The sequence below is a fragment of the Phocoena phocoena genome, chromosome X (genome assembly GCF_963924675.1).
Source record: "Phocoena phocoena chromosome X, mPhoPho1.1, whole genome shotgun sequence".
Taxonomy (NCBI): Eukaryota; Metazoa; Chordata; class Mammalia; order Artiodactyla; family Phocoenidae; genus Phocoena; species Phocoena phocoena.
In genome coordinates, this window is record NC_089240.1 from 42,710,406 (window position 1) to 42,829,368 (window position 118,963).

At 49.2% G+C, this 118,963-nt stretch overlaps 7 protein-coding genes and 1 non-coding gene across 14 annotated transcripts; 2 read left to right on the forward strand and 6 right to left on the reverse strand.

Moving 5' to 3' along the window:
• The first annotated feature begins 5,827 nt into the window (after positions 1 to 5,827).
• Positions 5,828 to 5,899, forward strand: TRNAE-CUC (transfer RNA glutamic acid (anticodon CUC)). The gene has a single exon. It is a non-coding gene; the product is annotated as a tRNA-Glu (tRNA).
• A 10,202-nt stretch (positions 5,900 to 16,101) lies between these two features.
• Positions 16,102 to 19,866, reverse strand: TIMM17B (translocase of inner mitochondrial membrane 17B). Its single transcript, XM_065900983.1, has 6 exons — positions 19,812 to 19,866; positions 18,925 to 19,024; positions 17,815 to 17,878; positions 16,765 to 16,893; positions 16,568 to 16,678; positions 16,102 to 16,477 (listed from the first exon to the last, which is right to left on the reverse strand). Exons 1-6 carry the CDS (start codon positions 19,835 to 19,837, stop codon positions 16,389 to 16,391), a joined length of 519 nt encoding a protein of 172 aa, XP_065757055.1. The 5' UTR covers positions 19,838 to 19,866; the 3' UTR covers positions 16,102 to 16,388.
• A 199-nt stretch (positions 19,867 to 20,065) lies between these two features.
• PQBP1 (polyglutamine binding protein 1) lies at positions 20,066 to 23,726 on the forward strand. 4 transcript variants are annotated; one of them, XM_065900484.1, is made up of 6 exons: positions 20,066 to 20,675; positions 22,197 to 22,308; positions 22,509 to 22,621; positions 22,803 to 23,087; positions 23,280 to 23,343; positions 23,514 to 23,726. In XM_065900484.1, exons 1-6 carry the CDS (start codon positions 20,609 to 20,611, stop codon positions 23,668 to 23,670), a joined length of 798 nt encoding a protein of 265 aa, XP_065756556.1. In that variant the 5' UTR covers positions 20,066 to 20,608; the 3' UTR covers positions 23,671 to 23,726. The 4 variants fall into 4 exon arrangements, with proteins under 4 accessions (XP_065756556.1, XP_065756559.1, XP_065756557.1 ...); XM_065900487.1 differs by having other exon boundaries at positions 20,609 to 20,675; positions 22,509 to 22,530; positions 23,012 to 23,087; XM_065900485.1 differs by having other exon boundaries at positions 20,609 to 20,675; positions 22,197 to 22,284.
• Positions 23,727 to 23,787: 61 nt separating this feature from the next.
• On the reverse strand, positions 23,788 to 31,738 carry SLC35A2 (solute carrier family 35 member A2). Of its 3 annotated transcripts, XM_065900540.1 has the most exons (6): positions 31,643 to 31,733; positions 31,405 to 31,429; positions 30,371 to 30,438; positions 29,950 to 30,132; positions 27,040 to 27,191; positions 25,362 to 26,117 (listed from the first exon to the last, which is right to left on the reverse strand). In XM_065900540.1, exons 1-6 carry the CDS (start codon positions 31,731 to 31,733, stop codon positions 25,362 to 25,364), a joined length of 1,275 nt encoding a protein of 424 aa, XP_065756612.1. The 3 variants fall into 3 exon arrangements, with proteins under 3 accessions (XP_065756614.1, XP_065756612.1, XP_065756615.1); XM_065900542.1 differs by lacking the exons at positions 30,371 to 30,438; positions 31,405 to 31,429 and adding an exon at positions 23,788 to 24,068 and having other exon boundaries at positions 25,381 to 26,117; positions 31,643 to 31,738; XM_065900543.1 differs by lacking the exons at positions 29,950 to 30,132; positions 30,371 to 30,438; positions 31,405 to 31,429.
• A 1,430-nt stretch (positions 31,739 to 33,168) lies between these two features.
• On the reverse strand, positions 33,169 to 38,485 carry PIM2 (Pim-2 proto-oncogene, serine/threonine kinase). The gene is made up of 6 exons (XM_065900840.1): positions 38,250 to 38,485; positions 38,005 to 38,114; positions 37,228 to 37,278; positions 34,956 to 35,328; positions 34,342 to 34,518; positions 33,169 to 34,244 (listed from the first exon to the last, which is right to left on the reverse strand). Exons 1-6 carry the CDS (start codon positions 38,308 to 38,310, stop codon positions 34,081 to 34,083), a joined length of 936 nt encoding a protein of 311 aa, XP_065756912.1. The 5' UTR covers positions 38,311 to 38,485; the 3' UTR covers positions 33,169 to 34,080.
• Positions 38,486 to 40,207: 1,722 nt separating this feature from the next.
• OTUD5 (OTU deubiquitinase 5) lies at positions 40,208 to 67,825 on the reverse strand. Of its 2 annotated transcripts, none has more exons than XM_065900845.1 (9): positions 67,235 to 67,825; positions 57,146 to 57,239; positions 49,051 to 49,115; positions 48,807 to 48,963; positions 48,562 to 48,710; positions 44,767 to 44,970; positions 43,088 to 43,289; positions 42,886 to 42,999; positions 40,208 to 42,571 (listed from the first exon to the last, which is right to left on the reverse strand). In XM_065900845.1, the coding sequence occupies exons 1-9, from the start codon at positions 67,823 to 67,825 to the stop codon at positions 42,450 to 42,452; spliced, it is 1,698 nt and encodes a 565-aa protein (XP_065756917.1). In that variant the 3' UTR covers positions 40,208 to 42,449. The 2 variants fall into 2 exon arrangements, with proteins under 2 accessions (XP_065756917.1, XP_065756916.1); XM_065900844.1 differs by having other exon boundaries at positions 48,562 to 48,716; positions 48,798 to 48,963.
• A 4,378-nt stretch (positions 67,826 to 72,203) lies between these two features.
• KCND1 (potassium voltage-gated channel subfamily D member 1) lies at positions 72,204 to 77,655 on the reverse strand. The gene is made up of 6 exons (XM_065900709.1): positions 76,401 to 77,655; positions 74,519 to 74,681; positions 74,333 to 74,416; positions 74,146 to 74,244; positions 73,624 to 73,874; positions 72,204 to 72,540 (listed from the first exon to the last, which is right to left on the reverse strand). Exons 1-6 carry the CDS (start codon positions 77,519 to 77,521, stop codon positions 72,312 to 72,314), a joined length of 1,947 nt encoding a protein of 648 aa, XP_065756781.1. The 5' UTR covers positions 77,522 to 77,655; the 3' UTR covers positions 72,204 to 72,311.
• A 3,182-nt stretch (positions 77,656 to 80,837) lies between these two features.
• GRIPAP1 (GRIP1 associated protein 1) lies at positions 80,838 to 101,560 on the reverse strand. Its single transcript, XM_065900620.1, has 26 exons — positions 101,516 to 101,560; positions 99,388 to 99,454; positions 99,185 to 99,246; positions 98,180 to 98,206; positions 97,180 to 97,287; positions 94,453 to 94,603; positions 93,436 to 93,620; positions 93,193 to 93,240; positions 92,457 to 92,488; positions 92,306 to 92,353; positions 92,067 to 92,166; positions 90,681 to 90,758; positions 90,377 to 90,469; positions 89,512 to 89,646; positions 89,009 to 89,104; positions 88,566 to 88,778; positions 88,321 to 88,434; positions 87,466 to 87,543; positions 87,286 to 87,381; positions 87,101 to 87,157; positions 86,895 to 86,994; positions 84,870 to 85,000; positions 83,627 to 83,749; positions 83,376 to 83,469; positions 82,391 to 82,545; positions 80,838 to 81,383 (listed from the first exon to the last, which is right to left on the reverse strand). The coding sequence occupies exons 1-26, from the start codon at positions 101,555 to 101,557 to the stop codon at positions 81,291 to 81,293; spliced, it is 2,526 nt and encodes an 841-aa protein (XP_065756692.1). The 5' UTR covers positions 101,558 to 101,560; the 3' UTR covers positions 80,838 to 81,290.
• Positions 101,561 to 118,963: the final 17,403 nt, after the last annotated feature.

Here is a 118,963-nt window from a genome sequence, read left to right on the forward strand (position 1 = left end):
TAAATAAGTATCTATATAAAAGAATAAAGGTCTGTGAAGAGCTAAATTAATTCTGGAAAAGAGAAGTAAAGAAGGTAGACTTTACTTACCAGGTATTAGGATGTGTTCTAAGGCCAGAAAGGTAGATGGTGCTTGGAAAACTGGAAGAAAATAAGCTGGAGCCCTACCTCACACCATATACAAACAGTAACTCCAGACGGGTTAAAGACCTTCATGTAAAAGGAAACACTATAAATTAATAGAAAAAAATAGCCTATGTGACCTTGATATGGGGAGGGACTTCCTGAACAAAACTTCAAAAGCACAAACCACAAGGGAGAATGTTAATGACAGTATACACATCAAAATTTACAAATTCTGGTCCAGTGGTTAGGAGTCCCTGCTTCCACTGCAGGGGGCATGAGTTCAATCCCTGGTCGGTGAACTAAGATCCCACAAGCCACACGGCATGGCCAAAAAAAATTTACAATTTCTGTTTAATGAAAGATCCTATACACAAAGTTAACAGACATAACAGCAAATATCTACTTGCTATGGCTGAAATTACCAGAGGTTAAACATCTGGAATATAAAGGTGCTTTGGGAAATCATCAAGAAAAAGACAGGAACCCCAAAGAAAAATGGACAAAGGATAGGAACAGACAGATCACAAAAGAGGAAACCCATGTGGTTATCAGGCATATGAAGACATGCTCAATTTTACTAATGATTAGAGAAGTGCAAATTTTAGAAAAAACAGTGAAATATTACTTTACACCCATCATATCTGCAAAAATTAGAAAACCGAGTCACACGAAGTGCTGGCAGTCATGTGGGGATACAAGAACCTTCACGTACTGTTGGTGAGAGTCTGGGCTTGAGCAGCCATTCTGGACAGTTGTCTGGCAGCACTCAACCAAATTTAGCCTCTACACCAGAGTTGTCAAGTACCCAAGAGGGTCTACCACCCATAGTGAAGGGGGGCTGGGAAAATTCCCCCTGAGAAAGGGTATCTATGCTGAGAACTAAAGGTCCAGGAGGAGTTACCCAGGAAGTTGGGTATAAGGGAAAAGCATTTCAGGCAGAGGGAACTGCACAAGAAAAGGATCTAAGGTGAGAAGCAGCATGGCACATTCATGGCACATAAAGTAAGGCCAGTGAGCCTGAAGCACAACAGGGACATGTTCTGATTTGCTGTATTTTGAAGCCTTCTGGGAGAGTGTAGCAAATTGGTCTAATGAGCACACACATCTGTTGATACCTCCCTTCCTTCCCCAAATTCTCCCAAAGCAACCCCAAAAATACCCTGAAAAGAAAATCTTCAGTGGTGCCTTTCTTTCTTTCCTTCTTTCTCTGTTTCATTCATTCTTTGTTTAATTTTTAGTTTATATTGAACTATAGTTGATTTACAATGCTGTTTTAGTTTCTGGTGTACAGCAAAGTGATTCAGTCACATATATATATATGTATGTGTATATATATATATATATATATATATATATATATATTCTTTTTCCAATTCTTTTCCCATTTAGGTTATTACAGAATATTGAGCAGAGTTCCCTGTGCTATTATACAGTAGGTTCTTGTTGGTTACCTATTTAAAATATAGTAGTGTGTATATGTCAATCCCAAACTCCCAATTTATCCCTCCCCCCCCAACCTTTCCCCTTTGGTAACCATAAGTTTGTTTTCTAAGTCTGTGAGTCTATTTCTGTTTTGTAAATAAGTTCATTTGTATCATTTTTTTTAGATTCCACATATAAGCGATATCATATGATATTTGTCTTTCTCTGTCTGACTTACTTCACTTGTATAATAATCTCCAGGTCCATCCATGTTGCCAGTGGTGCTTTTCAAGGGAGCCATCAGGGGACCGAATATTCTCTAGGAGACTGCAGATGGAGTCAAGCCATATGGAAAAAAGAGCTAAGGGAACCACAATCTAAATACAAGGGGCAAGGATGGACTTTTGCAGAAGTCCATCCTGAGTGGACGCAGACTGTGAGGCTTCAGGCTGGAGCACTTAATTGCCAGTATGAGCTCCTCCAGAGCTCTGTCATTCTAATTCCTTTATTTAAAAAATATGTATATTTATTTATTTAGGCTGTGCCGGGTCTTAGTTGCAGCATGCATGCAGGACGTAGTTCCCTGACCAGGGATCAAACCCAGGGCCCCTGCATTGGAAGCATGAAGTCTTACCCACTGGACCACCAGGGAAGTCCCTCTAATTCCTTTAAATAGCCTGTATTCACTGTAAGTCCCAAATTCACATCTCTAGCCCGGTCCTCTCCAGATTCAAAATCCAGCTGCCTCCTCAACATTTCCACTTTGCTGTTTCATAGGCATCTCAATGCTAACTTCCCCAAAATCGAACTATTGAGTCACTGCCTCCAAGGCCTGCCCTTCCACGACAAAGACAACGACAAAACAAACAAAAACTCTATTCCTCTCTCAGTCTCCCCCATCTCTGTAAATGGTCCCTCATTCACCCAGCTTCTCAGGTCAAAAATCATAAAGCATCCTTCTTTTTTACACTTTTATTGGAGTATAGTTGATTTACAGTGTTGTGTTAGTTTCAAGTGTACAGCAAAGTGAATCAGTATATATATATATTTTATATATAGTAATGTGTATATGTTAATCCCAATCTCCTAATTTATCACCTCCCCCCACGTTTCCCCTTTGGTAACCATACGTTTGATTTTGAGATCTGTGAGTCGGTTTCTGTTTTGTAAAACGTTCATTTGTATCATTTTTAAATTAGATTCCACATAAAAGTGATATCAGGGGCTTCCCTGGTGGTGCAGTGGTTAAGAATCCACCTGCCAATGCAGGGAACATGGGTTCGAGCCCTGGTCTGGGAAGATTCCACATGCCACGGAGCAACTAAGCCCGTGCGCCACAACTACTGAGCCTGTGAGCCACAACTACTGAAGCCCACGTGCCTAGAGCCCATGCTCCGCAACAAGAGAAGCCACAATGAGAAGCCCGCGCACCGCAATGAAGAGTAGCCCCCGCTCGCCGCAACTAGAGAAAGCCCGTGCGCATCAATGAAGACCCAACACAGCCAAAAATAAATAAATAAACAATTTTTTTAAAAAAAGTGGTATCATATGATATTTGTCTTTGACTTACTTCACTTAGTATGATAATCTCTAGGTCCATCCATGTCGCTGCAAATGGCATTATTTCATTCTTTTAAAAACCATAAAGCATCCTTGATGCCTCTTTTTCTCACCCCCACATCTAGTCTCTGAGGAAGTCCTTTTGGCTCCACCTTCAAAATAGATCCATAATCCAACCCCTTCTCATTCCCTCCACTGCCAGCACTGTCATCAGTCATTTGGACCCTTGCAGTAGCTCCCTCACTAGTCTCCCTGCTTCTTTCCTTGCCTCCTTACAGTTTCTTTTCCTCATAGCAGCCAGAGGTATCCTACTCTAACTCAGGTAATTTCTCTTATGTACTCAGAATTCCCTCCTGGCTCCCATCAGAATAAAAGCTAAAGTCCACGGTCCCACATAAAGTCTATGGTCCACAAGGCCCTGTGAGATCTAGTCCTTGTTACCTCTCTGACCTCCCATCCTACCACTGTCCCCCTCACTCTCTCTGCACCTGCACTGGTCTCCTTTCTGCTCTTCATACATGCTGAGTGTGCTCACAACTTCAGGTTCTTCGCTATTTGCTATTCTCTTTGCAGGTGCCTTGTTCCCTCATTTCATCCTGGTCTGTTTAGATATCGCCCCTTCAGAGAGGCCTTCCTTGATATTTCTACCTCAAGTTTTCTGTCTCTAGAGTCTGCTTTATTTTACACTGTAGCACTTAACACTTCCCTTCATCATATTACCTCTATAATGCTTTATATATACCGTCTCCCCAACTACAGTGCAAGTTTCATGGGGATAGAGTCTTCAATCTCTTCACCATTTCATCCCCACACCTGGAATATAGTAAGAATTCAATAAGTATGTTTAAAGCATTGAGTTAATTTAAGAATAACCAATAATACAAAACGTAAGGACTAAGAACAAATGGAACAGGAAAAGAATGAGAGGAAACAAAAGTAATCAAAGGAGTATGGAATCTTCTTAAATATTGATGATACTACACTCGCAAAATAAGAATGGGCCATGTGAGGGGGCAAGGAGCATTGGAAAATCTTTGTATTTTTCTCTCAATTTTTCTGTGAACCTAAAGCTGCTCTAAAAAAGTATAGTCTTGGACTTCCCTGGTGGCATAGTGGTTAAGAATCCCCCTGCCAGGACATGGGTTCGAGCCCTGGTCTGGGAAGATCCCACATGACGCAGAACAACTAGGCCCGTGAGCCACAACTACTGACCCTGCGCATCTGGAGCCTGTGCTCCACAACAAGAGAGGCCGCGACAGTGAGAGGCCCTCGCACTGCGATGAAGAGTGGCCACCACTCGCCGCAACTAGAGAAAGCCCTTGCACAGAAACGAAGACCCAACACAGCCAAAACTAAATAAATAAATAAATTTTTAAAAAAAGAATCCTCCTGCCAATGCAGGGGACACGGGTTCCAGCCCTGGTCCAGGAAGATCCCACATGCTGTGGAGCAACTAAGCCCGTGCACCACAACTACGGAGCCTGCACTCTACAGCCCGCGAGCCACAACTACTGAGCCTGTGTGCCACAACTACTGAAGCCCGCGCGCCTAGAGCCCGTGCTCCGCGACAAGAGAAGCCACTGCAATGAGAAGCCCACGCAACGCAACGAAGAGTAGCCCACACTCGCCGCAACTACAGCAAAGCCCGCGTGCAGCAACGAAGACCCAACGCAGCAAAAAAAAAAATAGTCTTGGGACTTCCCTGGTGGTCCAGTGGCTAAGATTTTGCGCTCCCAATGTAGGGGGCCTAGGTTCAATCTCTGGTCAGGGAACTAGATCCCACATGCCGCAATTAAGAGTTTGCATGCTGCAAGGAAGATCCCGCACACAGCAACCAAGATCCGTGCCACAACTAAGAACCGGCACAGCCAAATAAATAAATAAATATTAAAAATTTTTAAAGTATAGTCTTTTTTTTTCTTTGCTGCGCCACAGGGCTTGCGGGATTTTAATTTCCCGACCAGGGTTTGAACCTGGGCCCTGGCAGTGAAAGAGCCGAGTCCCAATCACTGGACCACCAGGGAATTCCCAAAAGTATAGTCTTTAAAAAGAAAAAAAAGGGGCTTCCCTGGTGGCGCAGTGGTTGAGAGTCCGCCTGCCGATGCAGGGGACGCGGGTTCGTGCCCCGGTCTGGGAAGATCCCACGTGCCGCGGAGCGGCTGGGCCCGTGGGCCATGGCCGCTGGGCCTGCGCGTCCGGAGCCTGTCCTCCGCAACGGGAGAGGCCACAGCGGTGAGAGGCCCGCGTAACGCATAAAAAAAAAAAAAAAAAAAAAAAAAAAAAAAAGAAAAAAAAGAGGCTGCTATGAAAAGAGCAATCAGCAGACACAGGGCTGAATAAATAGAATGGCCATAACTGAAAACAGAATTAGTAATTCGAAAAATAATTTTGAAAAAGTCTTTCAAGTATGAGGACCCAAAAAGACCAAGAGATAGACAATGGAAAAGGGAAGTTAAGGGCTATGAAATATTGATGTTGAAAATTCAACATGCATCCTCCTTTCCTCAGTGCATTTGCAAACGCTATACTTATTTAGAATCAGCTGCTCCCTTGAGCACCTTGTATAAATATCAGCCTTGTCCTCCAGACATTACTCTCTAACATTACACCCTGTTCATTCCCTTTATTGCATTTATTGCAACCTGTATTTATATATTTGTGGGTTGTCTACCTCCTTCCCCCATTAGAATGAAAGTTCTATAAATAAGAGCAGGGGGAATTCCCTGGTAGTCCAGTGGTTAGGACTCAGCACTCTCACTGCTGTGGCCCGGGTTCAACCCCTGGTTAGGGAAATAAGATCCCAAAAGCCATGCAGCTCAGCCATAAATAAATAAATAAATAAATAAATAAATAAATAGCAGGTATGCCATCTGTAATGGTCATGGCTGCATCCCCCCGTCACTATGTCCAACATAAAGTATGCATGTTGTATTTGATTAATTAATTGATTGATTGATCCTGGAGAAATTTAGAACTCCAAAGGTAAAGAAGAAGCTTCAAAAGATGTAAAATAGGTCACATAAAATATTACAGGAGTATCGGAGTTTTCTCGGTCAGCACAGTACTCTAACACAATGGTGCAATATCTTAAAAGCTATGAGAGGCAATTTTTAAGCTAAAACTCTTTACTCAGTCAACCTAGTATTCAAGTATGAGGGCAAAATAAAGATCTTTTAGGGTATCTACAATTTTGATTATTATGTACAAACCATCTCTGAAAGAATTGCAAAAGCGTGAACTGAAAGAAAAAAAACAATGACAAGAAACTTCCCAATTTGGTGAAAAACAGGAATCTATACATCTAAGAGCTCAACAAACACCAAGTAGGATAAACTAAAGGAGATCCATATCTATACGCATAGTAGTCAAACTGTTGAAAGCTAAAGACAGAGAAAATCTTGAAAGCAACATGAGAAAAATGACTCATCATGTACAAGTGTATCACAAGAAGATTAACATCTGACTTCTCAACAGAAACCATAGAGACCGGGAGGCAGGGAGGTGACATATTCAAAGTGCTTAAAGAGGGAATTCCCTGGTGATCCAGTGGTTAGGACTCTGTGCTTTCACTGCCAAGGCCCCGGGTCCAATCCCTGGAATGACTGTCAACCACGAATTCTATATCCAGAAAAGATACCCTTTAAAAATAAAGGAGTAGATTTATGTTATATGTATTTTACCACAAGTTAAAATTTTTTAAAATAAATTTATTTATTTATTTATTTTGGCTGCGTTGGGTTTTCATTGCTGGGCGCGGGCTTTCTCTAGTTGTGGCGAGCGGGGGCTACTCTTCGTTGTGGTGCACAGGCTTCTTATTGCAGTGGCTTCTTTTGTTGCAGAGCGCGGGCTCTAGGCACACGGGTTTCAGCAGTTGTGGCACGCAGGCTCAGTAGTTGTGGCTTGTGGGCTCTAGAGCACAGGCTCAGTAGTTGTGACGCATGGGCTTAGTTGCTCCACGGCATGTTGGATCTTCCCGGACCAGGGCTCGAACCCATGTTCCCTGAATTGGCAGGCAGATTCTTAACCACTGCGCCACCAGGGAAATCCCAATTTTTAAAAAAATTTTTAAATGAGGGAGAAAGTAACAACATTTTGTTTAGTAAACAAAAACATCACTAAACAGACCCACAAGAAATACTAAAGAGAGTCCTTCAAGCTGAATTGAAAGGACACCAGGGGACTTCCCTGGTGGTCCAGTGGTTAGGACTCTGCCCTTCCACTGCAGGGGACACGGTTCAATCCCTGGTTGGGGAACTAAGATCCTGCAGGCAGTGGCGTGGCAAAAAAAAAAAAAAAAAAAAAAGAAAGGACACCAGGCAGTCACTCGAATCTGCATGAAGAAAAAACAAAGGACACTGCTAAAGGTAACTACAGAGGTAAATATAAAAGACAGTATAAATATGTATTTTTAACTCTTTTCTTCTGTTATCTGATTTAGATGACAAATACATAAAGCAATAATTATAAAACTGTTGATGGACTTATGTATAAAGATATAATTTACCTAATGATAATAGGGCAAAGGAGGAGAAAAGGAACAGAGCTATATTGGAGCAAAGTCTCTGTATGTTATTGAAATTAATGAATAATAATTTAAATTAATTATTAATTACTCAATAATTTGAAAACTTCCCACAGAGATGCCCAGATCAAGATGACTTCACTGGCGAATTCTACCAAGCATTTAAAGAAGAATTAATAGCAAATTTTCACAAACTCTTCCCCAAAATTGAAGAGGAGAGAACATTTTTCAACTCATTCTATGAGGCCAAAAGCAAAACCAGACAAAGGCAACCCTACAAAAGTACAGATCAATATCTCTTATGAATGTAAACTCAAAACTCCTCTTCAAAATTCTAGCAAACTAGGGGTGGTGGTGTGATGAATTAGGAGATTGGGATTGACCTGTATACACTGATGTGTATAAAATGGATGACTAATAAGAACCTGCTGTATAAAAAAATAAATAAAATTAAATTCAAGAAAAACATTCTAGCAAACTAAAGCCAACAACATATAAAAAGGATTATACACCATGACCAAGTGGGATTTATCCTGGGAATGTAAGGTTGCTTAATATCTGAAATCAATTAATGTAGTAGGCCATAACAATAGAATAAAGTACAAGAACCACATGATCAACTCAACAGAAGCAGGAAAAGCATCTGACAAAATTCAACACCCCTTCATATGTTTTTATCGTGAATCAACATATCATCAACAACCTAGGAGTAGAAGAAAACTTCCTCGACATGATAAAGGACAAAAACCCCACAGCTAATACCACACTTCTTTTTTTTTGTCACAAGAAACTGATCTTTACTCAACAAAGTTCTACACAAGTGGAATCTCATGCCACCTCGGTGCCAATCCCCAGCACAACACAGTGACAAGTGGACAGACCCTGGAGGAAGTGGGAGGAGGGACGTGGGAATGAGAAGGACTGCAGATCCAGGCCAGTCTGGGTCCGCAGCCCTGGGCAGGGGAAAAGGTTGAGAAGCTGAAACTTCATTGTGCAAAAATCAACCAAAAATATTTTTTAAATTAAATAGTTTCTTAAAAAAAGAAAGAAGAAAAGGAAAGATAACTAGAACACCTTTCCTGAAGGTGGTTGGAGCCACCCATCCTGGATGGAAAAGGGGTTACCAATCCCATCAGACAGCCAATCCATCCACATACCCCAAGACCCAGCAGAGAATACTCCAAAGAACCTAACGTCGTACTTAATGGTGAAAGACTGAAAGCCTTTCCCCCAAGGATCAGGATTAAGACAAAGATGTTCGCTTTACCACTTCTATTTAACATTGTGCTGAAGGTGCTAGCCAGGGCAATTAGGCAAGAAAGGGAGATAAAAGGGATTCATATTGGAAAGGCAGAAGTGAAATCACTTCTGTTCGCAAATGACATGATCTTGTGCATGGATAATCTTAAAGAATCCACAAGAGGGCTTCCCTGGTGGCGCAGTGGTTGAGAGTCCGCCTACCGATGCAGGGGACATGGGTTCGTGTCCTGGTCCAGGAAGATCCCACATGCCGCGGAGCGGCTGGGCCCGTGAGCCATGGCCACTGAGCCTGCGCGTCCGGAGCCTGTGCTCCGCAATGGGAGAGGCCACAACAGTGAGGGGCCCGCGAACCGCAAAAATAAATAAATAAATAAATAAATAAATAAATAAATAAATGGTTGAGGTAAATTTAACGTTATGTGTACCTCAGTCTGGTCTTTGTGTCCCTGAGAATTGCTTTGTTTAGTTTCATCTGCCCAGAATCAGGAGGGTTTTTATTCCTGGCCCAATAGCAGTGATGACTGGCCTTTGGCCAAAATCTGGACACACCAAGTCACACAAGCACCACCCTTCTGAAACACTGCAGTTCTCAGGAGAACTTCTCAGTCTAAAACCCGTGCCCCTTGCAGGCCAAGCACTTGCTTCCTTCATGTTTTCTCACTGTAATGTCAACACATTATCTCTCTAAGTGGCAATTTTCACCAGGGAAATTTTGGAATTGAAATAACCACTTTGAGAAACTTTTGCCATGAACAAGATTGTCCATTTGAGAGATTCCTTAGAACAAAAAGGGCAGAAAAACCACACGAAGAGCTTGCTTGTTTTATTTTTTTTTTAATATTTATTTATTTATTTGGTTGCACCAGGTCTTAGTTGTGGTACTCAGGATCTTTGTTGAGGCCTGCAGGATCTTTAGTTGCGGCATGTGGGATCTAGTTCCCTGACCAGGGATGGAACCCCGGCCCCCTGCATTGGGAGCCTGGAGTCTTAACCGCTGGACCACCAGGAGTCCCGAGCTTGCTTGTTTTATCTGTCTCAAGGAGAGAGATCATTTTGTTTAACATAGGAGACACCCTCCTCTTCATTTCTGTATTTGGGGATTAAGAAGTGCTGATTTTTTTTTTTTTTTTTTTTTTTGTGGAACGCGGGCCTCTCACTGTTGTGGCCTCTCCCATTGCGGAGCACAGGCTCCGGATGCGCAGGCTCAGCAGCCATGGCTCACGGGCCCAGCCGCTCCGCGGCATGTGGGATCTTCCCGGACCGGGGCACGAACCCGTGTCCCCTGCATCGGCAGGCGGACTCTCAACCGCTGCACCACCAGGGAAGCCCAGAAGTGCTGATTTTTTAATAGTATGCCTTGATAAAACTGTCAAGGGCCCGAATTATTGTTTAAATCAGCTGTAATAACTCTTTTGAGTATGTTTATGTCAAATCACATTTTCCTGCAGCCAAAATTCTTCCCTTCTCCTTGCATAGGGAAATGTAACTAGCCTTTTACAGTGATAATTTCATATTCATCTGAAGCCACTACAAAACCCTTATCAAAATGGACAACAAATGAAGGAATTTCTATATAGCTTTCCATTACTTGTGTAAACAAAGAATGCTGCCTACCATTCCAATTCTACGAGGATTAAGTCATTAGCCGTTGCAATCACTCACCTACGAGTATACCCTGAAAGGAATTCAGGGGGAAACATTCTATGTTTTGGATATATGGGCCCCTAGGTGGTTAAGATGCATATCTAAAGAAGAATTTCAATGACCCCAGATTCTTGCATCTTCCCATATATAGATAAGCACTAAAATCCTTAACTGAGATATGGGGTGTGGGTGTGTGTGTGTGTGTGTGTGTGTGTGTGTGTGTGTGATTAGCAGTAATCTTTTACCAAGATGCATGCTTGAGTACATGTATTTCCCAGCCAAAAAAATTATACATTTACTAGTTCCTCCCCTACCTCTTTGAAGCAGTTCCCAGTTCTCGAAAACACTGAATAAAACTCAACTGACAGCTCTTATGTTGTGTGTTTTTTCTCCAATTGACACCTGAGATCACTATAAGAAGAGTGGAGGTTAACAAAAATGCTTCATGATAATAGCCACAATAGCAGAGAAAAATTGGCCTTGACACTGAACCAACATTGATGGGGTAACTTTAAGGGTCTTGCTGAGATGGTTCCCTTGCATGTCACACCTCATAAAAATCATGACAAAGACTGAAAAGGTAGGGTGTGGATAGAAACCAATAGCTCGAGGCCCTTTTGAACACCTCCAAAGGGCTATGAGCAAGTTCTGGCTGCGGTTTATTTTCCAGGTGAACTGAGTTTTTCCTACTGGTCAGAGAGTTATCACTGTAAAGGTAGGGAAACTGCTTGCCTTTGTATTCCCGACTCAACTTACCTCTCCAGTAGCAGGGACAGGCATTGCACTTATTTAAAGAACTCTGTTATTTAAAAACTCTAAAGTTTTAACTTCCTCAGAAACTCTACAGCCATTATCACCTATAATCTTCAGAAAAAGTGGAGAGACCTAATGGAATTTGGAAAGTAAAATCAACAAACTTCTAACCCTAACCCTCAAACTTCCAGGGACTAAAGTATTGCCATTAGCCTTGATGGCAATAAGCTCTAACCCCTCTGGGGACCACCTATAGTTAGCTACTTCTGAGTTAATAACAGACTACCCTAAGTGTTTTGTAATTGCACCTCAAATCCTAGATTCTATCCTCTTACAGGCCAATATGACTTCATACTACTACAGGCTCGTGTGATGCCTCCAGATGTCCCCATAACAGGTTCAAGCTGCATTTCCAAAAAAGTCTGCATGATCAAAGGGAAAGCTGCCCTTGAGCCTCAGCGGAAAAGACCTTATCAATAGGCTTCAAACTGAGGATTCTTAGGAATTCTCCAGAAGCTGATGACTGCAGACTTGGATGGCTTCTGCTCAAGGTGACAGAACAAGATTAATTTTCGGATTCTTCAGCATCTTTTTTTGTCACTTAGGGGAAAAATGAAACTATCTTGTGTGTTTTCTCAGACTATAGCTACTATGAATTTGATTGCTGGATCTCTCTCTCTCTCTCTCTCACTCTCATGCAGACTCACACGCCTACCTCAAACTGACAAAAATGCAATAGCTCTTCTTTTAAATACCTCAGAAGGTAGCTTTCTTTCTATAGGTCCTCTCACATTTCCCTTAAAAAAATAATCCCAAACCTCGATCTTGTAAAAATTGGCTGTTGGCCTCAGAGAATGCTTCTGCTGAAGTCACTGCAACCCTATCAGCAAGACCCAGCCCATCAGGAATGGGAGCTAACAGTTGGGGCAGTTTGTTCTCTTCAAACACACTCTAGCCTGTTTTGCTGCTACTGTTTAACTCCACTCAAGAAATCCACTCTAGAGGACTTCCTTGGTGGTGCAATGGTTAAGAATCCGCCTTCCAATGCAGGGGACACAGGTTCGAGCCCTGGTCCGGGAAGATCTCACATGTCGAGGAGCAACTAAGCCCGTGCGCCACAACTACTGAGCCTGCACTCCAGAGCCTGCGAGCCACAACTACTGAAGCCTGCGTGCCACAACTACTGAAGCCCGTGCACCTAGAGCCCATGCTCCACAACAAGAGAAGCCACCGCAATGAGAAGCCCACACACTGCAACAAAAAGTAGATCCCGCTCGCCGCAAATAGAGAAAGCCTGCACACAGCAACAAAGACCCAACACAGCCAAAAATAAATAAATAAAAATAAATAAATTTATAAAAAAAATAGTTCACACCATCCATGAAAACCTTCAAGTAACACCCATAATTAGGATGGATAATGTGTTGTCCCGGAAATCATGTTGCAAGTGACCTCTGAAACTCTATACACCGTAGATAAGACTATAAATCCCAGCTTTGCCACTTTCAGGCAGTATAACCATGGGCAAGTTGCTTTACCTTTTTGTGCTTTCAGTTTTCTCATATGTATAATGAGCGTAAGGAAAGGAAGGTTCCTCTGTCACCTCCGAAGTGATCACTGGCATATCCTTCCTCTTCTACAGGCTTGCACGTAATCTGATGACACTGCAGATCCCCTGGAGATGGCCCCGATCAGTCAGTTCCAGAGGTTGGCCCTAAATGGGCTCCTTGAGATGGTTGCCAGGTCCCAACATCAGAGCGTAGATCTCTAAAGGTGTATCCCTGGGGAAGGTAGCCCTCCCACACCCCTGGAGGACCTGGGATGGTAGGGGTGGAGCTATCAGGGCTGTCCTGCCCAGCCAGGTCCTGTTATCCAACTGCCACTAAGAGAACAGGGGAAATGAGAACACTCAGACCAGCAACTCAGAGTAACTCTTCTGTCTTACTTTCTCTCTCTCTCCCACTTCTCTTTTTCTTTCTCTGCCCCTCAGCTTCTCTCTTTTTTTCTTTGCTATCTCTGTCTCTCCCAATATGTCTCTATCTCCTCACTTTCATTCCCTCTTTTCCCTGTCTTTTTTTTTAATGTGTACTGCTTTTTCTCTTGGTATCTCTTTCTCTGCATCTCCATTTCTCCTTTGATGTCTCTGTAAACTGGCTATCTGTCTCTCTCCCTATCTTTTCTCTCTGTCTGTCTTTGATTTCCCCTTGTCTCTCTCCCCAGCCTCTCAGTGTCTCTGCCTGAGGAAGTGGACAAAGGGATTTCCCCCACTCCACTGTTTGGGCTGGAACCTCTTGCTCTTCTCTGATTCTGTCCACCTCTCTAACCCTCCTCATCCACCAAATATCTTCCCTTCCCCACCGCGTGCAGACAGGTGGATGGCAAACTCCAGGACTCAGGGAGGGTGAGAGCCACCAGCCACAGAAATCAAAGCAGAGAGATGAGGAAGAAGAGCTGAGAGACAGATCAAGACATAGAGGCAGAGGTGGGGCTCAGGCGAGGAGGGAGACCGGAAGGAAGAACCTGAGGGAGAGCCACTGAAATCCTTATGAGAGAGAAAGAGAGAGAATACAGTTTGGGCATCTCTCTGCCTCTCTGAGGCCAGTGAGCTGGAGGGTAAGTGGGCAGGCAGCCTGAGGAGGCCTGGCCTGACAACCCTTGTCGGTTCAGCCCCTCCAACCAGCTCAGAACTCTACACCGCCACCTCGCCTTCTCTCCCACCTTGGCCTCCACTTTGACGCTGAGGGTCTTCCCATCTGCATTTCTGACCCTCAAACAGCTCCTTCTTGCTCCTCTTCCTGTCTCTGCCCTTTCTCCTCGTCTCTGTCTCTTCCTTTATTTCTTGTATGTCTCTCTGCCTCTATCTCTTTCTATGTGTCCATTAGTGTCTCTATGTCCCTGTGTATGTCCCTCAATTCCTATTTCTCTCGCCATCTGTTTGTTTCACTCTTGCCTTCTCCGTCTCCTGCCTTTTCTGGGTCTCTGCAATCCCCCCCCACCCCCGGTGGAAACCATCCGGGGTCTGACCCCACATTCCCTTCTTCTAGGAAGAGCAGCAGGCCCGCGGTCAGGTCAGGGGGCGGGGCCTGAGGACTCGCCCTGGCCCCAACTCCCCCCACCTCCGGAGACCTGCACGACACCGGACGCCCCAGCCCCACCTAGGAGCCGGGTGACGCCGCGGCAGCTAGGCTCCCACGAAGACCCACCACCACTCGATGCCACTCTACAACTCTCAGCCGAAGCCCAGTCCTCCGCTACTAAACCCAGTACTGGTCCCGCCCGGCCCAGCCAGCAGCTCCAGGAGCCAGAGCACAAGGCCCTGAACTTCACCATGAACCGTTCCACGGCCCCACAGCTCCAACAGCCTTCCAGACCCGGAGACCTTGAGCGGGGTCCCAAAAGTGGAAGGAGGGCGGGGCGCCCGAGCACTTGAGGTTCCCGAAGCGGCGGAACCTTAAGGAGCAGGAGCGGGGTCTGAAGACGGGAAGAGGTAGGGTCTAGAGGCTTCTGAGGGCGGGAAACCTGGGCCTGCTGGAGGCTTAGAGGGCAGGGCTGAAAGATAGGGAGGGGGTGGACCTGGGGGCGGGGCCTGGAGACACAGCACAGCAGCCCGAGGTGGGCAGAACCTGAGGGCTCAAGGAAGGAAAAGGCTCAGGAGAGCTAGCGGGCCTATGTTTGATAGGAGCAGGGTGGGGTTTGGAAACGCAGCGGGGATGGAGCCTAGAGGTGAGGAAGGGCGCGACCTAGGTGTACCGAATGGGCGGGACCAAAGGAAGTGGCCTGGAAATACAAGGGTTGCAGCCTGGGATACCCAGGGTCGGACTGGCATCCCGGTCCTACCCAGGCAAGTGTGTTGCTGCTGCTGGCGTGGCCATGGAGTCGGCAAGTTCGAGGCCAGGGCCCTGCTGGGGCACTGAGAGAACTGTGTGCACGGGACCTGCTACGTGCGCCTGGCACTGAGTCCATCAAGCAGCGTTGCAGTTCTACTACCTCCGAGGACCACTAGGACCTCGTTGGGGCCTTGGGAGGCCTGAGAACTCCGCATTTGCACCCCCAGGGAGCGAGTTTGTATGAGAGGGCATTTCCACCTCTTTGCAATGGCTTGCATAAAAGGGACAGTTGGTGTGTCTCCCATGAGGCCATCTGCACCCCAGTGGAGGCGTCTGCCCCACACATGTAGGTGTTTGCATGCAAGAGACAGTGTTTGGAGCCGATGTCCATCCGAGAAAATCTCTCTCCCATAACCCCCACTCCACCCCCAAAACGAAACCTCATCCGGTACCCTTAAATACTGACAACCCTGAGCATCGCAGAGCAGAAATCTCTCTGTAGTGCAGAGGAGAAGATTAAGGGTACCGTCTTCAAGGAAGCTGGGTCTCCCCGACCCCTACTTCCATCCCAGGTCCCTGGTGAGGCCACATGGAGGGGGAATTATCTTCACAAACGGGGTGACTGGTATTCAGAAGGACAGAGTTCACTGTGAGGTCAGATTTCCCAGTCTTTGCAATGGGGACATGGGGGAGAGGGGTCAGAGGTGCCGCATGCTGAACCACCCCTCTACCCCAGCAATCCTGTGTTCACTCATTTCTTTCCCAAGCCTGTTCCTCTTCTGTCTGCTTGTGATTCAACACTTGGCCCCCTTATTCATGTACTATTCACATCTGGATTCATTCCCCCTCCTACACATTCATCCCACAAACCTTTACTAGAGCCCACTCTCTGTGGGACTCCAAATCCTAGGGCTCCCAAGTCCCTGAAGAGGGCTCTACCCCTTGTCCTAGTGAGCAGTTCCAATGGGTGGCTCAAGGAGTACATACATAGGCATTTCAAAACTGGCTTTAAATACTGATCAGGGCGCCATGCAAAGGGACTGGGGTAAGAGCTTGTTACATATGAGTGGGGGCTGGGGTGCCTGAGAGAGAAGGGACCCACCCATCAGGGCAGCTGGGGTGCCCCACCCCCCAACCTGGGATAAGGGAACAGAGTAGAGGCCCTCTCTGGAGGGTCCCAGGGCCAACCGGGAGCCAGCCCTCCCTTCGAGGTAGATCATCGCGGAGGGAACCAAGGAGGAGCTCCCACGGTGGCGATGACAGGCGGTCACTTCCTCAGTGGTATTGCTGATAGCTGGGGTAGCCTGGGGCTGGGGTACCCTCCTTAGGGGGCAGCTGGCTGGGGTCCTCCAGGAATGGGGGTGCTGGAGCGGGAAGAATTGGATAAAGATGAGTGGAGGAGGCAAGGCAGAGCATTTCCCACCTCTCCCTGGCCAGCTTCACCAGGAACTCACCATTGCGGAACTGCTGGGCAGTGTAGCGAGTGAGGAGGATGCCAACACCCTCGATGAGGGCCAACAGAATGCCTCCCATCATTGCTGATCCCACCATGGCCAATGGGCCACCTGGAGGAATGAGGAGGCACAGGGAGACAGGTGAGAGCAGGCAGAACAGGGTGGAAGGGGCCGGGGCCTGGGGATGGGGCACTCACTGCGGGCAGCCAGCACAGCCCCGGTCAATGCTCCACTGGTGATGGAGTTCCAGGGATCTTCCTTGCCCCGCAGCCGCACCAGACCGCAGTCGATGGTGGAGAACAGGCCCCCCCACACTGCGAAGCTACCTGTTGAGGGACCACAGCCTAATTAGTGTTTGTGGGGAATCCCCAGAATATACGGCTCAGGGTCCAGGGACTCCCAAGGCTTGAATGCTCTGGCAAAGAACGGGGGGAAAAACCCAGAGGCAAAGGCAGATGGCAAACTCCTAGGGGAGAGCCCCCATCTGTCTCTGTGGTAGCTCCTTCAATCTGTCTGTAATTGCCATCGGCACTCCTTTCACCTTCACAGGGGGCTGACAAGTATTTTACGGGCAGATTTATCTGCTTCTATATGGCTTTTTGCTTGGCCCCGCCATGCACTCATTCCTCTCAGTTCTCTGACCAGGGATTGAACCCGGGTGACGGCAATGAAAGCCCGGAATCCCAACCACCAGGCCACCAGGGAACTCCCTTCTACATGGCTTTTAACAGAGCAACTTTGATCTTTGTAACTACCACACAGAACTGGAATTCTGACCTTGGTTTCAGGGAGAAGGAAAGGGGTTAGCAAAGCCAGTTAACAATACAATAGTTAAAATGTTTACTCAAGTCTTACTGTGTGCCAGGACCTGATCCACACACTGCATGTTACTTGACTTCTGAAAATTTATATTAGTTAATACTATCAAAGCGCTTAACAGAGCAACCAGCACTTAGTAAGTACTACCTAAGCTACAAAAATTACAGAACTTACTGTTTTGTCATCCCCATGTTGCAGATGAGGTTCAGAGAGGTTAAGCCACTAGCCCAAGGTCACACAGCAGGGAAGAGCCAGGGCCTGGATTTAAACTCCAGAACTCACCCATATGAAATTGTTGGGAAACGTCACTCCCCCAGGAAGTCCCAGGCAGAGGTGGGACTAGAATCTGGACCCCCAACTTGCAGTCTAGACTCAAAGGAGCAACCAGCTCAACTCTGTTATCACTTCTGTCTCCCCAAACCTCTCACCTCCAATCTGAGGGGCTCGGATCCTCACAGCGTTGACACTGCCTCTCATTCGGTGCCGAATTCCCTGGAGGAAAGTGAGGAGGAAGGGAATCAGAGCCCGGCTGAGGCCACTGGCAGACAAGGTTTCTAGCTTTTAAGAGAGGGATGGGGGCAGGAAACCTGGAGGGGTATCAGGGGTAGAGATGTGGGGAAGGGGCCAAGAACTAGGGGGCTGGGGAGCACCCCAATATAGATGCTCTAAGAGCTGGGATGAGAAATCATTCATTCATTCATTACTTAGCACCTATGTGCCAGGCACCATGCTGTGTGCAGGGATACAGCAGTAAACAAGGTAGACCTGGCCCCTACACTCTCAGAGCTCACATTATAGTGGGGGAGACAGATCCTAAATAAGGGTACAGATAAGATAGCTTCAGACAGCAATAAGAACGCTAGAGGAAATAGGAAAAAGAGCTATGACAGTGGCTGAAGGGTCAGGAAAGACCTCTTTAAGGAGGGGGGCATTTATGCTGAGACCTTGAGGATGAGAGGGAGAAACCTGGACAAAGATCTAGGAAAGAGAGCTCCAGGAGATGAGGGGAGGGACAGGGCTAGACAGAGAAATTGCAGAGACCTTGACAAATGCATGGCATTTAAAGTCATGACATTTCATGAGGTCTCCCAGGAAGGGGAGGGGGGTTGTCAGAGATAGTGAGAGAGAGAGGGAATCGATTACGTTAAATTAAAAGCATTTTCTCAGCTTTAAGGCTGTCCTCCTCCTGCCAATTAAACTCCTGTCACTTCCCTCTATCCAGGCTCCCAACCCAGAATCTGCCTCTAGGTAAAATCTGACTGGCTTTGCACACACACATTTAGGTTTTGGTGATGACCCTTTTGACATCACAGCATTTCCACAGAGGAGCTCCAGTTGGGTCGGGGGGTGAGGGGCAGAGGTCATGTTTGCAGTTCCTCCAAACTTCCAGATCCTGGAGCCAGGCCTGGCATATAGTAGGTGAGCAGGCACCAGAATGAATAAGTGCATGTGACTGGCAGCTCCAAGCAGTTTTCAGAACAGTATCCCATGTGGGCAGGGCAGGACACCCGCGCCACCCAGGGAAGGCCAGGACTCACGACAGGGGCATTGCGGAAGCCCTTAATGGCCTGGAAGACTCCACCGCCGATAACACCCATAGTGAAGGCGCCACCGCAATCATCCACAATTCGCCATGGGCTGCAAGCAGGAAGGGGAGGATGGGGTTAATGTGAGCCCTCCCTCTTGCCATGTCACACTGACTCTTTCCAACTGGGAGAAACTAAGTCACCCAAATGGGAAGCAGAATTTCAGATAATAGATTATTCTCTCCCTCATTTAAGCAAGAAATAGTGCGAAGGAGGGAAAATATTAGTCTTTGCCCTGTCCGCCCCTCCCCTTCGCAGCCAACCAAGAAATCAACCGCTTTACTACTATCAATGATTAAATGAATTGATAACAAGCAAAGAGTTGGCAAGTTTAAATAAGCGCTACAGAAGTGTTAAGCTAGCACCGTTACTAAAGCAGAACGGGCCCGCACCCCCTTTTCCCACAATGAGCACGTCCAACCAAGCCACGCCCTCTTTTTTTTTTTTTTTTAAACACGTACAACTGGGAAAAACCAATCGCAGACCGGGGGGATGATCCAGCACCGCTCAATACCGCACCACCCCCTCGGCTGGAATGGATTCGACCAGCGTGTCTTTTCGTTAACAAAGACAGACTGGGAGGTACGAAGGCAAGGGAAACGTGGAGTGTGGTTCGTCCTTGCACCGCACCTTCTCCTTTAGGCACACAGTTGTGGCCCCTCTTAACGGAGCCCGAGTAGGAGGAAGCAAGGGGAGGGGAGCAGAAGGAGACAACAAACGTCTAAGAGTCTCCCAAGTCTGGGACGTGGCGCTGTGTGGCCGATGCCTCCCCCGCCCGCCTCCCACCGCTGGCCATGGCGCCCCAGCAACAGTCCCGAGGCCTGCGCCCCTCGCCGTACCAAGGCTCCCGAGCGTACTCCTCCATGGCGCCGGCGTCCGGCCGCGCAGTCTGACTAAACCGCGGCCGGGCCACGCCCCCACCGTAAATGCACACAGGCGCTCGAGCTTTCCACCTATTCCAGGGCAATGATTGGGTCGTTTCGCCAGAAGAAGTCAGACCAAGGGGCACTCTCATTGGCCAGCCAAGTTTGTGTCGTCCTTTCGCCGCAGCCTGAGCTTAGCCCAGTTTCCTCCAGGCTCGGAGGGAGAGGACCTCGTTCTGGGGTTTGGGAGAAGAGAGTCGTGTAGTCCTGGCACTCATAGAAGCGACGAGAGAGAGACGGCTAGTCTGTCAGCTTTCCACTACCCGCGTGACTGTATTGGTAATGTCGGGGTGGGCGCATTTTTTGGAGCTGGAGGTGTTGCACTCTGCTCCCCCATCCCAGCGCTTTGGTTCCTTCCACCCGGTAGTCTTCGGGGGAAGTTGGGTGAGCCCATTTCTGGGGCGAGGGGCAGTCGCGTTTGGCCCCTTTGGCAGTGGGCGGAGCCTGGGCCTGGGAGAGGAACCCGGGCCTGGGAGAGGAACCCGGGCCTGGAGTACCCGGCCCGGGAGAGGAGGGTTGGTGAGAGTTTTGGTGAGATTGCCATTTATCCCTTCCACCTTTTAGCGTAGGGTCTGTCGCCCAGCTCCTAGTGTAGGTGGGGGTCCAGATGAGTACTTGCTGGGGGAGGCGCTTGGTTACAAGATGAGATTCAGTCCTCATCTGAGCTGTTTTTTGGTCTATCTGTTCTTCCCTAGGTTTGTCTGCTATCCGCTATGCCGCTGCCCGTTGCGCTGCAGACCCGCTTGGCCAAGAGAGGCATTCTCAAACATCTGGAGCCCGGTGAGAGAGCTAAGAGCAGATAGGCCTACCAATGTGGCAGGCTTGACAGGCACTTTGTTGTTGATACTGCCACTTGATACCTAGCATGGACCTACTTCGCAGCAAGCAGTGGGGTGGCAGGCATTTCATTGTTAACAATGCGTATTCCTGACACCCATTCCTACCGTATGAGGAGGCGGGTGGGGACGGGGAATAGACATTTCATCCTTAATAATACTGACAGCTGACGTGTATTTTGGGGTCTCCTATATCCCAAGTTTAATCCATCCATCAATCCCTGGAAGTGGTTACAAATTATCTAATAATAAGGATAGTAACAGTTGACAGAAGCTGACATCTACCGCAGCCTCCTGTGGGCCAAGCACAGTGGCAGGATGCTAATACTTTGCTCTTTACCATACTAATAGATAACATTATTTTAGACCTACTGTGGAGCCAGGCACTGTGCTGGTGATATATACCTTATTGTTCACCGTATCAATAGCTGACATAAATTTTGGGTCTACTTGAAGTGTCTGTCATACACATTATGGTGAACAGTATATAAAATAATGATAGGATCTATCATTTCGGCCTACTGTGCTGCTGTTGCTAGTATTTCTACCTTATTGTAATAGCAAAAGCTGGCATCTAGTTTGGGCTAGGGTGTTCCAGGTACTGGCAAACTCATCTTATTTTCACTTTATTGATAAGTGACATCTATTACAAGCCTGTTGTGTGCCAAGCATAGATCTTTGGTTAATAATACTGATAATGATCATTGATATGACACTTACTTTAAGGCTGTTGGTACCAGGCCCTGTGCCGATTGTATATATCTTACTAACAATACCGATGATTATAGCTGACATCTATTTTGGGCCTGTTGTGTGACAGGCACTCTGCTGTTGCTGACATATACATTTCATTGTTAGCTATAGGTGAAATCTATGATAGACCTACGGAGGTCCAGGTACTCATACACCTTTTTCATTCTGTTGATAGTAACTGACAACAGTTGTAGGCCTCAGGAACTGAATAGATTCAGAGAAGCGTTTGGATAAATCCCTTGCTATCCAAACTTGCTAGTCAATATACCGGAGTCAGAAACCTCATATTCGCCAAGCTTGGGAGCTGAACAGATTTGGACATATTTTTAGATAATCCCCTTTTTGTTGAAACTAATTTTATCCAAATAGATTTGGATAGTATGGTATCACATACTATCTGAACTCAGGAACTGAATAAATATGGATACATGTTTTTTAATGAATCCCTGTCTAAAGTCTGAAACCAGATAAGTTCAGGTAACATTATGTCATATCTGAACCCAGAAACAGAACAGATTTGGGTAAATTTTTTGGTAAATCCTGATATTCAGATACTTGGATTTGGAATGTGAGCAATATTTTTTAGGGTACTTGAGACCTGGCACACACACGTGGTCCATGTGAATGTGAGTGTGTCTCCCCAGGCCCTGACTGCAGGATGGGGATCCCTCTGGTCCTTACTGCTGTCCTCCTTTCCTCCTTGTCCTGCCAGAACCGGAGGAAGAGATCATTGCCGAGGACTATGATGATGATCCTGTGGACTATGAGGCTACCCGGTTGGAAGGCCTGCCACCAAGCTGGTACAAGGTGTTTGACCCTTCCTGGTGAGTCTGGGGATGCAGGGGGGTGGGCTGGGGGCAAATGGGGGCCACAAGGGAAGAGATCTGGAGGTCCCTCCCTGTAGGGTCCTGGCATGGGGCAGGTACAGGCAGAGATTGGGGAGACAAGAGTTGAGGCTACAAGGAGAGGATATCCGTGCTGACATTCCTTCTCTCCCTCCCTCCCTCCCTCCACTGCCCTGCAGCGGGCTCCCTTACTACTGGAATGTGGACACAGACCTCGTGTCCTGGCTGTCCCCACATGATCCCAACTCCGTTGTTTCCAAATCTGCCAAGAAGCTCAGGAGCAGTAATGCAGGTGAGTTGGCAGATACAAGGGTGCCTCGAGTGTTCTTGCAGTTCTCCAAGAGGGGTCAGGTAAAAGACCAGGGCGGGTAAGACCAGGCAGACCCAGCCCCAGGCAAAGGAGGCTGCTGAAGGCAGAGGCTGCTGGGTCCTGAGGTGGGAGGAGGAAAGTCACAAGGCTTTCGTGTCCCCAGATGCTGAGGAGAAGTTGGATCGGAGCCATGAGAAATCGGACCGGGGCCACGAGAAATCGGACCGAGGTCACGAGAAGTCGGAACGCGGCCATGAGAAGTCAGAACGGAGCCATGAGAAGTCTGACAGAGACCGGGAGCGTGGTTATGACAAGGTGGACAGAGAGAGAGAGCGGGACAGGGATCGGGACCGGGACCGCGGGTATGACAAGGTGGACCGGGAAGAGGGCAAAGAACGGCGCCACCATCGCCGGGAGGAGCTGGCTCCCTACCCCAAGAGCAAGAAGGGTAAGCTGGGGTGAGGCAACGGGGGCACCAGGGGGGCACAGTGTAAGGAAGCCCTCGCTTGGCTTCACACGAGTGCCTGAGCCTGGGGCCTGGCAGCCTCAGGCTCCATATTTTCCGGGGATGGGAGAGCTCGGTGATCGGGGACTCCTTGTGCCCCCGTCAAAGACCCCACTCTGCCACCTACTTCCGCAGTGGCAAGCCGGAAGGATGAAGAATTAGACCCCATGGACCCCAGTTCGTACTCAGATGCACCCCGGTAATTGACCACCCCTCAAGAGCCCTTTCTTTTTCCTCTTGACTCACTGCACCGCTGACTGGTCCTTTCTTCCTGTCTCCTTTCCCCCTTTGTCAGTTGTGGGTGGGTGGGAGGTGCCTGCCACAGTACACATATTATACATTCCCGCCCCCGCCCCCTGTCACCCCCAGGGGCACGTGGTCAACAGGACTCCCCAAGCGGAATGAGGCCAAGACGGGTGCAGACACGACAGCAGCCGGGCCCCTCTTCCAGCAGCGCCCTTACCCATCCCCGGGGGCTGTGCTCCGGGCCAATGCCGAGGCCTCCCGAACCAAGCAGCAGGACTGAACCTTCCCCAGCCCGGCCCACCCTGGGGTTCTTAATAAAAGCTTTTTGGTGGATCATGCCCACGAGACCTGAGTGCTTCCTTCTCTCACACTTTTGAGACTTCCCAACCCAAGCCAGCAAGATGCAAAACACATTTTATTTACAAAAACTCACCTAAGAAATAGTGTAGGGGTAGCAGGGGCATGGGGGTGGTTGGGTCCTGTCTGGGCCAGAGTTTAGTCATGTCAGCCCTGCGTGGGAGAGGGGGTGTGGGGACAGGGGGTTCGGTGTCTACCCCCCCCCCCCCCAGTACTGATCAGAGCATTTGGTCCTGGCTGGACCAGGGCAAGAAGGGAGAGTGAGGCCAGGCCAGCGTCTTCAATCCCAGCGGCTAGGAACCCTTCACCTTGGTGAGCAACCTGTGGTGGGAACGGGGAGGAAAGAAAAACACAGAAAGCTGGGGTGGGCTGGCAGGTGGACGTCCTGAGCAAGCAAGGATGACTAGGGAGGCTGGTAGTCCCCAGGGTTAGTAACAGAGCCCATGTGGAGAGAGCGGGTACCCTGGGTCAGAAAGCTACACGTGGACTAAATAAATACAATATCTTTATTTGGCATTGGGTATCCTGACATTTGTTCATTACAGTTCCTTAAAAAAACAAACCAAAAAATCAGAACAAATTAATCAAAAATAAAGATCCAACGGCCCTATGTACATATAGCAAAGATAGCCCAGGCATTGTGCGCGCACGCACACGCGCACACACGCGCACACACACACACCATATACACCCTGGGAGACAGTTAAGGGGTCAATAAGCTTTGGGGAGTGCAGGGGGCAGGTTCCACATTTCAGCAATTTAAAGACACCCCTCCCCATGAAGGGTGCCTCGTACAGCCAGTGGGGTATCATGAGTGTGGCTGGCAGCTTTATTTTTCCTCTCAGGGTATCTTAGAAAATAACCCTGCATCCAGCAACTGACAGTGTCTTAGATTCCATGAGATTAGGCCACTTCAAGGACCTACCTTCTCCATTTTTCCCACACCCTGGATCATTCATCTGATTACACCACAAACCCCCAAATCACAAACAAATGGCCCCTACTGCACCCTCCCCTTGAATGGGCTGATGCAAAAATCTCAGCTGTCGCCCCCCATTCCTCTCTCTCTGGGTGCTCACAAGAGGCCCATTTTCAAGTCCCTGTGTTAGGGAAGCTGCCCCAAGGCCACAAAAAGAGCTGCTAATACGATCCAGTGTGGTTGTCAGGGAGGAGAGAAGGCCTCAAGCTATCAGAATCGGAACCCCACACATAGGCATCAGTCATTACTAAGGAGTTGTAGGATTTTTGTCCAATTTGTCCCTACAAAGGTGGAGGGATTGCTGGGAGGGGCTCTCCCAGGCATGAGACACAGGATGCCTCTGGCTGAGGGGGGGCAGACAAAAAAAGCCTTGAATAACAACACCCCCAACCCGGTCCCCAAAGAGGTTAGACTGAGACAGAGGAGGCAGCTCTAAAAACCCCTGGCTACAAGGAAGGGTTCACGTGATGCCCTGCCCTAGTCCCACAAGCTTCCAGAATTCTCGAGAACCTGGAAGAAAAGACCCTTCCAACCCCATGAGAGCCAGGCCCCGGTGGCAACTTGGATCCTGCAGATGCCCAACACCCTCCACCCAGTGTCCCTCCCTGTCTCCCCCCCCCCGCCACTGCCAGCCCTCACTTCACCAGCACTGACTTTGGCAGAAGGGGCTCCGTGCTGACGTCTCCACGATGGGAAGACAGCTGCGGTGGCGGTGGCTGCCCCGGAGGCTGCTGGTGAGTGCAGGGCCCAGAGGTGGAGGCAGACGCGGAAGCTATGGCTTTGGCTGCACCTCGGGGCAGGCTGTAGAGGTAGACGGCACCGATGACCAGCCCTGCACCAAGGGCAAACAAAGGGTCCACGTGGAAGCCAAAGAGGCGGATGGAGGCAACAGTGGACAGCACAATGGACAAGGAGGTGGCAAAGCCCTTGAGGATATTGTCGGCATACTTGACGACAACAGCCACCAGTAGCCCGCCGAAGGCCTGGTTGAGCACCACGCCCCAGACAGCAGGCGTGTACCCAAAAAAGAAGCCGCGGTGGGCTACAGCGGTGCCCTCGGCCCACCAGAGCCCCACCAGGCCCAGGGCTGTGCCGAAGAGGCCCAGCTGCAGGTTGCGCAGCCACACGGAGCCTGAGCTGCCTTTGAGGATCTTCTCAAAGTAGACACCTGCAAATCCCGAGGACAGACAGGACGCCACGACAGCTGCTAGGCCCGCCCCAGGGTTCTGATCCAGAGGCCGCGGGCTCCCACCGCCGGCTTGCTGTGCCTGGACAATGGCGACTCCGGTGAAGAGGAGCAGCAGGGAGGCCCACTGCAGCCGGGAAAGGCTGCGGTTCAGCATAAGCACGGAGAACAGTGCCGTGGTCAGGATCTTCAGCTGGTACGTGACCTGCGAGTGGCATGTGGAAGACACTGAGGGCTGCTCCCGACCCCCAACATGTACATGTGGGGGACGGCACCCACTGTGGGCCCCCAGGCACAATGGAGGGACAGGGTGGGGTAGATAACCATAAAAACAGCAAAAATATCCAGCCACTGGCCACTGACTGAGATGTGGCTAAATAGCTCTGAGGCGCCTCCCAGAAAGTACACAGGAGGATGGCTGTGCAAGGACGTCCTGGGCCACACCCAAGTCCACATCCCAACCCCATGTCCTAGCAGTGTGACGAGGGACAAAGCACTTGCCCTGTCTGAGCCCTGACATACCATCTGTAAATACAACTGATGTATGTGAAGCACCTCACACAGCAGGTAATGAATGAATGGTAAACATCCTGATGAGGGAGGTCTTGATAAGGATGTGTTGATACAAATGAATCAGCCATGAAATGACGTCAGTAAACATTTACATAGAGCTTACTATGTGCCAGGTGTGGGTCTAAGCACTTCACATGAATTCGTTTAATCCTCACATATGAAGTGTGTTATTGTAATGTCCAATTTAAAGATGAGATGGAGAGGTTACGTGACTTGCCCAATATCACACAGCTGGAAAGTAGCAGAGCTGGGATTTGAACCCAGGCAGCCTGGCCCCAGAATCCAGGCTCTTTAACCATCTTAAAGGTTGCTTGTAAATAGCCTAAAGCTTATCCATCACCAACCAAGGGCTCTTCCCAGATATTACTTCTTTTAATCATCTCAGTGAGTAGCTACTATTACCATTTCTATTCCCAGTTCTCACAGATAAGGAAACCGAGGTTGAGGAAGATCCAAGGACATTCTGGAGGAAACACAGCCCCCGCTCTCTGCAGCCCTCCCTCCCCAACATCCTATATCCCCCACCCCAGCCAGTTCCTGGGCTTGGGGCTCACCTGGAAAGTGGCAGCTGGCAGGTTGGAGATGGCAACATACTGGAGGTTATTCTGCAAGGTGTAGATGAGAGAGGGCACTGCGAGCTTGAGTGTGTCCACATACTGCACCAGGACAGCCTCATGGAGGAAAAGAACCAGGTGCTTCACGTTACCTAGGTGGAGGGAGGAGAGCCCTGTTTAGCGCTGACTTCCAAAGATGGGGATCCTCTAAAGGACAGGACTGGGCCTGGGCCTGTGTATCCCCACCACACTCCGACTCCCTGAGGGCTAGAATGAGGTCTGCACTCTCGGTTTCTCTACAGTACAAACATGTCTCCAGCAAGCCTTTCGGATACTCAGTCTGAGAATCACAGACCATATTTCACTCATCCTAGGGCCCACCTCCCTGGCACAAAGTCCCAGGGCAAGCACTCAGTACAGTTTGTGCAATGAAATAATCAGCACTAACTAGGAGCTTGTGAAGTAGAAGCTCTAGGAGTGTGGGTGGAAAGCTGTTTACCAAGCAGAGGGAAAGTTTTAGACTCAGCTTTTATTTTTTTTAAAGATTTTTTTTGATGTGGACCATTTTTAAAGTCTTCACTGAATTTGTACAATATTGCTTCTGTTTTACATTTTGGTTTTTTGGCCGCGAGCCATGTGTGGTCTTAGCTCCCTGACCAGGGATCGAACGAACCCACACCCCCTGCATTGGAAGGTGAAGCCTTAACTACTGGACTGCCAGGGAAGTCCCTTAGACTCAACTTTTAGACTTTTCCTAGTTCCTTCCTAGCCTGAGAGCTGCCTGAGGGCAGGGGCCATCTTCCACTTGGCCGCCTCCTTCTGTCAGCCCCACACACACCAAGCATTTGCCCCTGTCACATGGAAGAATGCAGGCTTGACTCTAAAGCAGAAAGTCTGGTTGGGACCTGCTCCAATCAATAAATGAGAATAGTTTCCTATATAATAAGACCTTTGCAAATCTCACCCCACTTATTTGCAGTTCATCTTTTAAGACTCATCTGAGTGTCCCTCCTCAGGGAAAACCCCACAACCACTGCACAAGGTTACTGCAGGAACTCCTGCTGATGCTCATTCACAAAACCCTGCCCTTTCCCTTCATGGCATTAATCCCAGGAGTAACTATCAACCTCTAACCCTTTACCCAAATTCCCTGGGCCCAGGGGTTTGGGTGTTCAAGAATGTCCAGGTGTTAGAAAGGTAACACGGCATATATGCTATATATTTCACATAACACACAACGTATATGGGGCTGCACACCGTAATCAAGCACATTCATATTTCTGCAGTGACCCGTGGACACATTCACACCAAATGAGAAAACTAAAAAAATAAAACGGGGGGGGGGTTGCTGAAATTGTAGATAAGAGATGAAAGCTGTGATTAACCTGTAGCTATTTGTTTCTCCCCATCTAAAATATCAGCCCCCTGAGGGCAAGATGCACGTCTGCATCGCTAACATGTCCACCTCCACGGCCAGAACATGGCCTGCCACACAGTGTTCACTCGAACCGTCTCAGAATCAATCTAGAACAGAGCAGATGAGTTCCTAAACTGCTGCCTCCCAGGGCCCTGGAGCTAATGAGTGGGTGAGAATGCTTTCTTCAGTGTAAATACCTAGGGCAGAGCCGCATGCGAGGCCTTTATAGAGAAATGACTGGGCAACATTTTAAAGAAGGCCTTTGGGGAGGTGTTTAAATTAGTAAATAAATTCAACTAATAGGAAATATAGAGGACAGAAGAACATGTTAAATGAGACCAGTGGGAGACACTCAGCAAAATCCAGGCTACCCGAAGACTACAAGACAAACAACCTTATGTCTTCGAGAAATTAACTGCAGAGAGAAAAAAAAACAGTTGGAGGGGAAACTAGAGGCTAGCAGACCTAGAAGACACCAACCAATTACAAAGCACTGACTTTATATAAACCTGATTCAAACAAAATTTTTAAAACTTTTACGACATTTGAGAAATCATTACGAATTTGAACACTGACTGGATATTTGATTATTTGATTAACTTAAAAAATTATTGTTAATTTTTTGATGTATGATTTCTAACAGTCATGACTGATTGAAGTCATTATTTTAAATGTACCGAAATATTTACTCAAGATAATAAGAGGGAATTTACTTCAAAATAATACTTCATGTGGGACATACTTCAATATAACAAGGTGGGGCTTCCCCGGTGGCGTAGTGGTTGAGAGTCTGCCTGCCGATGCAGGGGACACGGGTTCGTGCCCCGGTCCGGGAAGATCCCACATGCCGCGGAGCGGCTGGGCCTGTGAGCCATGGCCGCTGAGCCTGCACGTCGGGAGCCCGTGCTCCGCAACGGGAGAGGCCACAACAGTGAGAGGCCTGCGTACCGCAAAAAAAAAAAAAAAAAAAATATCAAGGTGCAGGAGTAGGTAAACAGACACATAGATTGGTAGTGAGTGGATAATCACTGATGCTGTTTAATGGCAGAGTGGCCATGAGTTGATTGATCATTGTTGAATCTCGGTGATGGGACATGGATATTTTACCATTTTATTATCTTCTCTGATTTTGTGTTTGAAATTCTCCATAATGAAAAGTTACAGAGAAATCAATAAATCATCATATAAGGGTCACCTGCTACCTTATGGGCACAGACTGTCTCATTCCTTCAATGTTTACTGGCCAGCTCCTGGGGAGTTAGGAGTATAAACATGTGGATGCAGCTACTCTTAGCTGGAGGTACAAGGCAGCCAAGCCACACTTACACAGTCCCCAGGCATTTTCATAGACACACAGATAATCCCCCAACCAAACCCTCCACGTGGGAGCGGGTACGTACACACACACACACACACACACACACACACACACACTGCCACCCACAGACTCCAATGCAGCCCCCCTCCCTGCAGCCCCTCTCCCTGGCTCATACCCCTCTTCTGTGCGAAGAGCAGCAGCAGGCAAGTGAGACCTTTGAGCACTTCAGCCATGACCACAGCAGTGGTGGCAAAGAAGCGGTCCCCAGGCAATGTGCGGGCATAGCGGATGCTGAGGATGAGGGAGGCATTCTGGACCACCAGCACAGCTAGGGATATGTATTTGAGGCGCCGGTGAGCTGTGGGGAATGGAAGGAGTAAGGGGGAAGAAGGGGTCAAAAGCTGCTGTGGCATAACCACACTACCACCCTCCCCTCTCCTTTCTCGACCAGGATCCTCCTAGCCACCGCTACTTCCTCCTTCTGCCTGCCTATCCTGACCCAACGTGAGTCTCATCCCTGCCAGCTTCCACTGCCTCAGCCACAGGCAGGAAGAGCCAGAAAGGGAGAAGTGGGCCTCTCCCTGTCCAGCCCATACCTGGAATCCTTGCTGAGGTGTCAGGAAATGGGTGGGGCAGGTCCTGGACACCCACCTCAGCCCTCTCTCTCCCTCCCCTGAGTGAGAAGCAACCCTGCCCTGGGCAGAATACCAACTGCATCCTCAACATTTATTGAATGCTTACTGCGTGCCTATCATTGGGATAAGGGATTTACATGGATCACCTCAACAGACCCCTACATGGCTCTGATCTCTGAATGAACTATCAGTGTTCCCATTTTATGGATGAACAACCAAAGATTTATATGAAATGATGGCTCTATTTAGTGAATGATTGTCTCATGTGAAAAATGATACCCTAATACAAGGAATGAGACCACTGTATATAAGGCACATCCATCCCTTAAGGAACGTTCTCTCATCTAAATTATTCCATTCCCTTACACTCAGAATGGTCTCTCCAACCCCTCCCGCCTATGATGACTGATTCCTCCCTGCCCCAGAATGGTCTAACAAATATAAGAAATGATTCCCTCACTGTCCAAAGGATTGAACCCCATGTAGTAAATGGTTACTCCACTAAGAATGGTCTGGGTCCCTTAACGATATAAGGAAATATTTCCCTATACACCAATCATCCTCCCACCACCGCATACCCCCACCCAAGGAATTATCCCTTGTCCTGCTCACACTCACAATGAACTCTCCCCGTTATAAGGAATGGCCTGGCACCCTCAGAACGTCCTTTCTCCGCCATATAAGGAAGGCCCCTCCCACTGCAACATACAATGAACTATCTCCATCGGGAAGGGACCCCCAGAACGGTCTTCTCCCCATATAATGGACATCCCTATCCTCAAAACATTCTAAGTCATGTAAGGAAGAACCTGCCCCACCCTAACTCACAATACCCCTGTCCCTTTACAAGGAAGAAACCACCTCCCTCAGAACAGCTCCTCCCTTCTGTAAGGAAGAACTCTCTCGCTCTCAGAATGGTTTCTCCCTTGTATAAGGACGGACCCCCACACACACTCAGAATGGTCTTAGTGGTCTTAGCCTCCCCAAAAGGAAACACCCGCCTCCAACTCAGAATGGTCTCTACTCCCCATTTGCAGAAGGAACCTCCCCATCACCCTCAGAATGGTCTCTTCCGCGCCCCCCAAACACACGTCCTCCTCCCACCCCCCACTCCCCACACATAGGTTGGTCCGTACGGGATGCTCCCTCTCGCCTCAGTGAGGAACCTTTCTGACCCCCCAGCGATCCCACCCCCCGGCCCGCCGCCGACTGCTCAGCCACAGCCTGTCTCACCCGCAGTCGTGGTCCCAGGCTCCAACGTCCCTGCAGAGACCGCCCCTGGCCCGGCCGCCGCGGGGGAACCACCAGACCCCACCGCTGCCATGTTGGCATCTGCCTGGCCCGTCCCCTCGGCAACAGTAAGCCACTTCCGTGTCCGTTACTTCCGCTTCCGGGACCCCGGGGTGGGGATCGGACGAGCGAGAAGCTTCCCAGAGCGGTGGCTCTCCTCGTTCGCTCCTGAACGCTAGTTTAAGAGCGGCCTCAGGATTTCCAAATTCCGTTGAGATCCGGAGACAGGGCACGCAGCCGGCTCAGTCTCCCACTGTCTTTACAGAGCCTCTTTAGCCCACTCCCGTTACTAAACCCGCCCTCATCTTCTTTGACCCCGCTTTCCATATCGCCCGCCCATTCTGTCTCCTCGTCTCTTTGGTTCCGGTGTCCGTCTCCTGTCTCGGCTCTTTATTGCCACCTTCTGATGGCACCGCCCTTTCTGCATCAAAACTCCTGGGTCCTTTCGGGTTGGACTGAAGTTCTTTTCCCTTCTGCCGGCGAGGCCAACCCCCGCCCCTTGGAGAGACAGCGGGCATCTGGGAGGGAAGTGAGACTTTGAGGGAACAGGGCAGGTGAGGGTCAGGCAGGTAAGCGAGCAGATAGAGGCAGGGCAGTTAAGGATATACTAGTGAAATGGCACAGGAGAGTTCAGACTGAGAAGGGAGGGCAAGTGAGTCACCATTAAGAATGGAAAAGTGAGAAGGGGGTAGGTAAGCCAGCAGGTGAGAGGTTTACAGGTTAGTTGTTGTTTGTTGTTTTTTGCCACGCTGCCTGGCTTGCATGATCTTAGTTCCTCGACCAGGGATTGAACCCGGGCCACCGCAGTTAGGACTAGCACCTAGTCCTAACCACTGGACCGCCAGGAAATTCCCTAGGTTAGCTGTTGAAAGCAGGGCAAGAGAAGGTACAGCTGAGGTCGGGACAAGTGCAACTATGATAAAATAGGGCAGGGCAGGTAAGTCAAGAGTTGAGGAAGTTGAAGTGAGCGGGATGAACAGGTAAGAAGACAAGGAAAAGGTGAAAAAGGTAGAGGCAAAACAGGTGACTCCACCTTGGACGTTATTAGAAAACAAGGAAGGGCTAGGAAGATTCCTGTCAGCGCTCAACCCCCACCCTGCCCTCACCAAGCCCCAGAAAGGGCTTTTCTTCTCCCATGGGGAAGGTATTTCCTCCCCTGGGGTTGGGGGAAAGGAGTTTTTTCTGCCTCTGAGCTGACCATCTTTGATTTGGGAGTGTGTCCCAGACATCTTCAATGTCTATGGTATCTCCAAAGAAGCCCTTCTGCACATACGGGGTGCTACATAAGAGCTGAGGGGAAAATCAAGTTTTTCTTTCACCTTAAATGAACCCATAAAAGATCTTCAGGATGGCACCACAAGACTGAGGCTTCCCGTGGGCAGAGAGGTCCAATCCATCTCCCTCTTGGCTCAGCATTCAGCAGATGCTCCACAAATGCCTCACCACATCTACAAATGGCCAGTCGCTTCTGATTCTATTACATTTATTAAATAGTGGGTTTCCACACATGGCTTTTTAAATAATCCAGGCGGGGGAGAAGGAAGAGGAAGATACAGTTGGAGCTCTCCTTCCCCAATACATAAGTATTTACATTTCAGCAACTGGACAACCCTGGCTCAGAAGGAGGCAGCAAGAATCAAAAAAAGGTGGAGGGTGGGGCCCTAGGAGAACAAACAACAAGACATTTCCCTCACCCCATCCCCCCAAAAACCATCCACCCCATCCTAGTGGACTCTAGTAGTGTCCATCTCCCATCCCCTCCCAAATCATGAAAGTGGGGTTTCTCCTCACCAGAATAAGAGCACTTGGGATAACAGAGTAGGGTCCCCTCACACACACACACACAAAAGCCCTGGGACAACAATAGGGCTTACCTCCCCCAGAATAAACAACCTGGGCTGAGGTAGGCAAGCAGCTTGACTGAATATGGGACCCTAGGCTAGGGGAAAGTGTCCCTTTGCTAAAATAAGAGCCGCTGGGGTATTGGAAGGAAAGCACCCTTGCCCAAGTCAGAGCATTTAAACTAAGTTTGTGTGGTGGTAGCAGGAGGTGCCAGTGTAGGGGTTACTGCTCATCAGAATAAGAGCCCTGCAGGCTCAGAATGTAATTTCAACCAAATAAACACCCTTAGCAAAACAAGAAGCAAAGAAGGACCCCCTCCAGAATAACAGAGCATACGTTCTGGGAGGAAGGCTCCTTAGCAGGATTGGGATAGGGACTAGGTAAACTTGGCTTATGTCTTCTGACACCTGATCCCCAATCTCTGACCCTAGTAACACTGGATTTTTAATGACCTGTAAAACCAGATCAACAGATGTCCATCTATCCCTGTGGCGTGGCCATGGGATGGCTATTCCAACTAATGGGGGCCCTGGCCAGGACTAGGGCAGTAGGGACCAGGCCAAAGGGGTGGAACTCCCTTTGGGAGTGTTGAGGGATGCATCCTCAGCTGGTGTCTGCATCCAGGGGTCCAGCAGGATCTCCTCCAGTGTGGGTCGGGCAGAGGGTTTGGGGGCCAGGCACCGGCGGATTAGGGCACAACAGTCTGCAGATCAGAAGCACACAGGAGATTAGCAGTGAGTTGGGGGCACCAAACCCTGGGAGGGATGAAGTTTGGTGGGCTAGGGCGGGTGGGGCCTCACCTGGGGAGACGTGGGCAGGGAAGTGGAGCTCAGCCTCCAGAATCTCCTGGTCTCTCTCAAAGGGAATGTCCCCACATACCATGTCATAGAGGAGGATACCCAGTGACCAGACAGTGGCTGGGAGTGCGTGGTACTGATGACGAGAGATCCACTCCGGGGGGCTGTACACCCTTGTCCCTGCACATAAGCCACAGGTTAGACCATTCTCTGATAATGCCCTTCTCCCATCCCACCCTCCCCAGGAAGTATGGTTGCTTCACTAGAATTAAGAGAACTCACTGTATGAGCAGGGTCCCCTCACCAGAATAGAAGCTCAATGGAATAAAAGCACTTAAAAGGTACAGTAGGACCTCCTTACCAGAAAAAGAAAACTCAGGATAATAGCAGGATCCCATCATCAGAATAAGAGCCCAGAACAAGATCAGGGCACTGTCAGAAGATGGACTTATTAGAGAGCAAGGCTTGAAAGCCCCTAAAATTAAAACTCAAGAACCTTATAAAGGTGTACTATAGATCAAGGGTTACAGGATACCCCAGCACTGGAGGTCAAATGTCAAGAGGCCAAAAAGATAAAAGGTGAAAACTCCCCCCACAGAGATTTAGGGAAGCCTTACCATCAAAGTCAGTGTACGGTTCATCATGAAGCAGGGCGCCAGAACCAAAATCAATGAGTTTGGCACAGCCCCGGCGGAGGTCCATCAGGATGTTCTCATCCTTGATGTCACGATGGACAACTCCACGGGCATGGCAGTGCCGAACAGCTGCCACTACCTGGGCAAAGAGACAGCGGCTTCGGCCTTCACCCAACGGGCCCTGCTCTGTGATGTAGTCAAAGAGATCCTGGGCAGGCAGAGGCCGCTCAAGGACCAGCATGAAGCCCTCTGGTGTCTCGAACCAGTCAAGCAGGCGGATCACACCAGGGTGTCCACCACCTGCACCCACCTTCCATAGCAGTGCCACTTCCAGTGGGCATGTGACTGAGTCTGACTGGGGGGGGGAAGCAGGGAGAGAAAAGAGAATACAGACATCAGGCTAGCAGCTTTGAGGCTGACTTCTCGCCTGAACTTAAATCATAGCTCCTCAGCCTCCTGACTGTGTGGCCTTGAGCAACCTGCTTCCTTCCCTGGGCCTCAGTTCTCTCATCTTAAGGGCTTAAACTCACATAGCCATTGGGAAGGTGATTCAAGCTTAAGGCTATGGGGTGGGGAGGGATAAATTGGGAGATTGGGATTGACATGTTAGCACTACTATATGTAAAATAGATAACTAATACGGACCTACTGTATAGCACAGGGAACTCTACTCAATACTCTGTAATGACCTATATTGGGAAAGAATCTAAAAAAAGTAAAAGTGGATATATGTATATGTATAACTGATTCACTTTGCTGTACAGCAGAAACGAACACAATATTGTGAATCAACTATATTCCAATAAAATTTAATTTTAAAAAAGCCAAAGCCTTTGCACATCTGGCATGTAATAGGAGCTCAGTTCATTTTTTTTTGTTTGTTTTTGGCTGTGCCACTTGCAGGATCCTAGTTCCCCAACCAGGGACTGAACCTGGGCCACAGCAGTGAAAGTGCCGAATCTCAGCCACTGGACCACCAGGGAATTCCCTCAGGAAATGTTTGAGGAATAAATGAAGGTGGTTCTTAACAAAAGGCCTTCAGCAGAAGCAAGTGATAAACACTATTATGTAGTAATTTATCTGTTTTGTCCACTGACATCTGTAAAGAGACTAGAATAGTACCTTACACACAGTGTTGCTTGATAAATGTTAAAAATGTTTTAAATAGATAAAAGCACTTTATAGCATAGAATCTGACACAGTTAGCACTCAATAAATACTATTATTGTGTGATGGTTTGTCTGCTTTGTTCATTGCCATAGCTCAAACACTAGAACAATGCTTGGTAACAGGGCAGAGCTCAATACATAGTTGTTAAATAGGTGAAAGCAATTAGTAGAAAAGGACTAGCACAAAAAGAGCTCTCAATAAATGTAATATTTTGCCAAGTGCCTAGAATTGTTCCTGGCACGTTCTAGGTGCTAATATACAGTTGTTAAATAGCTAAAAGTGATTAACTGCAAAGGAACTGGCACAAAGTAAGAACCCAATAGTGTCATTATGTGATATTTTGTCACTGTCACCAAGCATCTAGAACCGTGTTGAATGAAAGTACTTAAGTGGAAATTGGAACACAGTAAGCTTTTATGATGAAGCAAAGTCTGAGGCATACAGTCGGTGCTCAATAAAAGGCATACATGTTACTGGTCACAAAACCCGCCCCACTCTCGAAGCCCTGCGCGGGCACACGGACTGCCAGAAGCAGTCTTCCTGCCTGAGCTGGGGCCCTCTGCCGGCCAGTGCACTGACTTGCACAGCCGCAGACAGGTTTTCTCACGGTGATGAAAATTCCGCTACTGCGCAGGGGCACCTTCTCCCTCTGGGTCCCACAAGCCTGCTCAGGCGCAGTTTCCCCAGAGCCCGCCAGGGGGCGCTCCCGCCCCCTACAACTTGCCCAGACCCGCCCTGTTGTCCATTAGCGCTCTAAAGGCAGAAGAGCAGCAGCCACCGTCACCATGACAACCAATGACCTCTGCCCCTCTTTCCTCACCAGCATGCCCTGCGGGCAGCCCCTGAGGCAATGTTTGGAGGCTGAGAAAGGAGGGTGGGAGGGGAGAATCCAGGGCTCTAGGGGAACTGGGTTGAGTCAGAACTGTATGGAGGTGTGGATATCACCACAGGGGAGTAAACATGGGCTGGTAGGAGTGTTCTTCTCACCGTTACAGGGCCCAAGGAGTTATACAAACCATAGAAAGGCGAAATCCATCGTCAGAGATGGCGTCGCCAGGTCAAAAAGGACTGCAAAGATACTCACCCAGGGGGACCAGCCCAGCACGCGATTCCGGGGGATCACTTTGATGGCCACCTGAAGAAGCGGGCTGAGGTGAGGGAGCCAGCACATGACCCTCAGACCTCTCCCGGTCTGGACCCTCACCCTAGTCTTTCTGGTCCCAACCAACCACTCCACACCACAACCCCAAATGAGCTGGTGCTTCTCCCCTGCCCTCCAAGTCTCCAAAACCAAGTACACCTCTCCCACCATCTTTGGCCCTGGGCTCTTCCTTTTCAAGGCTTCAGGACCCCTCACTCCACGTGACGAGTTCTGAATTTCCTAACACCCCAAGCCCTCGATCTTCCCATCCAGCCCCAGGACACCCCAACCCTGTAGGGGGGGTCCTGGTCCTCACGGCTCCACCCTGGACACCTGCCTCCAAAATCCCAAAAATCTCAACTCTAGGTCCCCACCTTCTCACATATATACACCTCTCGTGGATCGCAAGGTCTAGAGTCCTCAACGACCCGCCACTCTCCAGTCTCACTCCCTGGACTTCCAGAATCCTTGCCCTGAAACACCCCCTTCCCACACATACCCACCTGGACCGCCACACACACACACACACACACACACACACACACACACACGCGCGCGCGCGCGCGCACTCAAGACACCCTCAGCAACCCGGATCCCGGCCCTCATGACCCTACCGCTCGCACACTGTAGGCTCATTCCCTGCTCAATTAGCATCCCAGCCCCGGGGCTCCCGCCGCTGCCACACACACCTGGCCCTCCCAAGACCCTCGTGGTGGATACCTGGAGTCGGTCTGTGACGCGATGTCCTGCGAAGACGGTGCCAAAGCCCCCCTTACCCAGGAGGGGGCCGAGTCGGTACTCGGCCTCGAACGCTTCCCGATCCTTGCCTCCTACGCAGGCGGAGGCGAGGAAGTCAGGGTGGCGGCGTGCTGAGGCCGGCCGCGACCCTCTCCCCCTCCCCCCGCGCCGCCCTCAACCACTTCAGCCCGCCCGGCCTGGTCGCGCGGTAGGGGAGCCTCTCTCACCTGGCGGCGGCGTGGGGGTCATGGGGGCCACCGGGAGCCCCTGCAGAGGCTTAGTCAACATGGAGGAGGAGCTGCGCAGATTGAGCCCGCTGAGCCCGCAAGGCGTGGACGCCCGGGGCAGCGAGGCCGGGGAACCAGGACTGGGGGGCGCCAGGATGGAAGGTAAGGAAACTGGTGGCCCAGAAGAGCCAGCAAACAGCGCAACCTTAAGATTCGCCGTGCGCGCCAGCCCCGACGCTACTGAGACAGGGCACTAGCTTCCCGAGAGAGTCGCCCCGGGCGACGGCCCCGCCCACTTGGCTTTGATCAATCCGGACGCAGCACCTGCTGTACCCCAGCCAATCGGAGCCAGCCTTTATTTGCATGCCACCCTAACGTTTCAAGTACCCCCTTATGCAAATACATGCCCGGATCTTCCGCGGGGGCGGGGTCTGCATGCAAATGAGGGGGCGCGTGCGAAGAGGAAACTGGTTTTGGGAATCCCTTTTGCAGCAAGCGCGTTTGTTTTGGTTGTTGCGCGGAGTTGTTTTTATATATGTGTCTGTATGTGTATATATAAACTTAAAAAAAAAACTGCACCGCCTCCTTTCCTAGGAAGTTGGTTGGCCGCCGCTGCCTCGAGATTAGCGCGGAGATAACGCCAGGCCTTCTAAGGGTTCTAAGAATCCCGGCCTGTGGTTTTCCAGGACCCTGTCTCCGGAAGGGTGCTCCTCAAACCAGGACCAGAGCCCTCTAGGCGCCCGGCGGCCTCCGCCCGGAAACTGAAGCCGGGGATCCTGGAAGAACCTGTTCAGCTGTCAGGGAGGGCTAACCTCCCTGACAACCACCTCAGGGGAAGCGCTGGTCCAAGGCACCGTTCCCATGCCCGGAGGCCACGGCCTGTGGGGTGTTTGTGAAACCCTTAACGTAGACAGACCTGGCTAGACCCAGCCATGAACCCAGTCAGCAGGTCTAGAATCTGAAATGGCGGGGGTGGGGTGTTCTTGGGTTTGGGAGCAAGCCAGAGTAGTGGTGGCTTGGGGTGCGCTTCTGGATGAGAGAGACAGGGGCTACGAGGGCTCGGGGAGGTAGTAAAATACCCTCAGTCACAAATTTGGGGAAAATAGGCCTCATGCTGCAAATGGACAGACATGCACTCCAAAGACACACACACAGAAGCAGCATGTGAGAAATACACAAACACATACGGCCAGACACATTCACACGAACTTGTCCTAGACACACATGTACGTATGTACTGTCACACAGAGGCTGAAATCTGTCAGGCAGGCATGCTGCCAGAAAATTATGTCCCAGAATGACACCAGAGATGCACTGTTACAGAAAGGCACTCCAGATAGATTCACACAGACCTACACTGCCATGTGACAAAGACACAGAAATGTCCTGTCAGACATACCGCCAGAACTTGTCACAAAGATACTGGCACCATCAGACATACAGTGTCACAGAAAGACTTGTACTGCCCCAGAAATGAGACCCAGAGTCTGTCACAGGAAGACACACAGATGCTCAAGACACACATGCACTGCTCCAAAGGCAGACATATACTTATGTGATAGAGCCACAGATAGGCAGTGTCACAAAAACAGACATGGGTTGACCCAGTCGCAGTCACAGACACACACACACACACCAGCAGACATGCAGTGTTGTCACTGAAACTGTCCAGAAATAGCTACCCAGAATCTGTCACAGGAATACAAACGGACATCCACCCTATCAGAAAGAAACCACAGATGCACTGTCACAGACAGACCCCCACAGACATGCACTTGTCTCAGAAACAGACACAAACTGTCAGAGATAGAGTCCCACACTCAGTCACCATCTGACACACCTGGAACTAAGCCCTTGTCACACACACTAGAGACACTGTGAGATGCACAGAGACTTGGACTCACCACAGTCTCACACACACACACAAACACCCAAAAAGCAAATACACACATGTACTCTCCCTTATTCATCCAACATTTATTAGGGGTCTACTTAAGCCTGCAAGGCCCTAGAGGGGGTGCAGATATTAAGAGATACACAGATAAGTCAGGCATCATAGCCCTTGCCCAGGAAGTTGACAGTACAGTTACTGGGAAAGGAGTAAAGACATATTTGTAGATAGAGGTGAGAATGTGGACAGGGTCACACAGGACTTCTCAGGAGACCCTCTACCCATCTTGAAAGACAAGGTTGGAGGCTTGGGACAGAGGAAAGGCAAATTCCAGGCAGAGGCCAAGGAAAACTGGACAGAGCGGCAAGATGAAGTAGGCAGGGGCCAAATGGTGCAGAAATTTCAACATTAGGATAATAAATAATACCTGCTAACATTTGAGCTCTCAGAACGTGGCAGGCACTGCGCCGTCGTACATTATGTTGACCATATACACTCTCTCAATGCTCACAACCAGAGAGAGCATGAGGTAGTAGACATTAATCACCCCTGTCCCACACATGGGACACTTGAAACTCAGAGAGCCTGTGATTTGACCAAGGCCACATAGTTAGAAAAAGCCGAGGTTTCAAACCAACTCTCCACACATGTGCTTAACCAGTGGATTCCACAGAGACACCCTGCAGACAGCCATACCCTCACCTGCAGAACTGGACACACATCCTTCCACAAGGACCCCATTATTGAGGGACATCAAAGACAACTGACAAAACCTGAGGGCCAGCCATCCTTCTCTGCCTTGGCTTCACCTAGTCTAGGAAGGGCAAGGACAGAAGTGTCAAGAGAGCTGGGGAACATGAACAAAAAAAGGTTTAGCTATTCCTCGGTTTCTAAAACCAAGTGTGGGGAGGTCCCCTCTGGTCACTTCCACTAAACTCATGTTGCTATGAAGCAACCGTTGTGGCTGACCAAAGCATTTCCTAATCAAACAATCACAAGGAAAGAGCAAACATATTGGGGCGAGAGGCAGGCAGAGAAGTTGGAAGTTCAGTCCCTGCCTTTAAGCTCACAGTTCTCTGCTCCCATCACACCCCAGGAAATAGAGTGGGCAGGCTACATCCTGTGCCAATAGTGAGGCAAGGACGATGGGCAAAGACAGAGCTTTTCTTGGTGGTAACAGGTCCAAAAGCTGGTTTAGTAACCAGTGAATCAAATATGAACAAACTCTGGGCCCCCAGAGAAACCCCAATGGAGAGCATACGGCCCTTAGAGGTCAAGCCAAGGTCTGTGCCATCACCGCCTCTAATCAGAGGCTCACCCACCCCCTGCCCCACACAGAACAGAGGCGCTCAGGGGAAACTGACATTTGGTTTTATTGTGCCAAGGACATTACAGATGGCGGATCTTGCTGACACCTGCAGGGCATGGGTGCCCCATCTGCCAAGGCTGCTCCCACCCCCCACACTCAAATCCTGGGCGGTGGCCACGATCCTCAAAGGTGCCCCCCACCCCGAGATTCCAAAAAGACTGGTGGTGGTGGTGGAAGCATAAGGAATGCAGCAAGGTCAGAGTCTCATTGTCCAAAGCCCACTTGACACCTGCCCACCCCCCCGCCCTCCCACCCCACCCTGGCTCACACTAGACCCTGCCCGCCTCCACAGAGCTGGAGGCCAGGGACATCAATCACATCTTCGTGCCCCGTGGCCTGCCTGCCCCCAAACCAGAGAGATGCCACTTTCATAGAGCCAGTGCTGTTGTCTACATCACTTTTTGATTGGTTGATTTTGTAAGATAAAAGTAACGTTTTAATAAAGAAAAAGTTCAACATGGAAGGCTCAGACATTCTTGGGGTACTGGGAAGGGGATTTTCCCACTTCTTCCTCCCACCTCCCCGGCATCATTTGTGGTGGGGTGACAAGTTTCTGATCTTGGAAGGAATCGGGGACAAGGAGACTTTCCTCTGTCTGAATGTCTCTCCTCAGGGGCTGCCTGGCTGCCAGTTGGTTTGTCTCTGTGTGCCTCTCGCCTACCTTCAGCACCCTTGCCCGAGTCCCCTGTGGAATGCAGGGATGGTGCTGTGCAGGGGGCAACAGGGCACATCAGCTGGCGAAGAGACAGGTGATGATGGTGGTGGCAGCGATGAGAGGGCGCGCAGGGTGGGCTAGCCGGAGGGAAGTGGGGAGGAGTGAAAGGAGGGGAGAGAGGGAAGAAGGAAGAAGGCAAGAGGGAAGAAAGCCAAAGAAGGTGGGGTGGCACCAGAGGGCAGGAGTGTGGGGGTTGGGAGATGGTCTCCAGTCTCTGGGTCTCCATCAACTCTTGTCTGGGGGTGGGTCTCTGTGCACTTTGTTTTTCTTCATACTGTCTAGGTATTCCTGTTGGGACACTGCCAGCACCGACGCTAGGATCTCATCATCATCCCAGTCGTTCAGGCCTGCTGGGCAAGAGGAAGGGAAAAAGGATGACAGAGCACTTTAAAGCCTGCCTTCTCCTTGCCCTTTGCTGATCCCTGGCTCTGGAGAGATCCCATTCAGGCCCCCATCACTCTTTTCTCTAAGGAGAAGACTCCTCTGGGCCTACAAAACCCCACTCAGATCCGCCTCTGGGACAGACTCTTGGACCTGAAAAATTCTCTTTTCCTGGGGAGATGGCCAGAGGCCCAAGAAGCCCCCTTTGCAGGACAAGCTGGTTCTGCCATCTCTCCCCAACTCCCAGCTGGCCCCTGGACCATAGACAGAGGAGGCTTACCAAAGGCAGAGGGGGACATCTGCTGAATGAGGGCCCGGCACTCCAGAGTAGGGTAGAGGGACACGAGGGGAGAAGTAGCCCGGTCGGCCCCTGTCGAAAACTGGCTGCTCGTACCTGGGGCAGATGGACAGTCAGAGGCAGGGCTCAGGACCTAGGCAGGACCTCCTGACCCCTGCATGCTCCCTATCAGCAAGTCACTGACCTGGTGCACAGGGTGAAGGAGGTTTGGCAAGAGCTAAGACAGTGCCTGGGGAAGGAGGCTTGATGCCCAGCTCGGCATGCAGCTCAGGGTGCTCGGGTGACGAGGCTGAACTCCGCTGCCTTGGGGACCGGCTGGTCCACTCCTCCAGACCACTGGAGGCTGCTGCTGTGGCAGAGCTGCACGTGGCGCTGGCTTTCCGGGGCTGCAGTGAGCAAGGATGAGGAGGTAAAGACCAATAACAGTCACAACCCTCCTCTGCCCCATTCCCAAAGGACTCGCTCTCTCCCAGGATCCTGGCTATGATATAGCTTCTACATAGGCCACCACCATTCCTGTTCACACAATGGACCACAGGGTGAAGGTAAACTCTTTTAAAGCCCCTCTCACACCCTTACAGCCAATCTGACAGGAAACCTGTTACCTCCACCTTCAAAATAGATCCAGAATCTATCCCCTTCTCACCCCCTCCCTTGCCAGCACTGTCATCAGTCACCAGAACTGCTATGGTAGCCTTCTCCTTTTTGGTCCCCTGCTTTCACCCTTGCCCCCCAGAGTCCATTCTACACTCAGCAGTCAGGAGGATCCTGTTAAATCCTAAGTCAGATCCCACTCTTTCTCTGCTCACAACCCTCTCATGGCTTCTGCCTCATTCAGAAAAAAAGCCAAAGTTCTCACCACAGCCCACAAGCCCCTTCCAATCTGGCCCCACCGCCTTCCGACTCCATCTACTACTACATTCTCTTCTGCCACAATGGCCTCCAGGCTGCTTCTGAATCACACCTGGTGTGCACTTACTTCAGGGCTTTTGCTCTAGCTGGCCCTCTGCCTTCCCTGGCATAGGCACTTAATCCCCTCACCTCTGCAAGCTTTTGCTCAAATCTCACCTGCTCTGAGGCCAACCCTGACCATGCTATTTAATACTGTGAACTCCCAGCCCCACTCAGTCCTACTCATCCCCTTTATCCTGCTCTACGTCTTTCACGCACACCAACCCTCAATTAATTTATTCATTATGTTTATTTTGTTCCACTCTGCATAAATGTAAGTACCACAAGTACAGGGATCTGGGACTGCCCGGCTCACCAATGTACCCCTATACACTGAGAACAGTGCCTGCAATAAATATTTGTTCAACGAATTACTCAGCTCTTGCCAATGTCTATTAATCACTCTAAACTCCTTGTGATTCCTCAAATGCCTGGCTGTCATGCCCCACTCCCTGCCCTAAAAATTCCACCTTTCTGTGTGGAGACTGACCAGAGCCCTCACCTTCACTGGTCTCCCAGCCAGGGTCAAGGGTCCCACTGATGCATGTGTTTCCCTTAACAGACAGAATCACTGAGGGTGGAGTGGGCCAGACCTGATTTTACATTCTCAGCACACAGCCTGCCACACAAGAACATTCAGCAAGAGCCTGTCCCTCTGAAACTATCCATGAACCCTGCATGTCACCATCAGTGGCTGCCCTCCCTCACTCCTTAAAAGAGCTAGTTCTGCACAAACGTTGAGAGTTCTAAGGCACAATGCCAAGACTAAGGCCAAGATAAGGTACAGACGGGGCTGGGAGCTTCCTTCTCTCCCAGATGCCAAAACTGCTTAGTTTTTTTCTGCCTGTCTGTGGGCAGAACGTGGGAATTAACCGGTTCTTAGCCAGGCTAGTGACAGACCCCAGGACCCACCTGGCTGGGGCCACGGACTTGGCGAGCCTGTTTCTCCTGATCCCTCAGCCACTGCAGGTAGGACTCGCGAGCCACCTGCTCCTCAATGGCCTCATTTGTGGCCTCCCAGTCTGTGGCCCGCTTCTTGTCTTCCAGCATCTGCTGTTCAATCCACGACTCCTCCGATGTTTTTATGGCATTCTTCATCAGGGACTGCTCTGCAAACTGCAAGGAGTGGGGGAGGAACAGTGATGTGGGTGACACTCTGAACTCTGGCCAAGAGCCAGAACTGGCTCAGGGAGGTGGGCCCACAGGCCCGCAAGAGAGGAGGCACAAAGGCAGGTACTCTTACTAAGCAACCCCCTGGGCAGGCTGCCTATTCATCAGGGGTTGGGGGAAGGCAGGTTTGGGTCGTGGGACGTGTCATTCCAAACTCCTATACTCAGAAGCTCTGCTCCCAACCCCAAGACACCTCAACTGAAGTACTAAGTCTGGGGCAGTCAGGTGTCCTCCAGCCAGGGCTAGAATTTAAAGAAGCCTCACCCAGTGACGACTCAGTTGTTGAGGTCTTCCTCACCTACGCCCAGATGGGATAAGGAGAAAAGATCACCCGAGAAGTGAGCTCTGTGTGCACAGGGTAGAGGGACTATTGGGGCATTTAACTGGACAAGAGAACAGTGTCAGCATGGTGTGAGGTGCTGTGAGTTGTGGAACACTGTGTGAGAGTGTTCTCTGTCAGGCTGTGAGACATAACAGATTTTTAAAAACGGAATAATGAAAAGTATCAGTGCATATCCCAGGGAATAAATGTGAAGTATTGTTCAGTGAAACTTATTTTAATGCACATATACACACCACACACCAATGTGTGCATGCACTAAGTAATGATGTAAAATGTAATTTTTTACCCATGGATAACAGTCCAAAAAGAATGTAAAACTCTGTTAGAATAAGGGGAAAAAATCTAAACACACAACTTCAAAGAAGATATACAGATGGCAAATAAGCACATGAAAAGATGCTCAACACCATTTGTCATTAGGAACTGCAAATTAAAAATAACAACAAGGTACCCATCAGTCAAAGATATCAGTAAGAACTATAGCTTCATGTAGATATGGATGGTTACATATAGAAATATTTCTAGATACGTGTATACACACAGGTTAGTATATACACATATACTTCCTTGTTTTGTCAGCTGAAAGGGCCTAGAAACAAGGATACCCCAATAGCAAGGAGCAAACTCAGCACCCAGATGCTGGTTTCCAATAACATTCTCCAATAAAAGGAACTAGGACTCCTTGGAGAAATGGCTGGTTCTAGAAATGGGGCAGGAAATATACAAGGTGAGCCTGGAGCACCTTGTAGTGCCAGAAAGTAAGTATTCAAAACAAAATAAAACAGGGACTGCCCTGGTGGCGCAGTGGTTAAGAATCGCCTGCCAATGCAGGGGACACAGGTTCAAGCCCTGGTCTGGGAAGATCCCACATGCCGCGGGGCAACTAAGCCCGTGCACCACAGCTGCTGAGCCTGCGAACCACAACTACTGAGCTTGCGTGCCACAACTACTGAAGCCCGTGTGCCTAGAGCCCGTGCTCCGCAACAAGAGAAGCCACTGCAGTGAGAAGCCTGTGCACTGTAACGAAGAGGAGGCCCCGCTCGCTGCAACTAGAGAAAGCCCGCGTGCAGTAACGAAGACCCAACACAGCCAAAAATAAATAAATAAAGTAAAATAAATAAATAAATAAAAGAAAAACGAACAAACCAAGAAACACCCCACGCTCCCAAAACACACCACCACAATGATGGGGGTATGTCAGAGACGCAGGAACCAACAAAAGGAGCTCCCAATAGCCAAAATTGGAAAAATCTGAGCATCAAATAAAAATACTATTGGATTATAACCCAAAGTGTAAAAGTATTAAAGATATACCCATCAGTCCACAATGACACAAATGATTGAATAAATTAATAATGGAGGATAAGAGACAAATCTCCCTTGCAGAAGAATTCCAAATAATTTATGTAGATACTCTGCTCTCAAGAAGATGGAGTGTACCCTCTTTTTTTTTTTTTGGCTGTGCTGTGCGGCTTGTGGGATCTTAGCTCCCCAACCAGGGATTGAAGCCGGGCTCTCGGCAGTTAAAGCACGAGTCCTAACCACTGGACTGCCAGGGAATTCCCTAACCCCACTTCTTAAGTGTGGGCTGTAAATGACTTCCTTCCAAACAGTACAGCATGGAAAAGGGGGTGGTGTGGGGGAAGACTAATTTTACAGTGGAGAAAACTTGATAAACACTACTTCTGCCAGATGATCAAGGTCGACATCAACAGTTATAAATCACGTTCACAGTATACACTGTTGATATGATGTGATGAGAACGGCACTTTACCACTGTGATCCTCCTCCCTGAAGCCCACAGCCCCAGTCTAATCATGAGAAAAACATCACATTCCGAAAGAGAAACATCCTACAATATAGCTGACCAGTACTCCTCAAAACTGTCAATGTCACCAAAAACATGAAAGTGTGAGAAGCCATCACAGACAGGGGAGCCTAAGGAGATATTATGACTTTAGTTAATAATGATGCGTCAATATTGGTTCATATATTGTAACAAATGTATCACAGTCATCTGATATGTGAATAATAGCAAAAATGTGTGCAAGGGGGAGCAGGGTATATGGGAACTCTTTACTATCTTCTCAATTTTTCTGGAAATCTAAAACTATTCTAAACAAGTCTACTAAAAAAAAAACTTAGGGCACTCACATTTTTAACAAAAGGAAAAAGAAAAGATACATATGATCAAACCACAGAAAGTCACGGATGAATCTTAAGTGTACGGTGTTACTTGAAAGAAGCCATTGGAAAAACTACATACTGTTATGATTCCAATTGTATGACATTCTAGAAAAGGCAAAACTATAGAGTCTGTAAACAGATCAAAAACAAGGAAATTCAGAAAAACTGTCAAAGAAATATGGTCTTTAGTTAATATATCAATATTGGTTCATTAAGTATGACAAATACACTATGCTAATACGTTAATCATAGGAGGGTATATGGGAATTCTATAATCACAATAATTACATAAATCTAAAACTGTTCTGAGATTAAAAATTTAAAAAACAAAACCAAAAAACCTTTATGCTAGAGGGTGTGTTGGTGTTAGGGTGTGTTTCCTAAAATGAGGCAGGAGCACTTTCTGTTTGTAGGAAGTGAAACCTGAATAGAAGATACCAAAATCCCCAGCAGACAACTGTTTATGAGACAGAGAATCAGAATCTGTCACTGTGTGCTGAGAAAATGTACTGCCACCTTCTGAGCACCTATTAGGCACCAGGCCCAGTGTTAGGCACTTTCTGTATCGGCCAAGCTACCAGTCAAATTACTTGTACAATCTGCCTTAGGTCCCAAGCCAGTAAGTTGTGGGGCCAGGTCTACACTCCAAGTCTCTGTGACCAAAGTTGTCTGTACCTGCTGAGGTTCGGAGGAGGATCCGTGTGGGTGCCAAGACACCCAGACCAAGCCCTGGTTCACAGTTCCCAAGTGTGACTCCATATCCCCAAATGCCAACCCTTAACAGGCACAAAAGATGGGTGAGCCAGCTCTGACAGGCAAACCAAGACCACAGAATGAGCCCTGAGAGATCACCTTGGGTAACTTCCTAACTTCACAGAGGTGAGACCTTACGGGCGACTCAGAGAGGGGACAGGATATTTTTGTGGGCTAGGGGCAAAACTGAAACTCCAACAGAGATTTCTGGTCTCTACATCCAGCATCCATTCTGGGCACGGGGACCTGCTTACCCCCGGTTTGAATGATGGCAGGCCCAGCCCCACGCCAATGGTGGCCTTGTTAGGATTCACCACTGAATTGTAGTGGATATTCCGATGGTAGCTGACACGGATGGGTTCATCCTCATTTTGATGGATCCCATGGAATGTGTTGATGGGTTCTGCAGAGAAAGAGAAGGAGGGAGCATCCACAATGGGCTGGGTGGGGCAGGCTCGGACCAGGCGTGATCAGTCGCTCACCAACACCACAGAAGTACCTGTGCTGTACTGGTACACCTCCACGGGCCGGTTGTACATCTCTGCCATGGCCTGCATCTCAATGTGGTTGCCATGGCAGTTGTTTTTCCGCTTCCGGTTGATGTAGGTGGTAAAGTCCTCTGTGACATAGTTAGAGAAGTAGTCGGCATTCTTCATCTGCAGAATAGATCAGAGGAGCAAGCTCTATGTGGAGAAGAGATCCTCCCACTCTGCCCCCACCCCAAGGTCTCTGCAAGGTCTCACCAGATAGTCCATGCAGTGCTTTCGCACAACCTCATGCATGTCCTGGTCTCCATACACCTGGTCAGCTGTGGGGACAGAAGGAGAGGCTGGGGTCAGAGCTGCCACCAAAGAAGAGTTCTGAGTCACAGAACATCCTTGGGGGTGGAGGGCTGGGGGCCAGGGAAATGCCCTTTCCTACCCTAAGGCATGGAGAGTTCTTGGCCTTGTGGGCTGGAATAGGGTCATGAAAAAAGAGGCAGGCAGGGACAGTCTTTAAGAACAAGAGTACAGGTAAGAGGGACACAACCACAGGCCTCTTGAGCAGATGACTTTGTCAACAAACATTTTAAATCCCTAAGTGGCCTTAAGCACCTTCAATTCCACATACACCCCCTTCACTTTTCACATGAGGAAACTGAGGCTCGGGGAGTTTGTGGCTTGACCAAGGTCACACAGAAGTCAAGTCTGTGACAGATTCAATTCTATAATTCAGTTTCCTGACTCTCAGGAGTCAGTATGGCCTTTATAAGGTTTAAAAAAAAGGAAAGGAAAGGAAAGGAAAAACAACTGGGCTCTAAGCCCAATTCTGCTAGGTACTAGTGAGCAAAATGACCAGAGGCAAATGACCCAAGTGTTCTGACCTTCATATGCCTCACGTGTAACATGGGATGGAGCTGGATGACTTCCTGGCAGGCCTCTCGTGGGATTAATGAGATAATAGGTGTGAAGTGACTAGCATTGGGTTTGGGACAGAGCAGTCACTCAGAGCCCCCTTTCCTGTAGTGGGGCCTGAACGTGCAGTACTGTGAAGGTGATAGAGGTGAGTAAAATCCTGCCCCTATCTGCAAGAAGCATGTATTCTATAAGAGAGATAAGACACATATGCACCTAACTTAAGCTTAATTCAGGAAAGGCAGCCTGTGGCCCAAATGGTCCAGGCATTATAGGGTTTTGGTCACAATAAGAACTAGGCTCCCTCTGCCTCACTTAAGGATGTTCAAACATGCTGTTCCCTTTTCAAGACATTATTTCCATCCTCCTTGTCTGCCTACTTATCAAATATCAATGTATTCTTAAAACAGTTCCCCACCCTCCAGGAGCACCTCTATCACCAGATTTATCAAAGGTGCGTACAGACTTCATCTGCCTGATCACATTGGGTTCCCACTGAGGGCAGAGGGCAGTTCACATCCAAGTCCACCCCCAGCTCAGAGCCTGATGCAGTGCAAGAAATTGGGAACAGTTTGCTGAGTGGATGGGAAGGCTGCGGGAGCCAGGGAGCCTTCTCCCTGAGAAATTAAAGTGGGCTTGAAGATGAGGCATGCCTTATGTCCATTGGCTAAGACGAAGAGGGAATTTCCCTTTGTCTCCCCGGAGGACCGTTGCTCTGACGGGATCTCCCTGGGGCACTGGGGCAGGGGCAGGGGCAGGTCCTGCAGGGAACACTGCAGAGTTCTTCCATGACAGCCAGTCTACCTCTGTGAAGAATCGCTAGAAGAACGCCTTTGCTGCCCTCCCCTTCCTTCCCTGGAGGGTTATGTGAGATAAGGAGAAAAAGGTCGCTCTGAGATCGAAAACGGGGCCCATGCCTGTCTCACGTCCTCCTGGAGGTGCAGAGACCTAAGAGGGATGGGGAGTGGGGGCTGTGAAGGCGCAAAGGGGTAGTCCCTTCACCGATGTAAACAAGGATGTGGGTTCTGCGGCCACACTCTCCCCTGCCCCACCCCCCAGCAGCACTTCCAGCAAGTCACATGCCCTGTGCACAGGCTGGGGGCCCCCTGTCGCTGCCTTTCTTAGAAGCCAGGACCACAGAACCCGCTGTGGCTGCCGGAGCTGCCCGAGGAGCTATTTCTGTAGAATAAACTTGGGGTGCCAAAGAGGCAGTGCTGTCAGCAGCTGCAGTAAACAGGAACTGAGACAGGAGTGAAGAGGTTAAAAAATAGGGGTTGGTCTGTCAGGCTCAGGGAGGTGGCTGAGATGTTCCTAGGGAAGGGTCAACAGGCATTTCCAGGCCTGGGAGGTAGATCTACCCGACCTAGATGCGAGATGCAAGAAGTTGGGGGAAAGAGGGGAGACTGTGGACAGGGAAGGGAGTTGGGGGAGAACCTTCCCATGAGGGTCCCCCCATTGCCCTGTCACTGACTCCTTTGCCTGACAGAAAGGCTCTTCTGCCTCCTAGCTATGTGGCACTGGAAAAGGCCTTTAACCAAGCTATGTGGCACTGGAAAAGGCCTTTAACCACTCTGGGCTGCAATGTCCTTATCCATAAAGTGGGGGAGATAACTCCTCTTCCTCTCATGGGGCGTTGTTAAGACTACAGGGGATGGTCTGTCGAACACCTAAAGCATACTAGGTGTTCAAGAGACAGGGCTCCGTTTGTCATAAGGAGGACGATGACTCCTTCAGATAGCTAGCCACCCACAAGTCAGCTAGAATGTCACCGGAACCACTTATTAAGCCCTTCCTCATTTCTGTTGCACTTCATCAGCCAGAGGAAAGCCCCAAACTCAAAGTCTAGGTTGTCCCTCCTCATGAAGGCAGAACTGGTTCTCTACCTTTGCTGAATCCAAAGGTCCACAAGCCTACATTCTGTGCCTGTAGTTCAAATCTTCAGCAACCAAACAGGCCTCATAAAATGGGTTCCTTACATGTGGGCAAAGTATGACCGTCTCTACTTATCAATAAAATGTAAAATACCACCTTCTCTACGGTACATGTATTTAATCACAGCTTTTGGGAGGGGGGAACCCACCTCACTGGTTATAAGATGTACCCTAGTTTGGGGATCATCAACATGGAAGAAAATGTGCATCTCTGAACCAAGGAAACAGAGCAACAGTACCTTGCCAATGAGGGAGAGTAGAAGGATCTTTTGAATGACATAAGGCAGGAAAAACACCCAGTGCAGGGCTAAGAACACAGAAATCCTCACTCAGGAGATGCTTGTCTGATTTTGCCAGCCCTACCTCTGTCCTCCAGGAAGCCCTCCTCCTCCCGAGAAGGTGGCACATGGAGCCAGGGGCTGAGCTGGATTTCCCTGTGGGGTCTAAGGTGGAGGGAAAGGGCCCAATGGTCCTGCAGAGGTAGGGGAATTCACAGCACTTGTTTTGATAGAAACCGAAACTCCTCCTCTTGCTGACATTGCACTTGGCAATCTGCACCTGCTCTCCCCTCCCAGAGTCCAGCTGAAAGGGGGTCCCCACTACCTCACCTCTGTCCCCAACAAAATAGGGCTCAGAAATCCTCAGTACAATACTACAGTTGGTTCCACCAAGGCCTTTTCACATTCTAACTCATTCCATTCTTACCCAAAAAACCCCTACTTTACACAGGACAGATACTGAGGTACAGAAATGTGGCATAGTTGGCCCAAGGTCACACATTTGGGAGGTTGAAGGAGAGGCCAGGCTTTCAAGGTGTAACTGGTAACTTCAAGCACTGATGCCCCAGGTGACATTACCACCACTCCCAATCCAGCTATCACTTTAGCCACCTGACTCTCTAGGCCAGGCCTGATCCTGACTGCCTCAGTTTCCCCACCAGCACAAGCAGGAATCAGCTGGAACGCAGGAAAGGCCTGAAAGTGGGCAGAGATTACAGGTATCAGGGGCTGTACCCCTCACTAGGGCCACAGAGGTCAGCATGAACTATCCCTCCCCACACCCTACTTCTGTCCTTTCTCTGAGCATACAGAGACGCCAGCATAGAAATGCATATGTGCATGCACACAACCAGCAGATCCTGCCAAAGATGTTCCCTGAGGCCAAATACTCACACAACAACCCTCACAACTGCAGAGAACTATTGCATCCAACAAGTAGATGCCCTTGCCACCAACCAGGAAAGACTGAAGGCTGGACAAGATACGAGGCTGTACAAACTGAGGACCCCTCCACACCTCCTTCCTAGCCTTTGCCACGGGGCCTGATGGGAGGGGGGAATAGCCAATGGCTCTAACAGACTTGTCTCAACCTCCCTCCCCTGCTGCCTGGGGGAAGGTCCCCCAAAATGTAGTCACTATTTTTTGAGGAATTATGTGGAAGAGCAAGACAGGAGAGTCTGGACTCTCTAAAGAGTTTAAGGGGAACTTCATTGGAGGTCCAGTGATTAAGACTCCATGCTGCCACTGCAGGGGGCATGGGTTCAATCCCTGGTCGGGGAACTAAGATCCCACATACTGCGTGGTGCAGCCAAAAATAATAGTAATAAATTAAAAAATAAATAAATAAAGAGTTTAAGTACAAGGCCCTACAATTTGTTTTAGAGGCACCTGGGGATTACCTCCCTACCAGGCTGCTGCCTGCCTGCCTGCCTACCTGCCTGCTGGAAGAGCCACAGCGAGTTCCACTGAGGACAGAAAAGGAAGCTTGGTGTGTGCAGGGAAATCTAAAAACAAACCACACGAATGTGTGTACAAAGCAGTAGGGGGAGACAGGACCTGCTCTATTCCCTGCTTCTCTCCTGGCCCAGTGGGAACCCTGGCCCCACTGAGGAGATGAACCCAAAATAAGGCCTCACCTGCCTGTCAAGCAGCTGTGGTGCATACCTGGCCTGTGGCCCCAGCTACCCCAACTGGCACACCCTCAGCGGGGGAGACAGCAGAACTCAGCCCTCTCAATAGCCTGGTCTCTGAGATGCCTGCTCCTCTACTCAAGAATGCCCATTGCAGGACTCCCCTGGTGGTCCAGTGGTTAAGAATCTGCCTTCCAATGCAAGGGACGTGGGTTTGATCCCTGGTAGGGGAACTAAGATCCCACATGCCGCAGGGCAGCCTGCATGCCACAAATAGAGAGCCTGCGCGCCACAACGAAAGATCCCGTGCACTGCAACTAAGACCCGATGCAGCCATAAATAAATAGATAGACAGATAGATAGACAGATAAATAAAATGCCCACTGCAAAGATGGGAACACTGAAGGAGGCAGGGCAGAGAGAGGTCAACAGAAGCTGGTGTACATGGTGGCCCATGGGATTCTTCCCCTTCTGGCCTGGTTCAACCTCAAACACCAATGTTCTGATACTGGCTGTGTGACCTAGATAATAAGGCCCTGACTTTCTCTTAAGGCCTATTTCCCTTTTATAGAAGAGTCAAAATTGATCTAAGATCCATTCCTCCAATGCTGATAGTCCATGTTCCAAGACTAAAAGGTCCAGAGCAGTGGGCCTCGCTAATGTTTCTGGGCCCCATCACTGTAACGTGCACAGTCCCAGCTGTATCCCCAAGGCCCACGCAGACACACGCACATGTGGCTGCCACCCTGCCCACAGAGGCTGAGGCCAAGGCCAAGACCAGGGCCAGGGCCAGGACCAGAGGTTTTTGCTGAGTCAAAGCCATATAGAGAGAGGGAGGGAAGAGAGATGCAGACTCACGTTTCCAGGAGGAGGTTATCTGAGCATAGCAGGGGCAGGGTGGACCACAGGATACCTCTGGGACCCAGGCTCCCAATTCCACTCCACCCAAGCCTGTGCCAATGCTCATGAGTTCCCAACAGGTGGTGGTGGAAAAGAGAACTGGGCACAAGCAGTGGATATTGGTTCACACTGGGGACACCCAGACCTCAGAGGTAAAACAGAGGGTAGAAACCCACCTGCCTCAGGATTCCTAAGAGTAGAGGACCACAGGTTCCTAGTTGGAAGAAGTAAGACCCAGAGAGGTCAAGGAATAAAGCCAAGGTCACCCAGCCAGTTGACAGCTAAGCTAAGAAGCTAGGGCTTCCCTAGGGTCATAGAAAGAATGTGTCCTTTGGATACCTCTTGGTTCCCATGCAGTTCTGCCACTAATGACCCTGAGCATGTCACTTCCCTTTCCTGAGCCTCAATCTTCTCATCTGTCTCATTGGATAATGATCGCAATTTTGCAGGTGAACCTGAAGCACCCTGAGGAATGCCTAGCAATCACTCGGGGTCAAGGAACGACACAGTGGTCTCTATGTTGGTCCCCCCTCCAATTCCAGCCCTCAGTTACGTGGTCCTTCTACTATTCAATATGTGGCAGCCTGTAGCCCTTCTCAGCAGAGCCTAGGGTAACTACCACCTGTCCCTGTCCCAAGCTAGGCTGGAAGCAAAGGGGCAGCAGAAAGCTTGAGGATAAAGTCCCCTTCCCAGGCACATGTCCTGTGCACTCTGCCCCAGGGAAACCTCAAGGTGAGGCCTAGAGACCCCGGGATCATGTACTTCTCAGGGAGAGGCCGTGGGGCTTCTGAGGTTTTACGAAGAAAACCCAAGGGCAGCCCAGTCAGAGGAAATGTGTAGCCATAGTGCTGATAGGGAAAGGCCTTCAACCTGTCATGGTCAGCTCTTCCTGTAAACTTAGGCCCCTTACTGGAAGGCCCCAATGAGGGGGAAGGGTCAGAAGGTGTTTGGGGAGAACAGCTAGATGGACACACACTTAAATTTTGTTCTTGACATGGGTTACTGCCAAGCCAGGTCCTCACCAGGCCCAAGGTCTGCCTCAAAGACCACCCAAGATCCAGATGCCCAGCTGCATTCTCTGACCCTCACTCCACCAGCAGCCTTGCTTACCCCACATTCAACCTAAGGTCTCGGCACAGGCCTAACACCTAATGGGCCCCCACATCTTCTTTCTTTGCCTTCCTTTGGTCCAAGATGCCCCCAAACCTAGCTCTTTCTCTAGGAAACATCCCAGGGAGAACATGGACTTGAGCCACAGGGATAGGAAGGTTGGAGTTTTCCCAGCCCAGCAGATTCCATTGCCTGAACCTCTTCTGCTTGGTAGAATAGGGAGGCAACCAGTCATCCCACCTAACTTTCTTTCACCCACTCAAACATTTGTGGCTCTGAGGCACCACTAATAATAGCATTCAAGCTTTATCAATGCTATTGTTCCATGAGAGTCTACCAAGTCAGGCACTAAAGGGATTTACTAAAGTAATCTCATTTAACCATTATAATACGACATCTTTTAGCCTCATGGTACACAGGTACCTGAGATACAGAAAACAGGCTCAGGGAAAAAAGAGGGGCTTGCCCAGGGGCACACCAAGAATCAGTGGTAGAGCCAGAAGTGGAGCCTGAGTCAGTCCAGCCCACCAACAGACATGATGGGTCTGCACAGACTAAGAGAACAGCAGACCCAGAAGGGATTCAATGAGCCCTTCAGAATCAACACCATTCACAGATGGGAAAATGGAAGTTATGAGTCAGGGGAAGAACTAGAAGAAAGGGCTTCTGACTCCCAGCTCAAAGCTCCTATTGGAGGGCACTTTTCCTTCGGAGATATCAGAGCTCCAAAGGGAGGATCAGATCACACTCCCAGCTTCCTTTGGACACCAGCACAGGACCTCACAATTGCTTGTTGAGTCAGAGATTCAGAGCCAGAGAAGCTTCAAAGATCTAGCTCAGACTGGATAGTAGATGGTATTAAGGAATTATTAATTTTGCTAGGTATGATAATGGCATTTTTGTTATGTTAAAAGAGAAAGAGAGGACCCTTATCTGTCAGAGAAACATACAGAAATATTTACAAATGAGATGATCCATGATGGGGTTTTGCTTTAAAAATACTCATTTCAGAAGAGTAAAAAAGAGTGGGTGGGGTAGTGATGAAACAAGGCTGGCAATATGTTAACGATTATTTTGAAGATGAATGATGGGTACATGAGGGTTCACTATTCTTCTTTCGTGTAAGTTTAAAAAAAGTTCTATGATTCCAGGGCGACAGCTGTGTGCTGCAGTTAAGAGGCCTCAGACTAACCTAACCCAGACTCCGACTCCCGACTGTTCTATGTACTTCTGACCCTAGGTAAGTCATTCCCTATTTCTGAGATGTTTTTCTCATCTAACAACTGGAAGCAATAGTCCTACACTTACCTAGCTTGGAGGAGAATTAAAAGGGTTTCCTGTAGTGTCTGACAGAGAAATGTGTCCCTAAGTAATGTCACTTTCTTTACCACTATTATTGCTGTTATTACTCTCATACCACCATACTGCCTCATGACTGAGGGCTAGAGGCCAGACACTAACTTGAGGCTGGGGCCTGGAGTCCCTAAAAGATCAGCTAACTCTGCCCCCAACTCTGTCACACGGGTTACTCCTGACAACTGGGACACAGCTCAGGGGCAGCCCTAGGCCCTTGAAGGCTGAGGCAGAGACTCACCTACAGCCCGGAAGAGACAGGCGCCGTCCTCCTTCATCTGCTTGATGATGAAGCCCTTCTTGTCTCGCAAGGCCTTTTCAAACCAGTGCTCCTGCTGGAGGGAAGAGGTGGGGGTCAGCAACAGGAAAGGCCTGTACCCTCGCCCCAGGGCCCTGCCCCTGAGCTCGCAAGGGGCCCAGATGATTGGCTGAGAGGACAATGGGCAGGGTCCAGTTCTCTGCCCTGCTTGACAACTCTATGTGCATGTGAAGCAGGAGGAGACCCTTTCTTTTAGGGAATCAGTCACTGTGTGAGCAGACTTGCTCCCAGAGGGGTCTCAGCTGCCCTAAGAGCAGAAGCCCCATCTGTATTCTGACCACTGCTGACCATGCTGAGAATCCAGTGTTGGGCCTTCCCCTAGGCAGCCAGAGGCCCAGACCCAGCAAGTGCCTGGGGGGGAAAACCTGGCTCTACCTCGAGGAGTTTCACCTGGGGACCCTCTAGTCACTTAGGGTAGGGGAGATGTTTAGGAGGGAGTGACTGGCAAGAGTCTAGTTCCTGAGCTCCACATACAGCTAGGGAATTCCAAGATATACTGTATAAGGCAAAACATATGCAAAGTATGATCTCACTTGTGATAGAACACATTTAACATATATATATATGCATATGTATACAAACACACATGCACACAAAGTTGGAAGACTTTACACGACAAAATATTATCCCCAAATGTTGGTATTACAGATGATTTTACTTCACCACCTCCTTTATAAAAAGAGGTATACAATACCTTACCCAAAATTCCAAACTTCTAAAAGCTTTTAAAACCAAGTCTTTATCTAACTCATATAGCATCACAATCCGACCTGAGTTGACAAGAACCCATTTATTCCAGCTAGAGGCGAATATTCAAACATTTCTATGCAGAAACATTCAGGTGTTTGACTATGAGGTGCGGCTATAGACCCCACGGGAGGTGTTACATAATACACAGTACACATACCAGGTGACTTTCCTAAATTCTGAAATTTTTCTGAATTCCAAAGTACAGCTGGCCCTAAAGGTGTGGGGTTAAGTGAATCTGTACAAGTGTGTATTTTCAGATGTTTTTTAAAAAGATAATGGAGAGGGACTTCCTGGTGATCCAGCGGTTGAGATTCCACGCTTCCCCTGCAGGGGGCACGGGTTCAATCCCTGGTCAGGGAACTAAGATCCAGCATGCCGCCTGGCGTGGCTAAAAATGAATGAATGAATGAATGAATGAATGAATGAATAAATAAAGGAGAGATGAATAGGCGGAACATATAGGATGTTTAGGGCAGTGAAACTATGCTACATACTGTAACAGTGGTTACATCATTATACATTTATCCAAACCCATAGAATGTACAACACTAAGAGCAAACCCTAATGTAAACTATGGGCTTTGGGTGATTATGATGTGTCCATGTAGGTCCAATGATTGTTAACAAATGTATCACTTTGGTGGGGGACACTGATTATGGGGGTGGCTCTGAATGTGGGGGGGGCAGGGGGTATATGGGAACTCCCTGTACCTCCTGCTCAATTTTGCTGTGAACCTAAAACTGCTCTAAAAAATAAATCTATTAAAAAATAACGTCCGTGTCACTTAAAACATGTTTTCCATCTCAAAACAAAACGAACCAGAAGCAGCAGATCTTTCCCAGCCTCCTCGCGCCATCTGCTGGCCACCAGAAGAAGCCAGCCTGAGCCCGCATCAGGTCTAGGGACCAGAAATCCCAAGGCTGCTCCTTGGGGACACGACCCAGCCTAGGGATTTACAGGATCTGGGCTAATGCCAATCAGGCAGAGGAGGTCACCTCTCTGCAGGCCATTTTTAGCCAGCTCAGGTGAGAGAAATTCCTGGCAAAGTAGGAAACACAGGGTTTAGAGGCTAAAAAGCTCTGGGTTCCAATCCCAGCTCTGTCACTCACTTGTTGCATGAGTTCCGGTAAGCTACCTGAACTCTCCAAGCCTTAGCCTATCAAACGGGGATATGTGATCTGCCCGACAGCTGTCAAGAGGTTCAGAGGGGCTTCAGGACCTGAAAAGGCTTTCTAAACAACATACCATGCACTGGTGAGGTGGTCATCAGTAACAGAAGGGGCAAGACCAGCACAGACAGAGATGACATACAACTGAGAGGCCCTCAGAAAGTCCCAGGTGAGTGGCTAGACAGGAGGGGATGAAGAGAGGGTGACAAGGGAATAGCCAGTAGCCCCACCATCAGGGCCCGCACACCAGGAAGGTGTGGCTGGCTTTCCAGAAATGACAAAGGCACCTGGAAGCTCTTAATGGGCTTCCATAGCACAAACTCTTGTTTGGGTACAACATTCCAGCAGTCCAGGTGTCCCTCCTGCCCTGAGGCTGTCACACTGGACTGGCCTACTCCAGCCAGTTCCCCTATCCCTGACCTGCAGGGTCAGCCATCTCCCAGCACCATGGCGCCTGCCCTAGCCAGGGGTCTTCAGCAGGGAAGCTGCAACTATGACTACAACCCCAGACTGGACAGAAGAAGTAGTTCTAAAAAAGCAGGGCACACAGCAACCTCCTGCCCTCAAGGATGGGGGGAAAAGAGATCGAGAGGGGGCAGGGGATCAAAGAGGACGAGAGTGGCTCCTACTTACTCATCCAACAAAGGTTTACGAGGCAGCTACTAAGTCAGACCCTGGGCTGGCAATGAGGACAGAAAAATGAATCAAATTTGGTCTCAACCTCGATAAATTCATAAACTGCTAGAGGGGTGGGGAAATAGGCAATGTCCACACTGAAGTGTGAGCAAGGGCTTTGAAAGAGGTGAACACAGGTGTGCTGTGAAACAGAGGAAGGGACCTGGCCAGTCATTAAGGCTGGCACTTGAGAGGAGGTGCCACCTGGGTAAAGGAGTAAAACACCAAGACCTCCAGAAATGCCTGTTAATTGGATAAGAGATCACTTCTGTCACTCCAGGGATGCCAGAGGCCCAGCAATGAGTTCAGCAGAGCTAAAGTCCTGGATAGGACTAGGCAAGTAAGCAGGGCAGGGCCAAGAAAAAAGATGAATTCGTATTAGCCGAATGCCTGCCCACGCCAGGTGCCAGATGCAAAAGGTGACCTCATTTAACTGTCCTTACCACAGCTCAGGTGGCAGGAAGCATTATCTTCATTTTACAAAGGCAGAAAGGAACTGGGGTTTGGGCACCAGCAAAGCCTAGCGTAAAGGCAACAAGAGAAGCCTCATGAGTCACAGCATGGCGATGTACCTGGCAGCCCATTTGGGAAAATCCTGATTTGTCCTTAAAAATGAAGAAGGCCTGAGCATTCCCCTTGCACAAGCAAGGCTTTGGTACTGGGGCAGCCAGACTGGCATCTGGGCCTGGAACTGGAGGCCAGACCACTAGCCACCCACTGCCTTTGGCACCAGCGGCCTTTAAAGCAGGCTCTGGCTGAAACCCCTTCTCTCTCTCCCTCTGCGGGGAGAAAACAGGGAGGTCATGGTCCTGGGCTCCAAAAAGAGCTTAGAGTCCCAAGAGCTCAGAGCACAGTCTTTTCCTTTCCCCAGCTGGATAGGAGCCTCCAAGGAAAGTGCCAACTTGAGAGTCGTTTAGGAAAATGGCCCAGGAAGGAAGGTCTGGCGGAAGTGAAAGGTGGGAGCTGGCCCAGCCATAAGCTACATCAATGTCCAGGCCTAAGAAAGTCAAACCCAGACCCTGGGACTTCCCTGGCGGTCCAGTGATTAAGATTTTGTGCTTCCACTGCAGGGTTCGATCCCTGGTTGGGGAACTAAGATCCCACATGCCGTGCAGCGCAGTCCAAAAATTAAATTAAAAAATAAATAAAATAAAATAAAAATACAAAAAGTCCAGACCCTGAATCTTCCAAGCCCACTGCTGAACCTGTGGGTGACTCCCTCCACATCTCTGAGCCTCCACAAAGGGGCTGGGCAAAGCTCTCTGACACCAGGAGATCCAAGGTGCAAGACTGCAACCTACTGGTCCAAAGGCACAACAGAAGTTGAAGCAGGCTGTGGGACCCAACTGACTGAGGTTTCAATCCAACTCCACTAATTATTAGCCATGTGATGAACTGCTCTGAGCCACAGTTTTCCAATCTGTGAAACGGGATAACAAGCCTCCCAATAATAGGGATACTGGGAAGACTCAAATATTATAGGACTTTGCCCAGTATGAGAGCACTTAATGAGTTCCCTTCCTCGCCCTGGAAGGGAAACAAGAACACCCCTGTAGTAGGCTGAATAATGACCACCCAAAGACATCAGGCCCTAATCCCTGGAACCTGTAGATGTTACAGGAAGAGGATCTTTGCAAATGTGTTAAGAATCTTGCGATGGGGAGATTATCCTGGAGTATCAGGGTAGGACCTAAATGCAATCACGAGTGTCCTTAGAACAGCAGAGGAAGACCTGATACAGACAGAGGAGGAGACCACCCATACACAGAGGAGAAGCAGGCAGAGGTCAGAGTGATGTGGTCAAAAACCAAGGAATGGGAGCAGCCATCAGAAGCTGGAAGAGGACTGGATTCTCCCATAGAGCCTGTGGAGTGAGTGTGGCCCTGCCAATACCTTGATTTGGGCCCAGTGAAACTGATTTCGGACTTCTGGCCCCCGGAACTGTGAGAGAATAAATTTCTGTTGTTTTAAACCACCCAGTTTGTGGTAATTTGTCACAGCAACCATAGGAAACAAATACAACCTCCTTGTAGCACTCCCTTGTGTGAGCTGTGAGGCAACGTGGCAATGCTCACATCCCACAAGATCCACCCTGTTTGCATCCCCCCAGGGAAAGGGTTAGAATTAAGGCTGCAGGGGCCTGGAATCCCCCCTCCCAGCCTGGGAAGCTGCTGACTCTATTGATGAATGAGTTGCCACTGAAACGGGGAGGAGGCAGGGGGAGATGGCAGCAGCAGTGGCAGCTCATGGACAGATGTCTTCCCAGAACCCACGGCCAAGAGGTTTTTAATATTCTGGGCTACACAGCTCTGTCCCAGCAAGCCTGGTGCCAAGACCACCCCTCTCTCCCCCAAAATACCCAGGAAAACTGGCTCTGCTCCACGGGCTAAACATAGGCAACCCATCCAATGAGAAACAGACAGACACACCGCTAAGGACTAACACAAGCTCTCCAGGGCAGAGGAATGGGAAAAGAGCAAAAGGCCCCAAACCTACTGCCAGGCCACTGGGGTAGGGGGGTGAGGGGGATTAAAAAACGAAGATTCTATTATTCTGCAACAAAAAGAAACAAAGTCCTGATGCATGCTACAACATGGATGAACCTTGAAAACATTACGCTAAGTGAAAGAACGAAGTCACAAAGGACTGCATGTTGTATGATTCCATTTATATGAAATATCCAGAAAAGACAAATCAATCAAAACAAAAAGTAGATTAGTGGTTGTCAGAGGCCGAGAGGGGATGAGGAGATGGGAGATGACAATGATGCAGGGTTTCCTTCTGAGGTGAAAAAAATGTTCTAAAATTGATTGACTGTGGTGATGGATGTACAACTCTGTGAATACACTAAAAGTCACTGAATTGTACACTTTGAACTGGTGAAATGCATGATGTGTGAATTATATCTTAAGAAAGCTGTTAAATACACACACACAGGGGGTTCCCCTGGTGGCGCAGTGGTTAAGAATCCGTCTGCCAATGCAGGGGAAATGGGTTCGAGCCCTGGTCCGGGAAGATCCCACACGCCACGGAGCAACTAAGCCCGTGTGGCCACAACTACCGAGCCCGTGTGCCACAACTACTGAAGCCCGCATGCCTAGAGCCCGTGCTCCGCAACAAGAGAAGCCACTGCAATGAGAAGCCCGTGCACTGCAACAAAGAGTACCCCCACTCACTGCAACTAGAGAAAGCCCACACGCAGCAACAAAGACCCAACACAGCCAAAAATAAATTTAAAAAACAAACAAAAAAAACACAAACACGGGACTTCCCTGGTGGCGCAGTGGTTGAGAGTCCGCCCGCCAATGCAGGGGGCACGGGTTCGAGCCCTGGTCAGGGAGGATCCCACATGCCGCGGAGCGGCTGAGCCCGTGCGCCACAACTGCTGAGCCTGTGCTCTAGAGCCCGCGAGCCACAAGTAGAGAAAGCCTGCACACAGCAACAAAGACCCAACACAGCCAAATATAAATAAAATAAATTAAAAAAAAAAACAAAAAAACACAAACACACACACAGGGACTTCCCTGGCGGTCCAGCGGTTAAGACTCCATGCTTACACTGCAAGGGGTGCAGGTTCAATCCCTGGTCAGGGAACTAAGATCCCATATCCTGAGTGGTGAAGCCAAAAAATAAAAACAACAACAAGAGAAAACAAAAAACACACACACAAAGGCCTACAGCACTGGCTGGTGAGAGGGAAACTGGTAACTGCTTGAAACTTCATAGCATACTCCCAAAAGCCAAGGGGCCCCACTCAAAACTTTCACAATGGATGGGGGGAGTAGAGAGCAGAGAATTAAAGAGATTACAACTAGCTTCAGAGCAATGAGTACAACCTCCCTCCCCACCACTACCCATTTTATGGATGGAGAAACTGAGGCCCAGAAAAAGGAACTACCAAAAGATACAGGACTCAAACCCAGACCACCCAGGCAGAGACCACTTCCTGATATACCACTCTGCCTCCTCACCAGAGGAATCAGCAGGTTCCTAGAAGCCAAATGAAGGGTTTTTGCCAACAAAGATCAGTTGTTGCAAAGGTTCCTAGGAAGAACCCAGATGATCCTGGGGAAACTTCAAGAGAAGAATCAGCCAAGGTCCAAGGTGGGCCAGGTCAGGTATTCAGACACTCAATAACCTTGGGCATGGGTGGACTTTTGGCAGCTAAGCAGGAGATCCTGGGATTTGAACTCAGGCCTGCCAGCTCCAAAGCCTAAACTTTTTCTACACATAACCCTACCTCCAAACCATCCAAGAGGTCTCCCAACAGGCAACCCCCGAGCTTATTCACCACAGCATAGCTGGCCACAAAAATCACTGTCTGCCAACCCTGAGCCTCACACTGACCAGGCGACTTGTCCTGACCACCAAGCTTGGATGGTTGAGAGGGAACACAGAGGCAGGGGAGAGAGGAGAGGAACCCAGTTCTGCCTCGAAAGACACCTACTGTTCCCTGTCACCTCCAGGCCCAAAGGGCTTTGGTGTGAGCTCCCTAAAATCCCAAAGCTAAACAATACCTCACCAGCTCCTTACCTGACCAAAGAGAAAACTGTGGCCCAGAGAGCACAGGCAGACCTATTCTGGTTCACCCAGAAAAGCCCCATCAGAGCCAGGGTGGGAACCCAGGCATCCTGGCTTCAGTGTCAGGTCCACCCTCTCCCACCACTTCAGCACAAGTGCCCCCTTCACAAAATGCTCTGTGGCGTCCTCAAGCTCAGGACGCTCTCAAGCCATTCTTTTCAGAGGGGAGACTCTCGGCAAGGCAGCCATACCTGGGAAAGGAAACCCCTGACAACACCACCTTCCTAGCACTGGGACCCCCAGGGTGTCAAAAGGGCTCCTAAAGGCAGTAGATACAGTAACAGCACCAGGACAGACAATAAGTCTGAGTAGTCACAAGGACCAGATTCACCATCTGGGCTCCCTCTCAACAACTCCCCTCTTTCCCAAGGATTTAATTGGCCTCCGGGTTACAAATGCCCCGAGTGACGGTTCAGGACTAAGCCTAGGGCTGCAGGAAGAATCTCCCCTCTTTTCATCCCCAAGTTCAACCAGGTGAAGCAAAAAGAAGCATCTTCTTCCTCCCTTTGTCCCAAGAAGTGGGAGGACATGAAGCCTCTCCTCCTTCATTGGGAAGGGAAGGTATCATGCAACCACAGAGCTTTACTTCCATGTTCTTATGGGAACAATCACAAGGGAGGGACTCCTAGCCCAGGAGATGCAAAGGGGATGTAAGGAGGTGTCTTTCTAGTCACCATGGCAGCACATGACTTTCTCTCTGTTCCTGGGACTCCTTGTTTCTGTGGAGAAGGAAAGGCACACTTTACTGCAACCAGTGAGAAGAAATAACTCCTGGTCCTCACCCTGGCAGATGATTTATCCTGCCTGGAGAAGTAGTAATGCATGGAAAGGGAACAAGAACAGGAGCTCAAAACCAGGCCCTGGCCCTGGCCCCCGGGAAGTACACAAAGATTTACCTGAACCAAGAGGGAGAGGAATGTGGGTGGAGAATTTCCTGCAGTGGGGATGTCCCAAACCCCTTCCCTGTCTCTGGGAAGAAAAAAGCTTATTGAAAGAAATTCAGGAAGCTCAGAATATTTCCCTGATCCAGGAAATTAGAAGCATAGCTGGGTCAGGGAGAGACTCAACACATCTCCTAGCTCTTGAGGGTAGGCCTCAGTCCTCACGTCCCCAGTACCTGACACCTTTCTCACAGAAAGTAAGGAGAACTTCCTAGCCTGAGCAGGCTCAGGTAGGGAGTTCTTATGACTGTGAAAAGCATCCAGGTCCTTCTGTCCAATGGGGGAGGCCTCAGGCCACATTGGGGAGGACTTCCCGTCCCTCTCCCTGGTGAGAAAGGATTGCCTGGTTGGGGGAGAAGGGAGGGGAGGAGGAGCCTCATACCCAAGGGGGGAGCTCAAGCCCCTCCCTAAGGTGAAGGATCTCTTGTCCCAGAGGGGTAGCTCAGGCCCCTGCGAGGAGGCTCAGACTCTTTCCCCCAGGATCCCACCTTACCCATGTCCCCAAGAGTAATGAGCAGCCCGCAGGACTTAGTTCAAAGTGGAAGGGGGGCTTAGGCTCAAGTCCTCAAGGCATGAAATCTTATGCCCCCAAAAGGCCTCTAAAACTGGGGTACACGTATGCTGAGAGAAAGTTCAAACTCAAAAGGGGAGATGCGGAACCCTATTCCCCGGGGACTCTACCCATGTCCCAAGGGAAGGGTCTCAGGGCTCAAATCTGGTCAGGGGAGACCTCCTGCTCCTGAGGAGTACCTTAAGTTCCTTGAGGGGGAAGCTTGGACCTCACCTCTAGAGACATACTGGCTACTGGGGTATGTATGCATCTCTTGTCCTTGAGGGAAAGCTCAAGAGTCCTTGGCACAGTGTCTCAGATGCCCAAAGAGAATTCTCAGACCACTCCCTGAGGAGAAAAGTCCCCTAAAGACCTCTGTGGAGGGGTATCAGTCTCCTGAAGAGGCTTCAGACCCAGTCTCTGAAAGCCCCAGTCCATAAGCAGGGGCAATCCTAGGTTCCAGTATCCGAAACAGTGAGTCCTATTTTCTTGAAGAAAGGTTCAGGCCTGGTGCTGGGGGGGCGGGTGTCTAGACCTTAAAAATAGCTTAAGCTCCTAGAGAGAAATTCAGACTCTTGTCTCCAAAGAGGTCTCAGACCTCTTGGAGAAAGCACAGACCCTTGTCACTTAGAAGGGGATGAATCTCATGTACCCTAGTAGACTTTCTCGTCCCAGGGTGTTGGTTTTGACCCTTGTTCCCATAGGGAAGGGGATCTTAGGGGGGTATGTATGTGTGTGTGTCAGGCCCTCGACTTCTAGAAGAGGGAGTCTCAGACCCCACTGCTGCATGGTCCTGTGCTGTATCCCCCTGAGAAAGAGAAGGGGGTTGTCCTATATAGAGTGTCTCAGACCCCTGAAACGGTTTTGGTATCTTGGGGACACTCACATCTCTGAGATCTCCACCTTACTTGTATTTCCTGGAGAAGAAGCCTTAGACTCTTATCCCAGAGGAGAAGAAATCTCAAGTCACTGAACACAGACCAAGGTCCTCTGGAGAGTCATGAGACTCCCCTCTCAGGAGGCATTCCATCTTGCCTGTCTCTCCTGGGGAGTTCCTACCTATTGGCCCTACACGAAGAGGTCCCTGGGCCCAGAATGACAACTACGGCCCTAGAAGACATCACAGACCCCACTTTTAAGTCCTCCATCTTATCTGGGGCCTCTAACCCCAAGTCCTTGGCGGGGGAAATAGGGTCTCTCACACCCCCACTACCAGAGAAAAGAGTGCCAGGCTGAGAAAAGACAAAGGCCCCTTGGAGCGATCTCAAATAGCCTTCCTTGGGTCCCTACGCAGTCTGGGCATCCCGTCCACCACACCCCGTCACCCGTCACCCCCCGCCCATACCTGCTCGACGGTGGCGGGGTCCATGGCCTCGATGCGCGCTGCAGCCGCTTCATACTCATCCTCACTGTTGTAACCTGCGCCGACCTCCTCACGCTCAGGACTGGCCCCGCCAACCGCGCCAACCCCAGGGGCTTGACGCCGCCGCTTGCTGTGACCCGGCCCAGAGCAGCAGCCGCCCACGCCCACGGCACTGCCCACGCCCACCACCACGCCCGCCGCGCCCACGCCCGTTGCTGTAGCACCCAACGCGTCACCGGGACCGCCCCCGGGACCGCCGGGGCCCCCGCAAGGAGGAGGAGAGGCCTGCTGTGGCCGGGGTCCCGCCACGGCGCCAGGCTGCACGGCCAGCGCCCAGCGATGGAGGGCACCCGGAGGCCCCGGGAGCGGGCCCTGAGGCGGTGGCGAGGCTCGAGGACGGGCGCCGACTCCCGAGTCACGGTCACGATCACTGCCGCCCACACCCGTGCCGCCGCCGCCCACGCCTACACCCCCGCCGCGGCGAGGCGCCGGGGGCAGCGGCCCGGGCGGCGGCGGCTCGTTGGCGGGGTCGGCGTCGGGAGGCGGTGGTTTCTTTTTGGGGAGAATAGTCATGGCGGCACCGCCGAGTACCCCCCACCAAACTCGGCGCGGGGCACGCCGGGAGAGGACCCGGATGAAGGGGGGGCTACAGTGGTGCGCGAAGCACGACGGGATCGCCGGGCCCCGGATAAAGAGATCGAGGCACCGGTTTTCGAACGTCGGCGGCGCGCGGGTCACGCGGCCGGAGAACCCGGATGTGAAGTCCAAGATGAAGGCACCGCGGCGAGCTTGTCGTAGCCTTCTCTCCAAGCCCAGCAAGTTTATTGCTATGCTCGTTCCGGCCTTCGGCTTCAAAGGAAACAGAACCAAAACAAGCACCTCTTCGCCCCGCCCCCTCGCAGGTTCTTGCACTACCGGGTGGGGCCCGGGGCGTTGCGCAGGCGCGCCGGGGCACAGCCCCGCCTCTCGCTCGGAAGTACGTGGGCAAAATCTTCGCCGCCGCCACAACAATTGAGGGCACCAACCAATCGAAGCGGTTGCGTGGGTCCTCGATGATGCCCACGAGCCAATCAGAAGCGAGCGATCGCCCTCCCCTGCCCTCTGTCTCAGATTTCAGTCAAAGTCGGTACCCTTGTTCCTTGCCTTTCCTCTTCGTCCCGTCGTGCTCTTGTCTCCCCGAGGCTCTGACTTGCAAGCGGGGGCACTGCAACAGGACAGCGTGGCCTGCCCCGTGCACGAGTTTTTAAGTCGCCTCCCTTCCGGGCTTCCAACTTGGCCCCAGTCAGCCGGACTGACTGGAAAATATCAACACTCCCAGAGGTTAGCTAGCCCCTGAAGCATCACTTCCGTTTCCACCCACCAGAAATCCGCCTCCGGTAGAGAGGCGGGCACAGCTTCACCCTGGCAACAGGCCGGGTTCTGCAGTGATTGGTTAAGACATGCCACCACTCAAGTCGAACGGGCCAACCCTGGGACAGACATGCACCATTGGGACAGTGGGTGTTTGGGAAGCAGACACGCCCACTCTGGCACCGGCGCACCGCTGCCCTCGTGTTGACCTCCCCGCCCCTGTGGCTAGCGCGCAGGCGCGGCACAGCCTTTTCCCCACCCCCACAAGTCCCCCCAATGGTGTTTACCTGAATCGAGCAAAGTTTATAAGCCAGCTCTGTCAGCAACCAGCGTCTCGCAATAAGGTTGGTAAAATTCCTGCTACTGAACGGATGGAGAGCTACAAGCTAATCCTAGCTGTGCCCCTTCTGAGTAATATCTGGCAAGTCATTTAACACCCACCCCATCCTCAATTTCTACTTCTCTGTAAAATGGCAATGATAATCCCAATTTAAGGATCAGAAGTTAATGCTTGCAAAGCGTCTGGTGCTGTGCCCGGCATCTAGTAAGTGCTCAATAAATTAGTCTGCACTGCAGTGCAGTGGAAAGAATCCCAGGCTTTGGAGTCAGGAAGACGTCAGTCCCAGGCACGGTGGACCATTACCAACTGTATGACCTTGAGGAGGTCATTGTGTCTCAAATTTGAGGTTACCCATGTGTAAAACGGGAATGATAATGCCTGCCCAGACTACCTCAGGGAGTAGTTATGGAGTTGAGATGAGCTCATGAACCGAGAAGTTGTTGTGAGAGGTGAGGGCTCCCTGCCAGTCTTAGGAGCCAAGCCATATACAGGCCATCAGAAAGCTCTTCTGAGTGCCACCTAAACTTCTCCCTTCAGATGCCAACCCTAGTTGAAGTTCTTCCCTGAAGGGTGTTGGTAATAAACAGGCTATGGTGGTGTTTTCTGCTCATGAGACTTAATGGGAGGAGAAGACTCACGTTTACTGGGCTTATTGTGTTTAGGACACTGTGCCAAATGCCTGTGCACATTATCACATTGAATCTTCTCAAGACCATCTCACTTGATCCATGTATCCCACTCCCTACTCAATATTTGTCCAGCACTACACATCTAAAACTGAACTTATGATAATAATTGTAGTTAACCTTCACCAAGTACTTACTATGTGCCTGTTGCTGTGTGCTCAACAGCTTTGATGTTCCCTTTGACAGTGAATGAATGGCACCCCCTCCAGCCTTTGCCCAAGGCAGAAACCTGGGAGTCAACCCTGACTGCTCCCTCTTCCTCAACTCCCACATACCTGTCAATCCTAAATCTTGCCAGTCCTATCTGAAATCTCTTGACTTTCCAACTCTTACTGCCACTATCCCGTCTAAGCCACTATCACCTGCCAACTCGGCAACTGCAAAAGCCTCCTCACTGTTCTTCCTGCCTCCAGGACTGGTCCTCTATAACCCACTCCCCACAGCCAGAATAGTGCTTCTGAAATACAAAACTGGCGATGACTTTCCTGTTTATAAGCCTTCAGAGGTCCCCATTATCCTTAGGATGAAGTCCACATCTGTATCATAGCTTCAAAGGCCTTTTGTGATCTGGCCTACTTCTACATCCTCACCCTCGTCACAGTCTCACACTCTCCTCACTAGCTGTGCTGAACCCCTTCAGTTTCCCACGGCCCTGAGCTGGCGCTCTAACCTCCAGGCCATTGCACATGCTATTCCCTCTGCCTAAAACATTTTCACTCTTTTGTCTTTTGCCTGGCTAACTTCAACTCATTGTTCGGCCAGGTTAGGTTCTCTTGCCATCTATATGCTTCTGTAATCCACTAATCTTGGTTCTACTACACTATATTGTAATTGCTTAATTGCCTTCCGTGCTCACCTCTGTAGATCAGAGATGATGTCTACTTTGCCCATTTTTGTACCCCTAGGGCTAGCACATGATATGCAGTTAATAAATATTTGGTGAATGGATGAATGATTATTTCACAGATTAGCAACCTGAGGCAAGAGAAGATAAGTGATTCTCTCACCCAGGGACTGGAATCCAGGTCAACCTGAATCCAAGGTCTGTCTTCTCTGTGCTCCACAGAGCTCAGTTACACTAGTCTAGTATATCCAGTAGTCCAGAAGAGAGAATACAGGTAGGGGACATCCACAGGGAAGGGGAATTCGCCAAACTGAGATGCTTTTCATCAGGGTTCAGTTCAGAGCTGTTTGCTGTCAGGAAGCCTGGGTTCAAGTCTCCTCTAACCAAGCGTGTGCTGCTTTGGGTCTCAGTTTCCCCATCTGTGAGTGAGGGGGCTAGAGCAGATTATGTCCATGGGGCATGTCTCAGGACCTCCTAGCCTACCTCACTGGCTGCAGATTCACCTCTTCGACCACCCTCTTTCATTTCTCCTAGATCCCCATCTTCCAAAACACACCAGCAACCATCCACCTCCCATACCTTTCCCCTAACAGCCCTTCTACTAGTTAAAAGGAATTGAAATTGGAGTATTTTCAACCCCTCCAGCCCAACCCAGCCCCCAAACCCACAGAGCCAGGAGGTGCTCATCCTTGTCTCTCCTCTCAGGTTTTATTGACTGATGGAAACTACATCTTTGTCAGCCACCAGCTCCACAGGGACAGTGCTGGGGACAGGGAACCTGAGATGATGCCAGATTTCAGCCTGAGAGCAGACAGAGTTCCTGAAGGTGACCGAAGAGGGAGAAGAGAGAGGGATATGTGAAAAGGCATTGTGGGGGAGGAGGAGGAGATCAAGAAGTTCCTCCTGCCTCCTCCAGCTCCCAGAGCTCAGGAACAACCCAGGCCTCAGCCCCTGCCGCCTCTGGACTCCTGCCCAAGAACATGGAATCAGCCCATGATCTCCAAACACAGCCCAGCTCTCGCCAGCTGCCAGGCTTTTATCTCAGCCAGTCCAGACTCCAGCCCAACCCAGGAAGGAAGCAAGCCAGAGAAGAGAGAAGGAGGAGTAGTTAGAGGTGGCCCCTATGATTAGGGCAGATGTAAATACTGCAGCAAACTGGGCAGAGGCTTTGCATAATGTCACAGCAGCAGCTGCTATTGCTAGAGTTTGCTGGGGGCCCAGTGGAGGACGGGGTTGCGGGGACCCATTTCCAGCAGCCAGGGAACGGGGGTGGTGTTTGTGCTATCTGTGTGTGTTGGGAAAGGCAGCCTGACCCCTGAACCAAGGTCACTGCTGAGGCCACAGCCCACGAAGCCTGTGGTTGCATTCCAAGCTTCGGAATTTGAGAGTTGTTGGGCCCGGTGGAGGGTGGGGACTTCTTCTAGAGGCCAGATCAGAAGTGAGGGTTCTCTTCTATGAACCCCCAAACCTCCGCAGCTCAGCCAGAGAGAAGAGGAAGTTTCACCTCTTCTTCTTGGGCCAGAACTCCTGAGGGGAGGAGCATGCAGGAGGCCCGCTTGGGTAGAGGGGCCAGTCCCAGTGTGCTGGGGCAAGGAGGCTGGGGGCCTGAGGAAGCCCAGTGCTTCACCTCCCACAGGGAAAACTGTCTGGGGTAGGGGAAGTTTCCCTTTCCCTGGCTATTTCCCCACCAGGTGGGCCATTCCATGAAACTCCATTGCATAGTTCTCAGTGGGGGGCAGAAGGGGTCCCCAGGCTGCTCTTCTCTGCATCCCCAAAATATGGCTTTGGAAGGGAGCCCCCAAGAATTGGGAGAGCACTCTGGATGGGCAGGCCCGTCCCTCATAGGGAAGAGATCTTGACAGTCTCGGGAAGGAGGCAAGGGGTACCCAGGCTGGAGTTCCTGAGGGTGCTGCTGGCCCCACTGCCACCACCGCCAGGGGAGGAAGGTTGGCTCTCATCTGGGGTGTTGGCAGGAGGGGTGGGGATACTGATGATGGCAGCCACGAAGTCCCGGCTGTCGCAGTTCAAGTCAAGGCTGTCATGGGGCTTGGCATTGAGGCTTGAGCGGCTGTGGATAAGGGTGGGAAGATGGAAGGTTCTTAAAAAGTCATTTTAATACTTGCCACGGCGATCATGACATTTACTGAGTGCCTACTAGGTCCCTGGCACTGTGCTAAATGCTTCCCCTGCACCCTTAATTATGGTGGTGCAGAGTGAGGGCTCTGGAGTCAAATAGTCCTGATCCCACCTCAACCACTCTAAACCTCTCTTCTCTCATCTGTAGCATGGGAATAACAATGTTTTCTACCTCACAGAGATGTTGTGGAGATTAAATAAGATAATAAATGATACAAAATGCTCAGAGTAGTGTCTGCAACATAATGAGCACACACATAAAAGTGTTATCTATTGTGCTTACTCCTTGCAGTGCCAGAGTCCTCACAGCAGTCTACTGTAAGATCTACACAATCTGGTCCCTGTTCCTTTCTGATTTTACCTCCTACCACTCTCCCCCTCACTCACTCCACTCTACTTACAGAAGCTTCCTGGCTGTGTCTCTAACATGCAGACCCATTCCTGCCTCAGGACCTTTGCACAGGCTGTTTTCTCTGCCTGGAAAGCTCTCCCTCTAGGTATCCACATGGCTCATTCCCTCTCCTTCTTCAGATCTCAGCTCAGATGTCACCTCAGCAAAACCTTCCCCGACCACACTGTTAAAACTGCATCACACCCTGTTCTACACTCTCTATCCCCCATCCCTGATTTATTTTTCTCCTTGGCACTTAACACACTGCATCATCTGTGTATTTGTTTTTTAACTGTCTCATCTCACTAGAATAGAAGTTCCATAAGGTCAGGATTTCTGTCTGTTCTATTCACTGCCAAAATTGAACTAAACTCCTAAACTAAAGTGAATTCCAAAATGCCCCAAATTGTGCCTAGCATACAGGAGATGCTCAATAAATGTTTATTGAAAGTACAAATGAAAAATGAGGAGTTCCAGACAAGATAAGCCCAAGCTTCCAGCATGGAGGAGTTTGGGTTTGAGCTTGACTTGCTAGGAGGCCTGGAGTCATGAAATCTCAGACCCCTTGGTCCAAGCTCTGAGCTTCCCCGGGAGAGGGGCTGCACAGCAGGTCAGCATGCTTACCTCTGAGGGGCAGGGCTCCTCTGCAGCCCTGCCAGCGTGTCCAGCTCCTGCATGCTGCCATGGCTGACCGAGGCAGTGGAGTTGGCAAGGCGGATGGCACGGCGCTTGGCTCTGCGGGGGCAGCAAGAGGATAGCAGGCTGCCAGGCCCCACTGGCTGGGAGGACACGGAAGTGCTGCGGCTGGTGCGGCCACCCAGCGAGACAGCGCCCAGGGCCTCACTGAAGGTTAGCTCATCCGTGAACTCGTGGCACTGTGGGCAGAAGGGAGGCATGGTCACAGGGCACCACAAGGAAGCTGACCTCACCCCCAGGCTTTTGCTTAGGCCATTCCTTCCTTTCTGTAAGTCGCTCTCTCTTCCCTTCCCTTGCCCATCCTTCAAGGCTCAGCTCTACTGGGGCCTCTTCCGGGAAGCCCTGTGTGATTTCCACAATTAGTAGTGAGCCTCCCATCCCAGGAGGGAGCTGGCTTGCTGGCAAAGGGACCCCCTTCATTCTGCCACACCACCTCTCATTAGGCCTCACCGTTGTCTTCTCTAGACAGTGCAGCAAGTGGTGATGTTGCTGCTCAAAAGCAGAACGGTTCCTGACACACAGCGCCTGTTCTCCCCCACTGCTGCTGTCCTGGAGTGGACAGAGCAGAGGGATGAGGTCAGCACCTTCCCCCTCCCGTCACTGCTCACCTCCCACCCCAATCCAGGCCCCTCTCCACCTCAAGACCCCCGTTCTGCTTGTACTGCAGGAAGGCGTTGGTGGTACCACTCTTTGCCAACCGGATCCTTGCCAAGCGCACCTTCTACAGAGAGAGGAGGAGATAGAAGGTCAGGTAGGCAAACATAAGAGTAGACTGGCTTGGGGTGTGGGGAATAGGAGGTACTCAGATGGAAGGCGCAGTTACCTGCTGTGCTCGGCGCTTGTCAGCACGCTGGTTCTGGTGGTAGATGCGGCTAAAGTTGGACACAATGACTGGCACAGGCAGAGCAATGACCAAGACGCCACTGAGTGAGCAGATGGATCCGAAAATCTTGCCAGCAATGGTGCTGGGCACCATGTCTCCGTAGCTGGGGCCGGGGGAGGTAAGCCAAGGTCAGGAAAAATACCCACCCACCCCTCAGTCCCCCACTGCATCCCATCCAACTTGACTCACTCTGCGACCCTGGCCAGGCACTCAAACTCTCTGGTCTCAGTTTCTTGCTCTGCAAAAATTGGGGAATGACCTCTCTGGCCACCAGTGGGGGTCAGATGAGACATGGGCCCTCAGCCCCTACTGTCTGCTGCCCCCATCCAAGCCATGCACCGGGCATCTGAGTCAGCTGGAAATCTATTAATACCAAGCATAGGGGGGAAGGAGGAAGTCAGAGGCAGTAAATATAGCCTCCCGGAGAGAGAGTCCCACCACCACAAGCCAGCTAAGGGGCTCTGAGTCCTGGGAGCAGTGCTCTGTTGGTTTTGCTTGTGTCTGTCTTACCTTCTCTAGGTAGCACCCCGTCTTATTCCCCCAGGGGGAAGCCTTGAAACTGTCCTCATATAAAAAAATAGGGGGGAGCCTTGAAACTCCTCCCTCCCTTCCTCCATACCACCCCCCCCCATGGAGATGGAGCAGAGCCAATCTTACCAACTTGTTTGGTTGGGGGTGGGGGGAGTGAAGCTCAGCAAGGTTCCATAACTGATTTGCTCAAAATCACACAGCATACTCTTGTTCTAACCACAGGACCAATCAGATCCCCTCCAAAGAAACGCAGCCTCTGCAGTCTTCAGCCTCTAGGCCTTTGCCCCCACCCCCTGCCCCAGGATGCCTCTTCCTTATTTCTTTACTTTGACTCATTTAAAAGTCTCTCCAACTTGGCCATTTCTGGATCTGTGATGTATCATCTCTCTCTGTGTCCTCAACTATGAGACATCCTCCCAGGGTTGTTGTGAGGACTGAATAGGATAAAAGGACATCAAAATACCCAGTTCCAACCTGTTCTCAGTGCTCAGTATTTGTCAATACAATCCTGAAACTCCAACCAGAGTTAATTTCTACTTCTTAGAAACCTCAAGTCAATTTTTCTGTTCTACTACTAAGGTCCTGAGTAATCCCAATGTATCCGTTCAACAGATACTGAGCAGCAACTGCATACCTAATCCCAGTGATAGGAATTTAGAAAAGGACCACAGTTATCTGCCCTAGACAGTGTCTTTAAGAACAACATGAGTTTGATGATTTCATTTGATGCGTTTATCCCATTTCCTCTCAAGGACTGGCAGTAAAAAAAAAAAAAAAAAAAATGATGCTGAAAATATCTTGTTCTGGGGAAACATCAAGGAATCACGGAGCCACAGAGGTAGTGCCCCACACAGCAGATGAATCTAAAGGGTTGGGAGACATGGGTCCTCAAGATGGAAAAAGGGGTGATAGAAAGCGAATATCTATTTATCCTGCACCAGAAACATTCAGATAACTTTCATAACCATGATGTCACTGAATCCCCTCTGGATGTTGAAGGGATCATCATTTCTCATTTTGCAGAGGGGAAAACTAGCCCAGAGAAAACAAGGTCAACAGAAAGAGTGCAGCTAAGACCATCGTTGAACCCAAGTCTCCTGACCTGAAAATTAAGGCATTGTCAGAGCTGGGAGGGATTTGGAGATTAATCCAACTCCCTCACTTTTTAAAGATGACCAAATTGAAGTTCAAATAGAGAGAGAGAGATCATTTATCTAACCTTTTTAATTTTACAGAAAAGGTGAGTGTAATTGACTGATCGGGCAGCTCCCCACACAGGGTCTGCACTCACCCAAGTGTGGTCATGGTGACAATGGTATACCAGAAGGCCGCGGGGATGCTAGTAAAGTTGGTCTTGTTTGTGCCCTTCTCGGCATAAAACATAACAGTGGCGAAGATGATGATGGCCATGGTAAGGGAAAAGAGGAGAAAGCCCAGCTCAGAGGCACAGCTCTTGAGTGTGTAGCCCAGAATCCGCAAGCCCTGTGAGTGCCTGGAGAACTTGAAGATACGGAACACCCGGAACACCCGCAGGGTGACAAAGGCGCCCGAGACATCTTCGTTCTTGGGCACGAGGAGCCCAATGTAGTAGGGCAGGATGGCCACCACGTCGATGAGGCTCATTACACTCCGCAGGAAGCGGCAACGGCTAGGGGCCGCGAACAGCCGCAGAAGGTATTCACCTGTGAATATGAGTACACAGGCTGTGTCCATGCAGAAAAAGGCCAGCGGGAAGCGCTCGCCACAGGGCTGCTCCCTCGGGGGCCGCCGTGCAGGGCCGCGGCACGGAATGGTCTCAACCACGTTGGCGATGACCGACACAGCGATGAAAAAGCCGGTAACGTAGTAGAAAACGAGGGCTGCGGTGCTCGTGTGTGGGTTCTCGAAGGCCCGCCAGAGCTGCTGCCGCAGGGAGCTGCCAGCCGGCAGGGATGGGCCGTCCCCGGCCTGCTCGGCCTCCTCGTCCTCCGCCAGGCGCTCGGCGTTCTCCTTCTTGCGGTCCCGGTACTCTTCGAGGCAGCAGTCGCCCACGAGCTCAGGCACCAGGCCATAGAAGGCCAGCTCTTCGTCAAAGGCCTGGATGCACTCCTGCCGTGGGCAGTGCAGTCGGCCCGTGCGGTAGAAGTTGAGCACGTGCCGGAACATGTCTGGGTCGCGATCAAAGAAGTACTCGCCTGAGTCGGCGTCATAGAAGAATTCCTTTTCTGAACTGCCCAGCAGAGTGTCTGGGTAGCGGTCGAGCGTGTTCTTCCAGGTCTCAAAGCGCCGTCCGCTCACGTTCACCACCAGAACCTCATCCCCTCGAGATGCCTTCACCCCCGGCGCGGGGGGCAGGCGCTGCTGGGCCAGGGGCAGCCAGCCCACCGCGGCCGCCCGTGCAAAAGGCAGCCATGTGGCCACGCCTGCTGCCATCCTGCCGCGCCCCAGGCCCACGGAGACTTGTGGGGGGGGGTTGGCCTTTAGGAGAATGTAGCTGTCTCCAGGATGGTGGAGGCTTGGAGAGGCCCTGGGCCACTCGCACAAGGAAACTGGGGGTGTCTAGAGAGTCCAAGAGGAACCAGGAGGAGGACCTAGAGAGATGGGCAAGGGCTTGGGGGCCATGTAGAGGGTCTAAGAGGGACCAGGGCGATGTCTTGAGGGAGTGAGAAGGGGCTAGGGGACATGGAGAGGAGCAGAAGAGGAGTGTCTAGAGGTGCCAAAAAGGATCCGAGGGAGTGTTTAGAGACTGAGATGATTCTAGAGGGGTCAGCACTGCCTGAGAGGTATCTGGGGGTGTCTAGGATGAAGCAAGAAACACTGGGGAGTTGTCCACACTCTCAAGAGTTCTGAGGGAAGGAAGAAGGGACTGGAACCGCTTAGTGGGGTTGGAGAGGGGATCGGGGCATCCGGAGGGGTAGAAATGGAACCAGAGGTGTTTGCAAGAGGCTGAGAGTGTCTGGAGGGGGATTCTGAAGGAACTGAGAGAGGTGAGGAGGGTTGTCCAAACTCTCAAGACTTCTGGGGAGAAGATAAGGGGGTTGGAGCCCCTTCGTGGATCTAGGAAAGGGGTTGGTGCATCTAAGAGGTGGCTACAGAGCCAGGAGTTTGTAAAGAGGCTGAGAGGTGTCTTGGGAGTGCCTAGAGCTGCCAAGAATAGCCTGGGGGTGGAGTGTCCACACTCTACAGGAGTTCTGGGGAAGGAAGGAGAGGTGGGGCCCCCTAGCGGGGCTGGAGAAGGGGGTGGGGTATCTAAAGGGTTAGATATGGGGCCAGGTTATTTTTCAGAGGCTGAGAGGTGTCTGGTAGAGAAGGGTATCCAGGGGGGCTGAGAAAGCCTGGTCCACCCTCTCAAGAGTTCAGGGGGTAGGGATGGGACCTGGAGAACCCCTCAGGGCTGGGACTCAACTGGAAGGAAGTTGGGCATAGCCCCAGAGCATCCAGAGAATCAAAAAAGACTAAGATAAGAGGAAGACGGGGTCCCCCTCAAAATGGGTTGGAGGGCAGGGTGGGGTGTTGAAAGGGAGTTGGGTGTGTCTGCAGGGAGGGGGGCTCCTGGGCCTTACAGGAGCCCAGGAAGGCCGGGATCAGGCTGCGTCCCACTGTTGGGGGCTGGTCTGGGGAAACCACACCCCGAGGGGCTGGTGGTATGTGCTGGGCAGTGGCAGAAGCAGCAGCGGCAGCAGGACGTGAGGAGGAAGAGGAGAAGCAGCCACAGCCAGGCCTGGGAGAGAAGGCAGCACAGGCAGGAGGAGGGGGCTGGGTCCCTGGAAGGAGGCTCTGGAAGGACAAGGTCCAGTAGGACTGTCCCAGGATGGGCTAGGGCCTGGGGGCTGGACCAGGGAAGGACAAGGACAGCACTGTTGGTGGCCCCCTCCCCCTCCCCATAGGGCCGTCCTCACCTGTGTCCCCGCTGCAGCAGCAGCAACAGCGGTGGGGCTGGGGGTACCAAACACCGGAGCTCCTGCCCCACTCTGCAGAGCTGCCCAAGTTCTCCACCTCCTCTGGCTCTCTCTCCCCGCCCCTCTGAGCTTGCCGGGAGATGGAGAGGCAGGGAGGGGCCTCGTGGCTCCCAGAGCCCCCTCCCCTAGGACTGCCTGAGAGGGACCCTGGGGAGACTCCGCCTCCTACAAAGCTGGTTGGGCCTCAGTCGCGTCATCTGGAAAATGGGGGTGGCAGGGAGCTTTGCCAATTCTCCCCACCTCCTTCCTGGACTCCCCCCTCTTCCTGCCCAGATCCTACCCCCTCTGCCCCCAGGGGCCCCCACCCCCACCCGTCTGAATCAGCAGCACTTAGCAGATCCGATCGATGGGGAGGCGTCTGTTAATGGCCCCAGAGCGGGGAGTGCCACGGGGAATGATGCAGCGCTGTGTCCCCTCCCTGCCCCCTAGGCTGGAGAAGGGGGGGTGGGGGAAAACTGGTGGGGGGGTGTTTTTCTAGAGGCCAGGCCCCCAAAGCTGCTCCCCAGTGGTGCTGGAGGGGTTAGAGTCCTGCTCTAACCAAGATTGCTGCCGTGGGACTGGAGCACTGTCCTGTTTGCGGATGTGAAACGTCGGGGGGGGGCGGTAAGGGGAGTACAGATGGGGACAAGCCAGGTCCCACCTCCATAGCAGGTTCTCCCCCAGGCAGGCCCCACTCTGAGGTGCAGTCTCCATCATCTGTCCACATCCAGGAGCCTCAAATCATGCCTCCTCCGCTAGAGGGCTCTGCTCCTGGGTAGCAAGAGCACTGGGTACCAAGTACCTCAGGCATGGGTGGGTTCAAGCCCCAGCTGTGCCACTGACTTATGTCCTTGAGCAAGTGACTTGCATTGTTTTTCTCTTTGTCGGATGGAGAGTTACCCCAGCTTGATAGTGTCTTTGGGAGCAATAAATGGAGTGATGTGAGAGGGGCATGGCACACAGAGGACGCCTTACCTTTAACAATTAAAGGTGTGTGGTGATGGGGGAGCAGTAATGCAGGGCCAATTTTTGCCTTTCAATGGACTTATCCATCCATGTAATCCTCCATTTGCTCATCACACTCCTGATTTGTCCATTTGTCCATCCCTCCTCCCACCCACCACCCACTTATCCATCCATTCTCCCCCTCACACAGCCAATTACTCTGTCCTTCCCTCTAGCCACCCATCTGTCCATTTAGTCATTAATCCACCTACCTATTCACTCATCCATTTGTATATTCACCCCATCTACCCCTACCCATATGGATCCCCCACCACCCAATTATCTGTCCATCTATCCATTGCTCTATCATTTATTCACCTACTCTTTACTCTTCCCATTAGCTCATCCATCTATCTGCCCACTCATCCATCCACACATTCCCCTAGCCATCCATCTATCCATTTATACCCCCACCTATCTATCCTCTACCTATCCACCTAGCAATCCATTTGTCCATTTATTCATCCAGTCACCTATCCATCCATTTATTTCCCAACCTATCCATCACCAATCCATGCAACCTTCTACTTATTTATCAATCAGTCCATCCAACCACTTATCCATCCTCCCATCTATCTACTCATCCATACCCACACCCCATACACATTCACCCACATACATATCTGCAGATATTTCTGCTCCATTCAGTTTGAGAGGCTGGTCAACAGTAACTGGAGACAGGCTGGGTGAGGGTGGGGGAAGGAGAGTAAAGTTGCAGCCAGAGACCACCCTCCCAGTTCCAACGGTATAACCTCCCCACCCCCAGCACATCCCTCATGGTTGGAAAGAATCAGAGCAGACAGTCAGTGGGTGGGCCAGTCTGGCCAGATGGTATTTTGGCTGCACAGCTTTTACACACACACACACATTGCTAGAACGCTGAACATGGACCGTGCCCCACCCAGCATCCCCAATCCCAAATGCAGAGTAGCCAGGCTTCCAGACATAAATTAAAAAATAAAATAAAATAAAAAAAGAGTTGGTCTCTGGGAGGGAGAGCTCATGCAGAGATGAAGGCAAAGGCCCCTGGGAGCCAGGGCCAAGAAGGAGGAGAATCCCTGCCCCTCCCCTCAGGATTCCCCACTCCCCAGGGGCCTCGGCCCTAAGACAGGGTCACTAACGCCAGCCACCAGGCCTCCAACCCCTTTAATGTCCAGTCTCCCAACCTATCTGATTTTGGCGCTGGCCCCCATTTTCCCACCACAGCCCAAGGGAATGGCGGGTGGGGAAGGGAGGGAGTGGGTGCAGCCTGCAGGTCTTTAGCTGGCTTCTCCCGGCTCTAGGTCTGGGTCGGGGGACCCCACGCACTCCTTGCTGAGCCGCACAATTTCCTGGGACAGAACTTCCATGTCCTAAGAAACAAATGAGCCATCAGGAGTCAGAGAAGGTGGCAGGCGATGGCACGCTCATCAAGCCTGGGTGTCATCCTTCTCATCCCATCAATGCCCAGCTATGTCTAGCCTGAGACAGGAAGGTATTTGGAGCAGCTCCCAGAGCTCCCAGCAGTGGGCTGGGCTCGGAAAAGGTGTGTGTGGTGTGTGTGAGGGGGTGAGGAGTGCCTGGAGCTAGGGATATGGACATGGGAGTGGATCATCTGCTCTGTGTGGTGAGGCTGGAGGACATGACCCCTACCCCTGCCACCTTCTTGTCTCTAAATGGTGAGCTTGCTTCTTAGAGGCAGGGGCCGGACTTGCATCCTTTCTGACTTCCCCCAGAGATGGGGAAATACTTGGGTGGCAGGATGGGTGAGTGGACACGTGGGTGGATGCATGGGAGATCCATGGTAGGCAAATAGGTGGAAAAATGAACTGTTCAGAGGACAGATGGAGGACAACAGGTAAGCAAGCAGGTCGCTGGGTGGGTGGGTAAAAGGTAAGACAAGGGGTGACTGATGAGTAGGTAAGAGAGAGTGATGCATCAGGAAATGGGTGCAGGGGACTTCCCTGGTGGTCCAGTGGTTAAGACTCCACGCTCCCAATGCAGGGGGCCCGGGTTCGATCCCTGGTCAGGGAACTAGATCCCGCATGCTGCAACTAAAGATCCCATGTGCCGCAAAGATCCGGTGCAGCCAAATATTTAAAAAAAAAAAAAGGAGATGGGTGCAAAGGCATGGGCAGATGATTAGACGGGTAGCAGGACAGATGGACAAATAGTAGGTGGGTTGATGGGAGAGTGGCTGAATGTGTGTATGAATGGATGAGTGGGTGGGTGCAAGGATAGTGAGTAGGTTGACTGGAGGATGGGAAGATGAGGGGGAAGGAGTGCTTGGTGAATGGGGTGTGTGGAGAGGGGACTGACAGATGACCCAGGGGCTATGTGGCTGGAGAGACAAAGGGGTAGACTGGTAGGCCACACTTGCCTTGTGCAAGTGCATATTCTTGGTGAGCTGTTCCTCCAGCATGTTCTGTAACTTCTTGTTCATCTCCCGAAGGTTCTCGTCGCCTGGCTTCACTAGGTCTCTCAGGACGCTGCCCAGCCCACTACGGTCTGTGTGGCCTGCTGCCACAGACACATCTGCAAGGGCCCAGGCTGAGAATCACCCCCTCGGTCGAGCCGAAGGAGAGACAGAGACAGAGCAGGAAAGAGGGAAACAGAGAGTGGGGGAGAAAAATGGGGGGAGAAGCCATCTAATGGAGGAAGCAGAGGCTTTGCCATGTGAGACCTGGCTTCACTTACTAGCTGTGAGGCCCTGAGAAATGGGGTTAGGAACTAACTCATGGAGCTGGAAAAACACATATCTGTATGCAAAGCACAGAGCACACAGTCAGCTCTCAGCAAGCGTCAACTGGTATTATTCTGATTGATGAGGAAAAAACAGGGAGAGGAGAAGATCTGAAAGAAGGGAACAAAAGAAATAAAAATGGGGGATGGAGAAGGAAGAGGAGAAAGGAGGAAAGGGGAGGAAGAGCGAAGAGAAGGACCCTAAAAGGGATATGCATCCAGAGAATGAAAATTTCCAGAGGTGGAACCATTTAGACAGGCAGTAGGAACAGTGAGACAAGATGAAGGGGGGATGGGGCAGAAAGAAGAGAAGGGAGAGAAAGCAGAGGAAGAGACCCAGGGAGGAGAAAGGACAATGGGAATGACGGAGAGACACTAGAGAAAGGAGAGTGGAGAGACGACAGAGACTCAGACAGGAGGGAGGAGCCGAGACAAGAGATGGAATACAGAGCAAGACACACAGGTCCTGGCCTGCCTGGCTCTTCCCTCTAGCACCTGTGGTCTCGGCAGTAACTTTGGTGAGTTCCGTAAGGAGAGGAGAGAAGCCGCAGCTCTGGACACTGGGGAAGGAGGGGGTAGGTGAGGGGTTGGACGAGGGGTGAGGGCTGGGGAGGGGCACTGACCAATCCGGCTGTCCATGACATAGGTCTCGATGATGGCGCTCTTCCGGCAGAGGTCCTCTGCCATGGACGCACTGCTCACCTCCAGGTGCTTCACCTGCAGGGTGGCCCAGCCCACCTCAGGCCCTCAACTGTGCATGTTCACCCATGAGGAGGGGCCTGGCCAGATATTGCCCCACCCCCACCCCCCACTCCTGCCACCCCGGCCTCCTCCCCAAGGGCAGGCCAAGAGGGGACGAGCAGGCAGACAGCACCTTCTCCTCCAGCATCCACTTCTCCTGCTGCGTCTCTGCCAGGCGCTGAAAGAGCTCAGCCACTTCCTCATCTGACAGCTCTGCTGGCCGCGGGGGCTGGGCCTGTGGGCTGCTGGATAAGGACTGCGGGGAAGAAGGCAGAGAGGCCAGCCCAGGCTTAGTGCCGACACCCCAGATAGGATCAGGGGCTGAGAAGGAGAACCAAGCCGGGGTGGGCTTTGCAACTGGGGCTGCAGACAAACTGCAGAAAAGCCACGGCACCCTCAGAGACTCTGGATCCCCCTTTGCCTTTTAAAGGGGGAGACAGGAACCACCACACCATAGCCTTATTGAGACCATGAAGAGAGAGCCTATAACAAATGAGCTCTCACTTCCAGTTGACAGGAAAACTAGGGGAGAGAGAAATGAGCTGAATGATACCACTAGGAAGCCAGCAGGGAAATCCCAAAGGTGGGACATTTTCTTCAGATCAACTGGGCTGGTCTCTTCTACAGGTTGATGTCATGAAAAAAATGGATCACACTAGATTCAAGAGACTTAAGGCACATAAAGCAACCAGATGCAGCAAATGTGCTCTGAAATTGAATGCTGGTTTCCATAAAACCAGCAATAAAGCACATTTTGGGACCAACTAGAGAAATCTGACTAAGGTCAAAGTATTCAAAAAGATGAAAATTTACCAAATTGGGAGGGTAGAGATCAACAGGTTACTTGTAATCTTATTTAGGTTTAAAAAAAAGAGAGAGAGAGGTCTAGAACGGTATGAACTAAGGATTTATAGTGGTGATCTCTGTATGGTGAAGATGTGATTTCTTTGGATTTTTTAAAAAAATCTTTGCTTGTGTTTTTTAAACTTTTCTACAATGTATACATACTACTTACAGAATGATAAAAAGGTCATTTCCAAATAAAAGTGTCTGGCAAGGAAGCTGACACAAACAATAAGTGATAATTATGAGTTGGAAAAAAGGATCTCCCACGTGGATAATGCACCTACTATGAGCCACGTATTTTATAGCACCAGGAAAGGTGGAATTAGCCCAAAGATGAAACAGAGGGTCAGAGAGAATAATTTGTCCATCCCCCATTTAGCAATCTGAATCCAAGTTGGTGAGCTTGAGGAAAAGTTGACAAGAAAATGTGTGTGCTGGGCCCAGAGTAGAAGATGGCTGCAGGGGAGGGAAAAAGGAGGGCCCAGAATTTGGGTAGAAGCTGGGGCTGTAGGTTCTTCCCCACCCCTTACCCTGGCTGGAACAGTCGAGCTCTCCTTCTCCCGCAAGATCTCGCGGTAGCTGAAGGAGGAGATGCTACTGCTGTCCCCAGTCTGGGTCCGGCTTGGTGAATTCATCTCTGATAGAACCAGCTCCTCGAGCCCTGGGCAGAGAGGGAAGAGAAATCTGAGCCCCAATCCCCCAGGGTCCCAGGGCACCGACTGGCAAGAAGAGGCAGAAATAGATTTGACAGAGGTGGAGAGAGGCAAAGAGACACTCAGGCATGGCTAACAGTGGAAGCCGACAGTAGGGTAGGGAAAGGCAGAAACCGAAAAAGAAGCTGCCTCTCTAGGCAAACACACACCAGAAGTGAAACAAAGGTGAAGATGGGGAGAAAGATGGACACACATGGGCATAAAGTGGTGAATGCACTCAGAGTCAGGGTAAAGACAGCTGAAGAGGGCAGAGGGGCACCCCTATGTGCAGAGAGAAGACCCCAGAGAGACAGCAAGCCAGAGCTGATGATAGAGGCAAACAGAGACCCTGGCTAAGGACACTAGTCAGAGCAGAGACAGAGAGAGAAAAGATGGCGGCAGACTCGTAGCCATGCACCTAAACCTGAATTTCACCTAATGCACGGATGGAATGTATGGCACACAATTTGAATCTGTTTGTTGATCTGTACACCAATCTGTAACAGAACAGAAATAAAAGTCCTCCCTTATAAAGAGAGGTAACTTCAGGAGACTGAGTGCCTCAGCGAGACATTGATTTGGTAAGAGATACACCCGTTTTTGCCATGTCACTTGAAACACAGCCACTAAGCTTGTGTCTCTGTTCTTGCAGCTGCTTCTGGGTGTCAGGGAGGGGGGCTGACACCACAAGCCAAGGATCTCCAGCAAGAGCAGGATGGCTGTGGAGGGACAGGGAGCACGTTTTCTCTCGTTTGTGATATGGGAGATGCACCAGAGCCATCACTGCATCTTATTTATTTAAACATATTTAAAGGCCATTTCTTTCTAAAAAAAAGCCCAAGGCAACTCAAATTTTTCTGTTGTGTCTTCTGCCTTAAGTGGCAAAAATAACATGGATTTTAGCTGCATAATGATCACACGGTAGTGTTGCTGCCTGATTGTAAGTCTGTCTCCCTAGCTCAACAGGGAGCTCCTAGGGGACTGAGATTTGGGCGGGCCTCCTACCAGGGACCCTGGATGTGAGCGAGAGGGCTCAGTCCATATTTATAGAATGAGAGAATGGATACAAGAGACTTAGAGACTCTGGGTGAGGTGTGGGAGTATATGATGGATAGTGGGGAGATAAACAGAGACACAGACGAGAGAGAAGAGAGGCAGAGATAAAGGAACAGGGAGAAGAAAAAGGCAGGAGGAGAAAAGGAGAGAACTAGAAAGAGAAAGCCAGGAGAGAAAGGCAGATACAGAGATGACATGAGGAGGCAGAGAGAGACAGAAACAGAGAAGAGACACAGCAAAAAGGAGAGAGAGACACACAGAGAGATAACGCAGAGAGAGATAGAGGAAGGAGGGACTTCCCTGGCGGCGCTGCGGTTAAGAATCCGCCTGCCAATGCAGGGGACACGGGTTCGAGCCCTGGTCCTGGAAGATCCCACAGGCCGCGGGGCAACTAAGCCCATGCACCACAACTACTGAGCCCACGTGCCAAAACTACTGAAGCCTGCGTGCCTAGAGTCCGTGCTCCGCTACAAGAGAAGCCACTGCAATGAGAAGCCACTGCAATGAGAAGCCCGTGGACCGCAACAAAGAGTAGCCGCTGCTCGCCACAACTAGAGAAAGCCCACGTGCAGCAACGAAGACCCAACGCAGCCAAAAATAAATAAATAAATAAATATATTAAAAAGAAAGAAAGAAAGAAACAAAGGTGGCACAGACGCAGAGAAAGGGTAAAAGACAGACAAAGCGCAAGAGGGACAGAAGACACAGGAGAGCCCTGCAGAGTGAAGTATAGGAAGCAGCCCCAGCCTTCAGACCCAAGCTCTGCCTCCCCACACTTCAGCCTCCCCTGCCATCCGGGCCCCTCACCTGAGCGGCTCTTGCTATTGGTGAGGATGTCCTGCAACCGCTCCTGCAGTTTATCCGCCCGTTTCCGCTCCAGGTGCAGCTGCCGTTTGAGGTCCTTGAGCTGTGGGGAGCAGGGGAAAGATAGGGGCTGAGGCCCGGTGGGCCCACAGGTGGGGGTGGCCGCAGGGCAGGAGTGGGCCATGCTTGGACACCTTTCCCCATCGTACCGCAGCACTGCCCTTCTTCTCCAGGATTCGCTGCCCATCCACCGTGTCCTTCACCTCCTGTGGGATAGAGAAAGCACAGCTGGTGGGTGCCAGAATGGCTGCATGCAGTGTGCTCCCTCCCTGCCCCATTACTGCATGCTGAGGCCCAGGGTGTGTTGAGGGACCCAGAGGGACCAGTGGGTGACCTGCTTCAGGCTGCTGATGGTCTTCAGGTGGCAGTCCCGCTCCTCCTGGGCCTGTTGGAGCTGATCCCGCACACCCTGAAGCTCCTCTTCCTTGCTCTGCAAAGCAGAGGGCAGCTCAGGCCGCAGCTTGGGAAACCTCAGTCCTCCCACCAGAGAGGAATGCCATCATGCAATGGGCACCTTCAGCTCGCCGGCGTGCTGCTCCCGACACTGCTTGAGGGCTTCCTCTTGTTCCTGCTGCTGCTGCTGCAGAGATTCCTACAAGACAAGTCCCAGGTCTGGCCACGGCCCCCCCAGAGGACGTCACACCCCCCAGAGGACATCACACCCAGTGAGCGGTGTGAGGGATTGCAGCAGGGCCCCTGCGTATGCAGAGAAGAAACAGAGTGTCACGTTGAGGGCTGCGCCATTCACATCGAAGCCCAACAACATCTGCATTTACATCTTACTTTACTTAATAAAACATAACGTAGCGCTTACTGCACACCAGGAATGTTGTAGGGATTTTATATATATTAACTCAGTTTATATAACCCTCCCATAACACCTAGACAGCCGGTATTATTGTTATCCCTTTTTTTACGGATGTCGAAAACGGGCCACAGGCAAGTTATTTACTTGCCCTGTCTGGGCTAGAAAGCAGCCCAGACAGGATTCAAACCCAGGCAAACAACTGGCTCCAGCATGTGTGCTCTTCACTGCTACGTGACACTGCCTCTTGTGTATTACCATGAGTTTTCCAGAAAATGGTAGTAAAAGTTCTGGTTGCATCAAAATTAGAATTATTATATTATAATAATCTTCCGACAGAAGTACAATTTCAGAAGGAAGAGGTGCCTTTTCAAATTTGCACATCTGACATTCTGCCCTACTGATTGATGGCCATGGCCTGATCCCCTCCAGAGGGCTGCTGTTGAGCCAGGGGGCGCTGTGGGGATGCCCAAGTCCAGAGCCTCAGAAAGTTCCAGGGCCTGACCACTTCCAGTCCCCTGCTTTGACATGCATACCCCCCAACCAGCCTCTGCACCAACTCACCTCAGCCTCCTTCAAGCGCCGTTCAAACCAGCCCTTGGCTCCATCCATGGAGTGTACCTGAGCTTGAAGTTCTTCCACTGTCTGCTGGAGAGTCTCCAGCTCCCGCGTTCGGGCCTGCAAGAGGGCAGAGCAGCAAGGGCCAGGTGGAGGAGCGGGCGCCTCACTCACGCCATCCCCTGGCCCATCAGCAAGGCTACGCTCCCCAGGTTTTAGACGCAGAGAGGCATTATCATCTGCCCACCCACCTTCTCATCGCGGATCTGCCCGCGCAGCTCCTCCTCCTGCCGCTTCTTGTCTTCATGTAGCTCACGGAGCTCACGCTCGTAGCGGGCGCGCACCCCCAGCACCTCCTTCTCATGCCGTAGTCGGACTGCTCCCAGCTCCTCCTTGTGCTGGGACTTCTCCTGCAGCGTCTCCATGGCTAGCTCATCCAGCATGGCCTTCCGCTTCTCAGCACTCTGGCACCCAGGAGAGGGGGGCAGGAGGAGGTCAGTCAACCTCCTCCCCCGACACCAAACAAGGCCCAAGGAACAAGCCGAAGTCCACCTCCTCCCCATCCCGCCTGAACGGCTAAGTCACTCACCCGTCCTCATGGAACTGGTCACCTTCTGTGCCCTCCCATTCCCGTGGGCTTGCCCACATCACCTGTCCCCCTGCAGACTGGGCCTCCCCCTATGGTGTTGCCCACCTTACGAGCCTCCTGTAGTTCCTGGGTCAATTGCTCCTTCTCCTGCCCGAGTTCCTGAAGTTGTTCCAGCAGCCGACTATTGGCTCGCAATGACTCCTAATGTGGGGACAAAAAGGGTGAGTTTGATAAACAGCCCCCAGGAGGTGCTGCTCACCCAGGACATTTCTGGAAGAACATCTCCCTTAACCCTGGTAAAGTGGGTGATGTTCTGTTTCTAGATGAGAAACATGGCAGAGGCTGCTAGCTGCTCCCCAGCATTCACTCTCCCGCTATTATTCCGGTTTCTATTGTGGAATCAGAATGGCTATCCTAACTAACTGAAGAGGCTCAGTCTCAAGTGAAATGACTTGGTCGAGGCCACACACAGGTGCTAATAAGTTCGGGAGTCACACTGGAACCCAGGTCCACCTGACTCCATGGTCTTCCCACAGCACCTCATGGGAAACTCCACTGAGCCAGGACTAGGGAACTAGGAGGAGACAGGTCAAAGCCAGAGGCGTCACCTGGAGCTGGGAGTTGAGGTCATCTTTCTGTCCCATGAGGTCCTCATACTCAGTCTGCCGCTGCTGCAACTCAGCTGTCAGCCCAGCAGTCTGTTCCCGGAGCATATTCAGTTCTTGGGTCTTTGCTGTTTGGATCTGGAGAGAGTGGTGGTGACGGAAAGTGCAGTGAAAGGGGCCCCAGGGGCCAGTCACGGGGTGTTCCAGGGAGACAGGGAGAGAGGTGAAAGGAGAGCCAGGAGTAGAGAGAGTATTTCAAAGAGAAAAGCAGTGAGAAAAAGAGATCAACAGGGGATTGGTAAGTGTGGTATATTCATACAATGAAATAGTACACAGAGAAAGTAGAACAGATCAGTGCTACATATGGATAAACCTCACAGATATAACGCTTCAGGAAAGAAGCCAGACATAGATTGGGCGTCTGATTCCATTTACGTGAAGTTGAAAAGCAAGCAAAACTAATCTATGTTGCTAAAGGTCAGAGGAGTGGTTACTTCTGGGGAAGTATTGATTGAGAAGGGGTAAAAGGGACCTTCTGGGGTGCTGAAAATGCTCTATATCTTCATCTGGGTGGTGGCTACATGGAGACAGATAAATATACAGACAGGGATAATTCACTGAGTGTACACCTAAGATTAGTACACTTCTTGCAGTCTACTGGAGAGAAACTAGAATGCAAAAAAAGCAGGGATGGATGACCAGAGAGAAGAGGGGTGGAAGCCAACAGAAAGGAGAAGCTGAGAATGAAACAGAAACAGAGGCAGGAGAACAGCATGAGGTCCAGAGGACGTTGCCCCAATGTGGATCAAAAGCAGAGGGAGACGGGGAGCTGGGGAGGGATCGGCGCAGGCTCCCACGTGTCCTGTACCTGCTCCAGGGCAGCCAGGCTAGTCCTCAAGGCATTGTTCTCAGCCAAAAGTCCTTCCACTTGTTCCTGCGCATCCGCACTCTGGATGGACACCTGGCCCCACCCCCACAACGAGTGAGAGTGGGTCCAGAACAGGAGGACAGGACCTACCCGCAGCCAAGAAAGAAAGGACACACATACACACACCCACGAGAACGACGACCAGGGGAAGCAGGACCCTGGGGCCTTGCCTGCCTGTACAATACCCACTGAGGCTGCCCCCACCCTCACCCCCACCTCCCTGAGCCCGCTCAGTACAATGTACCTGATCTTGTAGGGCTCGCAGAGCTGCCGCATGCTCCAGGAGCTCCCCCTGCCGCTGATCTCTCAGCTCTGCCAAGCTCTGTGGGGACCACGTCAGGGGAGCCCATTCCAGACCTCAGCCTCCCCTGGGGTACATATGACCACACAGACTCCCTCTCTGACCACCTGGCAGCATGCTGCCTAAGTACTTGAGGGCCTTGGACTACCCAGCCATCAGAGATCTCAGGCTCACCCAGACTCTTGGTCATTATCCCCAGGGGCCTCACACACCCCTGTATCCCAGTTCTAAGCACCTCAGAAACCACCTAGGCTCCTGGGGATTTCAAATTCACTCAGCCCCCATCCATAAGATGGTCTCACACTCAGCCAGATTCCAGCTCAGAGGCCCCAGGATTCTCAGACACACTCAACCCCCAGGGACTACAGCTTCACCCAGATTCCTGACCCCAACCCCCAGGGGTTTTAGACACAGGCAACCCCCATGTCTCTAGTTTCCAAGAGTCTAAGACCCACCCAAACTCACCACCCCAGATCCTATAGATTTCAAACTGATACAAGCGTGTAGTTTCCAGCTCCTGGTGAGGTCTCAGACTGATACCACACCTGCCACTCCTGTCCCCAGTCTCTGGGGATCTTCACACCCAGCTTTACCCAGACTTCTGTCCCCAGCTCCTAGGGGCTTTAGTTAGACCCACAAGCCATCATAGCCCCCAATCCAAGGGACCTGAGACTCACTCACTCTAAGGGGAAGGCTGGAGGCTTTAAAGTCACCCAGCCGCCAACCCTTAGGAGCCTCAGACCTACCTAGACTTTTGCTCCAGTCGCTCGATGTCTCAGACTCACCAGTTTTTTATTCACAGCCCCCAGGGACCACCAACTCACATGATCCAACTTCCTAGGTGTCTTAAGACCCAAACCAGCCCCCAACCTCTGAGGGCCTCAAATGCACTCAGACTCCAGGCCCAACTGTCTTACCCTTGAAAGTCTTATATCCACCCAGCCCCCATAGGTCTCAAAGTTACCCAACCTCCAGGGAGTTCAGACTCACTCCAAACTCCTGGCCCCAATCCAGTGACCACAGATTTCTCCAGATTCCTGTCTCTAATCCCCTGGAGTTTCAGATTCATCCAAACCTGTGGCACATAGGCCCCTAGTCCTCAGCCCCGCTGAGATCGTTAATTCATGCAGATTCCTAGTCCAACTCCTAGGGCTCTCGGGGTTCCCTAGTTCCCATTTTCCTAGCTCCTAGGGGGCCCAGGACCCATCCAGTCCCTATATTTCCAACACAGGAAATATCAGACTCCCCAACTAGCCTCTGTAGACCTCAGAGCTCCCCGGACTCCCAGCCCTGTCCCTATCCCAGTGATCTCAGAACCCAACCCCTTACCTGATTGGCAGCCTCAAGTTCCTGCTGCAGCTTCTGAGTTCGAGCCAACTGGGCTTTGAGATCAGCTTCCTTCCGCTGTTGTAACTCCTCAATCTTGTTCCTGGGGGTGATTGGTGGGAGGGAGGGGCACATTGACCACAGACTGAGGCCCAGTCTCCCAGCCCTGCCCCTGTGATCTTCGGTTAATCCTGCTGGGCACTGCCCCATTGTCCACCAATATCCCCAACCCTGGTAGTTACCGGCTGTCATTGAATAGCGTCTCCTTTTCTGTCTGCAGACGGCAAAAACTGGGCACAGAAAGACAGACATATATGGGTCCATTCCACAAGTCAATCCCCTCCTTAGTCCCCGCAAACCCCTTCCCCCCAGCTCTGGAAGAAAGAAATTTACCTTTCTTGTTTCTTTTTCAGTTTCTCAGCAAGCTGGAGTGGGGGAGGAGGGTACAGACAAGTGATAAGAATGAGAATAATATTAATAAAGACAAAAATTTACTTCATGTTTACAGACACTTCCTACTAAGTCCTTTATAGAAACTGGAATTTACTTTTGTTACCTCATGGAATCCTCAAAACAGTCCTGAGAAGTGAGCACCACTGGCTTTACAAATGGGAAACTGAGTCTCAGAAGGGTTAAATAATTTGGTTGCACAGCTGGTCGGCAGCAAAAACATGACCTCTACCCAGCTCCTCAGGCTCCAAAGCCCAACATTTATGCCTCCGACCTATCGACCGATGGCCATGTCATAGAATACCTAGGCTGGGAGGCCTGGAAAACAGGATCATGATTGGCTGCCTCACCACTGGGTCTCAAGTTCCTAAGATAAGAGCCAGCAGTCTATAAATGCTTGGATGGATGGACGGATGGATGGATGGATAGATGAATGAAAAAGCAGAGATAGGAGGACCCAGAAGGATGGGATGGGGCCTGCCATGCACAAGACATAGAAGGACCACATTAGCCCATTTCATATTGAAAACAAATCTGAGACATAAATGTGAGTCTCTCCATTTCACAGATGACAAAACTGAGGCTTTGAAGAGATACTCTGCCCCTCTACCCTACCAGGGGAAGCATGGCAGGTGGGGAGTGGGTGGGGCAAAGTCCAGGGAAAGCTCGGCAGCCCCACCTTAGCAAGTTCTTCCTGCAGCCTGGATGTTTCAGCCTGCTTCAAGGTCTGCTGGGAAGGATGAGGGAGGGAGTTGTTATCAGCAAGCGGGGAGGTAAGGCCTGTGCCTTTCCCTGCCCTCCTGCCTTCCTAATCCATCAGCCCACAAGATGGTGATATCACAGATATCTCCGTGGGACCACAGGCAGAGCTAGGGCATCTGCCTGCCTCCTGGCACCCCAGCCCCAACAGACCCAGATTCACCTCCAAGCCTTGCAGTTGCTCCCAGAGCAGTCTCTTTTCCTCCTTCTCCATTTCCCATTTCAGCTCCACTTCTGCCAATGGCATGGGGGCCAGGACAGGGGAAGCTGGGCCCCCCAAGGGATCCCCTTGATCCTCACTGGCAGCTGGGGACCTCCCAGCCTCTTTCCCGTAGCGCTCCTGCAGGGCTGGTGGGTAGAACAGAGACATATGATGGATGAGGTTGTCTCAGAAGACCCCTGACACACCTCAAATAGAAGGAGAACTGGCCTTCAACCCCTTAGGTAGCAGAAACCCTGCCTCAGTGGCCATAAGCCTACAAAACAAAGGTTCGCCCCCACCTCTCACAAATCTTTTAAGCCCCACCAACCACGGAAATCCTGTCTACCATCAAATCAGCCCAAGATAATTTCCCAAGCCCCACTCCCATCCCCAAGCCCCACCCACAGCCCTCCAAGGTGATGCCCACCATCCTCCATTTACAGCTGAATCCTCCTATAACCTCTAATCCCCAGCCACATTCTACGAAGTCTCCTTCCTGATCACCAAACTACCACCCACCACCCCACAAGCCCAGCTGCTCTCCACAAGTCCACACATCAGGACACTCACTCCCACACTTTATCAAACTTTCTTTCAGCTTTCATCCCAGACCCCACTGACAACTTGGGCTCAGAATCTTCCTAACACTCCTTCATTCACTTTCTCCATTTAGCAAACACCTCCTTTCTGATGTTCAATCTGCTTATCAGTAACATTTGCTAGGTACCAGGTGCTGAACTAAGCTCAGAAATATATCACCTCTTATCTCTACTACAATTTTCCAGGTGGTAGACATCACTACATGCACTTCGTAGATGACAAAGCTTTGGCTCAGAGAGGTGAAATGGCTTGTCCAAAATCATACACTGGTTCATGGCAGGGCCAAGCCTGATTCTGAAGCCTTTTTCTTCCCCCAGGGAAGACAACACCTTACTCAAGCCCCAAGGTCCCCACATCCCCAGGAGGGTCTCCATGCACCTGCCACGTTCTTCTGCAAGGCTGTGTTCTCTGCCTGCAGTCTCAGCAGCTCCCCATCCACAAGGCTCCCGACTTGGGTAGCCCCTGCCCTGGCAGCCCCATCCTTCAGTTGCTGGTTCTCCCGCTCCAGCTGTTCCATCTGGCTACAGAGCTGAGCAGGGGACAAGTGAGGTAGCAGAAGAGCAAAGAATCAGAACAACATTTGCTGAAATATACATAGCATTTGGCCCATGTACTTTACAATTCATTTAATTCCATAACGCCCCTGTGATGTAGAGGCTCTCATTACTCATTATCCCCACTTCACAGATAAGGACACTGAGGCACAGATGTTAAACAACCTCAAACTCAAACACCTGTTAAGTGACAGAGACATGGAAGATGGAGAATACTGAGAACAATTTTCTGCTTGCCCGCTTTCAACCTCACAGTTGCAATCCAAGACCTCAGGCTCCTCTGGAAGTTGCTGGTCCAAGATGTCAGCATCATGGATAGCCCCACTGCCAGCTTTCTTCTGTGGAGGGGTCTGCGTCTGGGAGCCGAGGCACCACAGACAGCTTTCAGAGCATTTCCAGGGTTAGCACTGCCCATGGCTCCCTCTCGTTAGCCCTTGGAGAGCCCGTGGAGAGGAGTACAACGCAAATAAAACTAAGCCAGCCCCCTGCTCAACTCCTGAAGAAAACACAGTTCACACAGCAGACCTGACAAGATCCTTTGTCCCCATTTTCAGATTAGAAGACTGAGGCCCACAGAGAATTTTTATTTTATTGCCTGGGATATTTTCTACCCAGAACACCATTCCTTTCATCCAGTTCTTCACATGACTGACTTTTCTGCATCCTTCAGTGCTCTGCTCAAATGTTACCTTTCAAGTAGTATCCCCCAACACAGAAATTCCAATACTCTCTGTTTGCTTCTTTCTTACCTAGCATGAATTGCAATTAAATTTACCTAACATGTTCTTAGTTTTTTAAATTTCTGAAAATGTTTGGATCATAAATTGTGATTCACAATTAAATTTTATTTCGTAACGTAGGTCATAAGCATAGATTCGGAAGCCAGACTGCTTGGATGTGAATTTCTACTCTGCCATTTCACCTTGGCACAAATTACTTCATCTCTAGGGGGCTCAGTTTTCCCCATCTGTCGAAGAGGGATAGTAATGACATCTCATCGGTTTGCTGTGAGAATTAAATAAGTGAATAATGTAAAGCACATCAAACAGGACCTGGCACACAGTAAACACTATGTAACTGTCAGCTATCAGTGCTATTATTATTATTTGTTTACTATGTTATCATCTTTTCCCCCATCCCACCCCCAGAATATAAGCTACCCAAGAGGGAGGACTATTTTGTACTGCTCACAACTATTTCCAGAACACAGAGCCCATAGTGCGGGCTCAATAACTATTTGTTGAAGGAACAATTGAGCTGAAATATCTTGGCAAATAAGTGGTGGAGGCGGGCCTGGAACTCAGGTCTCCCTGTGAGCATTTCTAGCTTCCAGGAGGAGGAGGGGTAGTGCGAAGGAGGTTCTATACCTGGCTCAGTGCCTAGCCCAGGGCAGGTGCTGAGAAACACGAGCTGGGTTTATAGAGGAATAACTGCCCCTGCCTCGCCCAGCAAGAACCATGATACCACTGAGGCCAGAGGCAGGAAGCAGTGAGAAGTGAGGCGATGAGGTCAGCTGTTATGTGAGCACCAGGGGTTCTGAAATTTCGGGGATGAGGACCCACTGGGAGGTGTTGTCTAAAGAAGCAATGTGGTAAGACCTGCGGGTCAGGACAACCGTTATGGCTTGGTCTGGTAAAAGAAGCTAGAAGTGAGGAGACCAGCGAGGACACTGTGGGAATAGAGGTGGTAAGGGCTGAGGCAGGGCAAGGTCACAGGATGGATATAAAACTTTTAAATAGTCAAGAAATATTTTAGAGGGAAAATGAATTAATAAAAGGATACTATCAGTAGCTAACACCTACATAGCTGATACCATGTGCAAGGCTCTGTTCTAAGTGGTTTATAGACATTAACCCATTCAATCCTCACAAAAGCCCTGCCAGGCAGGTACTGTCATTATCATCTTTTCCATTTTAAATATTTGGGAACCAAGAAACAGGAAGCTTAAGTGACTTGCTCAAGGTTACAGTTAGTAAAAGGCAGAGCCAAGAGTTTAATCTAGGCCTCTGGCTCTTAACTACTACTTACTAAATTGCCTCTGGTATTGTACCTACACAAAGGTTGTGTTTTTGGTTTGTTTTCTTTTTTAAGGTTTTGAGCCCTACATTCTCAGGTAGAGCCTTGGAAATACCTTTTTTGTTGCTGTGAGACTTTTTCCCTTACAACACATGAAAAACTTAGAAAAGGGAAGCAGCTCGAACATCTTTCCATCCCATACTAAGCATAAGAATTTTACCTAAGACCTCCCAACAACCTGGGGCTCCATAGCATCAGCCCCAAAATATACACAAGGAGACTTGAAGCTCAAAGGAAAGGAGTGACTTGGTCAGGAACCAGCTGACCTCATGGCTTACAGCCTTCTAATCCCAGCACAGTGGGTGGTCCCATCTGTCAAATCACTGCCCCCCCAGCAGAGATCGAGGCCCTGTTTCAGCACCATGGACAGTGACCCAGGGCCAGGCTCTGTCCAACCACCCTCAGCTGCCCTCCAGCTTCAGCCCAGGTGGCCCCTACCCCTTGGACCCCCCTCAACTATCCAGGGCACCAGCACCTTGCTGAACTCGGCCATAAGCGTGCTGTTCTGCAAACGGAAGTCCTCCTCCTGGCTGTGCAGCTTTGCCTGCAGCATCTCATTTTCACTCAGCAGCCCCTCGACTTCCTGCAGTGGCAGATGTGGGCCAGGTCTCCAACAGGGGTAGAAAGGATGGGGCAGCAGGGCAAAGAAACAGAGAGAGGGAGAAAATGACATTGGGGGAGAACATAGGGTACAGAGAATGAGATGGGTGAAATCAGGAGATACAGGGGGAAAGACAGACATAGGAGGGATAAAAGAGGAGATAAGGAGGGAGGAGAGACATGGGGTAGAGAGAAGGGAAGATGTGGAAGGAGAAAGGGATGAGGGGAGACAGTGGGAGGAAAGAGAGGGGTATATAGAAATAGGGAAGAAAGGAAGCAGAGAAAGATGGGGAAAGGGGGTTAGATAGGGAAGGAGAGAGGGATGGGATGGGGGAGAGAGAAAAAAAGAAAAGGTAGGACGGCAGAGAGATAGGAACAGAGAGATCAACAGAGGGAGAACAGAGAGAAGGGGTCAGGGAAAGAAATGAATCAGGAAGAGAAAAAGGAACAGGAGAGAGAGGAACAGGGAGAGAGGAAAAGGGGAGGGAGAAACAAGGAGTCAAGAGAGAGGAAGAAAGGGAAAGAAGAAAAGAGAGAAACGATGGCAGAGATAGGAACAGGTGGGGGAAAGAAAAAGAGAAGGTTGGGGAGAGAAACAAGAATCCGAGAGGAACAGAAAGACAGAGACAAAGAGAGACTCAGAGAGGAGGACACAGAGAAAGAAAGGGAGAAGGAAAGACATACAGAGAGAGGTGCAGAGTAAGAGACAAAACAGGAGAACAAAGATAGACACAAAAACACATGGCAGGGAGGTAGTCACAGATGCAAGCACACACACAGAGAAAGAAAGGCCAGTACCAGGAGACCCCAGCATACAGAAATATCCCCTCTAAGACAGTCTCCCAGACACATTTACCCGCCAGGGGTCCCCTTACCTGAGCTTTCTTGCTCTTGCTCAGTGCCTAAAGGTGAGGGAGGTGAGAAGAGAGATAAGGTGACCAGAGATGGACTCCCTCACTAGGGTATGGAGATACTGTGGCAAGTGTCAAGGGGGGACAATGATAACAGGGGGTGAGGGATGGGGGTGTCTTTAACCACAATTTGTAGCCCACAGGAATGATGGAGTGAGTGGGTGAATGAGGAGCACCCTGCTTACATCCTTTCCTCTAAGCTCTTGAGGCTTTTCATGGGTCTTAGTATTTAACCCTTCATAGGCTGGATCTCCGGACTCAGAAATTATGGCTTCACTGTTCCATCTGTCCAAACACATCTATGTGGATCCCTCCCATGCACCGTGGAAACTGCTGTTCCCCTGCTGGGCAGCTGAGGGCATTGCCAGGTTGGGAAATCAGTACCCTACCAAAGAGAAGCCTAGCTTTCTGACTGCCAGACTTTCTGCATTCTGTGTTCCTTCATCTAACAAATATATATGGAGAACATACTGCGTATGACATTGTACTATGCATGGGGACAGAGCAGTGAAGAAAGAGACAAAGAAGGGCCTTGAATGCCTTGAGGGGCCATGATAGGTTATATGCTATCTCATCTTCAAAGGATTTGAGAGGTAGGTTTAGTCTCACTTTACCAACAGGACCAGGACAGGGGTGGGGAATAGGAGCACAAGGCAGGAGTATGAGTGGGGGACAGGAGGCAGGTTCAAGGCAGATTTACTGATAGATTTGATTATTTAGTTAGAAATCAGTGAATGAGAATGAGTAATTGAAATTAAAAATGAATTAAGAGTAAATGAAAATTAATTAATAAATTAAGCAGACCTAGATAAAATTACCAAACAAAGGAGACTTCCATGAGAAATTTTTGAATGACTAGTGACAGCATGTAACATTAGGTCTGGTTCACTGTAGGTGCTTACTGGACAGATGAATGAGTCAGATGGCTACAGGGAACACATGGGTGGGTGAGTAGGTGGAAGGAGGTACCTTCTGAGCTTTGTTGAACTCCTTATCCAGGTAGGCGACCTTCTGTCGAAGACTGGTAAGTTCTGGTGTGGGGAAAGCAGGGAGTCTCAGCCTCAGTCAGTGGTAAGGAGCCGAAAGGTCCTCCTGCCAGGCCTCTGAGATTTTTTCCCCTTGGCCTCTGTCCTCCAAAGCCACCCCCATCTAATGAGACCCTCTTGGCTCACCAACACCATTCTTGCGTAGTTCATCTGAAAGCTGGTAGTTGTTTGTCCGGAGTTCTAGGAGCTGAGCCTTAGGGGGAAGCAGGGAAGGAAATGACTTGGCAGAAATGTGCCCCCTACCCTCATGAGGAGAGAACCAATCCCCTGAGCCCTACAGACCCTGCTGCCCTCCATGCGCCTCTTTAGTCACTCCTACGACCCGTGCCTGCTTCATCCCAAATGAGTCCAGCCACTCAGCCTGTCCCACCTTCTCCAGTTCTACTTATATAAACACAGTCAGCCTCACCTGTCTCCCTGCTGCCTCCATCTCTCCCCTTCCAATCCAACTGTGCCCTCAGGCCATGACTGAGTGCTGACCCAGTCAGTCTCTTGCTCATGTGTGTTCCATGCCCAAAGGATAAAGTCTGCCTCTTCATCTGGACTGGCCTCGTCACACGCTAAACACTGTTCTGTCTTCTGTCAGAGGTGTTCTCTATCCTCTTGGCCAGAGTAGGGGGCAGGGGATTGCCTTCCTCCCTCTTTCCCAAGGGAAGAGAGCCTGGTATTATGACCAATTTCACTGAGTAAAAGGGGGCTTCCCAGGGTCCCCACCCCCAAGGCTCTCAAAATATGTCCAGACCCCTTTCAAGAATTGAGGGAAGGTGACGTATGGGCCATTCCAAACAGCATATCCCTACCTACCAGCCCTGTAGGTGCTGAGGCCAATTCTTCCCAGACCACCATCCCTTACCCCACCAGGACCTTTCCCTCTCTCCCATGGCACCAGCCTCCATCCCTGGGTGGTCTGCTAAAGGTGAGAGGGCTTGGCCTCTACAGAATCTTTCCTGCCCCTGTCCTCTCCCAGACCCAGTGATCTGTCTCCCCCAGTCCTGATCCAGTTGGAACACCCCTGGCATCCACTTACAGTGTCTATCCATCAGAGCCCAATGGTTTTCCCTTCACTCATGACCAGTAGAATCAATCTTCCTCATTCAAGGATCCCCTATACCCCTCAAGATCTCCCCAGTCATAATCCAATGGGATGACGCTATACCCTTCAGGGTTTTTCCCCCACAAGGCCTTGGGTGGGCCAGTTGGATTACTCTTACTCACATGGAATACTTTGCACAAGTTACAGGGGCCTTCCCCTTTTTTGGTCCAATTATCTCAGTCTTCCACCCTCAGGGTCCCTCACGTAGCGACAACTGGTTTCCTTCATTCAAGGATGAATGGATTACCTGCTCTCACTCGGAGTTCCTCCTGTCCTCCCACAGGACCCTACGCAGGGTTTCCCCCTTTCAGAGTCTCCACACAAAATCCAATGGTCTTCCCCAGTAAGGAATTCTCTCAACAAGGACCCACTCTGGCCTTTCATCCATCTCAGAGTCCCCCCAAAAAGAATCAAGTGGTCACAGTACTCAGTCAGGGTACCTCTCCACAGACCGGTGATTTCCCCTCCACGCAGTCCAAGGTATCACTCTTTCACCTCCTCTGGTCCTCTCTCCAACAAGGATTAATCGTATTACCCATTCAGGGCCTTCTTCACCCCACATCTAATGGGATCACCCGTAAGCATCCAATGGTACTGCCCTCTCTTGGGATCCGCTACCACCCCTCGCACAGGAGCTCCACCTCCCAGGAACAATGACATGTGGGGTCTTTCCCCAGTCCCCTGACATAGTGGTATCTCCCACAGAAACGTCCACCTCCCACCGATAATGGTATTGCCCTCTCCAGGGCTCCCCCCACCACGAAGCAAACAGCCCAACACCCGCTTCCTTCCTCTCCAGGCAAAATGGTTTCCCCCTCTCAGGATCTCCTTCCCTCAAAGCCCAGCATTACCGTCGCCCACCCAAGGTGTCCCCGGCATGGGCCCAAAGGTCTCGTCCCCTCCAAGTCTGAGTAAGGTGTCGCCCACGCTAGGACTCTCTCTTCCGCCCACAAGGCTAACAGAATCCATCCCCTCAGAACCCAATTGTATCTCGGAATCCAGTAGTCTCACCACTCGGAGCCTCAGTTTCCCTTCTCCAGACCAACCCCTTAGGCTCAAGGTCCATCCCACCCAACCCCTGCACAAAGTCGGTGGGACGATCTTTCTCTTCCCCGCCCTCCCGTCGCCTAGCCCGGTGGTCTTTTCCCCGGCGAGCGGCACCTGCATCCGTTGAAACTCCTCCTCAGACAGAGCTTGCGCCATGTTCCTCCCCCCCCACCCCCCCAAGAGCTTTCTGCGCAGACGCAGTTTGTCCCTCCTGTCAGTAGTATTAAGGTCGGACCAAACCACTGGGCAGGAATAGAGGGGGGAGGAGTCTACTCCGGAAGTTCAGCATTTTGGAAAACAAGAGAAGGAAACTGACAGGTTAGGTGAATTGCAATGTAATATTTTACCAGAATCAAGGTCATTTGTTCTGGCTTTTGAGCTCTCATAGACTACTCATTGTGATGCGACACTATGGCATCCCTGTGTCATGGGTGGACTCGTCGCTAGGGATGCGTTTGCCGACCGAAAATCACGCTTCTGTGGTACTCCTTTAAGGAGAATGGTTGGCTTTACCGTAGAAAAGAAAGCGGAAGCTTTCGCACGTCTTGTTCCCGCCCTCCTCCGGGTGACCCCAAAAGGGAATTCCGCCTCTGGTGAAACCGTTGGCGTTTTTTTTGTTTGTTTTGTTTTGTTATTAAAGATTTGACGCTGATTTTCTTAACATGATGCTGTTGTTAGATAAAGGGCCTAGCCACAGATAAATTTAAAATACCTGTGAGGAAAGAATGGCAGTGACTCAAACGGGAAAGCTGCATTTAAAAAACAAAAATAGGATGACGAAACACCGGGAACATTCAAATAAGTATTAAAATGCATTATAAGCCTCTCTTGTGCTTACTGGCCACCTCTGCAAACCCTGCCACCCAAACAGTAGTTTTTATGTGGGAAAGAAAAAAATTAGAAAGCATGTTTAGCAGCAACATATCTCTACTAGGATACACCCTATTTTCTTTATTTTTTGGCGGGGAGTGGGGGGGGAGAAACTTAATTTTGATGCCATTTTAAACGTACAGAAAAACAAGAATGGTACAAGGAAATTCCCTGTACCCTTTTGCCAGATTCATCAATTTTTCACATTTTGCCACCTTTGCTTTATCATTATCTCTCTCTCTGTCTCTAAATATAAAAATTTTGAACCATTGGCTTCAGCATCCATCGATGATTTTCTAACACCAACATTCCTTTGATACTTGTTAGTTACTCTTCTACTGTAAGGAAGAGCTTTCTCTTCTTCCCCATTTATGTGTTTATATCTGTACAGACTCGTGTTCTTATTTTATTCAATACATGATAATCAATCACTATCATTATTTCCTTTGACGCTCAAATTGTCCCAGATTTGGCCAGTGAGAGCTCCTTCAAGTTGACTTTTGTGTCCCTTTGACATGACCCCATCATTTTTTTTTTTTTTTTTTGTGGTACGCGGGCCTCTCACTGCTGTGGCCTCTCCCGTTGCGGAGCACAGGCTCCGGACGCGCAGGCTCAGCGGCCATGGCTCAGCGGCCATGGCTCATGGGCCCAGCCGCTCCGCGGCATGTGGGATCTTCCCGGACCGGGGCACGAACCCGCGTCCCCTGCATCGGCAGGCGGACTCTCAACCACTGCGCCACCAGGGAAGCCCCTATTTTTTTTTTTTATAATGGGACGATTAAAGATGATTAGAGATGATTCCTGCAAAGCACCCAGCCATGTGTTCAGCACAGAGGAGGGCTCAGGAACGATAATAACAAGAGCTGGCGCTTACTGTGCTGAACCCTTTGCCTGAAGTATCACCTTTTAACCCTTATAACCACCTCAACAGGTAGGTGCTGTCAGAGGCTCAGAGAGGCTGAGTAACTTTATTTATTTATTTATTTATTTAGGGCTGTGTAGGGTCTTCGTTTCTGTGCGAGGGCTTTCTCTAGTTGTGGCAAGCGGGGGCCACTCTTCATCGCGGTACGCGTGCCTCTCACTATCGCGGCCTCTCTTGTTGCGGAGCACAGGCTCCAGACGCGCAGGCTCAGTAGTTGTGGCTCACAGGGCTAGTTGCTCCGCGTCATGTGGGATCTTCCCAGACCAGGGCTCGAACCCGTGTCGCCTGCATTAGCAGGCAGATTCTCAACCACTGCGCCACCAGGGAAGCCCCACCATCATTTTTTTTTAATGCACTTCCTTTCTGGAATTACAAGATGCTCCAGACTCAACATTATTCCTTTTCAGCCCCAGTTGAGAAAGTATTCATTGCTACTAGGGTGTAATTGTTTCTAGGCCCTCTCAGTGTACAGAGCTAGAAAATACATGTATATAGTCTAATCCATGTAAACACACATCTATATTTATATATTTTGCTATAGGTATATATACTTTAAAAACATAAGTACACTACTAATACCTTCCATTTCAACACAACAACACAAGATTCATTCTAGTTTCCTCACTTTTCATATTTGTAAATCCCTTCTCAAACAGAAAGAAACCTAGCTCCCAATATCCACAATAAATTTACTTATTTGTGTAATCATATAATACACATTAACTCCAGAATTGCTAACCCACAAGACTGTGAAAAACAAATCTACCAACTACAGGTCAATACTTTTTTACAGCTTCTTTTGTCTTCAGGTTCCTGGTGGTCTGTAGTCAAAATACTGTGTTTAACAAGCCTATTGTAGCTTCAATATTTGATGCAGTTCCTTTTTGTTTTTAATCTGATGGTAGTCAAAATACTGTGTTCAAAAATTACTTGGGGAACTTCCCTGGTGTCGCAGTGGTTAAGAATCCGCCTGCCAATGCAGGGGACATGGGTTCGACCCCTGCTCTGGGAAGATCCCACATGCCACGGAGCATCTAAGCCCGTGCGCCACAACTACTGAGCCTGAGCTCTAGACACTGAGAGCCACAACTACTGAGCCTGAGCTCTAGACCCCGAGAGCCACAACTACTGAGCCTGAGTGCCACAACTACTGAAGCCTGCGTGCCTAGAGCCCGTGCTCCGCAACAAGAGAAGCCACTGCAATGAGAAGCCCGCGCACCGCAACGAAGAGTAGCCCCCGCTCACTGCAACTAGAGAAAGCCTGTGCGCAGCAATGAAGACCCAACGCAGCCAAAAATAAATAAATAAAATTAATTAATTAATTAATTTAAAAAATTACTTGGGTTAGTTCTCCCTCTTCCCACCACCCCCCATGAGGCTGCACGATTCATTTGAAATATTGTTAGGTTCCTTTGTTTTCGTTTGAATTCCATTTTGCCCTCCCCTCCATCCCCTTGTTGAGGTAACTAATCTATTTAATTTCTGGTTTATCTTTTCTGTTTCTTTTCGCACAAATGAACACATATGAAGGGGAGCAGAAATGCCACACCAAAACATGCCGCTTTGATTTGCATTTCTCTAATAATTAGCTATATTGAGCATCTTTTCATGTACCTGTTGGCCATCTGTATGTCTTCTTTGAAGAAATGTCTACAAAATGTTCCACTTTGGCGTGTGGCTTATTTTAAGCTGAAAACAATCAAGACCCAGCACACTCAAGAAAAACGTTTACCTCTCTTTTAACTGCTTAGAAGAATTTAGATAGGGGTCTGGCCCAGAAAGAGAGCTATATCAGAGATAACTTTTTATCTGAAAGACTTACCCACATGGCAGGGCAAACATTTGACTACCAAACATCTGCTCTTCTCATCATCCTGTGAATTGCCCTCCTCCCATTTGAAACCCCTTTGAAGCCCCTATTCCATTCCTTAGCTCAGGATGGCATATAAGCTTCAATTGCCTAACTACCTTTGGGTCTCATATTTTTATGGGTATCCTGTACATACGAAATTAGTTTTTCTCCTCTTAATCTGTCTTATGTCAATTTAATTATTAAACCAGCAAAGAACCTAGAAGGGTAGAAGGAAAAATTTTTCTGCCCTGACACATACATGTATATTATCTTATTTATCCTACATTAAGGGTAACATCCTATAACTATTCTTTTACACTTTGCATTTTTCATTTGATAATATCTTCTTTCTCCCTCTCTCGGTCTCAGGTACATAGTACCCCATTTTGTAGATGTATCATAATTTAGCCACTCTTCTATGTTTGCCCATGTAGGTGGTTTCCAATATCTTGCAATTGTAAACAATGCCAAAAAGAATAACCTTGTATCTATAGGTATTTTTTTATTATCTGAGGTGTATCGTCAGGGTAAATTCATAGAACTGGGATTGCTGCATCAAAAAGTGAATATCTGGATTTAGTTGATACTCCCGAATTCCCTCCCAAAAGGGCTGTTCCAAGTTCATTCCCACTATCGACGTGTTTGAGTGCCTGTGTCCCCACAGACTAGCCAATAGCCTGTGTTGTTGTATTTTTAAATTTTCTCCAATCTCAGAACAAAGAAATGGTATTTCATTGTAGTTTTTTTTCCCCGCTCATTTTCATCAGACCAAATGATCTGCCTGCTGTGGGAAAATGGTTTCAGCCAGGGCTCTTTTTTTTTTTTTTTCCTTTTTCAACGTATGAACTTTATTGAGATATATTCTCTATCTGTATACCCCTCTACCTATTTTGAGGGTACAATTCAATGAGTTTTGACAAACACATACAAAGATGTAACCACCACCGCAATCAATATATGGAAAAATTCCATTATCCCCAAAAGGTTCCTTAGTGACCCATCCCAACCCTCCACTCCATCTTAGGCAACCACTGATTGGCTTTCTGTCACTGTAGATTATATGTGTTTTTGTAGGGTTTCATACAAATGGAATTAGACAATATATACTCTTGTGTCTGGCATCTTTCACTCAGCATAATGCTTCTGAGATTCATCCAAGTTGTGTGTACCAGTATTTTCTCCTTTTTATTGATAAGTAGAATTCCATACTGTGGATATACCACAATTTGTTTATCCATTCTCTTGGTGTAGTTTTAATTTGTTTTTCTCTAATTATGCGTGAAATTACGCTTTTCATATAAGTTAAGGCCATTTTAATATCCTTTTTTAATCTGTGAATCGCCCACATCTTTTGCCCATTTTTTCTAGTGGCTTTTTGGACTTTTTTCCCCTTAATTTTCAAGAGTTCTTTGTATATTGGAGATATTAACACTATATTGCAATATATGTTGCATATATATTGTCCCACTTTTTCAGTTGTCTTTTGACCATGTTTATGATCCTAGGAGCTAGAAAATCGATGTATGCATGCTAACCCATGTATACACACATATCTATAAGTATTTCTGTATCTATTCATGTCTCTCTATATATTTTTAAAATAAATTTATTTATGTATTTGTTTGTTTTTATTTTGGGCTGGGTTGGGTCTTCATTGCTGCGCACGGGCTTTCTCTAGTTGCTGCGAGCAGGGGCTACTCTTGGTTGCGGCACGTGGGCTTCTCATTGCAGTGGCTTCTCTTGTCGCGGAGCACAGGCTCTAGGCACGCAGACTTCAGTAGTTGTGGCACGTGGGCTCAGTAGTTGTGGCCTGCAGGCTCTAGAGCGCAGGCTCAGTAGTTGTGGCACATGGCCTTAGCTGCTCCGCAGCATGTGGGATCTTCCTGGGCCAGGGCTCGGACCCATGTCCCTTGCATTGGCAGTCAGATTCTTAACCACTGTGCCACTAGGGAAGCCCCCATCTATATATTTTAAGATAAACACAAATTCATACTGATATTCCAGTACCACGTAGTACATTCTAGCCTCCCCTTCTTGCTCATCTGTAGCCTTCCATTCCAACAGTGAGAAGCCCAGCTCCAGCCATCCACCACCCATTTACTTAATTGTTTGATCCCAGTGTATATGTATAGCAATATCAGAATTGTTAACCTGTACTCCTGTGGGAAACAACTTTACCAAAGTGGAGTTAAGTGCTTTTCTATGGTTCCCTTTGTCTTTAGCCTTGGAGTTTCCAGTCAAAATACCATTTTCCAAGGTTACTTAGATCAGCATACCTTCTCCCCATGCTCTTCAGCAACATTATGTCATATGTTTATAATAAAGTTAGATTATATTGTCACAGCCTCCATTCCATACTGGGATTCCCTGACCTCCTGGTTGATTTTTAAAGTTTTTCATACATTAAGATGCATTTGTGTGTGTGTGTGCTGTAAAGATCTATGGGATTTTTTATTATTATTATTTTATTTTTTAACATCTTTATTGGAGTATAATTGCTTTACAATAGTGTGCTAGTTTCTGCTTTATAACAAAGTGAATCAGTTATACATAAACATATGTTCCCATATCTCTTCCCTCTTGTGTCTCCCTCCCTCCCACCCTCCCTATCCCACCCCTCCAGGTGGTCACAAAGCACCGAGCTGATCTCCCTGTGCGATGCAGCTGCTTCCCACCAGCTATCTATTTTACGTTTGGTAGTGTATATATGTCCGTGCCACTCTCTCACTTATGTCAATTGACCATATATGTGTGGGTCTATTTCTGTTTTGTTTTTTTTGCGGTACGCGGGCCTCCCACAACAGTGGCCTCTCCCGTTGCGGAGCACAGGCTCCGAACGCGCAGGCTCAGCAGCCATGGCTCACGGGCCCAGCCGCTCCGCGGCATGTGGGATCTTCCCGGACCGGGGCACGAACCCGCGTCCCCTGCATTGGCAGGCGGACTCTCAACCACTGCGCCACCAGGGAAGCCCGTGTGGGTCTATTTCTGGAGTTTCTATTCTCCTTCATTGACATATTTGGTTGTCTCCCCCGCCCCCAGTTTTTTTTTTTTTTTTTTTTTTTTTTTTGTGGCGGTACGGGGGCCTCTCACTGTTGCGGCCTCTCCCGTTGCAGATCACAGACTCTGGACGCGCGGGCTCAGCGACCATGGCTCACGGGCCCAGCCGCTCCGCGGCATGTGGGATCTTCCCGGACCGGGGCACGAACCTGCGTCCCCTGCATCGGCAGGAGGCAGACTCTTTACCACTGTGCCACCAGGGAAGCCCCGCCCCCAGTTTTATTGAGATATAATTGACATACAACACTGTATAAGTTTCAAGTATGCAGCTTAGTGATTTGACTTACATACATCATGGAATGATTACCACAGGGAGTTTAGTTACCACCCACATCTCATATAGATACAAAAGAAATGATTTTTTTCCCTGTGATGAGAACACTTAAAATCTACTCTCTTTGGGACTTCCCTGGGGGCGCAGTGGTTAAGAATCTGCCTGCCAATGCAGGGGACACGCGTTCGAGCCCTGGTCCAGGAAGATCCCACATGCCGCGGAGCAACTAAGCCCGGGCACCACAACTACTGAACCTGAGCTCTAGAGCCCGCGAGCCACAACTACTGAGCCCACGTTCTACAACTCCTGAAGCCCATGTGCCTAGAGCCCGTGCTCCGCAACAAGAGAAGCCACCGCAAAGAGAAGCCCGCACACCGCAACGAAGAGTAGCCCCTGCTCGCCGCAACTAGAGAAAGTCCCTGCGCAGCAATGAAGACACAATGCAGCCAAAAATAAATAAATAAAATTAAAAAAAAGAATCTACTCTCTTAACAATTTTCAAGTATATCATACAGCAGTGTTAACTATGGTCATCATGTTGTACGTTACATCCCTAGTACTTATTTATCTTAGTACTTATTTATCTTATAACTGAAAGCTTGTGCCTTTTGACCACCTTCATCCAATTCCTCCCCCCCATTTGGCTGTCGTGATACCAATGCCACAATATCCTAATTATTATAGCTTTACAGTAAGTCTTGACGTCAGGAAGTGCAAGTCCTCCAAATTTGTTCTTGGTTTTCAAAGTTGTTTTGGTCCTTTACATTTCCATATGAATTTTAGAATCTACTTGTCAAGTCTAGAAAGAAAGAAAGGAAGGAAGGAAGGAAGGAAGGAAAGAAGGGATGGAGGGAGGAAGGAAAGAAGGAAGGAAGGAAGAGAGAGAGAGAAAAGAAAGAAGGAAAGAAAGGAAGGAAGGAAGGAAGGAAAGAAGGAAGGAAAGGAAGGAAGGAAGAGGGAGAGAGAGAAAGAAAGGAAGGAAGAAAGAAAGGAAGGGAGAAAAAAGGAAAAAAACCTTGCTGGGATTGTATTGAATCTATATATCAATCTTGGGAGAACTGATGTCTTAATAATATTGAGTCTTTTGATCTGGGAACATGTGTATCTCTCCATTTATTTAGATCTTTAACTTCTCTCAGCAAAGTTTTGTACTGCTGAGACCTGTACTGTGCATACAGGTCTTGGGCGTGTACTTTCATATTTTTGACACTATTATGAATGGTATTTTAAATTTTCAATTTTCTATGGGTCATTGCTAGTATCTAGAAATACAGTTAAATGTAGTATATTGATCTTGTATCCTGCAGTCTTGCTAAAGTCACTTATTAGCTCTAGTAGCTTTTTTGTAGACTTCATACGATTTTCTACACAGATGATCATGTCATCTCCGAATAAAGACAGCTTCATTTCTTTCTTGCCAATCTTCATGCCTTTTATTTCTTTCTTGCCTTATTGCACTGGATAGAACCTCTAGTACAACGTTGAACTGAAGGGCTGAGAGTAGACATCCTTGCTTTTTTCCTGATCTTAGGGGGAAAGGCATTCAGTCTTTCACCATTAAGTTTGATGTTATTGTAAGTTTTTTCATAAATGCTCTTCATTATGTTGAGGAGATATTACCTTTTACTTCTAGTTTTCTGAGAGTTTCTTTTTTGTTGTTTCTTTCTTTCTTTTTTTTTTTTTTTAAGCCAGGAATGGATGGTGGATTTTGTCAAATACTTTTTCTGCATCTTTGAGATAATCACATGTTTTTTCTTGCATGGGGTAAGTTCAACTTTGTTTTGATGTATTATCTTTTGTATATACAATTGGATTAGATCTACCAAAATGATTAAAACTTTTGCACCTCTGTTTGTGAAGAATGCTTCCATATGGTTTTCTTATACAATGTTCTTTGGTTTAGTATCAGTGTAATGCTAGTATCATAGAATGAGTTGGGAAGTATCCCCTCCTCTTAAATCTTCTGGGAGAGTTTGTGTAGAACTGATATTATTTCTTCCTCAAGTATTTGGTAGAATTCCCCAAGGAAGCCATCTGGGCCTGGACTTTTCCTTGTGGGAAGATGTCTTATTACAGATTCAATTTCTTTAATAGATACAAGGTTATTCAAGTTTTCTGTTTCTTCCTGAGTAGGCATTGGTATTTTGTGTCTTTCATGAAATTTGTTGCCAGAATTATTGTCATAAATATGCTCATAATATTCTATTATTCTCTTTTTAAAATTGTGGTAAAATATGCATAACAGAATTTACCATTTTAACCATTTTTAAGTGTTCAATTCAGTAGCACCGAATACATTCACAGTGTTATGTAACCATCACCATTGTGTATTTCTAGAAGTTTTTCATCATCCCAAACAGAAACTCTGTACCTATTAAGCATGAACTTCCCATTCTCCCCCAACCCCCAACCCCTAGTAACCTCTATTCTACTTTCTGTCTCTGGGAATTTGCCTATTCTAGAGACTTCATAAAAATGGAATCATACAGTATATGTTCTTTTATTTCTGGCTAATTTTGCTTAGCAGAGTGTCCTCAAGGTTCACCCATGTTGCAGCATGTATCAGAATTTCATTCATTTTTATGGCTGAATAATAATCCATTATATGTATATAACATATTTTATTTATTCATTCATCTGTTGATGGACACTTGGGTTGTTTCCACCTTTCAGCTATTGTGAATAATGCTATGAATGTTGGTGTACAAGTATTCCCTATTATCCTTTTAATATATGTAGAACCTGTGATGGTGTCACATTTCTCACTCCTGATACTGATCATTTGTATCTTCTCCCTTTCTATCCTGATCAATCTGGCTAGAAGTTTATCAATTTTACCGATCTTCTCAGTAATATTGGTTTCATTAGTTTTCTTTATTGTTTTTCTGTCTTCTATGTCATTGATTTCCACTCTCATCCTTATTATTTTGTTTCTTTTGCTTATTTTTCTTTTTCCTTAAGGTGGAAGTTGGGGTATTTGATTTTAGATCTTTCTTGTTTAGTATAAGCATTTTGGTACTATAAATTTTCCTTTAAGTATTGCTTTAGCTGCATCACATAAATTCCGATATGTTTTCATTTTTTTCAGATCATTTTATAATTTCTTCTTAAAATTCTCTTTATAATTTCCCTTTTGATTTCCTCTTTGACCCATGGGTTATTTAGAAATGTATTATTTAGTTTGCAAATATTTGGGGACTTTGTAGATCTACTTTTCTTATTACTTTCTAATTAAAATCCATTGTGGTCAGAGAACACAGTATGACTTGAATCCTTTTAAATTTCTTAAAACTTGCTTTATGGCTCAGAATATGGTCTATCTTGGTAAATATTCTATGTACACCTGAAAAGAATGTGTATTCTGCATTTGTTGATGGAATTGTCTATAAATATCAGTCAGGTCAAATTGGTTCTGATTCAGTCTCCTACATCGTTACTGATTTTCTGACTGATTGTTCTACCATTTATTGAGAGAGGAGTGCTGAAATCTCTGACTTGATTCATGGATTTGTCTACTTCTTGCAATCCTATCAGTTTCTCCTTCATTTATTTTTTTTTTTTTTTTTTTTTTTTTTTGCATTACGCGGGCCTCTCACTGTTGTGGCCTCTCCCGTTGCGGAGCACAGGCTCCGGACGCGCAGGCTCAGCGGCCATGGCTCACGGGCCCAGCCGCTCCGCGGCATGTGGGATCCTCCCTGACCGGGGCACGAACCCGCGTCCCCTGCATCGGCAGGCGGACTCTCAACCACTGCGCCACCAGGGAAGCCCTCCTTCATTTATTTTTAATCTCTGTTATTAGATTATTGACATAGTTGGGTTTAAATCTACCATCTTACTATTTGCTTTCTATTTGTCCTATCTGTTCTTTGTTTCCTCTTTTTTGGCCTTCTCATGTATTTATTGAGTGTTTTCTATAATACCATTTTAGCTCCTATGTTGATTTATTAGTTGTAACTCTTTGTCTTACTTTAGTAATAGTTTTAGGGTTTAACTTATTTTAACTCATTATTTATTCATCTTTAACTTTTTTTTTTACAATATGCTGTCCAATGATAGTGTACTATTTCATGCATAGTATAAGAAACTTGTAACAGTGTATTTCCATTTCTCCCTTCCCAATATTTGTGCTATTGCTGGCCATACATTTTATTTCTTTTCTTTTTAAAATAAATTTATTTATTTCATTTTTGGCTGTTTTGGGTCTTTGTTGCAGTCCGCGGGCTTCTCACTGTGGTGGCTTCTCTTGCTGCAGAGCACGGGCTGTAGGCACGTGGGCTTCAGTAGTTGTGTAGCAAGGGCTTAGTTGCTCCGCGGCGTGTGGGATCTCCCTGGACCAGGGCTCGAACCCATGTCCCCTGCATTGGCAGGCAGGTTCTTAACCACTGTGCCACCAGGGAAGCACCCCTTTACATTTGGCACTCAAGACAAGTGCCTCACCTGCTTGTCCCTAATCCTAGCTCTGGTTAAGTCCTGCTTTTTATTTTTCTGGCCTTAAAATTCTTGCCTTTAGGGAATTCCCTGGCAGTCCAGTGGTTAGGACTCTGTGCTTTCACTGCTGAGGGCACGGGTTCAATCCTCGGTTGGGGAACTAAGATCCCACAAGCTGTACAGCACAGCCAAAAATAAATAAATAAATTAATTTTTAAAAATCCTTGCCTTTAATGGGAGCTTTTAGTCCATTTACATATTATGGAATTATTGATATGGTCAGATTAAGCTCTATCTGGTTATAATATGTTTTCTATTTGTTCCTTCTGGTTTCTGATCCTCTGTTCCTCCTTTCCCATCTTCTTTTGAGTTAACCAAATATATTTTAATATTCCATTGTGATTCTTCTATTGGCTTTTCATCTGTACCTGTTTTCATTATTTTCTTTAGCAGTTGCCCTGGTGATTACAAAATGCATCCTTAATTTATCCCAGTTGACTCAAAGTTAATATTTTACCATCTCATATGAGATGGAAAAACCTTGCAAAAGTATAGTTTCATTTCCCAAATCCTGTCCTTTGTGTTATGGTTATGTATGCTATAGCTATACACATTTTATGTTACAATTCAGCTTGATCCATTTGAAGCATGTTTTTAGGATATTTTGGAGAAGATCTACAGTAACCCTTACTCTAGGGCTGAAGTAGCCTGCTCTTAAGGCATGGTCTTTCTGGAGTGTCTGTTTCTCAGTGGGGTATTGGGTGAAGATTCTGCACTCAGGCTGGTCAAAATCCCCGTGTCTCCCAGAATTGTGCAAGCATCGATTCAGTTCACATTAGCCCAGGACTGATCTCTGCTTGGCCTCGCAGTGTCTCATTCTAAGGCTGCACAGCCTAGAATTTGGCCAAAGACCTAAAGCAATGCCTTTGGTGACTTCTGGAAGTCTGCCTCTACAAAGCTCTTTTTTCTCCAATACCATGCCTGCTAGACCGAAGTCCCGAAATCTGATCTCTCCCACCCGGCTCAGTTATATTGCTATTCTCTTCCTAGGCTCCACTTCCCTCCAAGGGGCTCCTGAAACTGACCCAGGCAGAAAGAAAGTACAGTCTAGGCTTACTGTGTGCTCACCTTAAAGTTTTGCCCACTAACTTTATTTTTATTTTAACATTTTTATTGGAGTATAATTGCTTTACAATGGTGTGTTAGTTTCTGCTTTACAGCAAAGTGAATCATATATATATATATATATATATATACACATATATATATATATACATACATACATATATCCCCATATCTCCTCCCTCTTGGTCTCCCTCCCACCCTCCATATCCCACCCCTCTAGGTGGTCACAAAGCACCGAGCTGATCTCCCTGTGCTATGCGGCTGCTTCCCACTAGCTATCTCTTTTACACTTGGTAGTGCATACATGTCCATGCCACTCTCTCACTTTGTCACAGCTTACCCTTCCCCCTCCCCATATCCTCAAGTCCATGCTCTAGTAGGTCTGTGTCTTTATTCCCGTCTTACCCCTAGGTTCTTCATGACATTTTTTTTTCTTAAATTCCATATATATGTGTTAGCATACGGTATTTGTCTTTCCCTTTCTGACTTATTTCACTCTGTATGACAGACTCTAGGTCCATCCACCTCACTACAAATAACTCAATTTCGTTTCCTTTTATGGCTGAGTAATATTCCATTGTATATATGTGCCACATCTTCTTTATCCATTCATCTGTCGATGGGCACTTAGGTTGCCTCCATGCCCTGCCTATTGTAAATAGAGCTGCAATGAAAATTGTGGTACATGACTCTTTTTGAATTATGGTTTTCTCAGGGTATAGGCCCAGTAGTGGGATTGCTGAGTCGTATTGTAGTTCTATTTTTAGTTTTCTAAGGAACCTCCATACTGTTCTCCATAGTGGCTGTTATCAATTTATACTCCCACCAACAGTGCAAGAGGGTTCCCTTTTCTCCACACCCCCTCCAGCATTTATTGTTTCTAGATTTTTTGATGATGGCCATTCTGACTTGTGTGAGGTGATACCTCATTGTAGTTTTGATTTGCATTCCTCTAATGATTAGTGATGTTGAGCATCCTTTCATGTGTTTGTTGGCCATCTGTATATCTTCTTTGGAGAAATGTCTATTTAGGTCTTCTGCCCATTTTTGGATTGGGTTGTTTGTTTTTTGGATATCGAGCTGCATGAGCTGCTTGTAAATTTTGGAGATTAATCCTTTGTCAGTTGCTTCATTTACAAATATTTTCTCCCATTCTGAGGGTTGTCTTTTGGTCTTGTTTATGGTTTCCTTTGCTGTGCAAAAGCTTTTAAGTTTCATTAGGTCCCATTTGTTTATTTTTGGTTTTATTCCCATTTCTCTAGGAGGTGGGTCAAAAAGGATCTTGCTGTGATTTATGTCATAGAGTGTTCTGCATATGTTTTCCTCTAAAAGGTTTATAGTGTCTGGCCTTACACTTAGGTCTTTAATCCATTTGGAGTTTATTTTTGTGTATGGTGTTAGGGAGTGTTCTAATTTCATTCTTTTACATGTAGCTGTCCACTTTTCCCAGCACCACTTATTGAAGAGGCTGTCTTTTCTCCGTTGTATATTCTCACCCCCTTTATCAAAAATAAGGTGATCATATGTGCGTGGGTTTATCTCTTCTGCTCACTAATTTTAACATTTAGCGTTTAGCTGTGGATCCACTCCCCAGTATTACTGTGGTATTCTAATGGTAATTTTCTATTTATCTCATTCCTTCTATATTTACTATTTGGAATTCTAATGCAAGCAAGAGTTGTCCCATCTCCAGCATTTATTTACTTACCCAATTATATCACTGATATATATAAGCATGGAATCATGGATATTTAGTTTTTGGACTACAATACAGCACTATCATTTTTTTGTTGCTCAAATTGCTCCATATTTGGTTATTGGGAGTTCTTTCAGGTTGGCTCCTGCATCTTTATGACACACTCCCATCTTTTTTTGTTTAGATTCTTCCTTACTTTCTGGTACCACACAGTGCTCCAGGCTCATCATGTGTTTCCCTTCCCCGGCCTTAAAATCAGCCATTTCTCCAAGGAGCCCTGGTTCCTTTCATTGGAGAATGGCATTTAGAAACCAAGATGTAGGTACTAGATGTGCTTGTTGCTTCTGGAATAGCACAATGTCTAGGCCTTCTCAATGGGCAGACAGAAACTGTCCGAGGAGACCAAGAAGATGACAGCTCAACCCAATGTGGGAGGGAGCTTCTAAGATGTCCCCCCACAGTGGTCCTACTGCTATTCATGATCTTGTGTAATCCTCTCCCGTGAGTAACTTGCTTATAACCAACAGAATGCCTCAATGGTGAGGGTATGTCACTTCCATGATTAGATTACAAGAGATAGTAACTTCTGTTTTGCTAGCAGACTCTTCTATTGCTGACTTTGATGAAGCAAAGTACATATGCTGTGAGCTGCCTCATGGAAGGAAAGGCACACATGGTAATGACTGAGTGCACCTCCAGCTGACAGCCAGCAAGGAACTGAGGCCCTCTGTTTAACAGGCTGCAGAAAACTGAGAACTGCCCCAAACAGTTGCATGTGAGTGCAAGTATGGAGCAGATTCTTCCCCAGTCTGGCTTTCAGATGAGTCCTCAGTCCTGTCCACACCTCCCCTGATTGTACCTTCTTGAGAGCCACTGGAGTAGAGGAGCCAGCTAAGCCAGCCTGGCTGCCTGACCTGCAAAAATTGGGAGATAATGAATGCATGATTTTTTAGCCACTAAGATTGTGGTAATTCGTTACACAGAAAGAGATAACAAACAGAGTATCCTTATTTGGATCCTAGAACAGAAAAAAGACATTCATGGAAACACCAGTGAAATCCAAATAAAGTCTGGAGTTCCTAGTACTGTGCCGATGTGATTTTCTTAGCCTTAATAAATGTGCCATGGTTATTCAAGCTGTTAACATTAGGGGGAGCTGGATAACAGGTATGAGAACTCTCTACTGTCTTTGCCACACTTCTGTAAATCTAAAATTATTTCAGAATACAAAGTTAAAAAAAAACACTTCTGGGTATTACATGTTATCTTTGTAAAATCAAGAGAATATATCCAATTTGAGGAGAAAAAAAATAAAGCTATCAGGGAGCCACCAGTCTGGTGGTAGAGGTTCAGCAACCAGGCCCTAGGGCTCACAGTATGTTAGGCTAGAAAGGGGCAGGCAGCAAGTGTGGTGGTCACAGCCTGATGGGGGTGACACAGGACCAGGCCTGATACCTGTCCTGGGAGTCAGTTCAGTTGAGAAATTCCAGGAATATTTTTTCCCCAGCCTAAGATACTTGTGTCTGTTCACTTCCATTTAAATTCCCCACAAATGTCAACACCTGTTCCAAAACCGAGTTGTTTGCTTGTTCCTCTACCTTTACGGTTTTTGTCTTTGCCATTTCCACCATCTGGAATAACTCTACTGTCTGCCAGGAGATATCCTCATATACTTCCTTATCAGCTTCAAAAGTGAACTTGCGGGCTTCCCTGGTGGCGCAGTGGTTGAGAGTCCGCCTGCGGATGCAGGGGACACGGGTTCGTGCCCCGGTCCGGGAAGATCCCACATGCCGCGGAGCGGTTAGGCCCGTGAGCCATGGCCGTTGAGCCTGCGCGTCCGGAGCCTGTGCTCCGCAACGGGAGAGGCCACAACAGTGAGAGGCCCGCGTACCGAAAAAAAAAAAAAAAAAAAGTGAACTTGCACGAAAATCTTCATTGGCCCGTCTGTCCTCAATGACATTGTTCAAACCGGAGCCCTCACTTACCTAACTTTACCATTTAGCGCTTCATCCATTTACCAGCTGTATATCGTCAGATAGTTACTTAAACCCTGCTCTATTCGTGTTTCTTCAAACGTGAAATAGGAGTAAGAATCAGTACTTTCTTGATGAATATTCCTTAGAATAATAAATTGGGTAAAACAGTTAGGAGGCTGCCTAGCAGATAGTCAAGGACTGATTGCTTTTGTTTGTACACTGTTTTCTCCAGCCCCTCTATCTAAATCCTTGTACCCATCCCACTCAAATCTGTTTCTTCCAAGAACCTCATGAGCCATGCTCATTGCACAGACAAAAAGCAAGGACAGGAGACTCTTTGCCAAAGTTAAAAGCGCATCAAACACGCCTAGCATTTATTATCTTAATCACAAACCTACAGACCCCTTAGTACACCCTCCTCGGGGCTCGGCCCCAACAATCCAAAGCTGACAACCTTGGGTGTATGGGGTAGGAGGGATGGGGATGGGCAGGGAGTGTCTCTTGATAACTCTGAAATGGGGAAGATTTCTCCAAATGGAGAACAAGGTGGAGGCCAGAGGTTGGGGGTGACCTAGCTTCTGAGTAGGGGGTCAGTAAAAAAATCTGATAAAGAGGGTGTATATATGTTTTTGCAATCCTCCCCCTAAGCCTCTGCCTTGGTGAGACAGGCTTCTACTTGTTCCTGGGCTGGGGAACTCCCTGGAAAGGCCCCTTCCTTTATCTTGTTCCTCTACATGTTGAAAAAGAGTACTGGGGTGCTGGCTCTGGGAACATGGACCCAGTACCCCCTTATCTCCATCACCTCCCCAATCTACCCTTCAAGGAAGGAGGTATAACTCTGCCCAAGTGTGGGGGTCTAACTCTCACTCACTCCTGATCTAGGTCTGGAATGTCAACCCACAAGATTTCAAGATCTGCCCCCTTCTTCAAGGGCCAGGTCGGCTAAGAGCTCTCCTAGGTTAAGTCACAATGGTCCCAGGTTAAGGCGGGGGAGCTTAAGTACCACTCCTCCCTGCAGTGTGGAATGATTGGATGGGATGTTGCTAAGAGACGAGGGCTGTGATCTCCACAGAGTTGCCTGATCTTACTGACTCCTCCACTGAAATACCTGCGCCGGGCTGTTCCTACAGGGAAAGGGCGGGGCCTGACTCCTCCATTGCTAGAAGGCCAGGACTGAGTTCCCAGGTAAAGGGGTTGGCTCTCATCCTCACTTCTGTTCCTTGCCTGCGCAGGGCAGGGTTCATGGGGAAGGGGCAGCGCTTAAACCCCCAGGGTGGGACCTCCATTTTGACTCCTCTTCCTTGCCAGGATAGACTAGACTGTTGGTTCCAAGAGAGGGAATGGAACAGTATCCTGACACTC

What these genes read in the sequence shown, in the direction of transcription:
- KCND1 (XM_065900709.1), bottom strand. Translation starts at nt 77,521, where the DNA reads ATGGCAGCAGGCGTGGCCACATGGCTGCCTTTTGCACGGGCGGCCGCG. An exon ending in ACAAGCGCCGAGCACAGCAG is followed by an intron (nt 74,417 to 74,518) that starts GTAACTGCGCCT and finishes CTCTCTCTGTAG; the next exon opens with AAGGTGCGCTTGGCAAGGAT. An exon ending in ACTGTCTAGAGAAGACAACG is followed by an intron (nt 73,875 to 74,145) that starts GTGAGGCCTAAT and finishes TTCTGCCCACAG; the next exon opens with TGCCACGAGTTCACGGATGA.
- PIM2 (XM_065900840.1), bottom strand. Translation starts at nt 38,310, where the DNA reads ATGTTGACTAAGCCTCTGCAGGGGCTCCCGGTGGCCCCCATGACCCCC. An exon ending in GCGTCACAGACCGACTCCAG is followed by an intron (nt 37,279 to 38,004) that starts GTATCCACCACG and finishes CCGCTTCTTCAG; the next exon opens with GTGGCCATCAAAGTGATCCC. An exon ending in TGCTGGGCTGGTCCCCCTGG is followed by an intron (nt 35,329 to 37,227) that starts GTGAGTATCTTT and finishes TCCCCCCCCCAG; the next exon opens with TCAGACTCAGTCACATGCCC.
- TIMM17B (XM_065900983.1), bottom strand. Translation starts at nt 19,837, where the DNA reads ATGGAGGAGTACGCTCGGGAGCCTTG. An exon ending in CCGAGCCCCTCAGATTGGAG is followed by an intron (nt 16,894 to 17,814) that starts GTGAGAGGTTTG and finishes GTCCCTCAACAG; the next exon opens with GTAGCTTCGCAGTGTGGGGG. An exon ending in TGCCCAGCAGTTCCGCAATG is followed by an intron (nt 16,478 to 16,567) that starts GTGAGTTCCTGG and finishes TTCCCGCTCCAG; the next exon opens with CACCCCCATTCCTGGAGGAC.
- OTUD5 (XM_065900844.1), bottom strand. Translation starts at nt 67,825, where the DNA reads ATGACTATTCTCCCCAAAAAGAAACCACCGCCTCCCGACGCCGACCCC. An exon ending in AGCACTGCATGGACTATCTG is followed by an intron (nt 48,964 to 49,050) that starts GTGAGACCTTGC and finishes TCTATTCTGCAG; the next exon opens with ATGAAGAATGCCGACTACTT. An exon ending in AAGTCCGTGGCCCCAGCCAG is followed by an intron (nt 43,290 to 44,766) that starts GTGGGTCCTGGG and finishes TGCTCACTGCAG; the next exon opens with CCCCGGAAAGCCAGCGCCAC.
- GRIPAP1 (XM_065900620.1), bottom strand. Translation starts at nt 101,557, where the DNA reads ATGGCGCAAGCTCTGTCTGAGGAGGAGTTTCAACGGATGCAG. An exon ending in CAATAGCAAGAGCCGCTCAG is followed by an intron (nt 85,001 to 86,894) that starts GTGAGGGGCCCG and finishes CTCTCTGCCCAG; the next exon opens with GGCTCGAGGAGCTGGTTCTA. An exon ending in GCTCGACTGTTCCAGCCAGG is followed by an intron (nt 83,750 to 84,869) that starts GTAAGGGGTGGG and finishes TCTTCCCCGCAG; the next exon opens with TCCTTATCCAGCAGCCCACA.
- PQBP1 (XM_065900484.1), top strand. Translation starts at nt 20,609, where the DNA reads ATGCCGCTGCCCGTTGCGCTGCAGACCCGCTTGGCCAAGAGAGGCATT. An exon ending in CTACCCCAAGAGCAAGAAGG is followed by an intron (nt 23,088 to 23,279) that starts GTAAGCTGGGGT and finishes CTACTTCCGCAG; the next exon opens with TGGCAAGCCGGAAGGATGAA. An exon ending in TCGTACTCAGATGCACCCCG is followed by an intron (nt 23,344 to 23,513) that starts GTAATTGACCAC and finishes TGTCACCCCCAG; the next exon opens with GGGCACGTGGTCAACAGGAC.
- SLC35A2 (XM_065900540.1), bottom strand. Translation starts at nt 31,733, where the DNA reads ATGGCAGCGGTGGGGTCTGGTGGTTCCCCCGCGGCGGCCGGGCCAGGG. An exon ending in ATTCTGAGTTGGAGGCGGGT is followed by an intron (nt 30,439 to 31,404) that starts GTTTCCTTTTGG and finishes CAGGGGAGGGAG; the next exon opens with AGAGAGGGCTGAGGTGGGTG. An exon ending in TGCCAGCTGCCACTTTCCAG is followed by an intron (nt 26,118 to 27,039) that starts GTGAGCCCCAAG and finishes TGCCACTCGCAG; the next exon opens with GTCACGTACCAGCTGAAGAT.